The following is a 144,179-nucleotide window of genomic DNA, read 5'->3' on the forward strand; positions in this document are numbered from 1 at the left end:
CACCTGAATAATAAATTAATTAATTAGGTCCGCGCGTTTTAAATGTAATTATTTAATTTCTCACTTTCGACAACGCTCCGCAATGGGTAGTCACAATATAGCTGAAATACTACCCATGTGACTATAAATCTCTCACTCACTCACTCCGCAATGGGTAGTCACGATACAGATGAAATACTACCCATGTGACTATAAATCTCTCACTCACTCACTCACTCCGCAATGGGTAGTCACGATACAGATGAAATACTACCCATGTGACTATAAATCTCTCACTCACTCACTCACTCCGCAATGGGTAGTCACGATACAGATGAAATACTACCCATGTGACTATAAATCTCTCACTCACTCACTCACTCCGCAATAGGTAGTCACGATATGCTTTCATAACAACTTTTGTCATTGCATTGATCATTTAAGCCGAATGTTGTTTTCAAGCGGGATAAAAGTAATCCATCTTATCCGTAACCGCCCTGTTGTATATGTGAAGGCACTATCAACTGTTTTTGAAGCATTTTAAATATTTTTTGCGTACGTGGAAGTACAAACGTGTGCATACTGTGTAGCGGATTTACGCAAAGTGTGCACCCCGATTTTCACGTAAACTCCAAAAACATATTGTAATCAACTCTTATAAATAAATACGTCAACAATAATACGTTCACAGACTGATTTTTAAATCATCAACACATACGCACGCACGCACGCACGCACGCACGCACGCACGCACGCACGCACGCACACCTGTATACAATATGAAATCAGTGACATCGCATCGGTCAGCGCAATAACGTAACACAAGACCCGCCCATTCTATTGTCAGCCAATCAGCCATTAGTGGGCGTGGCCTAATGAGTTTTCGGCTTACGCCAAACAAATTGCTTGGTTAGCCCGGAGATCATATTCTGGTATATGGTCGCTAGTTAGCCAATTAAATGCCACGGAATTACTTGCAATTTATTCATACGGCTTGTAAGCTTAAGCTATGTACTAGTCATATGCGAAACCAAAATAAAAGCCTTACAATACTACGACTCACTCCTTTTGGTGATATATATATATATTGCACGATTACTGAAACCGAATTGCTATAAAATTGCAAAATGCATCCTCCTTTTCTAAAAGCTGTTTTTGTGTTGAATCTTAACATGCTAGAAGTGGCCTAGACTTGCACAAGTCTCCAAGGCAATAATTATTCGTTTTAGTCATAAGTTCTAGATGATGTAAATAATAAGAACAAATTGTCCCTATAGCTGTCCACATATCTAGACTTGCCTATTGGGGGGATAGAGATACTACACACCCATGTACCTTTCTTTGAGTACGGCCTTTATCCACTCACATAGTGTTGTGTTTCCTTCTTGTACTGGCCGACCGTGACTGCAAATTATATTCGTCTTTTGTCAATTTTGACAATGTTCAAACTTTCATATTTCATTACGATTTCATGTTCAACTGTTACACGTAACTTCAGCTTAACGTGTGTCACTTTATAATACACAAACTTGTATTTAATGATCAACACATATTGTATATGTGTAAGTTGGTAATTGAAACCAGGAACCCGACAACAAACAAGTACTATATATATGTACTGGATTACACAGACTACTTAATTAATTACAGTAAACTAAGTTCATAACGAACACGCTTATAACGAACCGGCGGATAAAACGAACTGTTTTTTTGGTCCCGTACATTTGCTGTATATATGCTGTACATATGCTTAAAACGAACTACGGTTATAACAAACTAAAATTTGTGGTCCCTTTGAGTTCGTTATAACCGTAGTTTACTGTAATCGGTAAACATTTGTGAAAGATTCTACTTACGAAAAAAATCCAGTTATCATACCTATTAACATATAAAATCACATTGAAACTTACTACTAAACGTACTTTTACCCCGACAGATTTGATGAACTTAATTTTAAACTTGACTTCATTATTTATCTCCAAACAATAGTTAAGTTGTTTAAACTAACACGACATACAAAGTAACTTCACTTCCGACATAAAACAAATGAATTTCTCTTAATCTTTGCCAGAGGGCATCCACAAGATGAACACCACACAGAGGCGGTGGAGCGATTCATGTGTATATTGTGTAGGTGATATACCGTATATAGTTGCGTCACTAGCCAATCACGTAAAGTACACTGGAGTACCATCGCTCATTTTGGTGCCTAGTTTTCTTTCACAAACCGGAGCACACAAACTAGGCCGTGATCCCTCGAAGAAGGTTTACGGTATACCAGCTAAGCCTTCGCTCAGCAAAAAGACATCCCCCTTTACCCACAATGCAGTGGTGATTTGGTCGTGAGAGAGCAATGGCGGCGTACAGTGCAGCCGGGTTGCGACAGACAACTTTGAAAAGTTGTTCGAATGGAAATACACGAGGGAAGATGGTTTCCTTTGTTTTAGTCATCTGTCTGGGACTTTTGATGAGGACTTGCGAGGCCCAAGAGGACCCTCCAAGAGGCAGAAGCAGTTGTTATGATCGCCAGGGTCGGGCTCAGCGCTGTATGCCTGAGTTTGTGAACGCAGCTTTCGGTCTGCCGGTGGACGCCAGTAATACGTGCGGAGTTTCTTCCACCAACGAATATTGTCTGCAAACTGGAGTGACGGGAGCTACCAAGTCTTGCTATTATTGTGACGCCAGACGACCCGGGTATAACCATCCACCCGAGTTTATGACAGATTTCAACAATAACTACAACTGGACGTGGTGGCAGTCAGAGACGATGCTAGAGGATATTCAGTACCCTAAATTTGTCAACCTCACTCTCAGCCTCAGTAAGTACTTTTGTCATTATCTCCTGCACAAAGAAATTTTTATGTATCTGAACCAATCATTAAAAAAACCCTGTATTTTTCACTTTTTTATATAAAAAAAAAGTTAAGTAAAGTTTGAAAAGTTACATAACTTTTTAATTACTGCCATGAGAACGCTTTTGGTATTAATTTTGTGAAACTATAGTTATATATCTGAGCCATAATTATAAAAAGAATTCCTTACTTTATAAGAAAAAGAAAAGAAAGTTGCATTGCTTTCGTGTTGCTTTTTCTGGACTTTGCAAGTATTAACACGATTAAAGTAACACTTTTTTCAAGGCTTAATTGTGGCTCTTGATACAATGTATAATTGTTTTTAGAAATTTAAGCAGTTTTATGATTGATAATATTTATTGCTCAGTTTGTAATAGTTCTTTTATCAGAAACTAACTTCAATTATAGGCTTAAATTACAAGAGAAATACTATAATATTTTTGTACCATGAATAAAAAATACTTTAAACTTTATAATAGTATAAGTATGTATTACCTATGATCATTGACCATGTTAACAAGCAAACTAAAAGTTAACAGAAATTATACATAACAAGTGATTAAATAATCCTCCCAATTAAATGCCAGTTTCAATATGCTCATTTGCCACACTCAAGGAGCAATCAGTTGAGCGAGGTGCAATAGGTCACAGTGAGTTACATAATAACTAAGCCCTCTGAGTTCTCCACACCCTTTGTATTGTATACAGGCAGTGATGCATGTACTGGACTTAATGGCTCATGGTATTGGATAAGGAAAAGCATGTTTATTAGCAACTAATTGTTGTAACAGTGTTTTAACATTGCTTTTTCCCTTCCCTCTGAAAGAAACCGGTGAATATTAGTTGTTTTGACTCAACCATAAATTCACAGTTTCAGTCCATAAATATAACAATTTGAGATTGGTTGCGTGTTTGTTTCAAACTCAATCTGTCACAATTGTGTCAGATAGATGTGTTATCATGCAATGCTTTGTTTGAAGTCCAGCTTAGCTGCTAAATGATGTATGCAGAGTTCAAAATTAAGCATAGACACATAAAGGTCCCTATCATAACACTGATGTTATGATAAGTTAAAGAGTCAAATGTGATTGGAGCAAACTTCAATTTATAAATTTATAAAAAACAAACTAGGTACAATATATATTCAATACATGCTGTGTTAAAAAAATATGTCATGAGAAAGACTCCGCTTGTTTCCCCCCTCCAGAAGTTATATATGTATGCATTGCAGCTCAATCCTTTACTTATATACATATTTTTAGGGGGGAAGAGAAAGACAAACTTGCAACAATAGCAAGTTTTGTAATGTGAAAATGATCCATATGCATTTTACATTTTGTAATGCAATTCGCTATGTATTATTGCTGATCGCCTCGTCAGTATATGTGAGCTGTACACATTTCATACATGCCGGGCAGTAATACTTCCATTGAAAGCGTTTTAAAGAGGTGAAGGGAATATGTTGGATAAGCAATATTTTTCCAGAAACTGCGTCAGGCAGCTGAATGGATCTGTTTTAAGTCTGTGTATCTATGCTTTGAAAATAGGAGATAACATTACATAACTTTACATAACTTCCAGATTTGCTTTATCTTGAAACATTGAAATAGAGTGTAACACAAAGAAACAAAGCTGTTTCCTAACAGCTGACTTTGTGTCAGTCAACTGTTTATGTAAACGTCACCAGAATCTGAAATCTAACTCCAGAGCCCTGGGCCCAACTTTATCTCTGACACATCATGTGGAGGGGGTGGGGAATTCATTAAGCAGGGGGAGCTCTAAGAGGAGGGGAGAGGGGACCGATAAGGGGGGTCAGGATCCTGGCTACTGAAGAAGAGATAAGCCAGACTAAAGTTTCCAGGGGTGGGGGACTCGAGCTGCTGTAAGCCATCTGGAGAGTGTTAGAGGGGGACTATGAAATGTATGCAACTAGTGGTTTATATGCAAATATCAGAACTTCTTGGAAGAATGCTTCAAAGTCAGAATAGGATTGTACATCACTTTGGGCTTTGTTCCCACGGCAAGCTTATGCTCTGTGATGTGACAGAAATTCTGTTCAAAGTTCTGTTAACCCAACACACATAGAATAGGCTTGTACTTGCAGGAAGTGACCTATTCAGTGGAGTTGATTTATAGTGCTTGATGCAGTACCATCTGTGGAGAGTTTGGTTAATACATTAGTGTGAGGTGGTCTTTGTTCACGATCATCAGACCAGTAGAAGTATTCCTACATGTGTGATGAGTTAAGAAATTAGAACATTCTGATCTTGCTAGTTTGTAAAGACAGTGTTAGAAATTAAGGATGAGTGTCTAGAGGTCCTTTTCATATCCTTAGCTTTAGCAGATAAAGGTTTGATTCTTTGAGAGGCATTTAGGAGTTGGGAATACTTAGTAAGGATAAGATATATGCTTGCTTGATATCAGTGTTAGAACCTACTCTGAAATGTCCCTCCTAATTGCGGGGAAGAATAAAGTAGTTCATCTATATCTTATCGTTACTTAACTTCAATGACATAATAATTTCTTACCCCAAGCAAGATTCAGTTTTGTTTAGTGTATTGTTTTTCATATTCCCCATTTAAAAACATTTATTGTTTAATAGTTCATGAAGACATGCTGTTTTTTAAGGATAGCTTCTGTATGCTTTGTAACAGTGAGTATACAAAGAATAAAGAAATTGTTATCCATAATAGAATTCAAGTCTTTATGTTTTACCAAATTGTAAATGCCCATCAAAGACTTAAAATTCATGTTGCAAAATTTTCGTAGTACCCAGCTGATTACCAAGGTGATAAATTGTGCAACAGTATAACATATTGCATAGCTTAGGCGCTGAGAAGTATACATGAGATGTATCAGCCTTCAATGTTTAGCACATGTTAGAACTTGGTGATTCACAGAGCCACATGTAACAACAGTGTTTACATTCAAGCATGAGGATATTGTTTATATTGCATACTTGTGGTGACAGTGGTTAAAGTATTTGTTTCCTATTGGAAGTGGATTTCCGATGTGGTGGATTCATTCATGAATCATATCCGATGTAGTGTTGTCAGCAGGATCTGAATAGATTTTATACACATAGATTCAATGCACTTACCAGGGATTTATATAATGTTCCAATAAGTGCCTTGGCAGGACATTTTGGGGGAAACATATATTAGTTAGTTTGCTCAAGTTGTCACATGAACAAAGCCATTACATTAGTTATTATGGTAACATGATTTGTGAAATTTGTAATTCCAATTTGAGAATTTTTTACTGAATGTATTGTTTTTGCGAATTAGCCTTTGAGCAGGTCAAGATACATCCTTGATGTTTATGTGACATTGAGTAGGGTTACCCTTTCCAATAAAGGTTTGATGAAATGTTTCATTGACATGGTTGTAATATATGTATTGATAGGTGTAACCACATTCTGATGAAATATTGTCATACAAATCACCATTATTGGCCTGGAGGAAACGTTTGACTTAACTAGCCTGAACTTGTCTTTTGACATCATTCCAGTAGATGTCAAGTGTTTCTGGACAGGCTATTCTTAGCTTTGTTGTCGAAAACAAATTGTACTTGATTTGGTCTTTGGACCAGTGTCCAAAGTTATTTGACTCCACTATCATATCATTATCTGTCAGCAGTCCCAATTACGCAATAAGGCCATGTTAAGATATTCTTTTGTTTTACATCCCTCACTACCAAACACCCTGCCTCACATTATTTTATTGTCCCTGCAGACAAAGAAAGTGGTCATGTGTGTTCCTTCTTTCTTCGCTTCATGAAATACAAAATAAGCAAAAACCTATCAAACATTCAACACTTTGTTAATTAGAAAATATAATATAATTTATTTATTTTTAAATGTAATATAAAAAATATAATATAAAAAATAAAATACCCCTTGCCTCATGTTTTTTTTAAAATAAGATTTTGAGGAAAATAAAAGAAGTATGCCTAAAGTGTGAACACTACAGCCAGCAATCTCACTGATGGAATCCAGAAAATATTTTGTGTCAGTGAAATATTTTATAATGAAAATTCATTTGTTGCTGTTCAGTGGGGCTTGCTTCATCATTTAAACTGCTGCCATATACAGATCTAACCAAATGTTAGGATGGTTAAGTTATCAATATGACAAATAGAAGAAATAATTAGAATCATTATACAAACTAGAGTCATATCGAAGTTGGATATGAAAAATGCCAAGCCCTGCAACGGTGTGCATGTGTAATAAAGAAGTTCTTGTCAATTATATTCCTTGACATATTATAAAGACCTAGATACTTAAATGACTAATGCCCTATTTATGTTTCTAATGGGTGTTGATGTCCTCAAAATACAAGTGGAAAGTAAACTTGAAGTGAATTTGCATATTTCAAATGAAAGAAGTACAGGCCCTGTGTTGAGACAAATGTCTGTCATGGTGTAGAGAGTGATAAACAAGTGTGTGACACCCATCAACTTGGCAATGCTCTGGACACAGCAGGGAATATTGCTTTGTATTTCATGCCTGATATTGCCGAGGTTGGAGCACCCTAATCCAGACTTGTGACATATTTTGACATTAAACCTGTTAAACACGTAGTGAGTGTCCTGACATTTAAAAATATGCCCATGTTTGCCTCGGACAACTTTTTTCAGACCTGTTACATAATCGTATTAATGCTCAAAACTTGTTCATGAATAAAGATGAATAATGAATAAATTTGTCTTTTTGACTTGTTATAGGTCTGTCACTGTCTGGAAATATATGTATTGTACAGATGTCATGCAGGTCAGATTCAGTTGTGTAAAGAGTGAGTGAGTTTAGTTCTATGCAGGTTTTAGCAGTGTTCCAGCAATATCATGTCAGGGACTCCAGAAATGGGCTTCACACATAAACCCATGTGGGGAATCGAAACCAGGTTCTGCAGGCGACAAACAAACGCTTTAACCTCTAGGCTACCCTAACAAAGAAGCATTGATGAGAAATGTTTCATTGCTGGTGAAGATATCCTTGTCATGATCCCAAAATTAAACCAGCAACTTGATACAATTTCCCAGAAATGTTGATCCACTCAAGCATGTGTGTGAAGTTTGGCCAAAGAAATAGCTGAATGAATACATGGACACAATCCCTATGAATGGACTAAGCTTGTTTCCTGCTGGAGGATAGCATTTCCTCCACACAGATTGCCTTGAGTTTTCTCATGCTCAGAACGTCTGCAGAATTTCCTGTAGCTGGTGGTGGTGATGGCTTGTATAGGTCCCAGGCTACTCCTAGGTTCCGGGATAGACAGCGGAGTCCGTGTGGCCAGATCTCTCCTCTACATGTGCTTGTGCAGGAGGTTTTCTTCCAGAGTTTAAATACTTGAATGTTAGATTTTATGGTTGCATATTTCCTGTTTTGGCATTGTATACAAGGTAGTCTTACCTTCACTTGTGTTACTGTTTAGCATGTTTATAAAACGTTGTGTTTGAAGAAGGGTTATCATCAATGTAAGAAATATACTTGATAATGTTTCAAGACATGAGGTAGCCTTGTGGTTAAAGCATTTTCGCTCATCTTGCCAAAGACCCGGGTTTGATTCTCAATGTGGTGTTCCCCACAGTGATATTGCTTGAATATTGCTAAAAGCAGCGTAAAACTATCTGTTACTCACTCAGGACATGAAAATGTGCAAGGGGCTTACACTGTGGGTTGGTGACCTGTGAAGTTCTTGGTAGAGAATATGTCTCCAGCAAACTTGCTTGACGAGAGAGATGACTATGATTGTCATAAGAGGACTTACGGGACTGGGTGGTCAGGCTTGCTGACTTGGGTGATGCATGTCATCGTATCCCAATATGGCCAAAGACTTGCTTATAAACATCCTAAAGAGGCCTGAGCCTCTCCTTTCCATTTGGTGATTATTAAAGTAACTGTGTTGTGTTTCACCACAGATAACCATTAAGTGAGTGAGTGAGTATGGTTTTACGCCGCTTTTAGCACAAACTAACCTACATTTATGGGATTGCCTAAATAGGAACAACAATTTGTTTTGGCCTAATTGGGTCATTTATCTCCCGAAGTATCTATCAATCATGAATCTTGGACCTGGGTTAACAGGCCTGAAAGTTGCGACTAAAACAGTAGCCAATGCAGCCTAATTTAAAGTTTGTCTTCTGTCTGAAGGGGCAGTTGGGTAGCCTAGTGGTTTAAGCGTTCGCTCGTCACGTCCCGACATGGGTACAATGTGTGAAGCCCATTTCTGGTGTCCCCCGCCGTAATATTGCTGGAATATTGCTAAAAGCGGCGTAAAACCATACTCACTCACTCACTCACTCACTCACTACTGTCTGAAATTCAGAGGTAGCCAAATGACTACCTTGAAAAATTTCTTGTGGCCACTAAATTCTATTACTACACATCTGTAGACACAAAAATAAATAACAGCTGATATTGGAAAACACGTCTGCTAATAATTGTCCTCACAAATAATTCCTTCTAAAGTCGACAATGAACCAAAATACATAAAAATTAATGTAATTTATACTTTATTTTAGTTGATAATGCTCATTGGATAAGCGAGGATATTCCTACATAATCTAGTCACATAAATGGCATCACAAGTAACAAAATTCAAGTACAGTTTCCATTTAGATACAATTTCAAGACTAGTGCTGTAACTTGTAAATAGTATAATAGTTATTTGATAAAGATGATTTCAAATGCTTTTGGCTCCCTACAGTATAGGCTTGACTTCTTGATTTTATCACTGGCTACTTGGTAAAAATTTAAACTTTAAGGCCTGGTTAACAACAGAACTGCCCAGTGTGTTGTGAGCCCGATTAACCAACTACTGTGACCTGAGCCCGATTAACCTACTTCTGTGGTGTTAGATTGGGGACAGGGTAATCGTCAGATTAGGTTGTAATAGCTTGTTCAGATGTAATCCTGGATACTGTACTACCCCCCTAGGCAAGTTGGGACATCGTCACCTGAAAAGGAGCAAGTCTTTAAGGATAGATGTATTGATACGTTGAAAAATAGATAGTGGCATTTCTAAGATGCTATCAGTGGATCAAAGTTGATGTTATGGATGTTTGCTTTTTGATCATATATTGTGGTGAACGTTTTGATATATGTTCTTTCTGGATGGTTGCTGACATCGCCAAGTGTTCCTTGTTTCAGTTTCTGAAGAGGCTGTGTCAGAGTGAACATTAACAATTCTCTGGAGGGGTAGCCTTGTCGGTTAATGCATTTGCTCGTCATGCGGAAGGCACAGATTCCCCACAATGGCACAATTTGTGAAGCCCTTTTTTGGTGTCCCCCATCGTTGTTTTGATGGAATATTGATAAAAACAGCATAAAGCCCTACACACTCACACTGACAATTTGACATCTTGAAAAATATGAGGGCTTTTAGGTGTGAGTGAGTGAGTATAGTATTATGCCACTTTTAGCAATATTCCAGCAATATCACGGCAGGGGACACCAGATATGGGCTTCACACATTGTACCCATGTCATGAATCAAACCCGGGTCTTTGGCATGACGAGCGAATGCTTTAACCACGAGACTACCCAACCGCCCCCTTTTTAGGTGTGACTACAAGCTCCTGGAAAACACATCTTTGTAAATTGCTTATGCAAGAATACTCAAATATTTGGTTTAATTCAATCAGGTATAGAAATATGTTGGGTTTTTTTTCATTTTGATGATGGAACAATTCTCCATAACAAGGCAACATCAGTTTTTTTTTAGATTTCAAGCACTGTGTTGTAATGCCTAAATACTTTCGTCTAAGTATCAGTGTTTAGCAGACATAATTTATAACATACAGCAACACTTTCTGTAGGCTAGTTTCTTTGGATAAAGATAGAAGACCCTTCCAATGCTATTGTGGGCATTGTGACATTGTCCATTAAACCATTAAACTGAAGAAAGATGTGTCAAGGGACTTTCTCTTTGGGATGTTCTTGAGTCTTACTGGGTGACTAATTTCAAAGTGACCGTGGTATATTCCCTATAACAGCATGCTGGGCTGTATAATAGATATGAATGTGGGTTTCTCTGTTTATTGTCTGGTAGAGGCATGGGATGTGGGTCAGTGTAGGGAACTCTTATCTGCCCCAGTTGTCTCATCTGTTGGCAAGCTGGTAGCTGCTGGTAGCTGCTGGTAGCTGCTGGTAGCTGCTGGTGTATTCATAGCCATATCAGCCAGCTTCCCATGGAATAAATGGTCACAGTACAGCCAACTTTATATAAATAGTCACAGAATATTGAGTGCGTAAGAAATATGTGACAGTAAGGAGTCTGATGTGTCACAGGAACCTGTGGATCATAAAGATTGGACCCACAAAACCAGTGACTGAAAGAGTGAACAAGACCCGCTCCATTGGGATAAAATTACAGAGCTACAGATAAGCAGCATATTTGCGTAATATACCCCCAAAAATAATTTAAAATGCAATTACTTTCAATTAACTTGCATACAGAAACACATGAATTAAATGAAAAAATCAAATGTTTTAAAACAGCTCCTGTAAATACCCAATGAAGTTTCTTCAGCATGCGATAAAGGAGCTAATTTTTTAAAGACAATTACGAACTAGTTTACTTTCCGAGTCAAGCCTATATATTAAGAACAGTTAAATACACCTAAAACATTATTTCATTTTTTCAAATGTTTTTCACTAATTTTGGGAAATACCCAATAGTGATGAATAGATGAGTGAAAAAATATTGGTTACCCAATGAAAAATGTAATAATGCAATTAAAATAGAAACCTGTGAGTAAAAACTCAATTGCTCAAAAAGTTTCCTGGAGTTCTGAATTTCATGCATGTCAAGTCAGAGATCCTGACCAGCCAATTACCATTTCATTTGGCTTTTGCCAACAGGAAGTACTGGAACCTATCTTGACCTGGAGTTCCCATAGGATATAATAATAGCCACCAAGGTATATGTAGTCTATAAACGGGCCACCATTGCACATATGTATGATCTATAAGCAGCCACTGGAGGTATTAGGACATATGATTTATTAACAAGCAAGATGGTATACCTAGTATCTGAGGTTGAAATGTTTCAGCTAAAAGTGATTGTCAACATTCAGTTCACAGCTGTCCATCATTTGTTCAAGGTGCTGTGTAATTTAACACCTGACAGCCAAACCTGTCAAGACGGACATGGAAAAGCATATATACCTCACACCTCTGGTGTACAGTGACAAAATAATTGGATTATCAGAATGGCATTGAATTTCTCTGCATGCTTGCATTGTAGAGATCCCTTTACCTAGAAATGTGACATGGTTGAGAGTCTTTGTCTTGGTTGTAACTTGACCATTGGTCATCTGTATGGGAATCTCGCCCTAGTGTTGATCCTGGCTTTCTTGGGGTGACCCCTTGTCCCTTGGTCAACACTGAGGGAGAGGATACTGTCCCTCGTGGCCATTAGCAGCATGGCCACAGGAGATGGCTGTTTTGGGAACACTTAAGGTGTTTGTACATGTAGACTTACTTCCCAGACCTCACAAGTGGGGTAGATATAGACTTGCTTCCAGACCTCACAAGTGGGATAGATATAGACTTGCTTCCAGACCTCACAAGTGGGATAGATATAGACTTGCTTCCAGACCTCACAAGTGGGGTAGATATAGACTTACTTCAAGACCTCACAAGTAGGGTAGATATCGACTTGCTTCCAGACCTCACAAGTAGGGTAGATATAGACTTGCTTCCAGACCTCACAAGTGGGGTAGATATAGACTTACTTCCAGACCTCACAAGTAGGGTAGATATAGACTTGCTTCCAGACCTCACAAGTGGGGTAGATATAGACTTGCTTCCAGACCTCACAAGTAGGGTAGATATAGACTTACTTCAAGACCTCACAAGTAGGGTAGATATCGACTTGCTTCCAGACCTCACAAGTAGGGTAGATATAGACTTGCTTCCAGACCTCACAAGTGGGGTAGATATAGACTTACTTCCAGACCTCACAAGTAGGGTAGATATAGACTTGCTTCCAGACCTCACAAGTGGGGTAGATATAGACTTGCTTCCAGACCTCACAAGTAGGGTAGATATAGACTTGCTTCCAGACCTCACAAGTAGGGTAGATATAGACTTGCTTCCAGACCTCACAAGTGGGGTAGATATATAGACTTGCTTCCAGACCTCACAAGTGGGGTAGATGTGCAAGCATGGGGTGACCTATTATATCCTGTCCTGGGATACCCACAGGGCTGTCAAAGGTGGGTTGAGTGATTTGGGTTTAACGTTGCTTTGAACAGTATTCCAGTTATATCACAGCATCAGAGAGCAGTGAGGAAGCCAATACGGAACATTCCATCTCTGACAGGAATAGCACCATCAAAGGTAGTATATGAAACTATTACAGTAATAAAATGTAATTCTGATGGAAATGAAAGCAGTGAAGTTATGCCATCAGTTGCTTAATGTGCTGATAAAGAACTAATGTTGGTCACCGTTCCACAAAGTGATTGTATAGCGCTTATGCGATCGTAACTCCCATAGTTTAATATAGACTTCCAGATTTGGATTTATGAATTTGGAGAATGAGCCCCTTGAAGAAGCGCACCCTGACACCCAAGAAGAGATTAAGTGGCCGCTCATGTCTCTGGTTTCTGAAGCAGCAGCTGGCACAGATTTAAGGGGACAAAAGGATATAGTGTGATTCATTCATGGATGGATGGATCTGTTCAAGGCCTATTGTTACAAATCTACAGATTGTTAGATCTGGTAACAGTGATTCAGCCTATAAAGAAGGTGTGAATGGCGGTCTAGCGTCTGGAGGTTGATCGTAGTGTTTGGTTTGTGGTAGTGATGGGCTTCCTGCATCCTGTTCCACAAAGGGATCTCAGTGTTAAGATCATCGTAACTTCAACAATTCGTAGCATTAAGATCACTTTGTGGAACAGGGCCTGAGTGATTCAAGTATATAGAAGGCTGCAATACCCCATGGACTTATGACAGTCATAGTGTTGAGATCACTATTAGGAACAGGAGCCGATTGATACCAGTATTGAGAAGGCCCCAATACTCCATAGACTTACGCCATAGTATTAAGATTCTTTGTAGATTGGGGCCTGAGTGATTCCAGACCCCAATACCCAACAGATTTATGACAGTCTTAGCATTATGGTCACTTTGTAGGATGGGCCTGACATCTCCCAATACCCCACAGACTTACGACAGTCTTAGCATTATGGTCACTTTGTAGGATGGGCCTGACATCTCCCAATGCCCCATAGTCTTACGACAGTCATATAGTTATCATCTCACAGTGGAACTAGACTTGGTTACGAAATAGTGATTGGTGATTGGATGGTGACAATGGATGCTGAGAATGGATAGTGTTTGAACTGGAAGACTGTAATGGATAGATTTATGACAAGTTTATGAAATCTTGACCAGTCCCCTCAATGCTCCTATCACCTTGCATCTAGCTGGTTACTGTTTACTGAGAGGCTAGACTAACATCTAGTCTCTGAAATGAACTTATCGTACAGAAAAAAAAATAGTTGTTAAATTATCTTAATAAAAATTTCATAAAAAGGAGACCAGAAACTCTCTTCATTTCCTGATACTGCAGAAATCTAGATTTGTATCAGGGTCTGTAAGACAGACTAACTGAGAGGCCTACAGGCTGGACCAAGTGCTGCCAACTTATCTGTGACCTGTCCAGCTCCTCCTGATAGGGCCAGAGTGGGTCTGATTTATGGGGCATTTCACTCCCTTTATCAAGATCTCAGCACTTGTACTACCACTCTACTACACATATTGTGACCTACATTACAGACAAATGTTTTTCGCTGATATCACTTTTGCTCCTGTTTTGGTCGTACATACTGGTTTGATTAACTGGTCAACGAATACTATTTGAGTAGTATTAACCTGACCCATGAAGATCTGGGGTAGAATAGGTCTTCAGCAACCCATGCTTACCATAAAAGGCAACTTTGCTTGTCGTAAGAGGCGACTAATGGGATCGGGTGGTCAGGCTAGCTGACTTGGTTGATGCATGTCATTGTATGCCAATTGCGTGGATCGATGCTCATTATGTCAATCACTAGATTGTCTTGTCCAGACTCGATCATTTACAGACCACAGTCATATATCTGGAATATTGCTGAATGAGGCCTTAAACAACAACAAAACAAACAAAAAACAAAGTATTAACCTATACTTGTTTGTGTGTGTTTAACGCTTCACTCTGCAATATTCCAGCTTTATGATGGTGGCTTGTAAATAATAGAGTCTGGACCAGACAATCCAGTGATTGACATCATGTACTTGTATTTGTTACATCATCAATCATTTAGCATGATGGTTTGGCGTAGCTGCTGGTACCCACAAAAGGGGAAAATGTTCAAATATATATTTGACATAATAGATTAAGCTTAATAATACGAAAGAATCATGCCATGACAGATAAGCTGTATTAATATGAAAGAATCAGGTGTTCTTTTTACTTCTTTCGAGTAGTAAATATGTTTGGCCTCGTGTGAGCAAGGTAAGACAAAATTGGGAACCTTTTACATTGACAAGAACGTATTCACTGCAACACACACTACATCAGCCTTTAAAATTCCCACTAGTCTGCTAGCCCAAGACAAAATTGTACTGGGGCCATGGGTGGCCCAGTCGTCTTAGGTGCTGCGATTCGCTGTGCAGAGTTGCGTCCCTTGGGCACGCCAGAAACCTATGATTGTGTTTTCAAATCCCTGTTCACCCCGATATATGTTTCTAGGTTTGTCAGCACCATACCCATGCTCATGGGTTTCACCTAAGCGGTAAAAGTCTGAGACCTGTATCACTTCAGGCTTTCCTCACACATTAAGCTGAAATGCTGTGATATAACTGGAATAATATTGAAAGCGGTGTTAAACCAAACACTCACTCACTTACTAAATTGTGCTGAGGATGAGTAGGAATCCAATAAGATCCAATCCAGAATGTTGCAAATTAGAATTGAATAAAACTGACTGAAAATGTAATAAAAGTAAACAGTTTTGTCTGGTTCAGGACAAGCTACAGGCTCTGACGACGTGTAAAAACAGGTTATCACTTGTCCTCAGGACTAGTTTTAAGAAAACTGAATTTCTAAGGCTGCACATGGATTTAAAGGAACACCATTCTTGGTTAAAAAAAACTGTTTATAAAATCTTGATATTGTTGAAAGTGATGTAGTGCATCGCCCAGGGCATCAGCGTGAAGTTGACAGCCTGGCTGCTGCATGGTCGGTACATCTCTGAAAGTGTTCAGTGTTGTCAGCGATGGCCGATTCCTCGACTCAGCGTTATGTTACAGCATCGGAAGTGAGTGAGTCAGGCCTGTAAGTGGCTCAAGTGGGAACCAGCTTCTGAAGGTTGCCAGGGCTCTTGACTGTGTAGGTCAGCCTCCTTCAAAGGGAAATATTGGGATTTGCATGTGATGATTGTGTCTGAATATGTTTTTTGGATTCAATGCTATGTATTGGCACATAGGGTCATGGTATTGATATTTACAGTGATTTTAGTGATGCGTATGGTGATGCTTTTAGGGATTTTCTAGACCCGCTGGGAGGCCGATATATAGCCCAAGGTCTGCAACTTATGTCAGTAAAACTTTCCAAAACTGGAAATACAAATTTTCCATGTCACGTTATATAATTACAACTAAGGTTATGACTTGTATTTCAATGACAATTTCAACAAAATATTGATATTTTCCCAAATTACTTGCCTGTTTGGAATCCTGAATGAATCCCTGGCTGTTCATAACGACACATACATACAGTTATGATGATCAGACATATTATCATACATACTCCCTTTTGGACTCAGGGACAGGTCCCCACGCAAGCATCTGGACCATCAGTGGGTCCTTGCAGTTCCACCAAGATCAAACCCTGTCACATTGCCTCGTCCATCAATGCTTTGATTTCAGTGTTATTTGTGTTGGAATAGGTAGTTTTTTGGTATGTTTCAAAGAAAACTGGAGCAGATATCAATTTAGAAAATACAAAAAACTCTAGGAAACTACCGAGAAAGGCTGTGACAACAGTGCCCATGCCTTTTGCACTGAGTGCCCCTGTTAGCTTGTGGCTCCGTGCAGTGACCCCCCTTGGGATCAGTGGGTAATCCAACTGGATGCCTGCACATCTTCACATAGACACAATAAAAACCTGGCTGACAACTGGCGGCAGAACAGACAGCTGATGGTACTGGGCTGACTTGTCACAAGTCTCTGGGGCTGACTATTGTTGGTGGGGCTGACTTCTTTTTGTAATATCCATTCCACTAAAATTAATTGTATAACACAACATAGCAAACAAGCTCACGAATGTGATGCCACAATGACCATGGTATAACTGCTTCACCAACATGTCACAAGGACCATAGTATAACTGCCTCACCAACATGTCACAATGACCATGATATAACTCCCTAACAAACATGATGTCACAATGACCATGGTATAACTGCCTCACCAACATGTCACAGTGACCATGGTATAACTGCCTCACCAACATGTCACAATGGCCATGATATAACCCCCGAACCAACATGATGTCACAAGGACCGTGGTATAACTCCCTCACCAACATGTCACAGTGACCATGGTATAACTCCCTCACCAACATGTCACAATGACCATGATATAACTCCCTCACCAACATGTCACAATGACCATGATATAACTCCCTAACAAACATGATGTCACAAGGACCGGTTTATAACTGCCTCACCAACATGTCACAATGACCATGGTATAACTGCCTCACCAACATGTCACAATGACCATGGTATAACTGCCTCACCAACATGTCACAATGACCATAGTATAACTGCCTCACCAACATGTCACAATGACCATGGAATAACTCCCTAACCAACATGTCACAATGACCATGGTATAACTGCCTCACCAACATGTCACAATGACCATAGTATAACTGCCTCACCAACATGTCACAATGACCATGATATAACTCCCTAACAAATATGATATCACAAGGACCGTGGTATAACTGCCTCACCAACATGTCACAATGACCATGGTATAACTCCCTAACCAACATGATGTCACAATGACCAATGGTATAACTTGACCAAACTCATTTACTCCAAGGAAGTCATCGTTTCATTATGCAAATTCTTGACCTGATGATCTCATTCAGGAAACATCTTTTGATCTCTGAAATGGACAATTTGGTGATTAGTCCCTTCTCTTTGAAGCTAGAACGTTTCTGTTAATAGTTCTCCCAACTGACATGTAAACACAGCAAAGCTTAAGGGAGTTTCATTACAAAAGACAGTTGGATTTTTCTAGGCCTTTGGTGATGGGTAGGTGTGTGGATTAATGGAAAGACTTTGGATGATGTATAACCCACACATCTTTATCTCTACACTTACAAATTGTCGAACTGTTAATGTTTCATCATGTTCATGCTCAAGAATTTAATAATAAAAGATAATAAGTAATAGGTTTTTGAATAGCTCTGGTCAGGTGTAGCTGTGTTTCGAATTGTTCAAAGGAAAGCACCTGTCTGATTGAATCAGTGAAATATGTGTACCATTTGTGAGTCTGTTTCACTGTTTGCTTGCCTCAGCCCACACACATGCTGGTCTGGGTGCTTCACATGCCTGGGCCTCCAAATTGGGAAGTTACAACATTTTTTCTCGTCTGAGTGAGCCAGCAATAGCCCTGTCTGTGTAAGTGTTGGGTACACCCTCTTGCTGGCCTGGTGACACCGGTTGAGGTGGACAACATGTCACTTAGGCTGTAACACTCATCAATGGAGGAATGAACTTAAAGACCTACATCAGATATTAAGTGGGTGATGGGTAGCCCTGTGGTTGGTTCGTCAGCTCATGTAGAAAATCCAGGTTGACTCCTCACTTGTGTATCAAGATTGAATCCATTGTAAGTGTCCTCATCAAGATATGGTTGGAATAGTTAAAGCTAAACCCTAGAAACAGCTACTTAAAATGTGAGAAAACTTTGACACTGGACATGATCTGTGTAATTTTACCACTTGTACTTGTGTGTCCCTTTAATGAAAAATCATCAGGATCTGTTGATTCTACTTCCAATTGAAATGATTTCTCCTACATAAACCATGTTGTGGCTAATATCTATATCTCTATAATTTTGATAATGACCTATTGTTGCATCAGTATTAGTTGTTAAAATGCACGTTCAGAATGGTCACTGGATTCCTGGTTCAAAATCAGCTGAAGTGTGACGTCATCATAATGTTATAATTTGTGGTCATGATGAAGGCCTGACAACTGAAGATGGTTTGTGTGTGTGAGGCCTGAACCTGTATGAATTGTACCTCGAGATAGCACTCTTCAAGATGATCAGGGCTCCATTTAAGCAACTTGGGTTACCTTGCATCTGGTGTATGTTGACATGATAACCTAGTTGTCCCAGACAAACCCAGGTCCCATAAATTCATCAAAGTTGAAACATACATGATAGTTGCATAAACTAGTCTAACTATATATACTTGTATTGCTGTAAAACATCATAGGAACATGTGCACATAATCTTGAAGAAACCACAGTTCGATGATGTCAAGACCAAAAACTGACAAGAAATGACCCATAACGCAGGGACTAGTGGTGTAGTATTGTATATATATAAAGCTTAGATGCAGTGAGCATGTTCTAGAGCTGGGACGGGTAACTCGGGGTATCTAGGTCGGATGGTTACTGAGAAGGACCTGGGTACCCACAGGACTACCCGGACCCGTGGTTAGTCACGTGATATATTGTTTAATGATAAAAATTATTTAGAACTCTTTGGTAACACTACAAGTCACTAATGTTCGCATTTCTTTCTGACTATGCACCCATTCCTTCTGATTTTTCATATGGTTGAATAAAGATATAATTTAATTCAACTTCAACATGTTCAATGTATGAATGACCAGATTGTTTAATACATGTATCTAAGTACGTTTTGCCAGGGCTATGCTAAAATGTTTCTAATACTGCAATAACAATAAATTGGACAATCCTTTGTAGCCATGTCATTTGAAACCGTCTGGTATGAGTACCTTTTAATCCTTAAATAAAACTTGTTTAGTGAAGGTGTTCCCAAGATAAATGTGGTCACAGTGAATCAGGACGAGTCTAGATTGCCTCATTAAGCATTATTCTAGGCTCCATTTAGATTATATGTTTTATTTTGTAGATATGTAGTTTTAAATAAAAGATTTATTTCTGGGACTAAGTTTGTCTGTCATACAGATCCTGAAAAAAATATATCCAAGTCTGTAATGTTTGGCAAGTCAAGATTACTGCTGTGTCAGAAAATGAAAAAAGTCTCTGGGCTCCTTTTCATTATATTTTATAACTTTAATTTAACAACTGTTTTTTCTGTAAAATATATTCATTTCAGAGACTAGATGTTAGTCTAGGACTAAGTGTTCGTCTAGTTCTGGAGTTGTAAATGTTTTTAGTAAGGAATCGTACTGGGGTGTATCTGTGTGTTTGAACATGTTCCCCATCTAAAGTGTACTGTTAAATTTATCTATTCCAGTGGAGATTTCGTTCTTCTAATGACATAGTCATCCTGTTTACATACGTTTGATCACTTGTGTGCCTCCCCACTCTATAGCTGGTGTCCTGCCCATGTTCTCAAGAAGGTCACCTAGAGGTCGTCATGATGGCCACCTCATTGTGGCTGACCAGTGGTCAGACCTGACTAAGGTGTAATTGTCCTCATTGACTACTCATTTACCTCTGTTGAGATAGAGTTGTGCGGTCTGGGGTCATCTTGGTGCAGTTGGTTTCCTGTACAAAGAAAGTTGTTGTTATCCGATTTCATGGCCTGAGAGAATTGAGTTTCGGAACACTGTTCCCAGGTAGAAAAATGTCATGTTGTGCTATTAAATTGAGAAATTATAATTAAGATAAGATAATAATTATTGCCATATAATTCCATTAGAGAACAGATGTACAACACCACAATTGTTAACTATAAAAGTGAAATTTAACTTTTTGTTCATTGGCTGGCAATGAATATTCCATAATTGTTGCACAATTCTGTTTTCCACGTTTCTTTCATTTACATAACGTGACATTATTTCTTCTTCTGTTTGTGCAAGTTGGTATTGTGCGGTTTAATGGTCCGGACCATGGGGCAGGCAAAAACCTTTGCCAGAGGCTTTCTGTCAACAGAAATAAGTTATGATTCATATTTGACCTGTGAAGGGTGCTAAACATCATCTATATCCCCTGGACAGTAATAAAAGAGATGTATATCACACAGGAAGGTCATTAAGAAACATAATGTACCATGTCCATAGTAAACCATATCCTTCTGGACATTGTACTGTTGAGTAGATCATAAACAAGCACCTGTTGGACATGGTGGCCTGCCTGTAATGCATGTAATAAACAAGCACCTGTTGGATGCTCTGTCCTGTTTTTAGTGTTGTCATGATAAACAAGCACCTGCTGTGATGGTTCTGACATGATGAATGGTCAGTGAGGCTGTAGCCAGTATGTTCATGGGTACACAGGATGTGTTGGATATGTCAGATCTCCATGCAAGGAGTTGTAATACCGGTACACAATATTCTGATGTGAAGGCATGTATTTACAGCATAATGAAGAAAGCAGCACTATTGATCATTAGTAGTCAATCTAGCCTAGGGTGTGACTGTCATTTATTTTGTCTTTTGCCTCTAGCCTGTGTGGGGGGCACGGTTGGCCCAGTTGGCCCAGTCAACTAAGGCACCGTGATTCGCTGTGCAGAGTTGTGTCCCTTAGGCACGCCAGAAACCTATGATTGTGGGTTCGAATCCTGGTTTGCCCCGATTATGTTTCTAGGTTTGTCAGCACCATACCCGTGCTCGTGGGTTTCACCGAAGTGGTAAATGTCTAAGACCTGCATCACTTCGGGCTTTCCTCCCACATTAAGCTGACACGCCGTGATATGACTGGAATACTGTTAAAAGCGGCGTTAAACCCAACTCACTCACTCACTCACTCTAGCCTGTGTGTGACTTTCAGCTGTTTTACATGGAATGCTGTTGGGTAATGTGATGTACCCCATTGGAGTGGAGACCCGTGAAGATCCGGGTTAGAATAGGTCTTCAGCAACCCATGCTTGCCGTAAAAGGCGACTATGCTTGTCGTAAGAGGCTATCGGGTGGTCAGACTTTCTGACTTGGTTGATGCATGTCATCGTATCCCAATTGCATGGATCGATGGTCATGATGTCAATCACCGGATTGTCTGGTCCAGACTTGATTATTTATTGCTGGAATATTGCTGGATGGGGCGGTAAACAACCAACCAACAAACAAACACTTCACGGATGCAGACTCCTGCATAGATCTTCATATGGCCTGCATCAGCAAGTTTCAATTGAGTCCAGATGTACCTGAGACAGAATGTTACCTTGTGCTGTACAGTAGCCACATGAATCAGCATGTTAATTACCTGTCAGACTGATGTAGACAAGATAGTGACAGGTGTTTCATGTATGGCCCACTTCAGTCCGCCACAGATATGAGAGGAATGTTGGTGCCGGCTGCCCGGTCTCTGGGCAGGATATACTCGTGTTGTGGTCAATGAAACTAGTTCAATGACCCTCAAAATAGAGGTGTTAAGACATGTCAAGATAATAGTCCACATATTCAGGTTAAGATGTACTGAAGATGATGTTCAGGCTAGTGGACTTTAAAGCCTGTCATGTATGGCACAGATTGTTTTTCGTGATAGCAACTGTGTCAACATGTGACATAGTTACTTGCTGTCTGTCAAGTATGAACAGCAGACCTTCATAACATTAACAAGTCTGTTCTGAGGACAAAGGACAAAGACTGCTAACATCAACTACATCATGTTTCTGAGACAAATCCCCGTGAAGATCCAGGTTAGAATGCTTGTCGTAAGAGGCGACCAACAGGATCAGGTGGTCAGGCTCTCTGACTTGGTTGATGATGCATGTCATCGTATCCTAATTGTGTGGATCAATGCCCATGATGTCAATCACTGGATTGTCTGGTCCAAACTTGATTGATTACAGATCGCCATCATATAGCTGGAATATTGCTGAGTGTGGCGTTAAACAACAAACAAACAATTCTGAGACAAATCTCCTGTTGATTTCCGTCTCCCTGTGCCTGTTTCCTTCAAGTTTTATGAGATGTCTAAAGTAAGTCTGCAAATTAAACTTGTAATGTTTGAGTACAGGTAATGAAATGTAACTTTAATACTAAGCATTTGCCAATAATTCAGCGGAACTCCACCACCACCCAAACCTCCAACCCCAACCCCCAACCCCCAACCACCAGCCCCCAACCCCCAACCACCAGCCCCCAGCCCCCGACCCCCAACCCCAACCACCAGCCCCCAGCCCCCAACCCCAAACCCCAGCCCCCAACCCCCAACCACCAGCCCCAAACCCCCAGCCCCCGACCCCCAACCCCAACCACCAGCCCCCAACCCCCAACCCCCAACCCCCAACCACCAGCCCCAAACCCCCAGCCCCCGACCCCCAACCCCAACCACCAGCCCCCAACCCCCAACCCCAGCCCCCAACCCACACACACCGCACACCCAGACAACAACATTGTCCACCTTTTACACTTGTTTTAATCTTGATAATATAATGAAAGCATTCTATTTCCTAATCCTAAACCTCATAATATTTCATATGTATTAAATGCCCATTATTTTTTTCAAATAAGTTTTTTCATTCCTGATGTTAGTTCAAGGCTATTAGCTGTCATTGTGACGAGGGCCATTGAGTGTGTATCTACATCACTGCTAGGACCTTCTGTACATAATGGTGGCCCAGCTACACTGTCAGTCTCAGTGTATGAACCACATTAATTCAGGTCATGTGTAATACACCCATATGGAATACAATTCATGGTTTCAGCGTATGTGAAATTTGTGAGTTCTGATATCCAGAAAGCATTATATACTTGAGGTCACCGCAAATTGAATACTTACGAGTTATAGAGGTTGAAGTTCAGGAAATAAAAATTCCATTTGAATAACTATAGCACCATCTTGTTAAGCTCCCTCCTACTAGGAGTCATTTTTCTGGAGTTTTATGGGTAGGCAGTATGTGCAATCTTTATAGTCTTTCCGCTTCATGGAGCAAGGGACTGATGGCAAAGTTGACTGGAAAGAAACCTCTGATGTCTATGGATGTGTCGCCGAAATAAAAAAAATCCAACCTTTGATGTTTACAAATTATATGAAATCTGTGGTCTTCATCAAATATGTAGCAGTAAGTTATATTTATTCAATAATTATTAATTATTGTGTAACATATTAGTAGGTACTGCGTAAGAATTGGTTCCCAGCATCCTATGCTGGTCATAATAGGAGTCCAATTGGATCGGATGGTCAGGCTCGCTTGACTTGGTTCATAGCATGTCAACATATCCTGATGGCATGGATCGTTGCTCACAATGTCAATCACTGGATTTTCTAGTCGAGACTTAATTATTTACAGGCTGTTGTCATATAGCAGGAATACAACAAACATTTAACTTTAGTTCTTATATATAATTAATAGTGTTGGTTGTAGTTTTGAGGTGTTATTTTCAAAGTAGTGAATGGCAGTGGTTTAGGTATTCGCTTGCTGAGGGTAGCTCCGGGTTTGATGCCCATCATGGGTTCAGTAAGTGCAAGGGGCGATGGGGTAGCCTAGTGGATAAAGCGGTCGCTTGTCATGACGAAGACTTGGGTTCGATTCCCCACATGGGTGCAATGTGTGAAGCTCATTTCTGATGTTCCTGTCGTGATATTGCTGGAATATTGCTGAAAGTGGCATATAACCATACTCACTTACTCAGTATGTGCAATGGTAACAGTACCATGAAACCTCATAGGTATTTTCTAGGGCTGGGATGATACACCAACTGTGCGATACGATACGTAACACGATACCTTGCTCACGATCCGATGCGTATCACGATACTTGCATGTTCACTCATATATGGTGTGTAAGCCATCTTTTTCATAGACAGGATTGCCAAATACCTGGCACACTAATGATTAAGAGTTGGCAGTGTCAGGTATCGCGCAATGGATGAAAATACTACTTTTCAATACTCATTTTCACTAGTAATTAGTGTTTGGTGTAACACTTATTAGAGAAAACATTTCCGGTAAGAATGGATACTGTTAACTTAGTGTGCAGCTGTGATCGATACTTGTATCGAGAAGAAAAAAAATCGCGATCTGCCGATGCATTGGTGTGTTGTACCACCACTAGTATTTTCCATGGCTGCTTTTGCATGTGGTGTTGCCACTTGCTGTTGTGACTGACGTACTGTTCAAGGTGGATGTCCCAACAGACTCTGTGTGTGGTGATGGAATCCCAAGATATTTGATTGTTTTCCTCATCTTTCCTCACCTAAGATTCCTGTGTATTTAATCAGCGTATTGAATAGCAGAAATAATGATAAAAGTTTATACAACCCAAACTATGTGTGAATGTGATGTGGGAAGTCTTAAGAAAACATTACATGAGAAGGTGAAGGTCGTGTATCTGTATCACTTCCCATCATGCCCTGGGATATGGGTCAAGTTAACGTCACATCAATTTGTTCTACCCCAGAGAAATAAACATAACAGCCAGGTATGATGTTGTGATACTGGGTCATCAAAGGCTTGATCAACAGACGGCCATTGTTTGTGGTCAACAGAGATTTGGACACACGCTTGCGAGACGGGAGGGCTTTATGTGTGGGAGGCTAGAGTTCTGATTTGATACATATTTTGTCTCTGAGAATAGACCAGGGACATACTCTTTTCATGTCTGTCATTTTCAGAAAATTGTATATTAGTGTCCATGGGTTTCACCAAAGTTGTAAATGTCTAAGACCTCCATCACTTCGGGTTTTCCTCCCTCATCAAGCTGACACACCGTGATATAACTTGAATACTAAGGTGGCATTAAATCCAACTCATTCACGATGTTAATCACTGGATTGTCTGGTCCAGACTTGATTGTTTACAGACCACTGTCATATAGCTGGAATATTGCTGAGTGCGGCGTTCTACACTCACTCACTCACTCACTCACTCACTCACTCACTCACTCACTCACTCACATCATTGTTATGTTTCCCGTTCATAGAGATATTTGATAAGTTTAACCTGGGTTTGAAAACCATTGGAGTCAACATCCTGGTGTCCATTCACTGTCCTTGCAAGCTCCTGGCAGGAATCGGCCTTATGTACTCAATTCTGTTCATCTGAGGTGAGACATGCTCCCTTCATCTGGCCTCCTTGAGTGACGTTTCCTGCTCCATTAAGCAGAACAAAAAACATCTCCTTCCTTCTTTTATGTTGTTTCTATTTACTTTAATGACAGCCATTCTGGCTGAAGTTCCCATATCGTGATGAGTATATCTGGAGCCCTGACAAATATTATTTCACATGCCTGAGCTACAGGTTTTAAATACATTCATCTCTTGATAAAAGATGTGAATATGGATTATCTTGTGGTGAATCCTTGTCAGTGATAAAATAAGTGGGACACAGGACACATGAAGATTGTAGCTAACTCATTTGAATCTTAAGGGCCCCTTCAACTCTCATTTTAACATTTAGACTCTGACAGCGACTCCTTAAAGGGGGACTGTCCTCTGCCAAAATGGCTGTCCCAGCATGATTTATTGAAGTCTGTAAAACCAATCTTTTATGCTCTGCCAACTCACATTTTATTATGTGTTATATCTTGGCAGTTACTAATTACCATAGTTTAGCAGAAATAATGGCCAGTGTTTGCATAAACGTTGAGATCTGGGCTAAAAATGGTTGCCAGACTGTGGAGCAGTCTCCCTTTAACTACATCCTTTATTTTGAACTGCCATGTGCTACACAGGTGACACATTCTTCATTTTTTAGTAAGGTATTTAAAAAGTTGCAGAGATTAAGTGGATTTTACCGAGGTGTTTTGTAATTGTTCATAGTTTCCATGATAAAATCATATTTCTATATGAAGGTATTGTACAAAAATGAGTGTATTATGAAATCTGGTGTGGAACAACACCATTATGCAAATAAAGCACAGCCTGGATGTCTGATGATGACTACAGAGAGGGGGGCAGACTCCATGAAATGTATGTTTATTTATGTGAGCTGATATTTGTCCTAGCAAACACTTGTAAACCCAGTTGCGACTTGGCCTTACGTCAGTGTTACCACTATATATAGGAACGTTAACAATGTACACACAGGTAAAACTGGGTCAGTCAAAGCTGGTCGTTCACCTACCTGTGTCATGACATGGTTGCTGTTTTCTGTGGTTTTTATCCGAATGTCTGGGTCACATAATCTTCAAGTGTGCCTTTCAAAATACAGCAAAGGTGTAATCGATAAATCATATCCAGTCATGTAAAGTAATTGTTCTCGGACTGGTGTTGCTGATATCCAACTTTCCCTGGATATGAGTGTCTCAACTCGAAGTGCGGAAGGAACTGAACACCACTGGGTTTACAGGGAATAAACCGAGTGTATTTGTATTGAACAGGAATACTACAGTTACAAATATGTAGTGATTGAACAGCCTTGCTCTAAGTGTGAACTGAATGATAAGTCTATGGATGTACAGTAATTCTATACTTATAGTAGGCAAGTATGGATAAGCGGATAGGACAAGGGCGACTTGTTATTATTTATATAATCTAAGAATTACGATTTTTATTAATAATCATTACTTTAAGGACTTTGGCAAATCTGGTTATTGAGCAGCCTGTGCTGTTACCAGATTTGGTAAAGTCGATATGGTTCATGATACATGTTTCTGATGGAAGAGTTTCGGGACATTTAAGAAAGGGTAGAGGGTATGTTACTCAAACAAAAGGACACCAGATTCATATATATTAACGTGGCATTACAGATAAACTAATATGAAAGAATCGGATGTTCTTTAACTTCTTTTGAGTAGTATATTAATCACCACCTGTTGTAGGGTTACTTGTGTTTGTTTGTTTGTTTGTTTGTTTGTTGTTTAACACTGCACTCGGCAATATTCCAGCTATATGACAGCGGTCTGAAAAATAATTGAGTCTGAACCAGACAATCCAGTGATTGACATCATTGGCATCGATCCATGCAATTGGGATACGATGACATGCATCAACCAAGTCATTGAGCCTGACCACCCGATCCTCGCGAGCAGTCTGTAAACATGGTAAATGAAAAGTACTCTGATTACTTCAAACACGATAATTTCTGTTTAGATTGGAGTAAATTCTGACAACTGGATGATATCGTAGAGATGAGGTTCTTTCTTTCTGTAATCAGCGGCGGTCTGGTAGCCTAGTTGTTAAAGCATTCGCTCGTAACACCAAAAACCCAGGTATGATTGCCGATGTGGGTTCAATGTGTGAAGCCCATTTCTGGTGTCCCCCGCCATGGTATTGTTTGAATATGGCTAAATGCAGCTTAAAACCTCCCTCCCTCACTCACTCACTCACTCACTCACTCACTCACTCACTCTGTGATCTCTGTGATCTCTTATTATTAGCATATGGTAGCCTAGAGGTTAAAGTGTTCACTCATCTCACCCAAGACCAGGATTCCATTCCCCACATGGGTACAATTTCTGGTGTCCCCTTCTGTGATATTGCTGGAACATCGCTCAGTCCATTTTGGTGTTCATTTCTCATTTCATCAATCAATGGTTTGGGTTTTCCAAATATGTTTATGAGGCTCTACTGCACCCCCTCATTTAATGTTGAACTTGAGGGCCAAGTCATCAAAGGCACCGCAATTGCTCTGCAAAGCCAATAATCTGTGATTTTTTTCAAGGTTTGTCAGCACCATACTAACGCTTGTGGCTTTCACAAAAGATCTAAACATCTGAGACTTGCATCACCATGATCACTTCAAGCCTTCCTCCTCCATCAAGCTGACACCATGCTGTAACTGGAATACTGTTAAAGCGGAGTTAAACCCAACTCACTCACTTCAAGAAGAAGTTTCTCAAAAGCATGGCCCGACATGGTTGAACATGGCTTAACTTGAGCTGATTTACTTCCTACTCATTAAGTCTGTGACATGAAAGTGGCTCCGGGGAGTGACATGTATATGGCATTGTAATCTGCAGAGGTGTGGGAGACATGGCTAGCCATGTACATCAAAGTAGACTGGACAGGTATTGAGGATCAGGGATTGCAGGGGAGACAGACTCTCACTGAACTTTGACCTTTACATGCTGACCTGTGTCCAGCAAGTCTCCAGAGACAGTGTCCATACAACTTAATATGAGCTTTTAGTCAAAGTGTATAAAGAACATTCTTCTCATTCCTCAGTTCTTCCATTACTTTAGATGATATGGGTTGATCCATAATTTGTTTTGGAAATGTTGCATTATGAATGCAGTAGTTTTGGTATTTGCTAGTAGGGGTGACTATTGGTCTGGAAATGCGATAACTATTGATATTGAAAGAAACTATTGTGATAACTGTTAATATTGCAAGCAACTATTGTGATAAATAAGGATAAGAATTTATGGATGAACAACTTCTTTATTACAATTAACATTGATTAAGAGCGATGTTTCGGTGTAGGTTCTAACACCGTTATCCCGCTCTTAATTGTAATAAAGAAGTTGTTCATCCATAAATTGTTATCCTTACTTAGTACTCCCAACTTCTAAATGCCTATCAAAGAAGTTATTGCGATAAATATCGATAGTTTTCAGTGTATCATTTTAGTTGGTTTTGAGAGTTGAATTAAACCTTGAAACTGAAGTTTCCTTTGAATGTGATAACCATAACAACAAACAAATAGTTAAGTTTGAGATATGACTGATTTGTTTTGTCTTTACCCAAATAATTTAAGAAAAAGAAACTTCCACATTACCATGTGTAAATTACTACCACTCATGATCAAAAGAAAAACAAATTTGAACAGCATTGCATGTATTTTATTGATATGGTAAATACAACTGAAATCGATACTATTGATCGGAAACTGATTTAACAATCTATTTATTGACTTTAAGTGCTTACCAGTAGCAGTATATCGATATTTCGATTCTCACTCACTCGTTAGTCCCACAATGCTTTCCTGGCACGTAAAGCTGACCCTGGGATATGACTGAAATACTGTTCAAAGTGGTAAAGTCCAAATCACTCACTTATAACTTTTTGTAAAGATGATGAATCGGTCCAATCTGATATGGGTGTCTCTGGCATAGCAAGATGGTGACTTGCAGTTGGCTATTGTGTATTCTGTACCTGCTTGGGTATGATTCCACAATATAAACTCATCGGTAAATATAACCCATATCAACCAAAGTACACATCGTTTGAAAGGATTATGTTTACAGTACGGCATTTTATTAGGAATGTAGATTGAATAGTTTTTAAGTGAAATTTTATATTTGATCCAAGGAAACTGACAGTCGTACTCGAACCTAGGTGTGTGTTTTTTCACGCTGACCTTGTTGTACAGCCAGAAGGGAAGTGGTGATCATGTGAGTCATTGTGGACAGTCATAATAAGACAAACACAGACCAACATGTGTCACACATCTAAAACAGCCCCCAAATTACCATGTCAATATTGGCTTCCCCAGTTGTGTGACATTTGTGAAGAGTATTGGTGTGAATCAGGACACTATGAGTAATATACACTGGCTGTGTGTTGATGTAGGTAATATTTGGGTGTCATCTGCCACGCTGACGTCCAGCATTCACACCGAGGGGGTATAATACATGTATCACACAGCTCGTAAACCAGACTGTGTATAACATTGTCACCTCTAGGCTGACAACTTGAAGTTCAAGAACCAGATTCTTTGATCATATTTGGTTTGTGTGGATACAACCCCTGACAAGTGCATGTGGGATATTGGTTGGTTGGTTGGTTGTTTTACGCCACAATAAGCAATATTCCAGCTATTTTACGGCGGTCTGTAAATAATTGAGTCTGGACCAAACAATCCAGTGATTGACATCATGAACATCGATCCACGCAATTGGGATCGATGACATGCATCAACCAAGTCAGCGAGCCAAACCACCCAATTCCGTTAGTCGCCTTTTACGACAAGCATAGTCGCCTTTTACGTCAAGCATGAGTTGCTGAAGACCTATGGTCATGTGGGAGGACTGCAGTGATAAAATATAGGAGAAGACACAACATTAACCTTCACAATGATTGTAAATAATGTCAGACTATAAGTATATGGTGAAATGTTTCAAATCTTATTTTTGTTTGGATTATCCAAGAACTGGAATGAATGTAAACAGTTTTATTCAGAATGTATTGGTGGGGTTTCCTGTTCAAACTCAAAAAATTATTTTGTGTTAATTAACAGGGATAGACACCATTGAGATCAATCAAGCAAGCAAACAGCTTATTTCACAGTAGTCGTATATGTAACATAACTAGATGTTTTAGGGGATGTTGGGGTAGCCAAGTGATTAACATGATTAAAGCATTCGCTTGTTGTGCCAAAGGCCTGGGATCTCTTGCCCACATGGGTACAATGTTAAGCCGATCACTGATACCCCCTGCTGTGATATTGCCGGGTTCGATCCCTGGCCGCGCCATACCAAAAGACGTTAAAAGATGGTACTTGTTGTTACCCTGCCTGGCGCTCGGCATAAAGGGGCTAAAACAAGGACTGGTCGGCTCGGAGTCAGTATACTGTGTCTGAGTAGGGTATTCATGTTAAACTGCGGCATGGTATCTCAGTGGGCTAGCACTATAAATCGGCATCTGTCCAGACTAGTACAAGCAGCCACGCACACACGTGCATGCACGTCGCTATACAAGTGCAATAATCTTGGACGCGATGTTAAACCAAATTTCACCTCACCTCACCTCACCTCACCTCACCTCACCTCACCTGCTCTGAGTGGACGTTAGATTATTCCCGGTAGCTTTAAAGCTTGAAGGATTTGTACACCTCAATCAATTGTTCTGCACCACTGACTTCTAATGAGTGAAGGGCATGATATAATAAGAACAGATTGTATCGCAGCTCAGGCGACGTATGTAAGTAACTCTACAAACGATGCCTGTAAGCCGTTTCAACATGCATCACACGGGCTACTTGTCCCACTATGCATGTGAAGTAGGCAATGGAAGCCACACCAAGTACCGTACATGCTCAGCTTGATCAGCTTTCCTGCTAGCTGATTCAGAAATAATATTAATAAGTCCATTTATAATGTGCCTAATTCTATTCACCAAGTAAATGTCATGGCGCCACATTAATATTAGACCCGTGAAGATCCGGGAAGAATAGGTCTTCAGCAACTCATGATTGCCGTAAGAGACGACTATGCATGTCGTGAGAGGCGACTTTAGGGATCGGGTTGTCAGGCTCGCTGACATGGTTATATAGACTAACATTTAGTCTATGAAATCATATATTACACAATACCCTTCTCAACTCTAAAATTATGCAAATGATTTTCCCAATGCTGATTAATAGAGCTAGCTAGAGCTGGCTAGACTTACTTTTGTATACATATCTAGATTGCTTTTTTTCCACAAAATAAGTTTATTTCACAGTGATGGAGCAGGACTACCTTGGTTGATGAATGTCATCATATCTCAATTATGTGGATCGATGTTCATGAAATCAATCACTGGGTTGTCTGGTCCAGACTCGATTATTTACAGACCGCGGTCATAAAGCTGGAATTTTGGTAAGTGAGGCGTTAAACAACAAACAAACAAAAGACTGTCCCTAACTGAATCAAGAAAATTTACTATCCAATTGACAACTAGTTGCATTGAAATGAATTTTTAAGAACCTTCAGTTGAAACCAGACAGACTGTTTTTTGTGTCGGGTATGACTGAAAAAGGATTCAATATTCAAACAGAAATAATGAAATATGTTAAAAATAAGTTTGTTGTACATTGTACTTTTCTTTGAAAAAATAGATGTAATGAACATGTTAAAAATAAGTTTTATGCTGTTTTGAACATTGTACCTTTCTTTATGACACTCTTGGCATTATACCAAGCAATTTCCTTCCCAGATTTGATCAGAACATGATCCTCTGACCACATGCTTTAGGTAATCTACGGTTGATATGAGGAGAATGTAAATCCTGTATCAAGTAGAAGGGTCAAGTGTTCGGCAGGGTTGAAAGTCCTGACCACTAAAGCTCCTTATCAGTGCTTACCACCGGTCATTGTTGACTCCAGACACTTCAGACTTGACCACCACCTTCTCCGTCGATTGTGGATGATTATTATGTAACACCGAGAACAAACCACTTAGATTTCTAGTTCTGGCCATCAAAGGATTATCAGTTCTCCTTAGATACATAGAAGTTGAGCTGTTAGGAATACCTTATTGCGGTTGTTTGGAATACGGTATTGTGTCTTGTCTGTCTTATCTGATCAGATAGCGTTTGATGGTAATGGGCTTTCAACGAGACATGGGATTAGAAGTTCAAAGTTTTCTGTCTTTGTGAATTATTGGGGCTTCAGGTAGCCGAGGGTTTTTCTGCTTATAACTTTTTTGAGCATTAGTTTCTGAGAATAAATTTTGGAAGTGCCTTGTCAACCATGTTATAAGTTGTGTCCCTTGGGCACGCCAAAAATCAAAGGTCTTGGGTTGAACCCTGGTTGGCTCAATTATGTTACTAGGTTTGTCAGCACCATACCCTGGGTTGTGAGTTTTACCAGTTGTCAAGATCTAAGATATGCATCACTTCGGGCTTTCCTTCCACATTAAGCTGGCATGCTGTGATGTAATTGGAATACTGTTGTAAGCGTCCTAAAACCCAATTCACTCACTCACTCTTTCTATCATTATTATAATCCCCTTCTCAACCATTTCACTCCTGCAAGATTTCTGAATTAATCAGTGAGTCAGGTTTTACGCCTCTTTTGACAATATTCCAGCAGTAAAATGGCAGGGGACACCAGATATTTGCTTCCTACATTGTACCTATGTGGGAAACTGAACCCGGACCTTCAGCCTGATGAGTGAACACATTAACCACTAGGCTACCCATTATTGATGAAGGCAGCTGATAAAATTATTTGTAAATAGGAGTGATTATGGCATATATTTAAAATATGTTTAATTTGAACATCTTTCATGAAACATCAGTTATCCTAGTTTTCTTACCTATTGGTTGTCAAGTAAATTTTACACCTGACCACTCGCTTTCATCTTCCACAATACCCTATCTAAAGATTCCTCAATGCCTTCAATGTTGTCCTTTGCCAATTGTACCTGCTACAAAAGCCGTCTGCTTCACCAAGCTACCATTTTGACTTGCATAGGAAGTGTAGCTATTTTCCTGTCCACTAGTTCTACCATGTAACTAGCAATCATAAAGGACAGAGGGGGTGAGAGAGGTCTCACCAGGGGGTTGTTGAGGGGGTGGGTTGACTTTGAGGACGACTGTGGGAGGTAGAGTCCCCCAGGGAGGGACAGATAGGGTCAAGGGTTGGCCAGATTGTCCAAGTCGCCAGGGGCAGTGGAGGAGAAGGAGAATAGTATCAGCCATACAGATCACATTTCTGGCTTGAATGGGCCAATTCTACTTTGGTAGGAAATAATTGTAAAGTGTTGCCATGAAATTAATCTATTTGTTGATTGAACAGAAAAGATTATTTCTCCCTTGATGTGGCAAAATATCACATTGACAATTTATTGACCTTTTGAAAAAGATTGAATGGATTGAACTGCATGTTTTCATATTTTGACTTCAAGGTGACTGCCCTGTCCTTTAAGGTCAAGGATCAGTGATCAAATGACCACACTGTTATTAAAACAGGAAAATGAAATATAAATAGACTGGATTTCCCTACCAGTAGTTACAATGACTTATTGCTGGAGAGCGGAAGGTTGATCCCTTTGTCGCGTTATACCAAATACGTATGTTAAAAGATGACACTTGTTCCCCTGTCTGGTATTCAACATTAAGGTTGATAAAACACGAACTCACTGGTTTGCTTGGAGTCACTATAATGTGTCTGATGGGATATCCCTGTTAGACTCTGGCATGGTATACCAGTGGGCTAACACTGAAAAAACCACCTGGAATAGTCCGGACTCGTACACAGGCAGGCGTGTCACTATTCAAGTCCAATAATGTTGAGACCTGTGAAGATCCGGGGTAGAATAGGTCTTCAGCAACCCATGCTTGCTGTAAAAGGCGACTGCTTGTCTTAAGAGGCTATTAACGGGATCAGGTGGTCAGACTCGCTGACTTGGTTGATGCATGTAATCGTATCCCAATTGTGTGGATCGATGTTCATGGTGTCAATCACTGGATTGTCTGATCCTGACTTGTTATTTACAGACCGCCGTCATATAGCTGGAATATTGCTGAGTGTGGCGTTAAACAACAAATAAACAAAAAAAACAACAATAATGTTGAATGGGACATTAACTCATTTAACCTCAAACACAACAAACTAACCATCCTTACAATGGTAGGTTCATACACTGTGGGATACAGAACCATGCTTGTGATGTCAAAGTTGAAAGGGGCTCTGTTGGTACCAACCAGAGCCACGAAGCAAGGACAATTTATGAGTCAAGTGGAAAGTTATGCTGTCAGTCAATCCTTCTTGATTTTACAATCCTAGTACTCATGTACTGTGTGGGCAGCAACACAGGACTGCTTGTCTCAGGTCTGTACATCTCACTCCACAAGCAGTGTGACACAGCACTATAGAACAATACAAAATTTCTGACAGCAGGCATTCATCAACTGATTAGCTACTGATCTTGTCAGGACGTTGGGGTAGCCTTGTGGTCGCTTGTCTCGCTGAAGATCCGGGTTCGATTCCCAACATGGGTACAATGTGTGAAGCCCATTTCTGGTGTACCCTGCCGTGAAATTGCTGGAAAAAAGCAGCATAAAACTATACTCAGTCAGTCTGATCTTGTCTTACAAGGTTACACGGCCATGGCTGGTCCCAGTTGACAAAGAAGCTGCAGTCATGCAAAAAAACTATGATCATAGGTTCAAATCCTGGTTCACCCCGAATATGTTTCTTGGTTTGTCAGCACCATATCGATGGTAAACATCTGAGACCTGCATCACTTTAGGCTTTCCTCAAGGGTTTTACCGTGACTTACAAAAGTGGTGCAGGAGACCCCCAATAATTCTTAAGGATCTTTGCAGGCAATATGAGGGTACTCAAGACAGACATACACTGTTCTAGGCCTCAACCCTGAAATAAAAAGTCCAGTGCGTTTACACCACCTTCTTGTTATAGAATGTCAAGATATTGGTCAACTCTGCTAACAAGATCATAAAATGTATTTATTCCCATCAACAATGCATGAATCCCTGAGCCAACACAGGGAAGTAGCGTGATATATTGCCTGTATTGTAATACTGTTAACCTGCAAACAACTTCTGTACTCCTTCTGTAAAGGGGACTTTGTATAGGGGAACATGAAGCCAACTGAACTGAAAGCCAATTACAGCCACTGCCGAGCACTATGGACGTTTGCTCCTTCGATAAGAATAGAAACACAAGGATTGTAGGTTTACAGGTGCTTGACCTGGCTAGCAGAACTTGGACAATTACAGCAGGTTGTAGGAAATACGGATTGTTTGTCTCATTCAAATAGAAATTTATGTGTTCGTTTGCATGTGTAGAACTGTTGTGATAATGGCGGTGAATTTAATGAATCTGGGTTTTCTTTTAAATTGACAATAATGACCTAAATGGACTCAAAATTGTTAAAATAATTTAAACAAACTCTTTCTCTTTGACAAATCCATATACATTGATATAACAGACTAGGTCCCCGCAGGCTAGGTGACTTGGTTGACAGTGTGTCATTCAACTGACAACGTGGGTCGTTGCTCATAATATCCATCACTGGATTGTGTGGTCAAGACTTGATTTTTTACAAGCAAGCATCATAATGTTTCAATATTGCCGAATGTTTTAAATATGGTGAATATGATTTTGATATAATGCTAGAATTATGCAGTGGCTTTCTCAATAGGGTACCCTTTTATAACTAATGTCATGAAGTTAGACATTAATAAAGTATCTTAACTTGAAATATTGATAAAGGTTGAACTGTTTTATTCCTGTCATTTGACAACAACATAAAATAAAGTGTCAGAAACAAGCCTCACAAACACATTGAGAGATACTGCTTGGGGCACAACTACACCTCATACCAGTCCCCCGGCAACCTGTCTCAGATGGAGACATCACATGTAATTGATTGAGCGGAACCAGACATTTACGGAGATGACTTTGTATAAATCAAATGTTTATGTATATATGTAAGACATACCTTACAGCAGCTTGGAAAAAAAATGTTGCTTCATTCATGGATTCAAAATGTAATAATGGATGTTTCTGGAAAGCAGATCTGCATGTGTGCAAGAATATTATTTTAAAGAGATGCTAGCGTTTCGGGTGTACTATAAATGTAAGAAGTTGAATGTAAAATTGTCATTTAACAATATCTTCTATCCATAGCTTGAGAGCACTTTTTAATGTTCTATGCATAACATACACAATTCATTAGCTCTTTTATTTGATTAGACAATATGTCTTTAGTGTATTATAATGTTGCCAAGATTTGAGTAGATTTGACAAATGAATGTGACAGAAATGGCATAACAGTGTACTAGCTGACTAATGATCAACATGATATTATGTCACACTATGGGACAGTACTCATTTTATGCTCTTCAGTGTTTGTATTTAAGAGGGTGGGGGCTGAGCCTAGCGGATAAAGTGTTTGCTCATCACACCACTGACGTGGGTTCGATTCCCCTACATGGGTACTGTGTGTGAAGCCCATTTTTGTGTTACCCACTATGATATTGTTTGACTATTGCTAAAAGTGCTGTAATTAAGAGAGGCTCTTGAGGTTTGCTCTAATAATTGTGTCCGGTGACCCTGTTAACAGTATGACCCCATGAGTTTCGTGTTTAGGTTTTCACTGTTCTTCCAAGATAATGACTAATGTCAGAACCCAGGTAAATGCAAGATTACTGCAAAGCTCAGAGGTCAGCGATAGACTAACACTTAGTCTGTAATTATATAGAATTTTGATATGAACAAGCGAATCCATTTAACCTGGGACTGTGTGACAGACTGAGGTCAGTGGGTATAGCACTATCCGCTGACAATGCCATGCAGGGGTAGACACTTCAGGGTATTGCCTCCCGACTGTCTACATCAGATAGCACACCCTCAACGTGAGATGAGTTTGATACCATGCCTCAAGGTGTTCCTCATGTTCAAACACACTGTTTAGCACGGCAGGCCTCAAAGTTTACATTTTTATCAAGTAGCCATATGGCTACCAATAATTTTTTCAAGGTAGCCAGTAGGAAAATCAAGAAGTAAAGCCAATATTGTAGGTAACCAAAAGCATTTGAAATTATCTTTATCAAATAACTATTATAATATGTACAAGTTACAGTACTAGTCTTGAAATTGTATCTTAATGGAAACTGTTCTTGAATTTTGTTACTTGTGACTTGAACAATGATGCAGTTTATGTTACTAGATTATATAGGTATACCCTCGCTTATCCAATGAGCATTGTCAACTAAAATAAAGTATGAATTACATTAATTTTTATGTATTTTGGTTCATTGTCAACATTAGGAGGAACTATTATTAGCAGTTGTGTTTTCCAATATCATCTGTTATTATCCCCCGCCGCGCGAAAGCGCGAAGCGGGGGATATAGTATTCACGACCGTCCGTACGTCCGTCCGTACGTCCCACCTGTTTGTTGCCGCGATATCTGAAGAACTAAACACTGGATTGTCTTCATATTTGGAACTATGGTGTATATACAGACTCCGCAGACACCAGTCGGTTTTGGTGACCTTGATCCCATTTTCAAGGTCACAGCAGACAAATCTGCTTTTAGAGTTGGAAAACGGTGTTGCCGCGATATCTCAAGAACTAAACACTGGATTGTCTTCATATTTGGAACTATGGTGTATATACAGACTCTGCAGACACCAGTCGGTTTTGGTGACCTTGATCCCATTTTCAAGGTCACAGCAGGCAAATCTGCTTTTGGAGTTGGAAAACGGTGTTGCCGCGATATCTCAAGAACTAAACACTGGATTGTCTTCATATTTGGAACTATAGTGTATATACAGACTCCGCAGACACCAGTCGGTTTTGGTGACCTTGATCCCATTTTCAAGGTCACAGCAGGCAAATCTGCTTTTAGAGTTGGAAAACGGTGTTGCCACAATATCTCAAGAACTAAACCTCTCGATTGTCTTCATATTTGGAACTATAGTGTATATACAGACACCGCAGACACCAGTCGGTTTTGGTGACCTTGACCCCATTTTCAAGGTCACAGCAGGCAAATCTGCTTTTGGAGTTGGAAAACGGTGTTGCCGCGATATCTCAAGAACTAATCGCTGGATTGTCTTCATATTTGGAACTATAGTGTATATACAGACACCGCATACACCTGTCAGATTTGGTGACCTTGACCCAATTTTCAAGGTCACAGCAGGCAAATCTGTTTTTGGAGTTGGAAAACGGTGTTGCCACAATATCTCAAGAACTAATCGCTGGATTGTCTTCATATTTGGTACTATGGTGTATATGGCGGGGGATATTTCGTCACTCTGTGACAAATACTTGTTAATTTTGTGTCTACAGATATGTAGCAATAGAATTTAGTTGCCACAAGATATATTTCTAGGTAGTCATTTGGCTACCTCTGAATTTTAGACAGAAGACAAACTGAAATTTAGGTCGCATTGGCTGCCGTTTTAGTTGCAACTTTGAGGCCTGCACAGAGATTAATTAGTAATGGGAGAAGCATGATTGAGGCATGTGTGTGTGTGGATTGTACATGGAAATATTTCCATCAAGTTGTACAATATATGTGACCATAGATTAGGGGGTGTATTGACCTCATGGTGTGGGTTGATGGCAAGGTCAGTACTAAACCCTGGGGGTGCCTACAGTAAACACTCGAGGACACCGCCAGCTACCTCGAGTTACAAGGTGATGGAAATCTTTGATTGGAGTCCCCCTTATGATGTTATGGAAATGCTTCTAAAAACTCATCCAAACACTCAAATACCCACTTACTCACTAACTCCTCGAAACTCAAACCCAAACACTCAAATACCCACTTACAAATGCACCCAAAACCAACCCAATCACTCACCCAACCACACACTCACTCACTCACACTCGCATGCTCACAATACACCCACCCACTCACTCACTCCCAAAACCCACTCACTCACTCATTCACTCACTCAACCACTAAACCCACCCACTCACACACTCACTCCCAAAACCCACTCACTCACTCACTCACTCAGTTGGAGAAAGGTATTTTCTCTCATTAGGCTCTCGCTATTCACACTGGCCCTCATTACAACCTAAGGCTTGAACTCAAGAAGATATGGTATATGTAATAAAAATGACACTTGATATTAGTATTTTCATATTTTATTCATACTTGAATGTCCAACAGTAACTGTTAAATATGAAGTGGGCATGACCAAAATACAAATGCCCTATTGGCAAAAACAATCAACATAAACATAAGATTGTTGTACCACCAAGGTGATCCTAACTCGCATACTTTAACATACAGTTACGATTGTCGTACCACCAAGGTGATCCTAACTCGCATACTTTAACATACAGTTACGATTGTTGTATCATCAAGGTGATCCTACCTCACATACTTTAATATACAGTTACGATTGTCGTACCACCAAGGTGATCCTAACTCAAATACTTTAACCTACAGTTACGATTGTCGTACCTCCAAGGTGATCCTAACTCGCATACTTTAACATACAGTTATGATTGTCATACCACCAAGGTGATCCTAACTCGCATACTTTAACATAGAGTTACGATTGTTGTATCATCAAGGTGATCCTAACTCGCATACTTTAACATACAGTTACGATTGTTGTACCACCAAGGTGATCCTAACTCGCATACTTTAACATACAGTAATGATTGTTGTACCACCAAGGTGATCCTAACTCGCATACTTTAACATACAGTAATGATTGTTGTACCACCAAGGTGATCCTAACTCGCATACGTTAATTTTGTGTCTACAGATATGTAGCAATAGAATTTAGTTGCCACAAGATATATTTCTAGGTAGTCATTTGGCTACCTCTGAATTTTAGACAGAAGACAAACTGAAATTTAGGTCGCATTGGCTGCCGTTTTAGTTGCAACTTTGAGGCCTGCACAGAGATTAATTAGTAATGGGAGAAGCATGATTGAGGCATGTGTGTGTGTGGATTGTACATGGAAATATTTCCATCAAGTTGTACAATATATGTGACCATAGATTAGGGGGTGTATTGACCTCATGGTGTGGGTTGATGGCAAGGTCAGTACTAAACCCTGGGGGTGCCTACAGTAAACACTCGAGGACACCGCCAGCTACCTCGAGTTACAAGGTGATGGAAATCTTTGATTGGAGTCCCCCTTATGATGTTATGGAAATGCTTCTAAAAACTCATCCAAACACTCAAATACCCACTTACTCACTAACTCCTCGAAACTCAAACCCAAACACTCAAATACCCACTTACAAATGCACCCAAAACCAACCCAATCACTCACCCAACCACACACTCACTCACTCACACTCGCATGCTCACAATACACCCACCCACTCACTCACTCCCAAAACCCACTCACTCACTCATTCACTCACTCAACCACTAAACCCACCCACTCACACACTCACTCCCAAAACCCACTCACTCACTCACTCACTCAGTTGGAGAAAGGTATTTTCTCTCATTAGGCTCTCGCTATTCACACTGGCCCTCATTACAACCTAAGGCTGAAATCTATTGATTGTGCCGATAGGAATAACATCTTGTTTCTCACCTGAGCACCTCCCTATCTACTTGGATAAATAATGAAATATTTGAGCAGCATGGTAAAGATATAAGCACGGAAGTTCCCTGCAGAGCCAGCAGGTCTTCTCTCTTCACTCACTTCACAGAGAGGTGGTTCAGGTAAATACACCTCCAGATCAGCTACGTCTTTCTGCAATACAGAAACAAATCACCTTATTGTCATAGTTTTGAGCTGATTGAATACAAGTATGCTTGAACCCATGCAGATCCTGTTAGAATAGGTCTTATGCTTGTCGTAATAGGCAACTAATGGGATCGGGTGGTCAGGCTCGCTGACTTGGTTGATGCATGTCATCTACCCTAATTGTGTGGAACAATTCTCATGATATCAATCACTGGATTGTCTGGTCCAGACTCGATTATTTACAGACCGCTGTCATATAGCTGGAATATTATTAAGTGCGGCATTAAACAACAATCAAACAAACAAAACAACAAGAAACGCAAGTTTAACAAATTGTGTAATTACCCAATGTAGCCCTGTCAGGTTGTCGACGTGTATTTCTTTACTGATCTTTGTTTACTGATCGAATGCAGGCATCACATGTACATAAACATTCAGTGCAGTGAATATGCACAATTCGACACCTGAAAGTTTAAGCAGAATTTATTTCAAAATGCCTAGTACGCTTGATCCTTGGGAGTAAATATGTACTGAAAGGCGACTATGCTTGTCATAAGAGGCGACTAATGCGATCGGGTGGTCAGGCTCGCTGACTTCTTTGATGCATGTCATCGACCCTAATTGTGTGGAACTATGCTCATGATATCAATCACTGGATTGTCTGGTCCAGATTCGATTATTTATAGACCACCATCATATAGCTGGAATATTGCTGAGTGCGGCATTAAACATCAAGCAAACAAACAAATATGTATTCAATACCCAAAGAAATCTATGAATACCCAACGTGAATGATAACTTGTGAGTAAATACTCGGTGGCTAAAACATTATCTGGGGCCCTGGATAAATCGTCCAAGACCCTTGAGCACACCTGAATGTGCCCTCACCTGCTGTAGGACTTGAGTGACCATTGATTTATACTAATAGCATTACATTCCTGGGGGCAATTCACACCTGACACTTGCTGATAAGTCACACTGAGGCACAGTCGGGTATGGCTAGTATTTCACAGCACAACGGTCATCTGTGGTATAAATCTGAGACAGCTTGATGTGGGCAGGAGAATCTATAAACTATATAAGATGATATGTCCCGGCCACATGCACAGGTGAATGGGTATCAATATTATGGAGATGGGTTGTCTCCCTTAAGACCACCCAGGATTTAAAAATGTATGGAGTGTAATCAGGTGGAATGTACCCAACAATATTCTCTTCTCACATGAATTGGTTGAACTGATATGGTTTATGATTCTGATTCATGACAGATCATTTGAGAGTTTCTTATGCTTGCTATGTTTTCCAACTTGCCTCTGAGTTTTAATGAGAATCAAATCCACCCATGAGTCAGTTTATAAGCTATTTGAGCCCTAGATGTATCGACATATTTCAGAGTTAACACTGCTGGAGTATAAACTCTCCATTGTTTCTTTGGTTGTTGTGCTGATGTGAATTAGGCCAATCAGGCCTGTTTACAGTTTTAGCAGCCAAACACAGACCACAAATGTTTCACTGCTGGAGCCTTGAAAGCAGCTTCTGACAGATGAGCTGTGAGCCAGTCTGATTTATGACCTGCATAACTGACGACTCAGCAAAGCTGGCTTTAAGTGCTGTTGCTCTCTTCCCCCTCCCAACTACCAACCCCTCCCTTATTGCAAAAACATTCCATTACGTAACAGAGGCAACACAGTAGACATATACACCAGTTTACATAAACTCATAAACCTTAATAATAGCAATATTTGTAATACATTGTGTATGTCAATGTTTATAACTTTCGTCATAACTAGTCATGTTCATGCTTTATATACACTGTCCCCTGTGGGTGTTTATGTACAATAAGTCGTCGTCTTTTTCACAAACTCATGATAAACATACATGTAACATTCGGAGCATATTTACATCTTCAGATTCAGATTCAGATTCAAATATTAGTGGTGATGGTAGGCAAGTTGAAAAAATGTATCTAATTCAAAATTATGATTTTTTTTAGAACAAACATGGTCATTCAATGCCATTTAGAAAGAGGTAAAATGTAACATGTTATATTTGGGATAACACTTTCTTTGTAAAGTACAGATTTCCGTTCTTTTTGGGGTTGAGTCCCGACCATTTGCTCCATGTATTTTTAAGTTGTTAATTTCTTAATTATAGATGTACTTTAACATTGTATTGAATGCAATAATGTCAAATTAAGCCTGTTCCTCTTCATGTGTACTTGTAAATAAATCAGTCACTTCGACCAAGCCAACAAGTTAGCAATAACATGAATTGGATTTTTTTGTCTACAGTTTTCATATCTTTTGGATCTGACTTTATTGCCCTGTACCCCTGAAGAGTATAATTGGGTGTTTGATGTAAGTAGGTTGATGGGCTGATGCCCGGGAATGTGGCCAGTGTGTTCCCCCCCATGTCAGCATCTCAAGGCTGACTCAAATCAACCTCCTCAGCCAGCTGGCCACCGGTTGTCATGTTTGTAAACTGTCCTGAAAGGAAAAAACTCACATGGTATATTTGGAATGTCAAGCTGAATTACTCTGGCCTCTCAGGAACTCTATACATTTTGTTACAACTTCTGTACTTGGCTTCACAGTCTTGCCTTCTGACCCCCTTGGGATTCCATAGTAGAGCAGGCCCTTGTACCAACTAGGATTTCAGGGGGAAATGGCTCCCCATTTACCCATGCTTGTCTCTCTGTGGGGATTCCTGAGTGGAGCAGGCCCTTGTACCCATGCCTGTCTCCCTGTGGGGATTCCATAGTAGACCAGTCCCTTGTACCCATGATGATTTCAAGGGGAAATGGCTCCCCATTTACCCATGCCTGTCTCCCTGTGGGGATTCCAGAGTAGACCAGGCCCTTGTACCCATGATGATTTCAGGGGGAAATGGCTCCCCATTTACCCATGCCTGTCTCCCTGTGGGGATTCCATAGTAGACCAGTCCCTTGTACCCATGATGATTTCAGGGGGAAATGGCTCCCTATTTACCCATGCCTGTCTTTCTGTGGGGATTCCAGAGTAGACCAATCCCTTGTACCCATGAGGATTTCAGGGGAGGAATGGCTGCCTGTTACCCATGCCTGTCTCCCTGTGGGGATTCCAGAGTAGACCAATCCCTTGTACCCATGAGGATTTCAGGGGGAAATGGCTCCCCATTTACCCATGCCTGTCTCCCTGTGGGGATTCCTGAGTGGAGCAGGCCCTTGTACCCATGCTTGTCTCCCTGTGGGGATTCCTGAGTGGAGCAGGCCCTTGTACTCATGCCTGTCTCCCTGTGGGGATTCCAGACTAGACCAATCCCTTGTACCCATGCCTGTCTCCCTGTGGGGATTCCAGACTAGACCAATCCCTTGTACCCATGAGGATTTCAGGGGAGGAATGGCTGCCTGTTACCCATGCCTGTCTCCCTGTGGGGATTCCATAGTAGACCAATCCCTTGTACCCATGAGGATTTCAGGGGGAAATGGCTCCCCATTTACCCATGCCTGTCTCCCTGTGGGGATTCCATAGTAGACCAGTCCCTTGTACCCATGAGGATTTCAGGGGGAAATGGCTCCCTATTTACCCATGCCTGTCTCCCTGTGGGGATTCCATAGTAGACCAGTCCCTTGTACCCATGATGATTTCAGGGGGAAATGGCTCCCTATTTACCCATGCCTGTCTCCCTGTGGGGATTCCATAGTAGACCAGTCCCTTGTACCCATGATGATTTCAAGGGGAAATGGCTCCCCATTTACCCATGCCTGTCTCCCTGTGGGGATTCCATAGTAGACCAGTCCCTTGTACCCATGATGATTTCAAGGGGAAATGGCTCCCTATTTACCCATGCCTGTCTCCCTGTGGGGATTCCATAGTAGACCAGTCCCTTGTACCCATGATGATTTCAAGGGGAAATGGCTCCCTATTTACCCATGCCTGTCTCCCTGTGGGGATTCTATAGTAGACCAGTCCCTTGTACCCATGATGATTTCAGGGGGAAATGGCTCCCCATTTACCCATGCCTGTCTCCCTGTGGGGATTCCATAGTAGACCAGTCCCTTGTACCCATGATGATTTCAGGGGGAAATGGCTCCCCATTTACCCATGCCTGTCTCCCTGTGGGGATTCCAGAGTAGACCAGGCCCTTGTACCCATGCTTGTATCCCAATGAGGATTTCAGGGGGAAATGGCTCCCCATGTTCCCATGCCTGTCTCCCTGTGGGGATTCCAGACTAGACCAGTCCCTTGTACCCATTGAGGATTTCAGGGGGAAATGGCTCCCCATTTACCCATGCCTGTCTCCCTGTGGGGATTCCATAGTAGACCAGTCCCTTGTACCCATGCTTGTATCCCAATGAGGATTTCAGGGGAAAATGGCTCCCCATGTACCCAATCTGTCTTTCTGTTGGGATGCCATAGTAGACCAGGCCCTTGTACCCATGCTTGTATCCCAATGAGGATTTCAGGGGAAAATGGCTACCCATGCCTCTCTCCCTGGGGATAATCAGTCTCACAGTCCCTGAACCATAGTATTTTCCCTCCCCCCAATGCTTTCTCTAATGCAGAAGCCTGAAATACAACAGGTCTAGATTTTTCTCAGGAATCTCCCATCTCATTGGACTCCTTTTCAATTTGAAAGTTCCTTGGGGATTCCAGGGAAACTCAGTCCCCAATTCCCCATACTTGTCTCTTTTTGGAGATTCCATTGCAACATAGCTACCATGAACCCTAACCGTGGGGATTTCGGGGCAGAGCAGGCCCCTTTACCCTTACTTGTCTCACCCAAGGGTACTTCAGACAGGGAAAGGGGCGGTCGGGTAGCCTAGTGGTTAAAGCGTTCGCTTGACACGCCGAGGAGCCGGGTTTGATTCCCGACATGGGTACAATGTGTGAAGCCCATTTCGGGTGTCCCCTACCGTGATATTGCTGGAATATTTCTAAAAGCGGCATAAAACCATACTCACTCTCTCAGACAGGGAAATAGATACATTGTACCCATGCTTGTCTACCTGTGGAGATTCCAAGAGATAGTAGCCACCCCCCCTCATTTCAGTGAGAGCACCTTAGTTCATTGCTTGTCAGTCACCTCATATGTTATATTTACAGCATTTTTTGCAGTGACTGTAGAATACTGGTGTCTATTTAGGGCCATTTAATTCTGATTAGATATGACTAGATTTTTGCAATCAAATGTGGTTAGAGCACAGGTAAATACTTTTGTGTATTGGGTGGTCACTGTTTTAGTCAGATGCTGTTAAAGTACTGTAAAGTATACAGTTGATAGAGGTGTAAACTCTCGTGCCTTGTGAAACTTGATTGCACTAACCGTATCTGTAATCTTGCAATCACCTTCCAATGTGAATTGTGGAGTTTCTGTGATCTGCAGTGTATGGTTCCTAGAACTTTATTATTTGCCTCTACTGTAAGATAGATAGAGAACTTGTGCCAGTACTTGATCAGGACATGAATCTACTGTTACGAGAACAAAGGCTCAGCTGCATACTGGCACTTTTCTGTCTGTTACTTAGATCACCACCACAGCTGCAGGATTGGTGGTGCGGCGTTGCCCAATAATCACTCAGTCACTTATATATTAAATTGGTCTGATGTAAGATGATGCGAATAATATATTTTCTTCAATGCTATATTCTTCATGTTTCAGAAAAGACATACGACATTACCTATGTGAGGATACGCTTCCATTCCCCAAGGCCGGAGAGTTTCGCCATATACAAGAGGAAAAGTGATACCGATGAATGGACCCCATTCCAATTTTATAGCGCTTCATGTGAGAGGACATACGGATTACCTCGACGAGGAGTTATTCAGATAAACAATGAAGCCAAGGCAATCTGTACTGATGAATTCAGTGATATATCTCCCCTCACTGGGGGCAGTGTGGCCTTCAGTACTCTGGAAGGGAGGCCCAGTGCTTTTGAATATGAAGACAGTCCAGTTTTACAGGTATGTACATGTTCCTATGTTGTCTTGGTGACAGTGTTCTTGTGATGCTGTATCTCTGTTGTCTTGGTGACAGTGTTCTTGTAATGCTGTATCTCTGTTGTCTTGGTGACAGTGTTCTTGTAATGCCGTATCTCTGTTGTCTTGGTGACAGTGTTCTTGTGATGCTGTATCTCTGTTGTCTTGGTGACAGTGTTCTTGTGATGCTGTATCTCTGTTGTCTTGGTGACAGTGTTGTTGTAATGCTGTATCTCTGTTGTCTTGGTGACAGTGTTCTTGTGATGCTGTATCTCTGTTGTCTTGGTGACAGTGTTCTTGTGATGCTGTATCTCTGTTGTCTTGGTGACAGTGTTCTTGTGATGCTGTATCTCTGTTGTCTTGGTGACTGTTCTTGTAATTCTGTATCTCCGTTGTCTTGGTGACACTGTTCTTGTAATGCTGTACCTCCGTTGTCTTGGTGACAGTGTTCTTGTAATGCTGTATCTATGTTGTCTTAGTGACAGTGTTCTTCTGATGCCATACCTCTGTTGTCTTGGTGACAGTATTCTTGTAATGCTGTATCTCCGTTGTAATGCTGTACATCTGTTGTCTTGGTGACAGTGTTATTGTAATGCTGTGTTCTCTGTGAGAGCTGTAACGTGGTACCAGCACACATACAGTCTGTAAATGAAGTCACTTATCTGAAGCCAAAGTCCAGTAATCTTTATTTCAGTTTCATAACTTTAGGCTATGTCATGTTTTCAGACTTGTGGGTTATTGATACTTCTCTCAAGCCGATATGGTTAAATCCCAGCCTCTTTTGGGGCGAGTTGTCTAAGATGCCTGATGTTGTTCTGGCGGCTGTTTTTGTTTATCAGGGGCTGTTTCATAACATCAAATATATGTGCACAGAAATAGTCAAAATTTCGTATTCTATATTTGCTGTAATAAGCACCTTGGGTGCTTGGAAAATTTACAAAGAGGGTTCTTATTAAAACCTGTAATGAGTTAAATGTTTTCAGTGTCGAACAGAAGTGAACAAACGATAATAAAGTATCTGGGGGACAAACTTAAATTGATACTGACTGTTTTGTATTGATAAAAGGAAAGCATTTTGTCTTCTTCAAGTTGAGGTGTTCTTTGTTATTTCAATCTATGTAACCATATCCCCACTTTTAGGCAGGTCACACAGCTTTTCTTTCTAATCAACTATTCTCGTAATTTTGAACACTTTGTGACCGCCTCCATGGTCTGGTGGATAGAGTGTCTGCTCGGAGAGCGGATGGTCGGTGGTTTGATCCTAGCCGTGTCATACCAAAATACATTAAAAAGAGATACTTGTTGTTTCCCTGCCTGGCACTCAGCATTAAGGGATAAATAAGGACTGATTGCCTCAGTCAGTATACTGTGTTTTAGTGGAGTATTCATGTTAAACTGTGGCATCGTATCTCAGTGGGCTAGCACTGTAAAACCGGCATTAGTCCAGACTAGTACTAGCAGCCACACACATACTTGTGCATGCACATCACTATATTAGTATCTTAATCTTGATTGCAACATTAAACCCCATTTCATATCACCTCACCTCACCTCACCTGAAACACTTGTTATCTTGTTATTTGTTAAATCTCTTGAATTGCAGATGAGCTTCATCTCAAACCATAGGTCCAGCCTTTTATTCTCAGCTAATCAATGCCATAAAATCAAAGTTCTGCCTAAGAATCCGAAAAAAGAGCTGTTCACCAGAAATGGGCTTCATGCACACATTGTACCCATGTCGGGAATCGAACCCGGATCTTCAGCATGATGAGCGAAAGCTTTTACCACTAGGCTACCCGACCACCCGTATTTACCAAGTAGGCGATATTAAACTTTCTGTCTTCTCGATGGTTTGTGCCATTCAGGTCAAAGTTCTGTTGGAGCTGTCTCCTTGTGGTAGAGTTGGGGTCTGTGAGTGTTAGGATCCATATTTCATGAGTTTCTGGGACTTGTCGAGAGTCTGTAAACAGGATGAATAGAGAGTTGACTTAAGAGATTAGCCACAGATGTGATAAGAAAAGGGGTCAGTGACATTTAGTTCCCAGTGTTGACTCAAATAAGAGGATAAATATTCCATGTATGAAAGGAGAAAGTAGATTAGAAACCACATTGTTGTTTGTATATGTTTTAAGTGGGTTGTAAAGTTGTAGGTATCGAAGGCTAGGCCTGGGTTGTGTGCTGGAGTGAAACTTAGTTGCTTAGTGTCTGTTTGGGTTGATTAGCCCATTTGTAGTGTTTGATTATCATGATTATCATAAGATCTAGGTCATGTTCATCACACAGTGGAAGTTGTAAATAGGAAAAGAGGAACAACCATGAATCAAGAATTAAGAATTTTTATTATATGAAAATGCCCACTTGGGACTTGGGAAAAAGTGCTTTTATTATTTAATATGGTGTAGAGATGAGAACATATATATATATATATATATATATATATATATATATATATATATATATATAACACATAAATGCATGAAAACATGATGGAAATGGAAATACAGGTGATAGAACCCTATCCATATGTATGATATTTACACATTTTAAAGTTATAGGCAATGTTCATCAGGGTATGGGAGATAAAGGTATCTGATTGTGCTTTGTGCACAGATATTAATGGCCGATACAGACTTATCCAATTTGGGCTCTTATGTTGATCTTTGTTGAAACATGTCAAATAGTCCCGACAACAAAACTTGACCATTCTTTTGGAGGAATCAGGATTTGTTTTAGGAGTGTTGTTTTATCAGTATGTCACATTGTTACAAACCCACATAATACCCCGACACCAACCCAGCCCCCGCCAGTACTGCAGGGGGAAGGAATCCCCCCCCACACAACTGTCCATGAAGGGAATCCCTCCCTCCATCTCCCCCCTCAACACGCACCCCAGAACAAATGTTGGAGAGAAGGGGGGAATACCCCAGCAATCAGACTACTGGATCATATTGTTACCTCCTCTCTCACAGGACCTAGAGGTGGAGCGTCCTCCCGGAGAGCGAAAGGTCTGGGGTTCGATTCCCAGCTGAGTCATACCAAAAGACGTTAAAAGATGGTACTTGTTGTTACCCTGTCTGGCGCTTGGCATTAAGGGGCTAAAACAAGGACTGGTCGGCTCGGAGTCCGTATACTATGTCTGAGTGAGATATCCATGTTAAAACTGCGGCATGATATCTCAGTGGCTAGCACTATAAATCGGCATCAGTCCAGACTAGTACAAGCAGCTACACATGCACGCACGCACGCACGCACGCATGCACGTCTCTATGTAAGTGCAATAATCTTGGACGAGACATTAAACCTGCCTCACCTCACCTCACCTCACACACACACACCAAAACTCACCACGCCTCCCACACCTGCAGGGGAAGGAATCCTTCCTCACTGGGTCAACAACCAGGTTACTGGTACCATTTATCTCTCATTCCCACAGGGGATGTAGGTTAACCACAGAACATGGAGGGGGGCACCTGCTGACAGTCCAATCAGGTGCTATCAAATATCCCCTTGGTTGCAAGAGCTCCCAGAGTCCTGCTGCCACAGATGGGCAGTGCACTCTGTGATCTTCAGTTGGTAGTGCTTGAGCTTCTGGCAATATAGGTTTTGTTTTACAAATTATTTGAAACATTTAGGCATTCTGAAAACTTGTGAGGGACATGAATGATATGAAAGTATAATGGAATACATTTTGTCCTCTATATTAATTTTTCTTTCTTGATTTCAACATGGCTTTCTCAAGAAAATTAAGTTTTGAGTTTTTATCTTGAATTAGCATTCCATCATTTCGACAAGGGAACTGCTCAACTTGTTAGAAGTCAGAAATAGGACCCAGCTGTGGGACCAATCTGTACACCACATGGGGAAAACTTACTGTTGATCTCATGGAATAAATATCTTCTGATGTTCAACAGGTCCGGTGGAGCCATCTTGTCAAAGCTCCACCAGATGACCTCTCTTCTTGCCAGGCAGTAAAAAAATAGACAAAGCCTGTCACTCCTGGAAGACTGGTTAGGTCATGTTACATTGTTTCCTGAACTGTATTTGGTGTGGGTGTGGCAGGTAGAGATGGAGGCGAGGGGGGGGGGGGGTCAGGATGGGGGGATGGAGAAGAGAAGGGCCAGGAGAAAGTCCAAGTATTTGGGGTGGAGAAGGGAAGGGCCAGGAGAAAGTCCAAGTATTTGGGGTGGAGAAGGGAAGGGCCAGGAAAGTAAGAGTGTTCAGGTCAGGTAATAGTAGGGAAGAGGTCAGGAACAAGAGAAATAGAGTGGGACAGAGGTCCACATGAACACCCAGAGTTCTTTCTAGTTGATAACTGAGGGGAAAAATTGTCTGTTGATGTATGCACTTGGGGGTTTGAGCATATTGAAGGGGAGGGTCAAGAGTGAGAAGCGTAATCTAATGAAAGATGAATGTGGGTAATGAAGGGGGAGGGCAGGCACTGAAACATCCTTCATCAGTTGAGTGGGAACCAAGGGACCGAGGATGTGAGGAAGAAGGGTTTAGAAGCCATGATGGATCTGAAGCCCAATACACCATTGTTTCTTCTTCAGCCACACGTTGGGGCCATGTGTCAACAATCCACTGTCATGTTAAGGTCACATGAGGTGGCCATGTACTGGACATTGATGACTAACTGGTCTATATTTTTCACATGTTGTACATTTCCTTCATGGGTCGACACCCTTCAGCATGTTCAGTTGCATATTTGTAATCCCAGGTTTTGATCTTCTTTGACATATTTAATTCTCCTTTTTTGAAGATTATTTATATAACAATGTTCACATGTATGTTTTCCCCTATGAATGTTTTCCCTTTCACTTAATACAATAATACAAGTTTATACAATTGATTGAAATGTGTTTCAAGTCTCTTACCATGCTTACTGTTGAGACCATGTCTGTGGTCTAGTGCATAGGGCATCTGCCTGGAGTGCAGGAGGTTGGTGGTTCGATCCCTTGATCTGTCACACCAAGAGACATTAAAAGATGGTACTTATTGTTACCCTGTCTGCAGCTAGGCATTTAGGGGCTGAAACAAGGACGGGTTGGCTTGGAGTCAGTATACTGTGTCTGCCTTGGGTATTCATGTTAAACTGATGTCTCAGTGGGCTAGCACTATAAAACTGGCAAAAGTCTGGACTAGTACAAGCAGCTACACACAAGTGCATGCACATCTTGAACGCACCTTAAAACTCACCACACCTCACATAACCTCAAAGTGTTACATTTGTACCTGCATCTTAAACACAACATTTAGTCTGCAGTTGTAAGGTTGCTCTTCATCTGGTTCATGTCTGTGTTATGTCAGTGTTTCTAAGGCAAAGTAACCCACTAACCAGTTCATGTGCAGGATGTTCTGGCATAATGGCAGCAGCTACAGCAAATACAGATTATTTTTACCAAGTTCATGTTGAGGGTGGGGGATTGGATACACGGCAATATGGCAGTTTGTTTTTTTCCGAAATTTTTTTTTTCTCCACCGATAGGTAACCATGTCAATAAACATATTCTGGCCTAATAGTAATTACTTTTAGCATTAATTCAGTTCTATAAAGAGGTGACCTCTGTGGTCAAGTGGTAGAGCGTCTGCTTGGAGAGCGGAAGGTCGTGGGTTTGATAAAAAAGATGCTAAAACAAGGACTGTCGGCTCGGAGCCAGTAAACTGTGTCTGAGTGGGGTATTCATATTAAACTGGTCAAGTGGTAGAGCGTTCTGACTCGAGACCGAAATGTTTGGGTTTGATCCCATGCCGCGTCATGCAAAAAGGGGGGCAGGGGTGGCCCAGTCGTCTAAAGCAATGTGATTCACTGTGCAGAGTTGAGTCCCTTGGGCACGCCAGAAACCTATGATTGTGGGTTCGAATCCCGGATCGCCCTGATTATGCTTCTAGGTTTGTCAGCACCATACCCGTGCTCATGGGTTTCATCGAAGTGGTAAAAGTCCGAGACCTGCATCACTTCGGGCTTTCTTCAGACATTAAGCTGACACGCCGTGTTATAACTGGAGTAGTAACACTTCCATTTATGGCACATGCTTCTTGGAAATTGAATGATGGACAGTTGACTGCATTTCTTGGAATTTGTAAGGCAAGGTAGGTCTAATGCTGACTTTAGAAGCTTTGCTTGGCCTGGCTGTGATGAAATATTTTATTTGAACACACAAGTCGCGGTCGAGGCACACACGCTCTCGATCGCGAAAACTTTGTTGACAGATAAGTCAGACTATAACTAATATTACCTTTAATGATTCAAAAGTATGATCACTCGCTACAATGCTACCTTCAGGGTCCAAATAATTGATGAGCGTAATAGAGGATCAGTGGTTTAACCGAGGTCGAGTCGTAGGGAGTATACAAAACAGTATACATGCTCTGCCTACGTAACACAATCTACGTTGCACCATCTACGTTGCACGTTTCAGAGTTTGAAAAAAGCTTAAAATAGAAGTTGATCATGATTCATAGTGTAAAAAAAATATTATCAAGTATTAATATGCGCTTTCTAAAAACCATATCGTATCCCTTCAGCGAATTCAGGTGAATAAACAGGTATAACAAACTTGATCAATAAAAGTATGAAACTGGATATAAAGCATCACTAGACATGATGATTTACCATTTAATATGTATTTCCTGCTCTCCAAGGTATTGTTTTATATGCAGAGATTAAGATTACTGTGTGTATTTTCTCGCAAACTATGCCAGCAATAGCTATCAGCTGTGCACACGTTTCCTCCCAATCTAGCGGTGATTCAGTTAAAAAGTACCCAATGATACTCCAAGTCCCCATCTATCAGTGACCCACATCCCCTTCACCTACCCAAGCATGTGCCCTAATAGACATAAATACGGTACACCAAGTCCCTATCTATCAGTGACCCACACCTACCTACCCAAGCATGTGCCCTAATAGACATAAATACGGTACACCAAGCCCCCATCTATCAGTGACCCACATCACCCACACCTACCCAAGCATGTGCCCTAATAGACATAAATACGGTCCACCAAGCCCCCATCTATCAGTGACCCACATCACCCACACCTACCCAAGCATGTGCCCTAATAGACCTAAATACGGTACACCAAGTCCCCATCTATCAGTGACCCACATCCCCTTCACCTACCCAAGCATGTGCCCTAATAGACATAAATACGGTACACCAAGTCCCCATCTATCAGTGACCCACATTTCCCACACCTACCCAAGCATGTGCCCTAATAGACATAAATACGGTACACCAAGTCCCCATCTATCAGTGACCCTCACCTACCTACCCAAGCATGTGCCCTAATCGACATAAATACGGTCCACCAAGTCCCTATCTATCAGTGACCCACATCTCCCACACCTACCCAAGCATGTGCCCTAATAGACATAAATATGGTACACCAAGTCCCCATCTATCAGTGTCCTACATTTCCCACACCTACCCAAGCATGTTCCCTAATAGACATAAATACGGTCCACCAAGTCCCTATCTATCAGTGACCCACACCTACCTACCCAAGCATGTGCCCTAATAGACATAAATACGGTACACCAAGTCCCCATCTATCAGTGACCCACACCTACCCAAGCATGTGCCCTAATAGACATAAATACGGTCCACCAAGTCCCTATCTATCAGTGACCCACATCTCCCACACCTACCCAAGCATGTGCCCTAATAGACATAAATACGGTACACCAAGTCCCTATCTATCAGTGACCCACACCTACCTACCCAAGCATGTGCCCTAATAGACATAAATACGGTACACCAAGTCCCCATCTATCAGTGACCCAAATCTCCTTCACCTACCCAAGCATGTGCCCTAATAGACATAAATACGGTACACCAAGTCCCCATCTATCAGTGACCCACATCCCCTTCACCTACCCAAGCATGTGCCCTAATAGACATAAATACGGTACTCCAAGTCTCCATCTATCAGTGACCCACATTTCCCACACCTACCCAAGCCTACCCAAGCATGTGCCCTAATAGACATAAATACGGTACACCAAGTCCCTATCTATCAGTGACCCACACCTACCTACCCAAGCATGTGCCCTAATAGACATAAATACGGTACTCCAAGCCCCCATCTATCAGTGACCCACATCTCCTAGTGTTTTACGGCACTGTATGAATGAAGATAAGGATATGGGCAGAGTTCTGCACATGCTCAATAGTGTCCTAGCTCCATTCACCACAAAATTGGACGCAGCCTGCCAACCTGGCTTCAATTAGTTCTGCTAGCTTCAACATGCTTGGTAGTCATGGACAGCTTTTGATGTGGCCAGAATACAAACTAGGGATTATTGAGAGAGGGAAGCTTATTCAATGAGTGTTCTCTGATCTTGGGGTATCTTATCTTTGCTTGCTTGTCAGTTGTAAGAGGTCTCTCTATTAATTTTCTTTATGCAGTGGTTCCTGTCATTGGAATGCTTGTCATTAACAAGCTTTCTTTCTAAAACTAGATTCGCTCACTCACTCACTCACTCACTCACTCACTCAGGTACGGTGACTTGGTTGATGCATGTCATTGTATCCCAATTGCACTGATCAATGCTCATGGTAGCAATCACTGGGTTATTTACAGATCGCATCATATGGCTGCAATATTGCTGAGTGCAGCGTTAAACAACTCACTCACTCACTCACTCACTCACTCACTCACTCACTCACTCAGGTACGCTGACTTGATTGATGCATGTCATCGTATCCCAATTGCACTGATCAATGCTCATGTTAGCAATCACTGGATTATTTACAGATCGCCATCATATAGCTGCAATATTGCTGAGTGCAGCGTTAAACAAATCACTCTCACTCACTCACTCACTCACTCACTCACTCACTCACTCACTCACCCACCCACCCACCCACCCACCCACCCACCCAACCACCCACCCACCCACCCACCCACCCACTCACCCACCCACCCACCCAACCACCCACCCACCCACCCACTCACTCACTCACTCACTCACTCACTCACTCACTCACTCACTCACTCACTCACTCACTCACTCACTCACTCACCCACTCACCCACCCACCCACCCACCCACCCACCCACCCACTCACAGGTAGGGATCCTTATCAACAATCAAAGTCACTTTCCACACACAAAAAAGAACAAAATCTCTTCAAGGCTGCCATTAATTTTAATCACATGCTATCTCAGAAAACCACATATATTAATGTGATAGGAAAGCCTCAGATGTTTACCTTTTTTGTGAAACCAATGAGCACAGGTATGGTGCTGACAAAGGATCCAGATTGAAGTTGTTGTTAATTGTCAACCTGACAGAATGGTTGCATCAAAAACTTGCACATACCATCTGGCGACAAAGGGATATTGTACGAGGCCAAACATCCCCACAAGTGTTGCATTACGTAAAATAAAGCATGATTATTACTAGACATTTGCGTATGTGTGTGGGATTATGTCAATAGTGGCAATGAACTGAGAAAAACTGTCAAAGGACTTTACACAAACAGTAACTAAACACTGAGCCCATATTTAAGCCCACCTGTGTCAAATTTTAGAATGTTTACACCTGACTGGAGTTGTGCTTCAGTGAGCGGGCATAAGGAAGTGGCAAGGTGTGTTTAACTTTGAACGTATGTTGTCGTCTGCTCGGCCGGCCCTGCAAGTCAGCCCACTGGATCACCTCACATCAGCCCACCACAACATCGGTGCAGGTGATGACACGATTAACAGTTGTCACTGCTGCACTCTCGGAACTGCTTGAAATGAATGGAACTTTAATCGTATTTGCCGAATCATCGTTAATAGGACGGTGAATATGGAAAGCTTTTATCGCGTAATCATATAGCTTTTAACAAACTCTGCTGATTCATTCATGAGAAGGGGGCGTTTTTGTTGACATTTAGAAACTGCATGTGAAAAGTGGGATTTCATGAATAGGTTTGCATGCATGACCTCCGGTCTGTTGAGCAGGTCTTACAATTCTCTTAAGTATTTTTAAGCAACTGACGTTCATCGGTGTGTGACGACCAATCCTAGGTCTGAAATCCAACATCGGCAAGAACAAAGTTGGATGTTCACAAGTAGTGTTTCACCTGCTCTATGAGCCCAGTTTAATACTTGACATACTTTATTTAAATAAAGGACTTGAAAATTAAAGATCTCAATAGGTTTTATTGGATGGTGTGATGTCTTCTTTGTGTCCATTATCCATTATTGTCTGTCTACTGTCTGTTACTATTTAACTACTCTGAACATGCGTTGCAATATCCGTCTTTGTCTGTCCATGTCTGCCTGTCTTTTCATGTGTCTGTCTTGCATCTTTAAATATTCAGTTGCTCTGAACATGTGGTGTGATGACAGTCTTCTGTCTGTCCATGTCTGCCCTGTCTGTTCACATGACAGTCTTCTGTCTGTCCATGTCTGCCCTGTCTGTTCACATGTCAATCTTCTGTCTGTCCATGTCTGCCCTGTCTGTTCACATGACAGTCTTCTGTCTGTCCGTATCTGCCCTGTCTGTTCACATGTCAGTCTTCTGTCTGTCCATATCTGCCCTGTCTGTTCACATGTCAGTCTTCTGTCTGTCCATGTCTGCCCTGTCTGTTCACATGACAGTCTTCTGTCTGTTCATGTCTGCCCTGTCTGTTCACATGTCAGTCTTCTGTCTATCCGTGTCTGCCCTGTCTGTTCACATGTCAGTCTTCTGTCTGTTCATGTCTGCCCTGTCTGTTCACATGACAGTCTTCTGTCTGTCCATGTCTGCCCTGTCTGTTCACATGTCTGTCTTCTGTCTGTCCATGTCTGCCCATGTCTGTTCACATGTCAGTCTTCTGTCTGTCCATGTCTGCCCTGTCTGTTCACATGTCAGTCTTCTGTCTGTTCATGTCTGCCCTGTCTGTTCACATGTCAGTCTTCTGTCTGTCCATGTCTGCCCTGTCTGTTCACATGTCAGTCTTCTGTCTGTCCATGTCTGCCCTGTCTGTTCACATGTCAGTCATCTGTCTGTCCATGTCTGCCCTGTCTGTTCACATGTCTGTCTTCTGTATGTCCATGTCTGCCCTGTCTGTTCACATGTCAGTCTTCTGTCTGTCCATGTCTGCCCTGTCTGTTCATATGACAGTCTTCTGTCTGTTCATGTCTGCCCTGTCTGTTCACATGTCAGTCTTCTGTCTGTCCATGTCTGCCCTGTCTGTTCACATGACAGTCTTCTGTCTGTCCATGTCTGCCCTGTCTTTTCACATGTCTGTCTTGTGTCCATCCATGTCTGCCCTGTCTTTTCACATGTCTGTCTTGTGTCCGTTATTATTTGACTTCTATGAACATACAACACAGTAAACTTAGTAAACTCTTTAGTAAACTCTTTTGTCTTTATTGGTCCTGTTATCAGTGACTGTTACCTCTAGAAAGCCACAACATTAGTAATAACCATATTAACATAGATTGGGAAATTTATGATTTGCGAATTTTTATGGACATTTGCACCAGACTTGGATCTGAATATTGGTCTAGTTGAACACTTTTTATTCATTATATTACCCATAGTCTTTTTTCTGAGATATAAATTAAAAAATTATTTTCCTGATCTCAAGTGTTTGTCTGTTGTTGAAACGTTATGACATAATGAACAATGGATGACATGATCTTCCGTTATTTGCGACATTGTGTTCTATGCACTGGAATGGGTCTCCTCTTCAACAATGGAACATTAATGAGGTAGCCAATCAGCATGAAGCAAAATTATAACGCTCATTGTAAAATAAAATATGTGTCTAATATCTGACTTTCTTTCCTTTCCAGGACTGGGTGACGGCATCAGCCATCAAGATAGTTCTGACCCGTATGAACACTTTTGGAGATGAAGTGTTTGGAGACCCTCAAGTTTTAAAGTCCTATTTCTATGCCATATCTGATTTAGCTGTCGGTGCCAGGTAACTACACTCACTCACTCACAGTTGGGATCTTAATTAATATTTTATTCCATGATTCAAGAATTTTTTTTTTGTGTGTTAATTCCAAAGACAAATGAGAAAAGCTGGAATTGAGAACCAAGGATGTCACATTTAAAATGCCTGTTGATTTTAAGGATGTGCTTTGTTGCACTTGAATAATGTTTTCTTTCAAATAGTAGTTTAATATACGGTTAACTACGTTTATAACGAACATGCTTATAAAAAACTTATGGATATAACAAATTTAATTTTGGTCCCGGCCTTTTGCTGTATATATACTGTATATATGTTTATAACGAACTACGGTTATGACGAACTAATATTAGTGGTCCCTTCAGGCCTCAAAGTTGCGACTAAAACGGTTGCCTATGAGACCTAAATTTCAAGTTATCTGCTGTTTAAAATTCAGAGGTAGCCCAATGACTACCTTGAAAATACCTTGTGGCTACTCAATTCTATGTCTACACATATGTAGACACAAAAATAAACATGTCTGCTACTAATTGTACTCGCAAATAATTCGCATAAAATGCATAAATATTACCTACATAATCTAGAAACATAAATTGCATCATTGTTCGAGTCACAAACAAGAAAACTCAAGTACAGTTTCCACTAATATACAATTCCAAGACAAATGCTATGACTTGTACATGTAATAGTTATTTGATAAAAGATAATTTCAAATACCTTTGGCTACCTACAATATTGGCTTGACTTCTTGATTTTACCACTGGCTACCTGGAAAAAAATACTTGTAGCTTTGAGGCCTGCCCTTTGAGGTCGTGTTAACCGTACTTTACTGTAAATGTCACTTTGATTGCAGCATACCGTATTCGACGTAAAAAGCGCCCAGGGCGCTCTCAAAATTAGAAATAGGGGGCTCTTATTAGAATATTATTTTGGTGAAAAACAACAGAGTTGAAAGATAAATTTCGTGGTTTATGCTGACAGCCTGAAATGTTTATATACGACATATATCTTTTTCCAGAATTTAATTGCCTATAATTAAGGGTGCATATAACACACGAGTGCGTATTATTCGCGAATAAATAAGTCTTGTGTACATTGATCAATCCAAAGGGGTGCTAATTGGGATTGTTCACTTGTCAATATATTAGCAAATATCGCCGTGGGCGCTTATTAGAGCGGGGCGCTTATTACGTCGAATAGGGTATCTATTTTTGTTAACCTGCCTGTCCGTCCCATGTTAATTTTTACATTTTTAATAAAAAAAATTAATATATATCACTAAAAATACAACGCATTTAAAACTAAAACTTTTATGGATGATCCAAGCTATAGTGTCCCTAAAATGTGCTCACAGAATTTCGATCTGACCTTAAATTTGGCCATATTGAAAATGTTATTTTCTCCCATTGCTCAGCCATTGCTGCATGTATCTCTATGAAATTTGATATACACAGGTATGTGGTATGCTGTATATGTGGTATGCTGTATAACATATCATCCCTTTCTTGGCATGTCTTTCTCTTTTAACAGTATCTCTGATACTACACGGTCAATGGCGCTAAAACTCTATATAAATGATCCCAGCTATGATTCCGGGGTAGAATAGGTCTTCAGCAACCTAGTCTTGCTATTCGTGTAATGGCCACGGCCCCCAGTGTAAGCAGGTGACAAGGTGTAGACATGAGACAGTGATGTGTGTTTCTGGTGTCTAGGTGTAAGTGTAACGGCCACGGCAGCGAGTGCAAGGAGGTGACCAGCCAGGGTCTGGAGGATGAGCTCATCTGTACGTGCGAGCACAACACACAGGGACCAGACTGTGGGGAGTGCCTGCCCTTCTACAATGACATCCCATGGGCCAGAGCTACTGAATCAGATGCACACGAATGTCTACGTAAGTCTCAGTTACGTGTTAAAATAGTTGTCACCTCATTGTTAGCTTTGAATGTCATCCTTACATTGTTTAGCATTTATCTTCGTTTTCAATAGTCTGCAAAAATGATCTGCTCAATAGATGTCATCGACATTACGGGGGGTGCGGTCGGGTAGCCTAGTGGTTAAAATGTTCACTCGTCACGCTGAAAACCCGGGTTCGATTCCCAACATGGGAACAATGTGTTAAGCCCATTTCTGGTGTCCCCAGACGTTATATTGCTGGAATATTGCTAAAATCGGCATAAAACCATACTCACTCACTCACTCAACATAATGGTCTGAGTGGTTGTCAACCTGCAAACGCCATTAGTCCTTCCTGAATTCTACTTGTCTTTGACAGTTTTATTTCAGTGGTCTATGAAATCACTAACTATTATTTGCTGCCTTCTATAATATGAGGATGCTCATCGTGTGTTGCCAAGACTGCAGTCAACTCAAAATCTTATCTTATTGCAACTTTTGGCAAGTACCTGAGGTCATCACTGATTTTCAGTGATCCATTCATATAAGTTGCCCTTTGCACCTGATGGAATCTGTTTTGGAAGATTATTAAGACTCATTGTTTTCTGACGTTGATGTTTCATATTTCAAAAGTTGAGCTGTTTGTTAAGACTATCGGGACAAAAGTTACGTAATGTTAAATAATATGTATAATTGTATTTGAGGTTTACTTAATCATTCAAGATTTATTCGTGTGTCTTGATATGAAATATGAAGTGTTAATATATGCTGTAAATATGTAAAACGGGATTATGATGCATACACGTTCCCTCTCTCTGTTGCGGCTCTATCCAGGTGAGCTAAGGTAAGATGTACTGCTCACCATGCATGGTCTGGCAACATCTGCCAACTGTCATAAATTATTATTTTTTAATCTGAATAGATTTTTCATGTTTTTTGTTTGTTTATTTCACTTTTGTTACACCTTCTATTCTGATATTGATATACCTTCGTATTGCTGTCACATCAGTTGCTTATGTTCCTCTTTTCCTCTTGAAGCAAAGGGGGGGGGGATTTCGGGTTCAGAACCTATGCTTGTCATTGAACGTAACGAAATGAATCAGGTTCTTAGGCTCGTTTTTTTATCTATAACTTAGCACAGAATCTTTCTCGCTTGATCATGAACTTGTAATCAACAATTGAAATGACACTCTCAAGCGTGACTTTGGCATGCCTTGTTTGAATTGATTCGAATTGATTTGAATTAGAAGACCTATTAATGAAATTTTACATGGAAAAGACTTGTTCATAAGTATTAAGATGGGGAAGGTAAGATATTATGCAACCAGACTTTCCCATGGCATGTGGGATATGGTATTCATCAAGCACGTTGAGTATTGGAGATACTGCCGCTTGTTTCAATCATGAAACAGTTATTTGTTTCGATGTTTAAGCACCATGTCAATCGAATTGGGACTCATTACGATGCTAGGGGGCACGGGTGGCCCAGTCGTCTAAGGCGCCGAGATTCGCTGTGCAGAGTTGCGTCCCTTGGGCACGCCAGAAACCTATGATTGTGGGTTCGAATCCCGGTTCGCCCCGATTATGTTTCTAGGTTTGTCAGCACCATACCCGCGCCAATTTGTATGCAAACACTCTGGCACCATGATACACTGCCATGACAATGTCTATGATGCTGATGTGTATTCTTCCAGCCTGTGACTGCAACAACCTGTCCAACAGATGCCACTTTGACCAGGAGCTGTACCTACGTACAGGCCACGGTGGGCACTGTGATGACTGCCGCGACAACACTGACGGCGCTCACTGTGAACGATGTCTGGTCAACCACTACCGCAAATTACCTGAGAATAGGTGCATAGACTGTCAGTGTAACCCCACAGGTATGTACACAAAGATTGCAACTTAACTTTCAGAGGTTTCAAATCACAATTAAAATGCCTAAGTCCATGTAATCTTACAGCTACGTCTTCATGGATGCCACAATGACATTTCAAATCACAATAGTATACCTTTGTCAGTGTGTCCCTAAAGGTATGTCAACATATTCCCCTCCGACTTTAAGAGGTTTATAGTCACAGTAAGATGCCTCTGTAGATATATAATCATACGAGCATGTCGACATTGATTCTACCATGATTTTCAAAGGTTTCAAATCACAATAACATGCCTCTGTCAGTGTGATCATAAAGGTATGTCCACATGAAATTCTTCCCTGATGTTCAGAGGTTTCAAATCACAATAAAATGCTTGTCAGTGTAATCCTAAAGGTATGTCCACATGAAATTCTTCCCTGACGTCAGAGGTTTCAAATCACAATAACATGCTTCTGACAGTGTAGCCCTATACCGACACACTCCTTATTCATCGTGTAGGGTCCGAGTCCCTACAGTGTAATGAGCAAGGCCAGTGCAGGTGTAAACCGGGAGTAGCAGGCGACAAGTGTGATCGATGTGAGGCCAACTTCTTCGACTTCGACGCGTATGGCTGCAGGTCGGTATTATAATTAGTAATGATAAATTGTTTGTAAATGTTCGTTGTTAGTAAAAGTTCCTGGTAAGTAATAAAAATGTGCCCTCGTACTTCGATGGCATGGATCATTGATCTCAATATTGATCACTGGACTTGATCATTTACTGGCCACCATCATATAGTTGGAATATTGCCGAGTATTGTGTTAAACAAGAATGGACACAGTGACTAGGGCTGGGACGAGTCCAAATTTACTACCCGGGTACCCACCTCCCCATTACCCGACCCTACCCGGGTACCAGCTGTTGGTCTCAAGAGATAGGTAAAACATGTCCGATTTGGAATAGATTGACCGTACTCCTGTCAAAATAAATTTAAACCGATCTGGTCATGCATACACTGAAGTTGACTGATGTTTTATCAGTATGCAAACATATAAAGTCAGAAGGAATGTGTGCAAAGTCAGAAAGAAATGTGAACATTAATCACATTTGTAACCATAGAGATCTAGATATTTTTTGCCATTAAACAATATAATCACGTAACTTACCACGGGTCCTGTGGGTACCCGGGTCCTACTCAGTACCTACCCGAGTTACCCATCCCAACCCTAACAGTGACATGAGGAAATATTGAGGTTGTCACTCGTCAAATTGTAAGGCTGAGTGAGAATTGTTTAATGCCACTTTAAGCAATATTCCAGCAATATCAGGGCGGGAGACTAGGCCTGGAACGGGTAACTCTGGTATTCGAGTCACGAGGGTCCTGAGTAGGACCCGGGTACTCACAGGACTACCTGGGACCGTGGTTAGTCACGTGATGTATTGTTTAATGACAAAAACTCACTATAACTCAGTGGTTACACTTCAAGCTACCAATGTTTTCATTTCTTTTGACTTGTATATGTTTGAGTAAAGATAAAGCTTCAGTCAAACTTCAGTGTACGCATGATCTGATTGTTTTATACCTATGTATCTAAATAGTTTTGGGCAGGGCTGCGGTAAAACAATTCCCAATCAGACATTTTGTTACCAACTCTTGAGACCTGCAGCGGGTACCTGGGTAGGGTCAAGCAATAACGGGTTGGGTACCTGGCTAGTAAATTTGGACTCATCCCAGCCCTACAAGAAACACCACTTATGGGATTCACATATTGTATCAATGTGGGATGTGGGGAATCAAACTCAAGCCTTAAGCTGGATGAGCAAATGCTTTAACCACTAGGCTACCCTATGCTTCTGTAAGGTTGAGTAATTAGGCTGCTTTGAGATGGTGGAGCTGTGTCTTCTGACTCACTCCCTTGAGGTCAAACAAGACCACAGCTGCATATAAACATTTTCCTTGTAACAAAGAATGTATTCAAGTATCCAGTTTCAGATAAATATCAAATATACAAAATCCCATTATAAGTTGTTGAGTACATATCTGTTTGTTGGTAAGGCTGTTATGTTGGTTGGTTGCTTTGTTGATTAATGCCGCACTCAGCAATATTCCAGCTAAGTATCACTTAAATTGTTGTGTTTTTGTCATAGAAATGTCCACAGTGACAGCTTCAACACCTGTTGTAACAATGAATCTTTGTATTTATCTTGAAAACATTGACAAATATTCCAACTCTAGGATGTCTAGGATCACTGCCACTGCGCAAGTCACCATGACATTGTTAGGGGGGATGGGGTAGCCTAGTTGTTTCAGTGTTCACTCATGCTGAAGGCCAGGTTTGATTTCCACATGGTTCCATGGTTGAATTCTTGTGATGACACGGGTGCAATGTGTGAAGCCCATTTCAGGTGTCCCCCGCTGCTATATTGCTGGAATATTGCTAAAAGTGGCTTAAAACCAAACTCACTCACTCACTACATGACATTGCTTTATAGACAAATGAATCATATTGTGTTAAGTTTCTGCCATAGTATGCCCACTCAATATGATAGTATGCTGAAATAGTAGCAACTGGCAAATTGATATTAATTATTTCTTTTTGATTCTGGGTTGGTTGGGTAGCCTAGTGGTTAAAGTGGTTGCTCATCACGCTGAAGACCCGGGTTCAATTCCCCACATGGGTACAATGTGTGAAGCCTATTTCTGGTGTCCCCCGGCTGAGATATTGCTCCAAGATTGCTAAAGGCATCATAAAACAATACACACTCACTCTTTTTTGTTCTAGTTTTACAACTTGCCTTCCCTCTCTAATTTGTTTTCTTTCAAATGTGAGTGAAAAAAGTCATCCATATGTAAAATATAGCTCAATGTTAATATTACCAGGATTCTTTTCTCAAACACAAGTTGACCTTTCTTCCATTTAGAAGGTAAAATATTTTGTTACAAGAGTCATACAGCAAAGGTTAATGGTTTCCCTGTTGTTGTACAATGTACAGCAGCCATTGTAATGATTACAAGAATATGCGAGGACATGCTCGCCACGACCTTTGCTGTCCGCCTTCGTTCCAGGGGGGAAATATTAGCAGAGACAATGGGGCTCCTGTACGAGATTCAGGGGTTAATTCCCCTTCCTGTGGGCGGACTGATGTGCATGGAATTCCTCTTGGCATCTTAATCACTCTAGCCGTCGGGATGAGGTCATCTGCACAGACATATTTGACCAACTTGGCATTAATTGGATGTATAGGTTGATGGAGATTGAGTTTTTAGGTGATGCTGGTTAGAAGGACAAATATTATTTTGAAATGATGATTGCTGCATAAGCCAGTTTCTTTCCGGAGAACAGAAAGGTCAACGCACCAACCCCAGTTCCTCACCAATGTCCTCTGCTTGAAACTATCAAATTTAGCTTAGGTCATCATGTTAAAATTGACAGCACTAAATATTGAAACACAAGGTTAGTTTTCAGTACTTGATAGATGTACAATTCAAAGACATATAAATCTTGCACAAAATCGTCCAATATCATGAACTGCCAGGTTTCTCAGTCTACACTCAATCTTCTTTGTGAAAGTGGGGGCGGTGGGGTAGCCTACTGGTTAAAGTGTTCGCTCATCCGGGTTCGATTCCCCCATCGGTTGAAATGTGTAAAGCCCATTTTCTGAAGTCCCCTGGCGTGACATTGCTGGAATATTGCTAAAAGCGGCATTAAACCATACTCACTTACTCACTCTTTGAGAAAGTGACCATCTGAACAACTGATTCTGATTTGGTTTAGAACCTTTAGCTGGGGATGTTTTATCTTGTTTTGATTTTATTTTCATCCACTGAAGTTTTTAAGTTTTGAACTGTGAATTTGGTGGTGTTTAACTAGTTGTGTGCAGTACTTGGACATTAATCCATTCACTCGCCATCAGTATCCAAACAGTCCTGTCTAGAACAATGTATAAGGTTTTCATTTTCAAAGGGGGGGCATGGGTGGCCCAGTCGTCTAAGGCGCCGTGATTCGCTGTGCAGAGTTGCATCCCTTGGGCATGCCAGAAACCTTTGATTGTGGGTTCGAATCCCGGTTCGCCCCGATTATGTTTCTAGGTTTGTCAGCACCATCCCCGTGCTTGTGGGTTTCACCGAAGTGGTAAACGTCTAATACCTGCCACATTAAGCTGACACGCCGAGATATAACTGGAATACTGTTAAAAGTGGCATTAAACCCAACTCACTCACTCATTTTCAAAGGGCTTACCTGAGAACCCTCAGAAATAGGATGCAGCTAAATGTTATGTTTTGTTTACCTTGTACTCATTGTGCATTCTGGCTATGTAACTTGTAAGCTGTTATGTCATCATTTTAAGATGCATGCTTGTTGTAAGAGGCAACTGTTAAAGGGATCGCTGACTTGGTTGATGCCCAATTGCGTGGATTGATGTTCAGTATGTCGATCGCTGGATTGTCTGGTCCATATTCGGTTATTTACATACCACCATCAAAAAGATGGAATAATGCTGAGTGCTGCATTAAACAACAAACCAACAAATATCTTAAAATCTCAAATATCTCAAGCTTCTGTACCAACAATACCTTAGTTCTTGCCAATGCGTAAGAAAAAAAACCCAACTTTATGGATCTTTCCTTGATCTCACAGCATGAAGTTGGCGTGTAGCAGATTTAATTTAATTGGTCATAAGCCAAGATGCAATCAATCTAAGAAGTGTTCCATTGTATGATGTGTTTCTTTAAACATGGACTAACAGTAACTATATTTATGTCCTCAACATCACATAACTGCAAACTTGGTAAAATCAGTCACATAGTCACAGATTGGTTTGAGAGATGTTTGTGTTTTGTTTTGCAGACCATGTTCCTGTAACTCAGCTGGCAGCTACAACAACGAACCTCGTTGTGACACTCGCACTGGAGAATGTACCTGTAAGGAGAACGTGGAGGGACGCACCTGCGACAGGTGATGATGATGATAATGATGAGGATGATGATGACGGATATTTTCTATGTAATCACTTTGCCGCATTGCAACATCATAGCCTACAAACAGTGATATTTTCTGAGTTTTACTTTTATTATCAAATCTTGTAATCAGTGAGTTTAGGACTTATATAATAGGTGTTGAAAAAATCTGTACATAATTAGTTAAGAAATATGTTTCGGATCATTTGATAAGCTGGACATGGAGTTTGACAATATGGTTCAATTATCTTCAAAATATTCTGAATAATGCATAATAATCTTTTGACATTTCAGCTGCAAACCAGGGTTCTTTGGTTTAAGTGAGGCACATCCGTTCGGCTGTGTTCCCTGTTTCTGTTACGGCCATTCCTCCATCTGCCAGTCAGCACCAGGATACTATGCCAGGAACATCTCCACTGACTTTGAAACTGGTGGGTGTGTCCAACATCTCATGACAGTTCTGTATGTGATGCCACGTGTGGCCAAGTCGTCTTCGGCGCCTCAATTCATTTTGCTGTGTTAAAGGCGCCTCAATTCATTTTGCTGTGTTAAAGGTGCCTCAATTCATTTTGCTGTGTTAAAGGCGCCTCAATTCATTTTGCTGTGTTAAAGGCGCCTCAATTCATTTTGCTGAGCTGCATCCCAAGAAACTGGGATGGCAAACTTATAATTGTGGGTTCGAATCCCGGATTTGTCCTCATTATTTTTCTAGGTTTGTCAACACCATAACCGTGCTTGTGGTTTCACCAGGGTGGTAAACCTGCATCACTTCAGACTTTCCTCCCACATCATGCTTACACGCGGTGATATAACTGGGATACTGTTTAATGTGGCGTTAAACCCAAGTCAATCACTTACTTGGAATCTTGGATAGACCATCGGTTAATCTGGTGTATACCGAACTTCTGCACCTTCTTGGGGGCACAGGTGGCCCATTCGTCTAAGGCTCCGCGATTCGCTGTGTCAAGTTGCGTCCCTTGGGCCGGCAGAAACCTATGGTTATGGGTTCGAATCCCGGTTCGCCCCGATTATGTTTCTAGGTTTGTCAGCACCATACCCGTGCTTGTGGGTTTCACCGAAGTGGTAAACGTCTGAGACCTGCATCACTTCGGGCTTTCCTCCCACATTAAGCTGACACGCCGCGATATAACTGGAATAATGTTAAAAGCAGCGTTCAACCAAACTCTCTCACTCACTCACTCTTGGAAGAGGGTTCCGATATTCTCAGGTACCAAAAGTTGCTGAGCAGAATTGCGTGACCTAGCTGGCCATCCAGTTTCTGCTAATAATGACTTGATCCTGATTATGAACCCTGGGTTTCACAAAAGTGGACCTCTCACCTACAACCTGTATCACTTTGGACGTTCTCCCAAATTAAGCTGACACTGACGTCCAGCTCCCCCACAGACATGGATCTGTTGGGTGTCACAGTTCTTACAAGTTATCTTGTCTGTGAATATGGGATTTTCTGTGAAACTGGAGTATGGTACAGTGAATTCCAGGATTCACTGCTTGTCATTGAAATCATTAGTTACTGAATCTTGGAATAGGATTTTCTTATTTGTGAATGTGATGACAAAATATTGAGAAATTTCATATATATTTTTTCTGTAGGCAAACAGCGTTGGACAGCAGTTGACCGTCGCAACCAGGAAGTGGAAACTAACTATAACGGGTTCACCAAGAACCTTGGTGTGTCGGCTCCAGGAACTGACTCCATGTATTTCCAGGCTCCAGGTAGGAGTCACTTTGTACCTTGGGGCAGCTGGGGTAGCCTACTGGTTTAAGGCTTTAGCTCATCTGGCTGGAGGCCTGCTTTTGATTCCCCACATAGGTACAATGGTGAAGCCCATTTCTGGTGTCCACAATTGTGATGTTACTGGAATTTTGCTAAAAGCAGTGTTGAACCATACATACTCACTTACTGTATCTGATTCCGGGGTAGAATAGGTCTTCAGCAACTCATACTTGCCGTAAAAGGCCACTATGCTTGTCGTTGGGATCGGGTGGTCAGGCTCGCTGACTTGGTTGATGCATGTAATCAATCCCAATTGCATGGATTGATGCTCATGATGTCATACACTGGATTGTCTGGTCCAGACTCAATTATTTACAGACCGCCGTCATATAGCTTGAATATTGCTGAGTGTGGCGTTAAACAACAAACAAACAAACAAACAAAACACTTACTGTATCTGGGGCATGGGTTGATCGTGGGTTTGAATCCCAGTTCGCGCCTATTATGTTTCTAGGTTTGTCAGCATCATACACGTCCTCTTGGGTTTCACTATCATGTCACTTATCATGTTTCTTATTCATATTTTGTTTTTTTTCATGCTCACAAGCATGAATAATGTACATGGCATATATTTCATATATAATGTTTGCAAAAAACAATAAGGGCTTGTTTTATTACATAGCACAAAGAGAGATACAGTAAATTGTGGAGAGTGTCATGAAATAAATATATATAATAGATTGGTGCAGAAAAATTCAGAATATTTATTCAATATTTGTGCCGATATTTAATTATGCGAGTAATAGCTTTCTAGAGATCATTTCAAAATGCAGATAAGCAAACTATTAGAAGACAATGAAACTTTGTAGAGACCAAACGAGTTCATGTTTACCTGTTCCAGTTCGGTATTTGGGAGACCAGCGTTTCAGCTACAATAGGTTCTTGACATTCAACTTGAGAATCGGGGATGCGACTGGAGCACGACCTTCCATCATCGACGTCGTGCTGGAGGGCGCGGGGCAGAAGGTCTCAGGTCCAATCTTTGCAGCAGGGAATCAGATGCCGGGTCTGGTAGGCAAGAATTACCGATTCCGTCTCCACGAACACCCGGACTACCAGTGGACTCCAAGGCTGAAGGCGTCGGATTTCATTGCCATACTGTCCAACCTTACAGCCATCAAGATCAGGGGCACATACACTGCTGAGGGTAGGTGCAGGGTTATCTATAAGACCAGCTCCAGACATCAATATTTGGGCATCTTTCAGGGTAGGTGCATGGTTATCAATAAGACCAGCTCCAGACATCAAGATTTGGGCATCTTTCAGGGTAGGTGCATGGTTATCAATAAGACCAGCTCCAGACATCAAGATTAAGGCATCCCTCAGGGTAGGTGCAGGGTTATCAATAAGACCAGCTCCAGACATCAAGATTAAGGCATCCCTCAGGGTAGGTGCAGGGTTATCAATAAGACTAGCTCCAGACATCAAGATTAAGGCATCCCTCAGGGTAGGTGCAGGGTTATCAATAAGACCAGCTCCAGACATCAAGATTAAGGCATCCCTCAGGGTAGGTGCAGGGTTATCAATAAGACTAGCTCCAGACATCAAGATTAGGGCATCTCCCAGGGTAGGTGCAGGGTTATCAATAAGACTAGCTCCAGACATCAAGATTAGGGCATCTCCCAGGGTAGGTGCAGGGTTATCAATAAGACCAGCTCCAGACATCAAGATTAGGGCATCCCTCAGGGTAGGTGCAGGGTTATCAATAAGACCAGCTCCAGACATCAAGATTAGGGCATCTCCCAGGGTAGGTGCAGGGTTATCAATAAGACCAGCTCCAGACATCAAGATTAGGGCATCCCTCAGGGTAGGTGCAGGGTTATCAATAAGACCAGCTCCAGACATCAAGATTAGGGCATCTCCCAGGGTAGGTGCAGGGTTATCAATAAGACTAGCTCCAGACATCAAGATTAGGGCATCTCCCAGAGTAGGTGCAGGGTCATCAATAAGACCAGCTCCAGACATCAAGATTAGGGCATCACCCAGGGTAGGTGCAGGGTCATCAATAAGACCAGCTCCAGGCATCAAGATTAGGGCATCTCCCAGGGTAGGTGCAGGGTAATCAATAAGACCGGCTCCAGACATCAAGATTAGGGCATCTTTCAGGGTACCTAGGTGCAGGGTAATCAATAAGACTAGCTCCAGACATCAAGATTAGGGCATCTCCCAGGGTAGGTGCAGGGTAATCAATAAGACTAGCTCCAGACATCAAGAGTAGGGCATCTCCCAGGGTAGGTGCAGGGTCATCAATAAGACTAGCTCCAGACATCAAGAGTAGGGCATCTCTCAGGGTAGGTGCAGGGTAATCAATAAGACTAGCTCCAGACATCAAGATTAGGGCAACTCCCAGGGTAGCTCCAGACATCAAGATAAAAAAGTCTGCTTACCTCATCCATCCATGTTGACATCCTCCTCATGATACATTCACATTATGGACAATGTGCTCGTGTTGTCCAGAAAAGATTTGCACCGCATCACCATAATATGGCCGTAGTGACTTGTGATCTTGATTTGTATTACCTCGTAAAGTCAAAAATGTACAATAACTCTGATGATTCTTGTCATGATGATCATGTTCATCCTGTTGTACCTAGGTGTTGGATTTATCGACGACATCAAGTTGGAAACTGCTCGCCGTGGGTTCAATGCTGGAGACGAGGCGTCGTGGGTGGAGCAGTGCACGTGCCCCGAAGGCTATGTGGGTCAGTTCTGTGAGTCTTGTGCCCCCGGCTACAAGCGAGATCCTATGAATGGTGGACCCTTTGCAATGTGCGTGCCCTGTGAATGTAATGGCCACTCCTCCAACTGTGACGTCAACACAGGTAGGCTGGACACCATTGCAGATTATTTAGGAGATTTTGAATGTCACATCACCTATATTATAGTATTGAAAATATCAGTTTTTCATGTGAAATGCTAATTTTCATTATTGTTGTATTTACATTAGGAATTATGAGATTTCGAATATATACTCAAAAGGAAAAGTTGTGACACACAAACAAAAAACAGAATCAGTGTTTTACTTTTACTAATGCGCATATGTCATGCTTCTTGCAAATTTCATGCAACTACTTGGTTGCATTTCTTCGACCATTTTAACAAATTCTTTCTCTGGTTCAAATCCGAAAATTCATTCACAAGATTACCAATGAAAACATTCCATGTCACAATACCTTTTGCCTCTGTGTATATTAATACCTCTAAGGTAATATTGCTGGAATCATAATTTTTATAAGAATTTTAATTTTCCTCATTATTTTATCTACATATATACTTGGCGCTCATGTAACCTGTTGATAACATTTGACAGGCTATGTCAGTCAGTCATTTGAACCCACAACTGCTGCGTAAAAAGGTTGTGTTCATTTATGAAAGTTTTTTCCATTCAAAGCATCTCTGTTTTGTCTTCTCAAGGGAGGTGTATCTGTCAAGACAACACGGAGGGAGACTACTGTGATCGATGTGTGTCTGGTTACTATGGCAATGCACGTGCAGGAACGTCTGCCGACTGTCAGCCATGTCCTTGTCCCGGAGGAGGGGCCTGTGTGGAGCTGCCAACTGACGTCGTCTGTACAGAGTGCCCGGAAGGATTTGGAGGTAACCATTCCTTAACACACACAACCGCCTCTGTGGTCTAGTGGTAGAGCGTCCGCCCGGAGAACGGAAGGTCCAGAGTTCGATCATACCAAAAGACGTGAAAAGATGGTACTTGTTGTTACCCTGTCTGGCGCTCGGCATTATGGGGCTAAAACAAGGACTGGTCGGCTCAGAGTCCGTATACTGTGTCTGATCGGGGTATTCATGTTAAACTGCGGCATGGTATCTCAGTGAGCTAGCACTATAAATCGGCATCAGTCCGGACTAGTACAAGCAGCCACACAAACACACACGTACATGCACGTCACTTTATAAGTGCAATAGTCTTGGACGCGACGTTAAACCCCATTTCAACCCACCTCACCTTAACACACAACAGGAACAGGACTGTTGCTGTGTATCTGGTTTACCAGTGGGGATTCTGAATAAAGGTCCTCAGCAACCCATGCTTGTCTTGGGAGGCAGGACTGCCTCTGTGGTCTAGTGGTAGTGTGTCAGCCTGGAGTGGATAGTCTGGGGTTCGAACGTCATACCTTGGTTGGTTTGTTTGTTTAACGCCACACTATTATTCCAGCTATATGACGGCGGTCTGTAAATAATCGAGTGTGGACCAGACAATCAAGTGATTGACACCATGAGCATCGATCAATGCAATTGGGATCGATGACATGCATCAACCAAGTCAGTGAGCCTGACCACCCGATCCCGTTAGTCGCCTCTTACAACAAGCATATTCGTCTTTTACAGCAACCATGGGTTGCTGAAGACGTCATGTCATACCTAAAGACATTAAATGATGGTACTTGTTGTTACCCTGTGTGGCACACGGAATTAAATGGCTAAAATAAGGACTGGTCAGCTTGGGGTCAGTATACTGTGTCAGAGTGGGATATTCATGTTAAAAAGTGGCATGGTATCTCAGTGGGCTAGTACTATAAAATCGGCATTAGTCCGGATGAGTACAAGCAGACACACACACACACACACCGACATGTGCATGCACGTCGCTATACAAGTGCAATAGTCTTGGACACAATGTTCATTCCAATTTCACCTCACCTCACGAGGCAAATAAATGGATCGGGTGGTCAGGCTGAGTGACTGGTTGATTACATGTTATAATTGCGTGGATCAATGCTCTTGATGTCAGTCACTGGATTGTCTGGTCCAGATTCAGTTAATTACATACCACTGTCATATAGCTTGAATATTGCTGAGTGCGGCGTTAAACAATAAGCAAACACAACTTTTTTACAAAGTCACTTGTTCTGAATGTGTTCTTTGAATTGCAAATAAGAGTCAGGATTGAGATATCTTCTTACAGCCGTAGATTTTAAAAAAAGGTCCTGAACTTCATGTTCCAGCCTAGTGGTTGAGGTGTTAGCTCATCACTCAGAAGGTCTGGGTTTAATTCCTTACATAAGAACAACATGTGAAGCCTATTCTTGCGTGCCCTGTTGTGATATTGTGGCACTATTGCTGGAATCAGCATAAAACCTCAACTCACTCACTCACTCTTCATCTTCCAGGAAACCGATGTGATCTCTGTCTGGATGGTTACTTTGGGGACCCGGCCGGAAAATATGGGGACAGAAGAACCTGCCAGAAATGCTTCTGTAATGACAACATAGATCCAAATGCAGTTGGAAACTGTAACTCGTAAGTGCTTGGACAAGATGGCCTTTATTGAACCTCTGAAACTGTAAATATCGCCAGAAATGGCTGAAATGTTTATTTTATGTTTCTTCCTTGACTTGTCTTGCAGCACAACAGGAGAGTGTCTGAAGTGTATATTTTATGTCTCTTCCTTGACGTGTCTTGCAGCACAACATGAGGGTGGCTGAAGTGTATATTTTATGTCTCTTCCTTGACTTGTCTTGCAGCACAACATGAGGGTGGCTGAAGTGTATATTTTATGTCTCTTCCTTGACTTGTCTTGCAGCACAACATGAGGGTGGCTGAAGTGTATATTTTATGTCTCTTCCTTGACTTGTCTTGCAGCACAACATGAGGGTGGCTGAAGTGTATATTTTATGTCTCTTCCTTGACTTGTCTTGCAGCACAACATGAGGGTGGCTGAAGTGTATATTTTATGTCTCTTCCTTGACTTGTCTTGCAGCACAACATGAGGGTGGCTGAAGTGTATATTTTATGTCTCTTCCTTGACTTGTCTTGCAGCACAACATGAGGGTGGCTGAAGTGAATATTTTATGTCTCTTCCTTGACTTGTCTTGCAGCACAACAGGAGAGTGTCTGAAGTGTATATTTTATGGAAGTGTATATTTTATGTCTCTTCCTTAACTTGTCTTGCAGCACAACAGGAGAGTGCCTGAAGTGCATCTATAATTCAGCCGGCTACTACTGTGAGAGGTGCCTGCCCACTTACTATGGTGATGCCATTGCTGAACCAAAGGGACAATGTCAACGTGAGTTCTCAGACCTGTTGTCAGATAGCTTGTCAAGGCTTTAGAAGGAAATATCATTGAATGGGAAACTAATCTCTTCTGGAAATTGGGGCAGTCGGGTAGCCTTGTGGTTTAAGCGTTCGCTCGTCACGCCGAAGACCCAGGTTTGATTACCAACATGGGTACAACGTGTGAAGCCCATTTCTGGTGTCACCTGCCGTGATGTTGCTGGAATATTGCTAAAAGCAGCGTTAAACATACTCACTCACTCACTTCTATAGAAATTTCTGTTTAATTATTATTAGTAAAAATGATATAACATTGTTTTATTACAACAATATTCACCCCAAATCCAACTTTTCTTGTACATTTACGTTTGTGACGCGAGTCGTATCATATCTATCTGGGGCGGTCGGGTAGCCCAGTGGTTAAAGCGTTCGCTCGTCACGCCGAAGACCCGGGTTCGATTCCCGACATGGGTACAATGTGTGAAGCCCATTTCTGGTGTCCCCCGCCGTGATATTGCTGGAATATTGCTAAAAGCGGCGTAAAACCATACTCACTCACTCACTCACTCACTCACTAACTCACTCACTCGTATCACATCTTGAATGTGAAGATGACTAATGGCTGGCTATTGGTTCGTCTCTCCAGCATGTGGCTGCTACTCTAATGGCACCAACCAGGTGGGCCTGCTGACCTGTGACGACAGCGGCCAGTGTCCCTGCCTCCGCAACGTCCGCGGTCAGCGCTGTGACATGTGTGATGATGGCTACTGGAACCTCGACAGTGGCACAGGTGAGTAACAAAGTCGCTCTTGGGGCCAGTTTTCTGATTATGTTCTTCGTCAAATATCTAAAATTTCTAAAATTGAATTGAAAATTTCCAAACTTGAAAATACTTTAGCTATGTGAAGGTGACTTGTATAACATACAGACATGATGACCAATGAGGAAAAAAAGGCTTTGTGGCTTGCTTGCCGTTACTATTGCATAAAATGTAAGGTTTGATAAAGACTGTATTAAGCAAAGGATAAAGTAGACACAATTTATGTACAACATCTTCTTTAATTACTGTAAGGGTGACGTTTCGGTATAGATCCTTACGCTGTTGTCAAGCAGTCTTGCTTTGTCATCTGTCAACTTCTAACTACTGCCTATCAAACAATTCAAGAAATTTTTACCTTTCAAACTTTCCCACTTTTGCTCAAAATTATGCATCTTTCCTAATTTGCTTGCCAATTAGTTTGTAATCCCAGATAAAATCTGTTTGTCAAGTTCTGATTTCCAACATACCAACATTCCAACATACAGTAAACATGACAAAACCCTTTCCATAATCAAATGGAAGCTATGCCAGGAAGTTGTTTGATGTATTTGAAACTTCGATATTGTTAACAGTGATAAGACTCTCTAGTAATTCCAAGTAATTGCTACTGCTGACTGTTGAGCTAACCTCCCTCACTCACCCTGTGTGTGTCCCCAGGTTGTGAAGCCTGTGACTGTGACCAGGTGGGCTCTCTCAACTTCACCTGTCAACTCGGCTCAGGACAGTGCCAGTGTAAGCCGGGGGTCACAGGTCGTCGCTGTGACACGTGCCAGCGATTCTTCTACGGCTTCTCACGGGCAGGATGTCAAGGTAAGGGCAGATAACTCACTCTTGGAGAACAACAAAAGCAAACGAATCAACATGGAATCAGTATCTGGACCCACTTGCACAAAGCGATATTAGCGCTAAGACTGTCATAAGCCTTTATTAAAGAATGGGAGTTACGATCATCTTAGCGCTAAGATCGCTTTGTGCAAGTGGGCCCTGGTAGGGTTGCAACGGTTCTTCTCAGTACCCACTCGACCTGACTACCAACAGGACTACCCGGACACATGGTTAGTCACGTGATATATTGTTTAATGACAAAAATTATCTAGAACTTTATGGTTACAATACAAATCACTAATGTTAGCATTTCTTTCTGACTATGAACACATTCCTTCTGACTTTTATATGTGTGAATAAAGATTAAACTTCAGTCAACTTCAGTGTATGCATAACCAAATTTTTTATACATGTATCTAAATACATTTTGCCAGGGCTACGGTCAAACAATTCCCAATCAGACATTTTGTACTCATCTCTTGAGAGCTACAGTGGGCCCCCGGGTAAGATCAGGTAATAGATGGGGTTACCCGGGTTGTCCCAGCCCCAGTATCTGGGGTCAGTTTTCTTTTAATTGTACTGTTGTGCTGTATGATGAATACTGCCTCTGTGGTCTTGTGGGGAGGGTATCTGCGGCTTGGTACCACTATCTCACTGGACTAGCACTATAAAACTGGCATTAGTCTGGACTAGTATAAGCAGAGAAGAATGCACACACACATTAGTGCAATAATCCTGAACCACTTTTCTCCACACCTAATATATTCACCGACAAAAGAAATGGGAATACCATTCATGTTGGTTTATGTATGAAGAATTATTCCTCTTCAATTCGATATTAGATTGGTTCAGTGCCTAAACGAACATTTTGTTATGTTGTGTGAACCGATGCTCATGAACGCATCACGTGTGATGTCATGGATGGATCCATTTATGGAGATGCACCATTTGTCTCATGCACAATTAGCGTGTAAAGTTTGGAAACATGCGCAGCATATCGTGATAACAATACAGACACTGTGGTAATACTTGACAGTTTTGTCATTAAGTGATACACATTGGAAACATCTGTTCTGAACATAGTGGTTCGCGTTTCTTTTGGCGATGAGTATATTAAGAAAAAACGTGAATAGGGATTACGTGGATGTTATGGTTGCCAGTACAGGGTATTGATGACTGTTTTGTGTTACAGCTTGCAACTGTGATCCAGTTGGTTCCCTGGACTTGCAGTGTGATGAGTACGGCAACTGCCCCTGTCGTAACAACGTCGGTGGACGTCGATGTGACCGGTGCATGGAGAACAAGTTCAACATCTCCGCTGGATGTATAGGTAGGTCTCCTGTAGTTCAGGGTCAGGCCAAGTTTTTATGAACAAAATCTGAGGCAGAAAAAGGTTGGTCCCCAAACCAAAGAATATTGCAGGCACACCTGTTTTGAGCGAGAACTGATAGTCTGCCACGGAATAATTTCTCAGTCTGTTGGCTGCATGTACAATGTTACACAAAAATTGGAGGAAATGTCATTAAAAAACTTCAGTAATACTTATAATGGATTGTTTCCACTTTAGGTTTTGTGACAAATTACGAATAAACTTTGAAAAAGTGTCAGTATGTAAACCTGGTCTATAATAGCTCTTAGAATATTGCTAAAAGCGGCCTAAAACCCAACTCACTCACTCACTAAGCCCTTTTATTCACCATCTGACTTTTCCTGCAGATTGTCCACCATGCTATGACCTGGTGCAGGAACATGTCAACATCCACCGTGCCAAGCTGCGAGAACTCACCAACCTCATTAACAACATCGGCAACAACCCCAGCCTCTTCAATGACACAGAGTTCATCAGCGTCATGGGAGACGTCAACAAGACTGTCAACATTCTCCTTGATGAGGCACGAGGAGCATCAAGTGAGTATCATTTTTAAAGTATTTGTAAACAAGGATTACTAAACAACTGTCCATTTTCGGGAGGATTTCAAGGGGCTGATTGCAGGGATGATATATTTCTTATACCATGTGTACTTGGTATTATGGTTGTGTTATTCCATCACCAATACATATTCATTAGGTTGTGTGATCTTGGTAATAGAGATATGACATGATGTAAATGGAGGTAATCCTATCACAGCAAGGACATCAAGGGAGTTGATAGGAACAGAAATATGGCATGTGATGTGAAGGGAGGTTCTCTGATCAGAATGAAGGCATCGCACATGATGTAAAGGGAGGTAATCTGATCAGAACAAATGCATAACACATCAGGGGAGGTAATAGGAACTGAACCATGGCATATAACAATCAACCAGATGACGGCAAGCAGTGTAATCATATCAGAACATAATCAGTTAGCCAGGACTTGCCACCATGGTGCAAGCAATGATTGGTAGATTTAGAAGGATTTTGTATCCTTCCTCAGCTGGTGATGGGTCAGTGGGGAGACAACTCCAGGAGCTCCGCAAGTCTCTCAATGAAGTCATCCACAAGACTGGGCAGATCGGTAGGAGTATCACTTCAGCCAAGGATGTCTCCATGGAGACAGACCGTGACATAAGGCAGGCTGAACAGGCTATTGAACGCGCAGAGATATCGCTGAAGGCTGCAGAGGACTACATTGACAGAGAAGGACGGCTAGCATTAGACAGGGCACTCCAGGCACTTGGGCGCTTTGGGAGGCAGTCAGAACAGATGACAGAAATTGCCAACAGAGCCAAGATAGAGTCTGAGAGGTGAGTTCAGACAGCTACAAATTCATACTATTGTTGTATGCCGCTTCTGGAAGGTGAGTTCAGACAGCTGCAAGGTCATACTATTGTTGTATGCAGCTTCTGAGAAGTGAGTTCAGACAGCTACAAATTCATACTATTGTTGTATGCCACTTCTGAGAGGTAAGTTCAGACAGCTGCAAGGTCATACTATTGATGTATGCAGCTTCTGAGAAGTGAGTTCAGACAGCTACAAATTCATACTATTGTTGTATGCCACTTCTGAGAGGTAAGTTCAGACAGCTGCAAGGTCATACTATTGATGTATGCAGCTTCTGAGAAGTGAGTTCAGACAGCTACAAATTCATACTTTTGTTATATGTCGCTTCTGAGAGGTAAGTTCAGACAGCTGCAAGGTCATACTATTGTTGTATGCAGCTTCCGAGAAGTGAGTTCAGACAGCTGAGGTCATACTATTGTTGTATGCCGCTTCTGGAAGGTGAGTTCAGACAGCTGCAATGTCATACTATTGTTGTATGCAGCTTCTGGAAGGTGAGTTCAGACAGCTGAGGTCATACTATTCTTGGATACAGCTACTATGGGGAGAGATCAGACAGTTGTATGTCCAGCTTAATTCAACAAGTAAACAAACAAAAATCAGTTGAACCGAAATAACACAGAATAGTTTCATCTACTGCATGTACACTGCCATGTATTTGAGGAGGTTCTCTACCCACTTGTATGTTTGCTTCCAGACAATTGGCTGATGCTGCTCGTATTGTTGCTGTTGCTAATGATGCCCAAAACACATCCCGCGAGGCCCTGCGACTTGCCCAGATGGCCTTAAGTATGCCGGGACAGACAGCGACGGACATACAGAGGCTGAACTCAGAGTGAGTAGTTTTACATCTCAAACGTCACCAAATGCATGTAAAAGTGCCCTGAAGAACTATCTTAGGAGTAACTCTCATCTTCCACAAGATTATTGGACCATCTTTCCGGATGGTGAATTATAAAATCCATGTTAAATCTTTTCCTGTGTACACTGATTGCCTCTATTTGTTACTTGTGCTACTGCTGCACAAAGATCTGAAGACATCTTATTACTGGTCAGATCAGAGCGACCTTTCATCTAACCCATCAGAGAGTCGAGTTTTCCAATCATGCAACATTGAAAGGGTTAACCAAGGGTATTCCCAACAACAGTTACAGGCTGTGGACTGATTCAGAATGCTATTGTCTATCTCCCGCATCAATGGGATAAATATTTGAAACAAGAGATTTCCATAGCCCATGGGAAGTACTGTCATACAATCCCGCAGATCTTGTTGACATTCCAGAATTTTCATTTGTTCAGTTTTCAAATTTGGAATTTAAATATTTCTTAAAGCGTCTGGAATGGAAGTCTCCAATTTGAAACTAGTGCCAGAAAGCTCTGGAAAGCTGGATTATGTCATCTTTCTGCTAGTCATTTCACTGGTCATTCAAAATTTGCAAAAGGTTGTTCTGACGTGACAAGTAATTGGAAGTCCTAAGATCTTTGGTCTGCCACTTTCGTCTTATTGTCTTGTGTCTGCTGACTGTGTGTGACACTTGTGTCGTGTGTCTTCTACAGGTACAACAATGCCGACCGCCTGTATGAGAAGACGCGGCAGCTGGCGGAGAAGGCCTCGGAGCTGGCAGAGAAAGCTCAAGATGAAGCACTGGGTCTGTTCACCGAATCCCAGCAGAGTGTGCCCAGTGTGGATGTGGAGAAGCTTCTCACAGATGCTGCTAACATTAAGATTCAGGTAGGGGCAGGTATAAAGTACGACTGATTCAGATTGCTGTGTTATCTCTCGTGTCAGTGGGTTAAATATGGTGGCACGTGGTCCTATGCACAGCGCACAGGTCACAAAGCAGTTCAAAGTTAAGCAACGGGGATCGTGGAGAGACCTTGGATGGGCGACCGCGTTGGATCAGGAGGGTTTCTAGGGCTTGGACTTGCCCAACACTTGTAACACATGTGGTTTCTCCATGGGCAAGTCGTCTAAGGCGCTGCAATTGCTGTGCAGAGTTGCGTCTCTAGGGCATACCAGAAACCTATGACTGTGGGTTTCGAATCCCGGTTCGCCCGGATTATGTTTCTAGGTTTGCCCGTGGGTTTCACCGAATCTGAGACCTGCATCACTTCGAGCTTTATGCCAACATTAAGCTGACATGCCGTGATATAACTGGAATACTGTTAAAAGCGGCGTTAAACCCAACTCATTCACTCACTCCATGGGCAAGTGACTTTTCAAAATGAGCCTCTGTTCACCCAGCAGTGAATATGTACAGGATAGGAAGAGATATCGATGTTGTTGTTAACCTTCTTGCACCTAAAAAGCAGCTTGGGTTGTATACTTCTCAGGGAGCTGGGAATGATTGTTGAGTGCACACTGATCCACTGACCGGGGTAATAATGTCTAAGCGCTTAGATCATGCTTATGCATCAAGTACAGTGCCATATAAATGGACTATTGCTTACTTCATTCTTACTTTTCCTACACCATTTGCAATTCCAATGAAAGCATGTAGTAGTCCTGCTCTTAAACAAAGCACAGGCCACTCGACCTGTGAAGATCCGGGGTAGAATAGGTCTTCAGCAACCCATGCTTGCCGTAAAAGGCGACTATGCTTGTCGTAAGAGGCGACTAACGGGATCAGGTGGTCAGGCTTGCTGACTTGGTTGATGCATATCATCGTATCCCAATTGCGTGGTTTGATGCTCATGATGTCAAGCCCTGGATTTGCTGGTCCAGACTCGATTATTTACAGACCGCCGTCATATAGCTGGAATTTTGCTGAGTGTGGCGTTAAACAACAAAGAGACAAACAAACACAGGCCGCTTAGACATAGGAAGAAGCTGAACGTCTTGATGTACAGATGTATTGTGTGATAGGGTGCATGTTAATCTTGCATTGGGGGCGGTCGGGTAGCCCAGTGGTAAAAAGCGTTCGCTCATCTCGCCGAAGACCCGGGTTCGATTCCCGACATGGGTACAATGTGTGAAGCCCATTTCTGGTGTCCCCCGCCGTGATATTGCTGGAATATTGCGAAAAGCGGCGTAAAACCATACTCACTCACTCATTAATCTTGCATTGATCTCTACACCAGGCCACTCTGATAAAAGAGGAAGCTGAGCGACTGCTAGAGCAAAACGCAGATCTGATGGCAGATGTGAATGATGGAAAGATGAAGGCTGAAGACAAGCTGGAGGAAGGCATCCATCTGCAGCAGGTACACACTTGTGTGTAGAGAGTTGATGGGTTGTGTACTCATGGCTACTGTGTCTTAGACAAGTCTATGGTCAAGTCACTAAGAAGCCTTGCCCCACTTGCTTTGATAGGGCTAAATGGTCCAGATTAGGTCTGTGAGATCTCCTGCGATTATCACTGCTGGTAATCATGTGACCTGCGATACTTACAAAATGACTTCCTTTCTGCAGCAGACGCAGAAATAACAAGGTACAATTTCAAAAAGCTATGGTACCGCTAACTCCAATACTTCAACATAGATTATGACAGTGGTAGCCTTACGATTGCTTTGGGAAACAGTGCCAGGCTAGAAACATTGCAACCAGTCTGTGCACCGCTTGACTCCATTCTCTGTCAGTTACCAGGGGATGCACACTTTGTATTCTTATTATGATGACACCAGGATATGCTCAAGGATAAGGGGGGGGCTACATTAAGCTGACACGCTGTGATAAAACTGGAATACTGTTCAAAGCGGCGTTAAGCCCAACTTACTCGCTCAAGGATAATCTTGACATTTGCCATTTTGTCCTGGGGCATGTCCTTTATAACATGATCGCCGAATTATGTTGAAAATCCAGTATTAAGCGTGAAAGCACCCTCTTCACATACTCTTCGTGTCCTGAATTAGAGGTTGTTCAGCTCCGCTGCAATATTTCTAAAAGTACGTCCACTAAAAATAGTAAAAAAAATGTCCTATGCTAAAAAAAAGTCAAGGAAACTATTGTTAGCTCATCAGAAGCCTAGAAGATGATGACAAGTTATATTCTGAGTCGAGTGTTAGTTACAAAGTAGCCACAATTTATTGATAACAACTTCTTTATTTACTGTAAAGGCAATGTTTCCGTATAGATCCTTGTACCGTTGCTTGACAACAATATAAGGATCCATACCGAAATGTCGCCTTTTCAGTAAATAAAGAAGTTATTATCCATATGTTGTGTCTACTTTGTCATATGTCAACTTCTAAGTAATGCCTATCAAACAATTCAAATGTCAGTTGCTTTCATTTAGGTGTGTAAGAGGCGACTAACGGAATTGGGTGGTCAGACTCGCTGACTTGGTTGATGCATGTCATCGATCCCAATTTCGTGGATTGATGCTCATGATGTCAATCACTGGGTTGTCTGGTCCAGACTCGATTATTTACAGACCTCCGTCATATAGCTGGAATATTGCTGAGTGCGGCGTTAAACAACACACAAACGAAACATTTGGGTGTGAAGTATAGAAGTTCACATGTCTTCAGTTTCTGTGGGCACTGAATTAATGCCTTCTCTTGATGACCCAGATATAGGTTTGAATCCTCACTTTGGTACACTAGGACCATTCTTGGTGATTTATTTAGACCTGCTCAAGCCAAATCTGCATGAAACATCAGTAAAAAATGCCAAATCAGGTTCACATGGTTGATTAGTAATGTTGTGAGTTTGTAGAGCTGAGGTGCGGTCGGATAGCCAAGTGGTAAAAGCATTTGCTCATCATGCCGAAGACCTGGGTTCGATTCCCGACATGGGTACAATGTGTGAAGCCCATTCCTGGTGTCCCCTGCCTTGATATTGCTTGAATATTGCTAAAAGCAGCGTAAAACCAAACTCACTCACTCACTCACTCACTCATTGTAGAGCTGATGGTACTTCCCTGATGACAGGACATTGATGAAGTAGGATTGTATGACACCATTGCTGTATTCAGTGGATGGCAGTATTGGCATGTTGACGTCGCGTGCCATACACGTCAGACGATAAATTGTTGATGTCTCCATCTCTCAGAGAACTGATGAGCTGCTAGCTGAGGTTGATGGTGCTCGTGCCAAGGCTCGTGATGCTGTTGAGATGGGGGAGAAGACGCTGAAGGAGGCCAATGAGACGTACCGGACTCTGGCAGGTAGGGCACCCTGTAGATGGTCGTGATGAGGACCAGGACACAGCTTGTGTCAAATTACTTGCATTTCTGTGAGGCCAGTCTTTGTTTATAGAGAAATAAGAATTAGACTTATCTTGATTCTTTTTCTCCTCGAGTGTCGGGTAGCCTAGTGGTTAAAGCGTTCGCTCGCCATGCCAAAGACCTGGGTTCGATTCCTGACATGGGTACAATGTGTTTAGCCCATTTCTGGTTGCTCCCTGCTGTGATATTGCTGGAATATTGCTTAAAAACGGCGTAAAACCACTCACTCACTCACTCACTCACTCACTCACTCACTCACTCACTCACTCACTCACTCACTCACTCACTCACTCACTCACTCACTCACACACACACACACACACACACACACACACACACACACACACACACACACACACACACACACACTCTGATTGTTTAGACTGGTGAAACACTGAGATTTCTGTGCAGGTTTTGAGGATCAGGTGAAGGGCAATAAGGACAAGGCTGATGAGGCTCTGAAGAAAGTTCCCCAGATCGAGGCCACCATTGACCAGGCAGAAAGAACAACCCAGGAGGCAAGGAATGCCCTCAGCGGTGCCAGTGATGATGCCAACAAAGCTCTTCAGCTTGCCAAACAAGCTCAGGACACAGCCCTGGATGCTTCTGATGTAAGGACTGGTCGGTTGTCTGTGCAAGGCAGATTGCTGTATAGGGATTTCAAGGAAGCATGTCCCAAGTACCCCATGCTGTTCTCCTAAAGAGATTCAAGATCAGAATAGGTCCCCATTGCCACATACTTGTCCTCCAATGGGAATCTAGATCAGAATAGGTCCCCAGTATCCATGCTTGTCCTCAAATGGGAATCTAGATCAGAATAGGTCCCCAGTATCCATGCTTGTCCTCCAATGGGAATCTAGATCAGAATAGGTCCCCAGTATCCATGCTTGTCCTCCAATGGGAATCTAGATCAGAATAGGTCCCCAGTATCCGTGCTTGTCCTCCAATGGGAATCTAGATCAGAATAGGTCCCCAGTATCCGTGCTTGTCCAATGGGAATCTAGATCAGAATAGGTCCCCAGTATCCATGCTTGTCCTCCAATGGGAATCTAGATCAGAATAGGTCCCGAGTATCCATGCTTGTCCTCCAATGGGAATCTAGATCAGAATAGGTCCCCAGTATCCATGCTTGTCCTCCAATGAGATTCCAGTTCAGAATAGGTCAACAGTATCCATGCTTGTCCTCCAATGGGAATCTAGATCAGAATAGGTCCTCAGTATCCATGCTTGTCCTCCAATGAGATTCCAGTTCAGAATAGGTCCTCAGTATCCATGCTTGTCCAATGGGAATCTAGATCAGAATAGGTCCCCAGTATCCATGCTTGTCCTCCAATGGGAATCTAGATCAGAATAGGTCCCCAGTATCCATTCTTGTCCTCCAATGAGATTCCAGTTCAGAATAGGTCCTCAGTATCCATTCTTGTCCTCCAATGAGATTCCAGTTCAGAATAGGTCCCCAGTATCCATGCTTGTCCTCCAATGGGATTCCAGTTCAGAATAGGTCCCCAGTATCCATGCTTGTCCTCCAATGGGATTCCAGTTCAGAATAGGTCCCCAGTATCCATGCTTGTCCTCCAATGGGATTCCAGTTCAGAATAGGTCCCCAGTATCCATGCTTGTCCTCAATGGGAATCTAGATCAGAATAGGTCCCCATTGCCACATACTTGTCCTCCAATGGGAATCTAGATCAGAATAGGTCCCCAGTATCCATGCTTGTCCTCCAATGGGATTCCAGTTCAGAATAGGTCCTCAGTATCCATGCTTGTCCTCCAATGAGATTCCAGTTCAGAATAGGTCCCCAGTATCCATGCTTGTCCAATGGGATTCCAGTTCAGAATAGGTCCCCAGTATCCATGCTTGTCCTCAATGGGAATCTAGATCAGAATAGGTCCCCAGTATCCGTGCTTGTCCAATGGGAATCTAGATCAGAATAGGTCAACAGTATCCATGCTTGTCCTCCAATGAGATTCCAGTTCAGAATAGGTCCCCAGTATCCATGCTTGTCCTCCAATGGGATTCCAGTTCAGAATAGGTCCTCAGTATCCATGCTTGTCCTCCAATGAGATTCCAGTTCAGAATAGGTCCCCAGTATCCATTCTTGTCCTCCAATGGGATTCCAGTTCAGAATAGGTCCCCAGTATCCATGCTTGTCCTCAATGGGAATCTAGATCAGAATAGGTCCCCAGTATCCGTGCTTGTCCAATGGGAATCTAGATCAGAATAGGTCCTCAGTATCCATGCTTGTCCTCCAATGAGATTCCAGTTCAGAATAGGTCCCCAGTATCCATGCTTGTCCTCAATGGGAATCTAGATCAGAATAGGTCCCCATTGCCACATACTTGTCCTCCAATGGGAATCTAGATCAGAATAGGTCCCCAGTATCCATGCTTGTCCTCCAATGAGTTTCCAGTTCAGAATTGGTCCTCAGTATCCATGCTTGTCCTCCAATGAGTTTCCAGTTCAGAATAGGTCCCCAGTATCCATGCTTGTCCTCCAATGGGAATCTAGATCAGAATAGGTCCTCAGTATCCATGCTTGTCCTCCAATGGGAATCTAGATCAGAATAGGTCCCCAGTATCCATGCTTGTCCAATGGGAATCTAGATCAGAATAGGTCCCCAGTATCCATGCTTGTCCTCCAATGAGATTCCAGTTCAGAATAGGTCCCCAGTATCCATGCTTGTCCTCCAATGGGAATCTAGATCAGAATAGGTCCCCAGTATCCATGCTTGTCCTCCAATGAGATTCCAGTTCAGAATAGGTCCTCAGTATCCATGCTTGTCCTCCAATGAGATTCCAGTTCAGAATAGGTCAACAGTATCCATGCTTGTCCTCCAATGAGATTCCAGTTCAGAATAGGTCAACAGTATCCATGCTTGTCCTCCAATGAGATCCCCAGTAATAATTTTTTTGTGTCTTAGAGTTGACACAGACTTCGACTCAATTTTTTATAAAGAAATTCTTTCTTTTCCTTTTTGACAGGAAGCCAGTCGTATCCGTAACGAGGCTGGCACAACAAAGACCAAGGCCAGCGCATTGAGGAATAAAGCTGACTCTCTCGCAGAGAATGTCAATGATGCAGAATCTGTGTTCAATGATTTGGATGCTAGAAGTACATCAGACATGGACCTGGCGAAAACAGTAAGACATCCTTTCCACATCCATGTTGAACAGTAATATTGCTAAAGCATCATGGACTCACCCATAGGTCTTCTAATGATGATAATGATGATGATGTGTATTTTTATTATGCGCCAAATCCATACTTTAGATCATGTTGAAAGGGCTACATTATTACCCTGGTAGATGTGTCAGCGTGGACTTGAATTTCCTCCTCAGCCCCCTGGGGAGTATGCACCCTTAATTATGGGCAATTAAATTCTCGAAAAATATATCTGTCGTACAAAAACACTTCAGGCTGTCAGCATAAACCACGAAATTTAACTGTCAACTCTGGGTTTTTTCACCAAAATAATATTCTAATAAGAGCCCCCTATTTCTAATTTTGAGAGCGCCCTGGGCGCTAATTACGTCGAATACGGTATAATCTGTGTTTCAGTGTGGGGCAGAAACCAATGACCTAGAAACTCTCATCCATCCATTTGCCCCAGGATAGTGGGGTAGCCTAGTGGTTAAGAGGTAGATAGTCATAGCCAAGTGCCTTTGCTCCCTTGCTATGGGCGCAGTCAGGTAGCCTCATGGTTAAAGCGTTGCCGAAGACCCGGGTTCGATTCCCGACATGGGTACAATGCATTGAAGCCCATTTCTGGTATCCCATTCTGTGATATTGCTGGAACATTGCTAAAAGTGGTGTAAAACCATACTCACTCACTCACCTTTGCTATTGACCTCTGCCACTCAACCTCAGAAAAATTCAAGAACTGACAGAAGTTTTGTGTTAAGCTTTAGAGGTTGCATGATAAGAAAACATTCTGCTAACAATGTAACATAACAATACGAATATTTCATTTTATTATTACATGTTTGAATCGTTATCTATTGTGTAGTTGTCCGATTTTCGGTCACTAACGTTGATACTACTTTTAATTTCGTTTATCCGACATACTCGTTTGAATTCAACCATGTCGGATTAACAGGACTTGACTGTATGGAGACTCTCTTATTATATCCAATGCCACTTTCAAGCACTTATAGAGCTGTATTATTATTGTTGTTGTTGTTGTTGTTATTAAGTGTTATTGTATGAGTATTACTAAATGCTGGTGCTGGTGTTTCAGGCCCTGGAGAAGGCTAATGAGGCCAAGGATACTGCACAGAAAGCTTCATCAAAGGTGGAGGATGCCCTCAAGACTGTCAACGACATCCTTCAGATATTAGGTACTGGAGCTCATTGTCATTTAGTACCAACAATTTATAAGCCTCCCTGTGACAGTCTGGGATAAACTTGTCTTCAGCAACCCATGCTTGTTGTTAGACGCGACTAACAGGATCAGGTGGTCAGACTTGCTAACTTAATGCTTGTCATCGTATCCCAAGTGTGTGGAATGATGCTCATTATGACAATCACTGGATTGTCTGGTCCAGACTTGATTATTTAATGACTGCCTTTGTAGAGCTGGAATATTGCTTATTGTTGGCATTAAACAACTAACACACAGTCAGTACTTGCATTGGCTTACAATGTTGCTCATGCTATCAACCACCGGTGGGCCAGGCCCAGACTTGTAACATACCTCTGCATGATATGACTGGAATATCACCGATAGCTCCATTAAACAACAGTCACCCGCATGCAGTCTAAGAGCGATTTTATCATTCTGAGGGGGCACGGGTGGCCCAGTCGTGTGAGGCGCCGCGATTTGCTGTGCAGAGTTGCGTCCCGTGGGAATGCCAGAAACCTATGATTTTGGGTCAGATCCCAGTTCACCCCGATTATGTTTCTAGGTTTGTCAGCACCATACCCATGCTCGTTGGTTTCACCGAAGTGGTAAACGTCCGAGACCTGCATCACTTGGGGCTTTCCTCCCACATTAAGGTGACACGCCGTGATATAACTGGATTACTGTTAAAAGCGGCGTTAAACCCAACACAATTGTCATTCTGATAGACGATTACATTCAAGTGAGCTCACTCAAGGAAATAACATATATCTGTTTCAGATTCTTTTGAAATGGTGGACCCTAAGAGCCTGGATGCCCTTGAGGCTGACCTTGTAGACGTAGAACGGCAGCTGAAGGAAGCAGATATAGATGCTCAGTACAAATATATATCCAGTGCCAATGACAATGTGAAAAACCTTGTGCGCAAGTACACAGAAGACTATTCCCAGCTGAAGGCAGACGTTGACAATATAGAGGACATTAAGAACTCACTGCGTGATGGCTGCTTTAAGAGTATAGAGATTGAGTCCCCAGCGGGAGGCAGATAAAACATCAAACAAGACTGTTGAGTTAGTGTTAAAAGACATGGGGCTATGGTCAGTGTCAAGTGGAGGCGTGGACAACTTTCTTAATCCTTTGCTTACTCAGGTATATGTCAGAGTTGCTGTGATTTTCCTACACCTGAAAACCAACGCAGCAGAGGGATGTCTTGGCTAGCTTCCTCAACGTCACTAGTCTTCATGTCAACCTTGACCTATATCAGTGACCTTTACCTTCAAGATGACCTTGACCTCAGCATTGATGGTATTCGTGCCTTATTACCTCCTAAATAGCCACAGACCCTCATTGCCGAACAGCCTCTGTCGGAATGCTAGAACTGCATTTACTTTATATAAGTGTACAGTGTATCTTATGAATAATATTAAGGGAGTCGAGTACAGTGCTTAAAATTTTATGTCACATTTCTTGCTATGATTGTCCAATGTCCTTGTTGGGAAGATTATGAAAGGAAATAAACAGCTGGTGTTCCAAGGGGCCAGTCTTATCGCAGAAACAACCCAGCTGCTTTCAAATCTGTTGTAGCCTGTGAACAATAGTCGTCCATGCCTTGTCCTTAGTTCCAATGTACATCTGGCTAGTCAACACAATATGACTGCTGACAGCCAAGATCCCCTTTCAGACCAGAGGTTTCAAATATGATTTGACAGACTATACTTGGTTGAATTGTGACATATAAATTCTTAAGTAACATCTCCTTTCCCTTATGTATCTTTGTTTAATTATGTATGTTCATATATTCCGAAGCAATCATTGTCATGTGTTTGATTAATTGAACAAAGTGTTTTGCATAATAACAAACTTAGAAGTGGGCTGTATTTAAACTAGATTTTTCTGTGATTCTCAACATGCTGGAATAATTTCAGTGTTTAATTTAATGGTGTGGATCTGTCTACATATACAACAGTGTTTCGCACCTATGTGCAGGATTAACATAGGGAGTAACAGCGAGGTGATATTTGTCAACGGTTGAGCTAGAAGTCTGCTGTGAGGAGTGATGAATATTCAACATGTCTGTAACCTCGGCACCAAGTCTGGAATTGCTCATCCAAGTGTCTGTCTGTCTGTGTGTCCATATGGGCGATAACATCCAGCCAAGCCTTTCCTCGATGTACAAATCTCCTTTTTACCATGTTCAACCCCTTAGGGGATTCCGGGTAGAATAAGGCGGTCGGGTAGCCTAGTGGTTAAAGCGTTCGCTCGTCACGCCGAAGACCCGGGTTCGATTCCCGACATGGGTACAATGTGTGAAGCCCATTTCTGGTGTCCCCCGCCGTGATATTGCTGGAATATTGCTAAAAGCGGCGTGAAACCGAACTCACTCACTCACTCACTCCGGGTAGAATACGTCCCCAGTAACCTGGACTGGTTGTAAGAGTCATATTAATGTGTTCTTTGGTCAGGTTCAGGAAATTGGTTATCTTGTCATTGTACCCGACTGCATTGGTCGTTGCTCATGATATCAATCACTTGATTGGTATAGACGCAATTGTCCGCAGGCTGCGGTCTTGTAGCAGGAATAATCCTGCAAACACCATGTGTTACACCTGTTCCCTCTCAAGGAACAGTGCAATGATGTAGCCATAGTATTGTTGACCAACACACGCTAACTCAAGCTGCATTCTTATTCAGAATTTTGGATAATTTAATTAAAAGAAGCTGACCTGCTACTAACACTTGACTTGGTGTTCTGGGTGAGGTTGGAAAACTCAAAACTATATTTTGTCAATTTGTTTTGAAACAAACAAACAAACAGTTCAAGGAAATTTGACTTAATTTGTCATGGTTTGTATGTACCAGATTCGATCTTTCTGTCTACTTCACAATGACTGGTGTGATGCAGATGAAAGTGACATTTTTTCACCCATTCTGAGGATCATGTTCTTGTCAAATCTCATTTCTGGTGTCTACTGCTGTGAATATGCTGGAATATTGCTAAGAGCAGCAAAAGACCATACTCACTCACTCACTCACCCAATCAATCAATCAATCCTAGGGCTGTTCATCAAGGAAAGGCTTGAGGGACTTGGTCTGACCGCTGGCATGTGGAGTAGGTGGGTTTGCTGTGTTGTATTGTTACATACTTGTACACAAGCATTGAAGCATTCTGCCTTCGGTCATCTCATCTCTTATGGTGCTATTTATGTTCATATTGTATGGTCTTCTTTATCCAACCTCCATATACACCAACTATTCACTAGTTTAGTGACAACCAATCACATCTTGCCATAATCAACATGTTCTGAGTTCCAGCAGGAACCAGTTATCATCCGTGGTCAGCCGTTCTAGCTTCTGTGTACTTGACCGCTATTATAAGGCAAATTAGCAATAATGCATCAAGCCCTCTTTTGCATGGTAGACTAATTAAGGTGTAGCTTGTCGGGGCTATTTGATTCCCCTTCTTCGAAATGTGCCAATGTGTTTGTAGAAATATAGCTATTGTACAGGCATTTTAGATCTAGTTTACTCTTACCAGTTATTTATTATTTCATTGGAGGGCACTTTTACTTCCCAAATTTATTTTTGGCTGTTTTTCTATTTCAAACCTTTAATGTAATATTGTTTTATTGATTGTTTATCATGATAATCTCACTGTTATCAGCTTAACTGTGAATGAATATGTCAGGTTTAATACTCATAAATTCATAGCCATATTGTACCAAAACATTATTTTTGTACTATGAGAAATATTTTTCAAATTACCAGAACAAAATTATATTTTTGATGCTCAGTCAGTGACCAATTTTGGACGTGCCTTGCCCCAGTGGGAAATGTGGATTGTGTACAGTGTTGATGCTATGAGTAGTCACGTGATGTTTAGTGGACGAAGATCTTGGAAACTGAGATATGCATGTTGTCATTATGACCTTTACCAGTTGGTGTTTTCATAGAAAATCACGTTTCAGATGTCATTTTCAATCATGATGTTTAATTGAATTATTTAGTTCTGAAGAAGAGATTGATCTACAGTCTGACCAATCAACTTTCCTCTGTCCGTAGAGACGTATACTGGGTGTATATGTGTTAGTTCATTGGGGATGAGATCATCTTTTACCTTTAAGAAACTGTAGTGACAATCAGTAGTAACAGAAGAATAAGGCTTATCTCTAGACATGTTACGTGCTGAAGACAACAGGTGATATTAGTATCAACATGTACAATACACATCAACTTCACATTATTCACATTTATTGAGTTAAATGCAACTAAAATTCAAATGGCTCTATTGTTTTGGAGTAGTCATTGTTTCATGCTTTTTTACATAGCAAAAATGATCCAAATCATTATATATTAACAAATATTTTAGGAATATTGACTTAATAATTGTATACTACTCAAAAGAGGTTAAAGAACGCTCAATTTTTTTTCATTTTTCATGACTAGTTAAATTGTCATGGCATGGCAGATTAACTATAGCCATATGAAAAAATATGTTCTTTAACTTCTTTTGAGCAGTATATACATCCACAGATAATAAGTGAAATTATTTTCAGTTTTTTTTTTATTTATTTATTTTTTAGTTTGAATATGATCAAATTTCTTTTCAGCCGAGCATCTCAACACTGCTTGATAATTAATGTGTAGTTTAATGATTCCTTGCACAATGAGGTTTGTCACTAGCTCTCAGGCTTGTCATGGTGGTAACAGCCCATGCTATGCACACTGTGTAGGACAGCTATTTTCCCAGTGTTAGGCATTAAGATATTTAAACACAGAAACCTCACATTTCTTAATGGCCAGTATTGTTGATATTTTAAGTGTTGTATCAGCATCCTTCGATGCAATGGGTAGGGGTTAAGGATTAATGTGAAATAATTAGTGTATTCCGATCTCTGTAATCTGTCAACTTTTTGTACAAACCCATTGTACTTACCTGTATGTAACTGTATTCTGTAGATACAACAATTGATGTCCTAAACGGAGTCTCTTTTCTACATTTTTGTATTAACATGCAAATAAATCTTTTTACAAATATGATTTTATGTCCAGGTTTTGTCAACAGTGAAAAAAGACAAATATGTTACGGGCACCAATGGTGAAACTGGAAGTAACTCAAATAAAGAGCTTACCTCGTGTTCATGCATCAATCCATTCATCATGTCTGTCGCTGAGGTGAAATGGGGTTTAACGTCGCGTCCAAGATTATTGCACTTATATTGCGATGTGCATGCACGTGTATGTGTGTGGCTGCTTGTACTAGTCCGGACTGATCCCGATTTATAGTGCTAGCTCACTGAGATACCATGCCGCAGTTTAACATGAATACCCCACTCAGACACAGTATACTGACTCCGAGCCGACCAGTCCTTGTTTTAGCCCCTTAATGCCGAGTGCCAGACAGGGTAACAACAAGTACCATCTTTTAACATCTTTTTGTATGACGCGGGTGGGGATCGAACCCTGGACCTTCCTCTCTCCGGGCGGACGCTCTACCACAAGACCACAGAGGGAGGCGGTCTCATGTCTGTCACTGAGAGACATTCGTCTAGCCTATGGGTGTGTCAGCATGGAACTCCGCTCATGGGTTTCATCAAGGTGGTAAACGTCTGAGACCTGCATCCCTTCCTCCCACAGTAAGCTGACATGCCATGATATACCTGGAATACTGTTCAAAGTGGCATTAAACCCAACTCACTCACTCACTGAACTGGAAGCTCTGGAGGGATGAAACTGGAATGCTGTTAAAAACTTAAACCCAACTCACTCATTATGATAACCTGGGTGAAATTATGGACAGAGATTTCATGCATAATGAAGGAGTATACACTGGTGAAATTGGCAGAAACTGTCCCTATCTAGAAGGATTTTGTTTTTAGATATAAGGTCGGCATACACTCCAGAATTCCTCCACACTCCTTGCTGAACTTGGCACCAAACAGGGGGGGTGGTCAGGTAGCCTAGTGGTTCGCTCGTCATGCTGAAGACCTGGGTTTGATTCCTGACATGGGTACAATGAATGAAGCCCATTTCTGGTGTCCCCTGCGGTGATATTGCTAAAAGTGGTGTAAATCCATACTCACTCACCCAAAACATAACTCCATAATTCCAGCCTAGTTCGACAAGGGTGGAAACTGGACTTTTATAATCAGTTAACTACCTTGCCTTGGGAAGATGATGTAGAAGCCTTTGAATTTGATACTGAAATCCCATATGAACCCTGGATACAGACTTAGGAAGAATGGAAATATCAGCCCACTTCTTGTGCCTTCAGATCATTACAATACAGGCCAAGTTAGTCCATTGTACTTTAACAGGGAAGCCTACCATATATATATATATACTACTCAACTGGTGCACAGCAGGCATAAGAGGAACTAAGTTACATCACACACATTGTAATCCCTTGAAAAATCGAGTCTGGTTAAAAGTCACCTGCTGTCCTTGGTGTCCTTGATATTTGTGTTGTCATCTACCGTTGCTTGCAAATTTCCCTCTCATCGAAAGTGTTTTTGTTTAATCCTGAATTATTCATGTCCATCTGTATGTGTATGCCGCTTCTCGACAAAAGAAATCAAGTTTCACAATGGTTTGAAAACCACGGTCGTATCTATAAATGACAGTATGCGTTCTTAAAGTAAATTATTAAAATAAGAATGGAAGCAACTCTTGGCTACTTTGGTTTCTGTGGAATCTTTGATTCGCCTCAACTATAGTTCATATATAAAGCGGGGAGCTGTGTTGATGTTTGAGAAAGTTCATGGCATGAAAACCTGCGATCATTGCAATCACCAAGACGGGCCTCTCTGTTATTTGTAAAGGTTGGTGGAGACTTAAAGTAGACATAAGTTACTACCACTTTTGAAAACCTCCTGACTACCACCCTCCGTGATTCTCTCAGCGATAAGAGAGTTGAGGTGACTTTGTACCACAAAAAGCTTGACTCCAACCAACAAAGCCTGTTCAAGCTTCCCTTCATCCGCCATTAGGGGCGGTCGGGTAGCCTAGTGTTTAGTTAAAGCGTTCGCTCGTCACGCCGAAGATCCTGGTTCGATTCCCGACATGGGTACAGTGTGTGAAGCCCATTTCTGGTGTCCCCCGCCGTGATATTGCTGGAATATTGCTAAAAGCGGCGTAAAACAATACTCACTCACTCACTCACCGCCATTACGCCTGGTTCACTTGCAGTGAACTAATTTGGTTACAGTTAGTGATTCCACCCAGTCGTGCGTATATTTTGTCATTTCATACTTCTTACCATATATACGAAACCGATAGGGTAGCCAAGACCTACCCGGCAGTTACTACTTACACTACTAAAAATATACACCAGCGCGTGCTTCGATCTACTGTCTTATTTTAAGAAGATTAGACACGTTCTGATTCATGTTTGGGTGGAAGAAATCTCAATGTATAGATCTTTTTCCACAATGTGTTTACTTTTAGTTTTCGGGTTCAGCCTGCTTTCAATATCTTTAAATTGTCAAATATTTGGTATAGATCATGAATAGGTGCTCCACAAGAAGGAACCTGGTATTCTCGTATTTCTTTTTCCGACCGACCGCCCGCCCGATCTGAGAAACACAAAAATAAGTAATGACGCTCTTACTGCTATTAACGGCATGGCCAAAACGGTAAATCATAAAATATACGTCATGTCATCTGCACATTACTTGATAATTAAAGAAAAACCATTGTGACGTCAAAGTTTGGATTATTGTGATTTGGGTCATGCCAAAATATTTTGGGGATAAATCGGTAACTACCGATATATGATATTCACTGTGCCGCAATGATATTCTCATATATTGATCATATTTGATACAAGGGATCAGTCGTATAGTCCTAATAGACGTACATAAATAACGAACAATGACTCAAGATCGAAGTAAACACGAGACGTTTATATTAAAGTCGTTGAAAGATTACCCCGCCAGCGCGGTGAGTTGTGAAGGCGGCAAGCCGTGCTGCGCCATCAATGCATGGTCTAAGGGAGACAATCGTGTTATGATATGCTAATAAGAAATAAGAGTAATGTCCCTTGTATGAGCTCCATACAGTGCACACCCCGGCGCAGTGGTGACTTGGCATAACACCATTGCCACAGGCTAATGTGCATATCACGTGACCGTACTTTTCTCTTGTTTGTAACCAATGTGCTTATTCTGAAAATGGAACAGATTAGCCTAATGCAAGTATTTTGGGGCGCTTTATATGGATATCCTACTACAAATGCAACAGTGAGGTGCATTATAATATACATGTGTATTTATACATCAAAGTGACCATAACGCTAGCTCCCCGTAGGGATTTGGAAACAGCACGTGAAACCGTACAACCAATGCAAACAAAGGATAACTACGCAAATGGAAATAATCCCACACATTTTAGGATATTTTCTCAATAAAAGTTAACCATTCTATGACATATGTTTATCTAGATGTGTAGACTCAAATATGAAACAAATGAAAAACATATGCAATATCTTGCATGGACTGTGTGAGATGTGACGGATCGTCATGTGGCGCTGGGTAGGAGAGTGTACAATGTGTTAACTTTAACTCTCCACATCATGTGGACTTTTCCGAGTTCTATAGGGAAATTCATGCTCTCCTCAGCGATAGCCCATTCGCGCACTGGGCAGGAGCTTTGAAAATATTGGTTATCTCCCTTGCTACATGGTCGGATGGAAGCCAGCACAAGAGCAACAACACCAAGCGGAGGATTCGGGAAGCAGTTAACGCCAAATTGCTGACGTAAGAACGACAGGGTACCAGTGTAAGTCTTAACACAGTTACTTCCCTTTTATAAAGTACCACGCAGTGTCTGAAGTTTGCACGAAGACCCCGAGGTTCTACTACACCAAATCAGAACCAGTTACTAACTAGAAGTTTTCGAGCCTTCGGTGCAGAATGAATCATCTGACAGCTGTGACTGGATTATTTAGTGTAAGATTTTTGTAGTTTTTAAATGTATACCCACCCAGTAATTGAAATTGTCTATGTTTTCTATATTTTGTGCTGTCTTTTTTAACATGATGACTTTTGCAAAATGTGACCACAGATATCAAGCAAGTGACATTTTGGTGCGGAAACGGGGGTGGTGTGTTTAGATTCCTGTACTCGGAAAATGAACTGGCCAAGCTAGTCATTTTTTTCATTGCTGCCTGAAGGCCAGACTGTGCACACATGTGCATGTAATAGCTGCTGAATGCTTATTTATTTTAAAACAAAAAATATATAACGTTACTTTAGAAGGCTATGGGAAATCATTTGGTTGTGTGTAATCTCGACGGGAGTTTGCACATGGGACGTAACTCCGTTTCAAATTACCAAGTAAACTGGTTCCATTGTTCGTACGCGCCCCAAGTTAAACGCTTTTAGCCAGACGGGAGCATAGTCTAATGAAGAAGCTGAATTACTTCCCTTTGACCACAAACTTACCCCAGGAATGTAATCGACGGAATTGTCTCCCTTTGACCATGAGAAAAACTTTGTAAAGTCGCCGATTGCAGACAGATCAGGTCCATTTGTCATTCTAATTTAATAAATATAAAACATATTTAAGAAACTATATGGATCTAAACCTGTGAAGAAAACTTTTCCCATTTTCGTAAATTTACAATACAGTATCCGGGTTCCATTTTGCCGGAGATTTCATGTCAGAAGATACGTATTTATCTTTTTTTCATAAATAAATTGATTTTGAGAAGTGATTCGAACCTATGTCTTATGTTTTATCTTTTGAAATTGGAGAAATGTAAGAATGTTTTTTTTAATTGCAAAATGACTTTATGTTGATGGTTTCTTTCTTTTTGTGTGCTTTCCTCTAAGATCCTTTTCCACACAATGTGTCGGTATTCGGGTTCAGCTTGCTCTCAATAGTCGACCAGACATATGTTTAAATTTTCAAATATTTGGTATAGATCATCAAAGCCTTTGGTAGGTATTCTGCAATTAGCGCCAGTTACCTGAAATTATGAAAATAATATTAATAATTTTACCACTGTACGTATATCAATTCCAACAGTATCATGTATACCACTAATTTGTCAACTTAATACCCCTTGTTCCTTGAATGAGCGAGTGAGTGAGTACGGTTTTAGCAATATTACAGCAATATCACGGCATTCACACATTGTACCCATGTCGGGAATCGAACCTGGGTCTTCCGCGTGGCGAGCGAACGCTTTAACCACTAGGCTACCCGACCGCCCCATGTTTCTGGAACCGATGTTCCAGGAAGTCATTGTTGTATATGTGCATCACCGGATATAACAAGTTTTGTTTTCAAAATATGTCTGTTTAAACAGCCATATGTCTCTCGTTTACAACAAATCTTGAACGTTGTAATGAGTCTAATGCCCGCTTCAGCCAAAAATATATTGTATCTTGAAATCTTGAAGTGGATGTTGTTTGTTTGTTTGTTTAGCACCGCACACATCATTATTCCAGCAATATGACGGAGGTATGTACATAATCGAATCTGGACCAGACAAGCAAATGATTGACATCATGAGCATCGATCTACGCAATTGGTAAACGATGATATGCATCAACCAAGTCTGCGTGCCTGACCACCCGATCCCGTTAATCGCTTCTTTTACGGCAAGCATGTGTTGCTGAAGACCTATTCTAACCCGTTTCTTTACAGGTGGATGTAAGATTAAGTATGATGCATAACGTTCATCCATGAACAATGATTGCAAACCTTACAGAAACACTTTTGTGAAGTTTGTATATTTACTCAATCGCTTCTACAATATCAAGACTTCTGTGCTTAGGCCAACCAAGAACTTCGGGCTTTTCTGAACTCTGTATGCTTTGATGGATTTCATAAATGCTGTACAATGGCATTGTTTTTAATCCAATTTTGTCAACATTTTGGTAGCAGCAGTTATCGCATTCGAAGTAATAAGCGCCCGGGGCTCTCTCAAAATTAGAAATAGGGTTCTCTTATTAGAATATAATTTTGGTGAGAAAAAAAACAGAGTTGAAAGATCGTAAATTTCGTGGTTTATGCTGACAGCCTGAAATGATACAAAAGAAAAGTCTGTGCGTATTCTACACGGCAGATATATTTTCCAGAAATTAATTACCCATATTTAAGGGTCCATATAACATACGAATGCGTATTATACACGAATAAATAAGTCTTGTGTGCATTAAACAATCAGAAGGGGTGCTTATTGGGATTGTTCACAAGCCAATGTATTAGCAATTATCGCCGTAGGCGTTTATTAGAGCGGGGCGCTTATTACGTCGAATACAGTAAATGTCCTCCTGATCTTGCATCATCTTGAGACTTGCATCATCAGATCCCTTCTTGAACTCCGCCGCTCTCACTTAACCGTGGCAAAGGAAGCAGCAGCACCCCTAAAGTTGACACCATGTCCACGTGTATGGCTGTTGGAGTTTACCCTTTCAGTCGGGGATACATGGTGACAGCGCGGTCGCCAATTTTGTCCATTTTCACCAACAGAGAATACCTAGTCACTTTGATGCCCGCTGAAATAGGCTGTGTATCCGAATATCCTGGGCATTTCAACTTGTGCATTGTAATTTGAGGTCATATAAACAACCGGGCGAAAAAAATATGTACACATGTTTGATGGTGGCTAATAATAAAACAAACAAGATGTGATTATTAGATGGTGACGTATTTGATACAGGTATCATAGTTGTGTTTTTGGACCATACGCTTGCAGATTGTTTTCAGCCTAGTAACGTTTTGATCATGATTGTAAGTTTTTGGTCAAATCCAGTTTTCAAGTGTACACTTTCTTTTGCCCGGCAGTGCCAGCTGACAGTACTGGAGGCACCAGCTGATGTGTGAGTTATTCAAAACATTGCACGCCTTGAATATACGAAATGTTGCAGTTATAATAACCACTAGTCTCACGAACATCAAGGGGGCACCGGTGGCCCAGTCGTCTAAAGCGCCGCGATTCGCTGTGCAGAATTGCGCCCCTTGGGCACGCCAGAAACCTATGATTGTGGGTTCGAATCCCGGTTCGCCCCGATTATGTTTCTAGGTTTGTCAGCACCATACCCGTGCTCGTGGGTTTCACCGAACTGGTAAACGTCTTAGACCTGCATCACTTCGGGCTTTCCTCCCACATTAAGCTGACACGCCGCGATATAACTGGAATACTCACTCACGAACATCACGTTTTTACACGCTAGATTATATAAGATAGAGCATGACAGTAAGAGAAACGAACGTATTTAATCAGTCAATATCACTATACAGATATTTTAGGTTGGTTTCTTGAGATTTCGAAAACTAGCCACAAATAACTCAACCGACAATATTCTCTTGTCAAGTCATATCGCGGGTCGGACATGGTATTATACGTGCGGTGGGTGAGTAAGTATGGTTTTACGCCGCTTTTAGCAATATACCAGCAACGTTGCCGTGGAAGACACCATTGTACCGATGTGCGAAATAAAACCAGGTCCTTTGGTGTGATGAGTGACGCTGTAACCACTGTGCTACCCTACTGCTCAACCCTGTTGCACCACGATGTTTATTTTTAATAACCGTCTCCGTGACCTAGTGGTAGAGCGTCCGCCCGGAGAGCGGAAGGTCCGGGGTTCGATCCCCGGCCGCGTCATACCAAAAGACGTTAAAAGATGGTACTTGTTGTTACCCTGTCTTGCACTCGGCATTAAGGGGCTAAAACTAGGACTGGTCGGCTCGGAGTCAGTACACTGTGTCTGAGTGGGGTATTCATGTTAAACTGCGGCATGGTATCTCAGTGGGCTAGCACTATAAATCGGCATCAGTCCGGACTAATACAAGCAGCCACACACACACACGTGCATGCACGTCACTATATAAGTGCAATATCTTGGACGCGACGTTAAACCCACTTTCACCTCACCTCACCTTATATTTAATATCAGAAACATATATGCGAGCCAGACACGGACTATTAGATAATTCGACCTAATAGTGTCGTTTCTGTAACATTTCAAAACAGATTTCTTTCCATCTGCCTTTGATTGTGGATCAAATAAACCCATTTGATGTTTGTTCGGTCGAGGCTGGAATAAGCTAACCAATAACTATAGTAGCACAGACATCGATCCACGATGTAATTATTAGATTGCTTCTGAAAAAAGGTTTTTGTTGTTTAACGCCGCACTCAGCAATATTCCAGCTATACGACGGCGGTCTGTAAAAAAAAAATCGAGTCTGGACCAGACAATCCAGTGATTGACATCATGAGCATCGATCGACACAATCAGTATACGATGACATGCATCAACCAAGTCAGCAAGGCTGACCACCCGATCCCGTTGACCAATTCTACCCCAGTCCTTCACGGACCTTCTGTAAATGACATTCGCAAACCAGCAAATAATAGCAATATAAAGTACTATAAATCAATAAATATTATATTATATGAGTGAGTAATGTCAAGCGCCACTTTTACTAATATTCCAACCATATCAAGACAGCTGATATCGCATTGGATTTACACATTTCATCCATACAGGGAATAAAACCTGGGTCTACGACTTGACGAGTCAAGGTTAGATCATTAGGCTAACCAAACGCACCATTAGGAAACAAGTGGCACGAATCAAGGCACTGTCATACACAATATTAACTACCACCGACGGAATTCTGTTGTTCTTGAGTGTCATGAAACAGCCTTATTGGTGACCAGGGCCCCGTTCCATAAAGCGATCGTAGCGCTAAGATGATCGTAACTCCCATATTTACATAGATTTACGACAGACCTAGCGCTAAGATGACTTTGTGAACGGGGCCTGTATTGTAGATCTCAACGCCGACCAGTTGGCATCCTACGTCGGGTGCCCTTCATGCCCGTCATCGTCTCCAGCCGCGTACACAGCCCCACATGAACCAGTAGCAGCTCGGGCCTTTGTCTGAGGTCCCCCAGGAGCTTGCCTAAACCTTTCGCCGTCCTCTCTATCTCGTAGGTTTCAACATCTTTCAAAATGTTCACAGACGGAATGAGAAACGTCCTCAAGTATCTGCCAGAGAAGCATTTGGCCATGTTGTCAAGTATGTCAAGGAATATCACATCCCGGGGACACTCCTCGTGTTGGAACCTCGGTATTGAGTTTAGGAGGGTCTGCAGGAGCACTTGCTTGGTCAGGGCAGACAGAGGAACAGAACCGCTCTGGACGAGGCTCTCTACCAGAACCAATAAGTCTTTAGTGAAGAAAGGGAATGAAGGTTCGTTCATCAGTTTCAGAAGCTCACGGTCATACTTCATCAAACTCATCCTCCATTGAGATGGTTCATCAGATTCGGCGAGTTTGATCGCCTCTAGCACCAGGGTACATCGGTCTCTCTTACCAACCTTCTTCATCATCTCCTGCAGACTCTTCTTCATCCGGGGAAAGGGGTGACACGGTGATGTGGGGAGGGTTATGTGTCCTGGTGGGACTTTCACCCAGTCTAAGCAAGGGACGAACTTGATGTTGAAGCAGACAGGAGAGGACTGAGTTGAATCTTCTTGTGTCTTGACTTGTGAAGAGGTTGCTGTGACACACATGATGACGACGCCCGCAGCGGTCACAAGGTGCTGAACCTCCAATTGTTCCCAGCAGCCCGATGACGCCATGTCCTTCCCCGCCTTCACCAAACCTGGCAGGAGAACACAAACACCGGTGAGTGAGTGAGTAAAATGGTTTAACCAGGGTTAGAAATTGGCACTAGTCCTATAGTCCTTGCCAATCTGCCCAATAGTTAAGGTATCATAAGGACTAGTAGATATTTGCCATTTTTAAGGGTTTTGCTATATGTTATCATTTTAAGGACTAGTGGACCAAAAATGTTAGTTTCTACCGCTGGTTTAACGCTATGTATGTAAGTCGGATTAATACGAGACTATTACAAGGTGTTTACAACAAACAACAACTGGTGTTGTGTGCAGATAGGGAATTCTACTGTGACGTGTCCAGACCGCGTGTTATTTCAGGTCTTCCAGTCGTTGTATATTGCTCGATGGCTTCCTTTATACATAGTCACGTTCAAGTTATCGATACCGGGTGTTGTATGTTCACCTTTCTAATCCACATCACTTTAAACAAACATAATACATTACCATGGCACTAAGTCATACCTTTGTTAAACCACTTCAACACACAGTCCGATCTGAGATACCCATTCTTGTCCACACAATCCCGCCATTCCTGCAGCACAGACATCTGCTGTTCCTTGCTGTCGCGGGGATTGACCTTGACCTTTCCGTAATTCGAGGGCAGACGACTTCCCTCAAACTAGAAAAACATGCGAATTTTAAGAGCCGCGTTAAATATAACACTTTCTTACAAGTTAGGTTAGACAATGTGTTATGTGGCAGCGTGTATCAACTCGTCCTCATCTTCCACCTTTTATAGGTAGTCAGCATATTAGGGGTTTTTTTTCACACCGAGAACCAGGTAGTAATTTTCAGAAATGACGACAACTGTAAACACGCGATAGGACGAGTTCCTCACTATGGAGCTCTCTGGGATGGAGTCTGGAGATGGAGTCTGACCGTCAACTACCAAGGGGGGGGGGGGGGGGGGGGGGGGGACTCTATATCAAGGTCACTTCCAAGGCCAACATTATACAAGCGCCTCAATCAATTTGCCACTTACTGTCATCAGAAATAAAATTACAATATTCACTGCCACATAACAAGTGTTTGTGAAGTAAATATCGACAGAGAGTGTTGTTTAAGTTGTTTTGTGGTTCCATGGCGAAACATTCTTCCTCTACCGGATTACCCATCGTTGTACATGATCAATTACCTTGCGTCTTCGACCCGTGAAGATTCCGGGGTAGAATAGGTCTTCAGCAACCCATGCTTGCCGTAAAAGGTGACTATGCTTGTCGTAAAAGGCGACTAACGGGATCGGGTGGTCAGGCTCGCTGACTTGGTTGATGCATCTTATCAATCCCATTGCGTGGATCGATGCTCATGATATTAGTCACTGGATTGTCTGGTCCAGACTCGATTATTTACAGACTACCGTCATATAGCTGGAATATTGCTGAGTGCGGCGTTAAACAACAAACAAACAACAACAAACATTGCATCTTCATGGAAAAGGAGAAATTAAAGACTTTGCTACATGGTTAGATGTATATTTCCCGACAACGTCTAGGCGTTGTAATTCGTACCAAGTGTGAAACCGACTTAGTCCATCGGTAACTGACCGCCTCCGTGGTCTAGTGGACAGTGCGTCTGCCCGGAGAGCGTGGCTAGGTCGCTGGTTCGATCCCCGGCCGCGTCATACCAAAAGACGTTTAAAGATGATACTTGTTAATAATAAATAATTGTTAGGGAACAAACCAAGTACGGGTTGGCTGGGAGTCAGTATACTGTGTCTGAGTGTGGTGTTCATGTTAAAACTGCGGCATGGTATCTCAGTGACGTGGCACTATAAAGCCGGCATAAGTCTGGACGAGTACACCCACACCCGCGCGTACGTGCATGCACGTCGCTATATCAGTGCAATAGTCTTGAACGCCACGTTTAACCCCATTTTCCCTTACCCATGTGTATCCTGGATATTCATGAACTACTAGATTGATAGACATCATACAATTTGAGATAGTGGACAAACGAAGTGGGCTTTAAATAGAACTGCCATGTGTCCCGAGCCTATAGTCTGCCTCCAAGGTCCTAGAGAATATTTAAGAAAGAATCCAACTCAAGTCTACAATGATTTGGCAAGTCTAGATTGCCTTAGCACTAAGCATTGTTGGTGGCTCCGTTTGGATTATATTTAGGATTTTGTTGATATACCTTTAAATAAGAAAAATCTAAGATTAGGACTAAATGTTAGACCACTGAGCCTGGTGCATATTACACTGGTAACCTTGGATGCGATAATTATAAGAGGTGTGTGTGTGTGTGTGTGTGTGTGTGTGTGTGTGTGTGTGTGTGTGTGTGTGTGAAGGGTGGGGTGCGATATGCTGTGAGATTGGTCTTAAAACTGCATCTTTTTTGTGCCACAACAATCCTTATTATGTAACTTTTTTTCATGCCCCCACCCCCAATACATGTCATATTTTTCATTACCCTCCCCTATGATAAATGAACAGTTCATGTGTGTGTGTGTGTGTGTGTGTGTGTGTGTGTGTGTGTGTGTGTGTGTGTGTGTGTGTGTGTGAAGGGTGGGGTGCGATATGCTGTGAGATTGGTCTTAAAACTGCATCTTTTTTGTGCCACAACAATCCTTATTATGTAACTTTTTTTCATGCCCCCACCCCCAATACATGTCATATTTTTCATTACCCTCCCCTATGATAAATGAACAGCTTGTGTGTGTGTGTGTGTGTGTGTGTGTGTGTGTGTGTGTGTGTGTGTGTGTGACGGGTGGGATGCGATATGCTGTGAGATTGGTCTTAAAACTGCATCTTTTTTGTGCCACAACAATCCTTATTATGTAACTTTTTTTCATGCCCCCACCCCCAATACATGTCATATTTTTCATTAATCTCCCCTATGATAAATGAACAGTTCATGTGTGTGTGTGTGTGTGTGTGTGTGTGTGTGTGTGTGTGTGTGTGTGTGAAGGGTGGGGTGCGATATGCTGTGAGATTGGTCTTAAAACTGCATCTTTTTTGTGCCACAACAATCCTTATAATGTAACTTTTTTCATGCCCCCACCCCCAATACATGTCATATTTTTCATTACCCTCCCCTATGATAAATGAACAGTTCATGTGTGTGTGTGTGTGTGTGTGTGTGTGTGTGTGTGTGTGTGTGTGTGTGAAGGGTGGGGTGCGATATGCTGTGAGATTGGTCTTAAAACTGCATCTTTTTTGTGCCACAACAATCCTTATAATGTAACTTTTTTCATGCCCCCACCCCCAATACATGTCATATTTTTCATTACCCTCCCCTATGATAAATGAACAGTTCATGTGTGTGTGTGTGTGTGTGTGTGTGTGTGTGTGTGTGTGTGTGTGTGTGAAGGGTGGGGTGCGATATGCTGTGAGATTGGTCTTAAAACTGCATCTTTTTTGTGCCACAACAATCCTTATAATGTAACTTTTTTCATGCCCCCACCCCCAATACATGTCATATTTTTCATTACCCTCCCCTATGATAAATGAACAGTTCATGTGTGTGTGTGTGTGTGTGTGTGTGTGTGTGTGTGTGTGTGTGTGTGTGTGTGTGTGTGTGTGTGTGTGTGTGTGTGTGTGTGTGTGTGTGTGTGTGTGTGTGTGTGTGAAGGGTGGGGTGCGATATGCTGTGAGATTGGTCTTAAAACTGCATCTTTTTTGTGCCACAACAATCCTTATAATGTAACTTTTTTCATGCCCCCACCCCCAATACATGTCATATTTTTCATTACCCTCCCCTATGATAAATGAACAGTTCATGTGTGTGTGTGTGTGTGTGTGTGTGTGTGTGTGTGTGTGTGTGTGTGTGAAGGGTGGGGTGCGATATGCTGTGAGATTGGTCTTAAAACTGCATCTTTTTTGTGCCACAACAATCCTTATAATGTAACTTTTTTTCATGCCCCCACCCCCAATACATGTCATATTTTTCATTACCCTCCCCTATGATAAATGAACAGTTCATGTGTGTGTGTGTGTGTGTGAAGGGTGGGGTGCGATATGCTGTGAGATTGGTTTTAAAACTGCATCTTTTTTGTGCCACAACAATCCTTATTATGTAACTTTTTTTCATGCCCCCACCCCCAATACATGTCATATTTTTCATTACCCTCCCCTATGATAAATGAACAGTTCATGTGTGTGTGTGTGTGAAGGGTGGGGTGCGATATGCTGTGAGATTGGTTTTAAAACTGCATCTTTTTTGTGCCACAACAATCCTTATTATGTAACTTTTTTTCATGTCCCCACCCCCAATACATGTCATATTTTTCATTAATCTCCCCTATGATAAATGAACAGTTCATGTGTGTGTGTGTGTGTGTGTGTGTGTGTGTGTGTGTGTGTGTGAAGGGTGGGGTGCGATATGCTGTGAGATTGGTCTTAAAACTGCATCTTTTTTGTGCCACAACAATCCTTATTATGTAACTTTTTTTCATGCCCCCACCCCCAATATATGTCATATTTTTCATTACCCTCCCCTATGATAAATGAACAGTTCATGTGTGTGTGTGTGTGTGTGTGTGTGTGTGTGTGTGTGTGTGTGTGTGTGTGAAGGGTGGGGTGCGATATGCTGTGAGATTGGTCTTAAAACTGCATCTTTTTTGTGCCACAACAATCCTTATTATGTAACTTTTTTTCATGCCCCCACCCCCAATACATGTCATATTTTTCATTACCCTCCCCCGTGATAAATGAACAGTTCATGTGTGTGTGTGTGTGTGTGTGTGTGTGTGTGTGTGTGTGTGTGAAGGGTGGGGTGCGATATGCTGTGAGATTGGTCTTAAAACTGCATCTTTTTTGTGCCACAACAATCCTTATTATGTAACTTTTTTTCATGCCCCCACCCCCAATACATGTCATATTTTTCATTACCCTCCCCCGTGATAAATGACCATAAGAACTGTCATTTCTTTTGATGTTTCATGCTCCATCCTCCTATAGCTGTCATCATGTTTTGGCGACCCCCTTGTCATTCTTTCACCCCTTCCCCTATAATACACGACCAGGCCGTAAAGTGCTAATGTACATTTTTAATCCACTTACTACAAATGGTGAGAGTCGGGTCGGTCTCCTGAGATGCACATGGCATACGAAGGAACCAAAGTCTTCTTTAAACAGCACTGCCGTTTTTTCAGATCTGTTAGGCTTTGCAACATATCGCCTCCACGAGGGACAAGACGCCATTATCCTCTCCATCAGCTGATTCGTAAATGAAGCGGCCATTTTATATTTGAGACCATTAATCGCCTTCAGTCGTGATCCGTTCGTACAAACCACTTGCTGTATGCATTCATCCAAAGTTGGTGACACTCTATTATCCCTTTCCTTTATAGCGTCGTCCAATAACGTTGACATCAGAACATTGGAGTTGCTATCTCCGCAATCGTCTGCTCCGGTCGCCATCTTGTTTGTACCGTTATCAGTGTCATTTATCATGGCTAAAAGTGTATATTTCGTAACGAATGACGGTAGATCGATCGTTTTTTTAATTCTTCCTGACAGACAGAGTTGTGAAAAACACAGATAAATCAGCAGCGTCGTAGCCAGGCTTTTAACTGAGTGAAGTGAATACCACTATCGCTCTGATAACAAAGTGGTTTGAGAAGACACCAGACAGAAATACAACCTCAACCTTTTCCTTAATGATTTGTAAATAGATAGCACATGACGTTTTTCCATCCGCAACACAAGTTCCTCAATTGTTCAATCTTTAAATATCACCTGCGGCGTAAATCGATTCGTCGCCATTATTAACAGCATAATGTCTGTAAACGTTCCTCTACAGCTCGAGTGTTCATACAATCAACTATTCAGCTATATGTGCGTCAGCCAACTCGCTGATGTATTGTTTGTAGTGAGTTTCGTGTGATACCTGAAAATAGATTACATGGACGAGATATATACATATAATGTCAATCCACTGACTTATAGCAATATACTCCAATGTCTGTCATTTATCATTTATAGTCAGTGTATTTTTGCGCGCTATTTACACTAAAAAATGGAGTGAGTGAGGGAATGAGTGAGTGAGTCTGGTTTTACGCCGCTTTTAGCAATATTCCAGCATTGTCACGGCGGGGGACACAGAAATGGGCTTCACACATTGTACCCATGTCGGGAATCGAGCCCGGGTCTTCGGCATAACGAGCGAACGCTTTAACCACGAGGCTACCCGACCGCCCAAAAGTATAAGAAATCGGAAGTCATGTTCCGTTGTTGCTATATATACTCTCCCAGAAAATGTTGGAGTATTCGAAAATAACAGGCGATTAAAAAAACAAAGCGGCATCAAGTGGTGATATAATGGGCGGATAAGAAGAAGGAAGAACTAGGTATTACATGACAATCAACAGAACATATTGCTGTGTAGTGTAAGGGTGGAAACCACCAAGGAAGACGAGGGGTGGGTAGTACAAAAAATGAACATTTGAGATGACTTGATCAGAAAAGGGTCATATCCTCGTACGATTGGTCAAACATTCGTTTGTACGCCGGGGCATGGTCCAAATCAATATCCCGATGACAAGAAGGAGTTCCGTCCACTCTTGCAGCGTCTGGCCCAGTTTGGCTAACGTAGCGTGTGACCTTTGACGTCGGCGGACATGTTTCCCGATCATACCCAAGACGTGTTGCTCTATGGCTGGCCATTACGGTGATATCGAATAGAATGGGTTGCATTATTCGCCATTTCATACAACTTTTTAGCAATGGTTTCTGGATAGGCATGGACGTGGCAGGGGACGGGCGAAAAACGTCATGCGGACGTCAACGAAAGCAACATGGCAGATTTGGGGTGGGTATGTAATGATATGGGGCGGTATCACTATGACTCTCAGTACGCCACTGCGTAATGTCCATGGAAGGGTCACTGGACGGTGATCCCGAGACAACATACTGAGGCGCCAAAAGTTGTGACGTCTGCGCGCCATGCTGGTCAACGTTTTGTCTTTCAAGACGATACCGTGTAACGCTAGTGCCCATCGTCCACGTATCGTAACTGATTGCCTCCATCACCAGGATGCAATGGTATCCTGAGTCCTGAGGTATCCCCCGTATCGCACGTGGGGGCACGGGTGGCCCAGTCGTCTAAGGCGCCGCGATTCGCTGTGCAGAGTTGCGTTCCTTGGGCACGCCAGAAACCTATGATTGTGGGTTCGAATCCCGGTTCGCCCCGATTATGTTTCAAGGTTTGTCAGCACCATACCCGTGCTCGTGGGTTTCTCCGAAGTGGCAAACGTCATAGACCTGCATCACTTCGGGCTTTCCTCCCACATTAAGCTGACACGCCGTGATATAACTGGAATAATGTTAAAAGCGGCGTTAAACCCAACTCACTCACTCACCGTATCGCACGCCTGGGACATGATTGGGAGACGTGTCTACCGACGTCAAAGGCCATCCGCTACGTGAGCCGAACTGGGCCAGGCGCTGCAACAGGAGTGGACAAGACTCCTCAAATTGTCATTGGGAGATTGATTTGAAGCATGCCACGCCGTATGAGCAAATGTTTGACCAATCGTCTGATTGGCGGAAAATAGAATGGGCGGGACTTGTGATGTATTACGGCGCTGAATGATGTCACTGATTTCAATTGTTGTCTGTATTTTTTGTGTGTTATTAAGTAAATATTCAGTCTGTGAAGATATTATTATTGACGTATTTATTTATAGGAATTGATTTCATATTTGTTTGCGTTTATGGAGTTATAAACATAAGAAAACGTCGTGCACACTTTGCGTTAATCCGCTACGTTAATACTTCCATACACGCAAGAATAATAGTCAATTCCTTACTGATTCCTCTGTCCCACAGGGAGGTTGCCTAGTGGTTAAAGTGTTCGCTCGGTTCGATTCCCGACATGGGTACAATGTGTGAAGCCCATTTGTGGTGTCCCCCACTGTGATATTGCTGACTTGGAATATTGCTAAAAGCGGCATAAAACAATACTCACTCACTCTGTCCCACTGTGATCAAGCATTGGCTACAATAATATATTTCATATTTGATTGATTTCTCTGTCACAGCAAGGTGGGGAAATTAAATAAGGACAATGCGTTCCCTCTTACTTTGTTTTTTATGCCTTCTGCATATGTTCAGTACTTTCTGGGGGCGGTCGGGTAGCCTAGTGTTGAAAGCGTTCGCTCGTCACGCCGAAGACCCGGGTTCGATTCCCGACATGTGTACAATGTCTGAAGCCCATTTCAGGTGTCCCCCGCCGTGATATTGCTGGAATGTTGCTAAAAGCGGCGGAAAACCATACTCACTCACTCACTCAGTACTTTCCGCGCACATTCTACAGTGAGTGTTTGAGTGAGTTTGGTTTTACGCCGCTTTTAGCAATATTCCAGCAATATCACGGCGGGGGACACCAGAAATGGGCTTCACACATTGTACCCATGTCGGGAATCGAACCCGGGTCTTCAGCGTGACGAGCGAACGCTTTAACCACTAGGCTACCGGTCGCCCCGCACATTCTACATGCCCTGTCGAAATGAAATGCACAACCATTAGAAGAAATATAACACTATGTGCCTCAGTGTTCTGAAATACTATAAGCCATTACTTCTCTTCGAAATCAGTTAGAACTACATTTGTGACAGCGTTCGTTTGTCGGGGTTTGTATTGAATCATGTGATTGACGACTTATTTATTCCGTCGGTATACATTTCAGCCGGTTATGACAAAAACAGAGTAATCGACCGATTCAGATAACGTATGGTAATTCTTCGCTTATTATGGTAAATTTCCAAGCTGGCACAAATCACGAATGGTTAGTCTGAGTAGGTCGCCGGTGAGTGACGCACCTAGGCCGGTGATCGTGATCGTGGAGATAAATAAACGTGTTTGGAATTTGTCTACATACTAGTATATATCCGACGCCAGAAGAGATATACGTGTATCTACACATGTCAATTGAGCCTAAAGGGAACTGGAACAAATAATGCACGCCAACCTCGTTATAACGCTATTTCACACGTATACCTATCCTTACGTTGTGCGTTGGCGTTATGAAAAGGTTGCGTGGTAAGCACAGAATGCAAGCCAACATCATACTTCCACCAACGGTGTCTTGGGTATAATTGATATGGCTACACGACATAATTAACCTGATTACAATGTAATTGGTAATTCAAAACGGGTTGACAGGTCACGTTCGAAAAGAACACATGAAAAGCGACGATTCAATTAAAGAATGAATAAAGCTCTATGAAACGAAATCATATAATTATCGCGCAAAATTGTAAAATGGTTTCAGAGGATTATTAATATAAACTGAGGTCCTTAACTGTTCATCACGATGAGGAATTATTAAACTGACGGGTAAAAGAAAGTATTTGGTTGAAAATTGGATTTGACAAAAAAAATACAAACGTTATCAAAACGTTACTATTCTTAAACCAGTCGCCAAAACACTGAGAAACTTGTCCAAAACAGAACTATGATACCCGTATCTAATTCATCCCCATCGAATTACCGTTTCTTGTCGGTTTCTGTTTGAGTCAACATCAGACAAGGGTGGATCCTTTCTGTTACCCTGCAGTTTAGGTTGGTTTGGTTTGTTGTTTAACGCCGCACTCAGCAATATTGCAGCTATATGACGACGGTCTGTAAATAATCGAGTCTGGACCAGACAATCCAGTGATTGATACCATGAGCATCGATCTACGCAATTGAGATACGATGACATGCATCAACCAAGTCAGCGAGCCTGACCACCCGATCCCGTTAGTCGCCCATACGACAAGCATAGTCGTCTTTTACGGCAGGCATGGGTTGCTGAAGACCTATTCTATCCTGGATCTTCACGGGTCACATGCAGTTTAGATCTTTATCCTTAACCTTGTTATCGTGAGGTAAAATACAACTTACTTCTGAGTCCATGTTTGCAGTTGTGTAGTAGACTATAGGGCATTTGATTTCTTTGGTACAATGTGTTTATGTGAACTGTACATATCTATAGAGGAAGGATTACGCAAGTATAACATTGTTCAGTATATAAACAAATAAACATAGCTCGGAGATCAACGTAAATCTTACTTGAAGTTCTCGTCCTCACGTCCCCCGTGCAATCTCACCATGAGCGGAGCGTACCCTCGAATAGTGAGCTCTCGGTACAGGTGTTTTGTAGAACGGGATATGGCACAAGGAATGTAATTAAGTGCAAACGCCTCACTATGAGATTGGTTGATACCCGTACACATGGGTACACAATGCCCCTCCTTCACCCGGAGTGAGGTAATATTGGTTCTCTCGCGTGACCGGGCTTTACAAATAAGGGAAATAATTCAGGTGGATCTCTTCAGCACGAGGGGAGGGCGGGGTTGAAAGAGGGGTCGGTGGGTTAGTTGGTGGGAGAGACTCGACGGCTTTGTGGTGCGCGACCATAATGTTTCTGGTAAGGTAAGTGATTGGCAGCGAGGTTTGTAGCAAGTCTTTTGACGGGGGACTGAGGCCCAGGTATGTGCTTCTGACAAACCGCTGCGCATTATAGGAACGAATCCGGGATTCGAATTCACGATCGGCGGATCCTGGTATATAGTTATGGGATGCAACACTACACAGCGAATTCTGGCCCCTTGAAGACTGTCCCTCACATATCCCCTAGGGTTATGGCAATAATAGATTAATATTTGATCTTGAGTGAGTGAGTGAGTTCTGTTTTACGCCGCTTTTAGCAATATTCCAGCAATATCACGGCGGGGGACACCAGAAATGGGCTTCACACATTGTACCCATGTCGGGATTCGAACCCGGGTCTTCGGCGTGACGAGCGAACGCTTTAACCACTAGGCTACCCGACCGCCCCTTTGATCTTGTAGTGTGTGTATTTTAAAGACACCATTAACTGATTTCGGTTTCTAAAAGACTGCCGTACTTTCGCTTGGTAGATGTTCAATTCTCGTAGGGGACACGGGTGGCCATTTCGCCTAAGGCCGCAATTAGCTGTACAGAGTTGCGTCCCTTGGGCACGCCAGAAACCTATGATTGTGCGTTCGAATCCCGGTTCGCCCCGAACGTTACTCGGTTTGTCAGCATCTTAATAGTGCTCGTGGATTTCACCAAAGTGGTAATCGTCTGAGATCTGCATTACTTCGGGCTTTCCTCCCACAAGAAGCTGACACGAAGTGATATAACTTGAATACTGATGAAAGCGGTGTTTAACTCAACTCAATCTATCATAATAATGAACTGTGGTCCTTAACTGTTCATCACGATGAGGAATTATTAAACTGACGGGTAAAAGAAAGTATTTGCTTGAAAATTGGATTTGACAAAAGAATTACAAACGTTATCAAAACGTTACCATTCTTAAAACAGTCGCCGAAAAACTGTGAACTTAAGGTTCAAAACACAACTATGATACCCTATCTAGTACATCACCATCGAATTACCAATTCTTGTTGACATGCCAAACGTGTAATATCTGCAAAGGCGTGTACGCCATATTACCGTAGTTGCCATGACACCCGACTCCTAATTACCTGCCATTGTCAGAAGGACATCTATTCTGTTTGTCATCACTATTTAACCGAGTCTAGGTCAGGATAACACGACACAAGCAGCGTGTCGTGATGTCGGGGTGCGGTGATGGAAGCCCTTAGTTATTTCTAAGTACAATCTCACGCTCAAGTCTGATTTCGTGCTAAACTCAATACCCAGAACTCAACAAACGTAGATTATAAATTACCCAAGTACGGTTTCGTGCCCAACTGGAACATGAAGCACGTATAATCCCAAGCACAGGTAGATTACACATGGAGACCCGTGAAGGTCCGGGGTAGAATAGGTCTTCAGCAACCCATGCTTGCCGTAAAAGGCGACTATGCTTGTCGGAAGAGGCGACGAACGGGATTGGGTGGTCAGGCTCGCTGACTTGGTGATATGGTGGCCGAGAGGGGACATCGCTTTCTAGCGAGAAAGCGATGTCCCCTCTCGGCCACCATAGGTTGATGCATGTCATCGTATCCAAATTGCGTAGAACAATGTTCATGATGTCAGTCACTGGATTGTCTGGTCCAGACTCAATTATCTCCAGGCCGCCGTCATATAGCTTGAATAATGTTGAGAGTGGCGTCAAACAGTAAACAAACAAACAAACACGATGGTTACACGGTGCGACCACTTCCTGGACCTGTTTCTGCAGAACCAAGGTCAAGATATGTACGGGGAAAATATTGCATTGTTAATACACAATAAAGAAGTTGCAAGTGACCCCAAGGTATTTGATTATCCAACCTTTTTTCTCTTATTGGTTGCCATAAGCCTAAAACAATTCAGTTACGCCTATTAGCGTTTTACTGTTTCGTGAATAGCTGATAATAGAGGGCCGGGGTTTGAATTGTTACGCTGGACGATGCCACTAAATTGTGTCGTCTACAGTTTTTGGGGGTAAGTGATTTTTGCACACTGTTTTTTTTACGTTCATAATTCGATAAACGAAAACAAATACGTTGAATGTATTGAAGTCAATTCTTAAATAATTAACACTCATTTGTAATTTCTTCCATATAGCCAATGACAATACTGAGGGCTCAATCTGCTCGACAGACAGTTTATGATCTTGAGTGAAGATGTTGAATCAGTGACATTTATGTTTCAACATTTATAAATGTACTGAGGATTTACACGAGTCTCGTGGCTGTATTCTTAACGGTCAAAAATTAAAACGACTCATTTCATTTCACTCGAACCTATATTAGACATCTGGAGACATTCGACTAAGAAAAAACACAAACAATTAAGGCGAGGTTAAATGGGGTTTAAAGTCGCAATTATTGCACTTATATTGCGACGTGCATGCGACGTGTATGGCTGCTTGTGGTAGTCCGGACTAATGCCGATTTATTGTGCTAGCCCACTGAGATACCATGCCGCAGTTTAACATGGATACCCCACTCACAGTAAACTGACTCCGAGCTGACCAGTACTTGTTCTAGCCCTGTTGTGGAGAAAAAATAATAAAAACAAAACAAACATTGTTTCGGTTCATGTTACATGAACATTTAGCACAAACGCCACATGCTTCGCGGAAATCAGATCGTGGCACTCGTTTCACGTGCAGAAAATGAATGCTGACACGTGATTCGTTGCAATCGTCAGTGCAGGCTTTTCGTTCGTTGGAGCAAGACACACTTTACGGTCGTTGACCAATATTCGTGGTCTTTATAGGAACTAGTTATCGTTGGACCAATATTCGTGGTCTTGGAATAAACTAGATGGGACAATATTCGTGGCCCTTAGAAACGACAAGTGTGTACTTGCTCCTATAGTAAATTATTCATTTCTGCATTTGTGGTCATGGACCTTGCATAGTTTCTTTATTTTTCATTAAGAAGAGAATCACGTTTATTTTCCATTAATAGTATAATTTCCAGTGGAGTAGAAGAGACGAAAGGTAGAAGTGTGAACGTCGTGGCCTTCCACTGCGCAACAAGCCCCTTACTGCAGACGGGATAACAAGCAGTACCATCGTTCAACGTCTTTTGGTATGACGCGGCCGGGGATCCAAACCTGGACCCTCCGCTCTCAGGGCAGACGCTCTACCACTAGACCACGGAGGCGGCCCCAACCATTAAGGCATATGGGCAAACTAACAATGGAATCTACTAATGTCGGTCTGAAATAATAGCGAATTATGTACCTTATAAGGACATTTCTTCGTTTCTTTTCAATGTCTGATCGTCTGCTGAAATGGGCAATGATCAGCTTTAAGGTTCCTTCTGGGTTATATGGACACGTTTTGATCAACTAGTTCAATTTGATTTTGGGCGGTCGGGTAGCCTAGTGGTTAAAGCGTTCGCTCGTCACGCCGAAGACCTGGGTTCGATTCCCGACATGGGTACAATATGTGAAGCCCCATTTCTGGTGTCCCCCGCCGTGATATTGCTGGAATATTGCTAAAAGCGGCGTAAAACCATGCTCACTTGCTCACTCACTCACTCAATTTGATCTGCTCCCGGTGGGACATTTAGAACACCCCCCGCGACCTCTGCTGGTCGTACGAGGCCGCGAAATGGATCGGGTTTCTGGCTCAGTCACTTAAGGAACTGCGTGTCATGGCCCCCAACGGGGTGGGGCGTTGCTTATAATATCAATCACTAGTTCGTCTGGTCCAGACTCGATTATTTATAAGCCGCCGTCATACAGCTGGAACATTACTGGAGTGCGGCTTTAAACAACAAACAATCAATTAGTTCTGTAGATCGCCAGAAATATTCACTATAAACATTACGGTATGATTAAGCCGCAAAGCTCAATGTTATTCAGTTACTTTGCTTGTCTACAGAGCGGACAATTTCTACTTTAAACACGCTGAGTTCTGTGTCAACACTGACACGCTACATTGCAGGGCTCAATGCTGACTGTTCGCCCTATCCTTCATGCCAGGACTAGTTCTAGAATAGCATGAGGGCAGAAAAACCCAGAACTTCCTCATCTTACATTTCATTTATTTTTATTATCGTGAATTATATTATTGATGATCTGTAAATCCGGCGACCCGATTTCAGGAGCATCCATATCAATATATAATAAAAGAGATGTTATACAGGGACGCATCCATCTTACACTCGTTTCGTAAAAATCACTACAATGCACTCATGTCGTTGATTTCCGGTAAAACCAGAGTGAGGCTAATGGTGGTACTAAGTAGTGCGCGACCGCCTCCGTGGTCTAGTTGTAGAGCGGAAGGTCCGGGGTTCGATTCCCGGCCGCGTCATACCAAAAGACGTTAAAAGATGGTACTTGTTGTTACCCTGTCTGGCGCTCGGCATTAAGGGGCTAAAACAAGGACTGGTCGGCTCGGAGTCAGTATACTGTGTCTGAGTGGGATATTCATGTTAAACTGCGGCATGGTATCTCAGTGAGCTAGCACTATAAATCGGCATCAGTCCGGACTAGTTCAAGCAGCCACACAAACACACACACACGTACATGCACGTCGCTATATAAGTGCAATAATCTTGGACGCGACGTTAAACCCCATTTCACCACCTCACCACTAAGTAGAGCAGATCTGCCGTTATGAATGATAAGGCTAACTTTAAGAAGTGAGTCAGCGGGTGAGTAGGTGGGTGTTTGAGTGAGTGTCTGTTAGCTCTATTCCAGACAGTGACCCTGTTGGGTGGGTCTCACTGTGCCCATGCCACGTCCTAGCTGGGACAATGAGGCTACCTCACCGCCCCTGCGAAACTATACTCAAATTATTGTGGCCCGTGGTTCAGTGAAAGGCTTGAAACAAGAGCTGTGTGTTTGTGTACTGCATTGTATATTGTATTGTATTGTATTGTATTGTATAACAACGCAATCAATTACTTTTTGTTCTACATTTGGTTACGGTGATTTATCGAGTATTTAGTGCACGACGAAAGATGTATACATATGGCTTTATAATTTATATACTCTGAGAACGTCGCTTGTTTTTGTGGGGCAAATTACATGTACCCCAGAGCTCTTTGATAGGCACTTAGAAGTGTGATCAGCATTTACCTGATGAGTGAGCAAGAAGTAGCGCTGAAACGTCGTGACAAAGAAAAATAGAAGTGGCTATGCAGTGTCATTTATTTATTTTGTTTGTTTGTTTGTTGTTTAACGCCGCACTTAGCAATATTCCGGCTGTCCAAACTTTTGATTCGGGCCATGCTGAATGTAATAAACGAATGTTTGACCAATCGTGGGGGCATCGCCATTATTGATAAAGTCATTTCAAACGTTCATTTTTTGACTACACACCCGTCGTCATTGTGGTTGTTTGCACCCTCACAATTCACCGCCAACTTGTTCTGTTGGCTGTCATGTTACGCCTAATCCTTCCTTTTTCGTATCCACCCATTACCATCCCCTGATACCTCTGTGTATTTCTGTAGTCATCTGTTATTTTCCAATGTTCCCTACTTAAATGGCACCAGGGCATGGGACTCGGCATGAAGCTATGGTTGTGGTTGGTTTGTTGTTTAACGCCGCACTCAGCAATATTCCAGCTATATGACGGCGGTCTGTAAATAATCGAGTCTGGACCAGACAATCCAGTGATTGACATCATGAGCATCGATCCACGCAATTGGGATCGATGACATGCATCAACCAAGTCAGCGAGTCTGACCACCCGATCCGTTAGTCGCCTTTTACAAGCATAGTCGCCTTTTGGGCTAGCATGGGTTGCGGAAGACCTATTCTACCCCAGAAAATCTTCACGGGTCGCTATGGTTGTGGACGGGTCCAGGGTGGTTATGGTCACAGTGAGTGAATCAGTTGGGTTTAACGCTCCTTTCAACAGTATTCGAGTTATATCATGGCTATCAGCTTAATGTGGGAGGAAAGCGCCAAGTGATGTAGGTCTCAGACGTTTACCACTTCCTTGAAACCAACGAGCAGGGTATGGTGCTTACAAACCTAGAAACATAATGGGGGCGAACCGGGTTCGAACCCACGATCATAGGTTTCTGGCGTGCCCAAGGGACGCAAGTCTGCACAGGGAATCGCAGCGCCTTAGACGACTGGGCCCCTTGTGTCTCCAGTTATGGTCACAGGAAGGAGATATAACAGGATGCTCACAGGTCATTAACCTTGCTGCGTCTCCCCTGGGTCAGCATCAGTGTATCCAGCTAGATGCTTCTTGTAGGACTTGTTTCTTCCAGGTAACAAGGGCAACAAACAAAGTTCTGTAGCATAAATGGTTTTATTCAAATTCAGAAGAAAACAATTCAAGATAAAATGCCATATAGCATTCTGCAACATTGACATGACATCGACATTGCAGCTCAAGGCACACACATGAAGCAGAGCCTGTCAGGGCCAGCAGTCCTTGTACCTGGTTCCCTTCAAACAGGTCATTGTACCTGGTTCCCTACACAACCCTTCAAACCTTAGGCAGGGACACAGTTTTCTCTGGGTGGGGGGAAGGGGTGATTTGAGTTGAAATTAGGTTAAACATCACCTTTAAGATTCACTTACATAGCGACTGAGCATGCAGGTATGCATGTGTGTGTATCCACAGAGAATGGTTTAATGCCGCTTTTAGATATATTACAGCAATATCATGGTGGGGGGGACACCAGAAATGGGCTTCACACATTGTACCCATGTCAGGAATTGAACCCGGGTATTCGGCGTGACGAGCGAACGCTTTAACCACTAGGCTACCCGACTGCCCTATGTATCCACAGAGAAAGGGGTCATAAAACAGATATTCATTAGTGAACTGAGTGTACTAAAAATACTATCAAATACAAGGTCACCTTTTGCTGTCCATTTTTTTTATCATGATTGACCTCAGTAAATTTTTATTCTACATACAAACTCATTTAACTACTCTGCTTTTTAAAATCTTTAAGCAGTAAATGTTTCATAACCCTTCCAACTTATTTTGTGAAGTTTTGGGGATACTCCCCTAAAAGTGACCAACCCCCCTCCCCCTCCTACCATCCCATGTCCCATGAAAATGACCAGCCCCCTCCCCACAGCGTACAGACTGCGTGGCACATTACCAGACAGTGAAGCGTGGAATATTTAGACTGTATATACACATAAAAATAAAAACAAACATTGATATTCTATATCAGGTTCTCAAAATGCAACATTGTGTATGTGCCATACTAATAAACACAAAGCTCAATTATATTGAAACAGCAATTGACACAAATCATACATGATCATAAAACAAGTCACGTTAGCGTCAGGCACTCAGTTGGTAGTGTGATGAGTAATGAATTTTCCTAAAATATTTATATGGACATTGAGCATGTGTAGATGAAACGTCAACACTGACGGACTTGAGTCTACATTCTACAGTACATGCTGGACATCTAGACGAACCATTACACTCCTTATGTCACAGTGACATTTGTCAATTTACACCAAAACTTCATTAATCTTAAAAATACATCAAAATGCTTGTCTTTAGTTTCTAGAAAATAGTGTTATGATCATGATTCCTTTTCACAATGAATCGGAGTTTTCTTACTAAATTATGCAGTTACTCCTCTAATGATATCACGTTTTACCTAAAAAATATCAGGAATATCAGTGGCAATCTTAGGCAAGACATGTTGTTTCGTTTATTTTCTGTTTATGTCAGAATAAACTGATCACATTCACACTTACACTTGGGTTGTGTCTGTCCCCCTTTTCACACTGACTGATGAATACACATATATGGCTGTTATGTGGTGTAGTGGTGATGCATGTCTATATTTAGTCAACTAATGAAATCACACCAGGTAGAACTCACAGAAGTTCTCAACCCTCCTCCGTGAAATCCTACCATTGCCTGACATCGACACAATGAGCAGAACCGATGGTCACAGTGAGTGAGTGAGTGAGTTGGGTTTAACGCCGCTTTTAACAGTATTCCAGTTATATCGCAGCGTGTCAGCTTAATGTAGGAGGAAAGCCCGAAGTGATGCAAGTCTTAGACGTTTACCACTTCGGTGAAACCCACGAGCACGGGTATGGTGCTGACAAACCTAGAAACATAATCGGGGCGAAACGGGATTCAAACCCACAATCATAGGTTTCTGGCGTGCGAATCGCGGCGCCTTAGACGACTGTGCCCCCCCCCCCACCCCCCCCAATCCCCGATGGTCACAAGGCTAGGGTTGTCATGCAAGAAACATTGCCGAGTCTGCGATGTAACCTGGGTGCTCATTGGTCAGAACCCTTGCCGCCATCCCTCTGTTGAAGGTGAGATGAAATGGGGTTTAATGTCACGTTCAAGATTATTGCACTGATATAGTTTTATCACCTTAAAGCCAGAGCCAGGCAGGGTAACAACAAGTTCAATCTATTAACGTCTCATGGTATGATGTGGCCAGGGATCAAACTAGCAGGTGCTCTATCCACTTGACTAATAAGACAGTCCCCTCTGTTGTAAGCAAGCTGTGGCTTGATTTGTTGGTTAAAAATAGCGCAGCACTGCATGGCGGCCCTACATGTTCATGTGTGATAGAGGATTGTTGTGAAAACAAGTGAAGCATTCCTGTACTGATGGAAAAGGTTGAAATCTGACCATAACAGTCATGTTTGGGCCACTGAATTTCTGAAACACAGATGTGATTATCATACTGCGTGGTATAGTTGTCAATAAAAGCTATAACTAGTAAATAAAGGATTGACAAAACTAACCAAATCAGTCCAGTAAGTGGAAACATTGAGTGAGTTTGATTTTACGATTTTAGAAATATTCCAGCAATATCACGGCAGGGGACACCAGAAATGGGCTTCACACATAGCACCCATGTCGGGAATCGAACCCGGGTCTTCGTCGTGACGAGCGAACGCTTTAACCACTAGGCTACCCGACCACTGCTGTTTGGGTTACAGTGTGAAGGACAGCAATGTTTGGGTGTACAGTGTGCAGGACAGCAATGTTTGGGTCACAGTGTGAAGGACAGCAATGTTTGGGTCACAGTGTGAAGGACAGCAATGTTTGGGTTACAGTGTGCAGGACAGCAATGTTTGGGTTACAGTGTGCAGGACAGCAATGTTTGGGTTACAGTGTGAAGGACAGCAATGTTTGGGTTACAGTGTGCAGGACAGCAATGTTTGGGTTACAGTGTGAAGGACAGCAATGTTTGGGTGTAGTGTACAAGACAACAATGTTTGGGTTACAGTGTGAAGGACAGCAATGTTTGGGTGTACAGTGTGAAGGACAGCAATGTTTGGGTTACAGTGTGCAGGACAGCAATGTTTGGGTGTACAGTGTGAAGGACAACAATGTTTGGGTGTACAGTGTGCAGGACAGCAATGTTTGGGTGTACAGTGTGAAGGACAACAATGTTTGGGTGTACAGTGTGCAGGACAGCAATGTTTGGGTGTAGTGTACAAGACAACAATGTTTGGGTTACAGTGTGAAGGACAGCAATGTTTGGGTGTACAGTGTGAAGGACAGCAATGTTTGGGTTACAGTGTGAAGGACAGCAATGTTTGGGTTACAGTGTGCAGGACAGCAATGTTTGGGTGTACAGTGTGAAGGACAGCAATGTTTGGGTGTACAGTGTGCAGGACAGCAATGTTTGGGTTACAGTGTGAAGGACAGCAATGTTTGGGTGTACAGTGTGAAGGACAGCAATGTTTGGGTGTAGTGTACAAGACAACAATGTTTGGGTTACAGTGTGAAGGACAGCAATGTTTGGGTGTACAGTGTGAAGGACAGCAATGTTTGGGTTACAGTGTGAAGGACAGCAATGTTTGGGTTACAGTGTGCAGGACAGCAATGTTTGGGTGTACAGTGTGAAGGACAACAATGTTTGGGTGTACAGTGTGCAGGACAGCAATGTTTGGGTGTAGTGTACAAGACAACAATGTTTGGGTTACAGTGTGAAGGACAGCAATGTTTGGGTGTACAGCGTACAAGGCAGAAATGTTTGGGTTACAGTGTACAAGACAACAATGTTTGGGTTACAGTGTGAAGGACAGCAATGTTTGGGTTACAGTGTGAAGGACAGCAATGTTTGGGTTACAGTGTGCAGGACAGCAATGGATGATCAAACAACAACGAACTTGATATATATTTCTGGGATCACAAGGGGTAAATATTATACATGGTTATCAACTCCCTGTCTCCACAACAAACATCACCGCGTGATTCCCCACCGAGCCCAGATCTCTGAACACAATGTTTCGCCACTGTCAAAGACACTGGAGTATTTCTTGATTCTGCTCTGACCAAGTTCATAACATTTGAAAATAATAACATGCTAAATGCATCATACAGAAATTTGGAAATCAATGAGTACTTAGGACAAGAACTTGATAAATTCAACGCAAAGATGCTGGGAGCCGAGCATTTGATATTTTGTAGGGGTCTGGGATTTGGTTTGGAGACTAGATTATTTATTATTTAAAATAAAACTATGAGCCTAAATATTTATTTATTTATTTTTTTTATTATTTTTTCTTTCTTCCAACAGTTATTCAAGTATTTTTGGGGACAATTTATTTTTTCAATAAATTCCCAGGCACCAGAATATCAAATGGTCTGCAAACATCACCCTTATGAATATCCTTTTTTGATTCGTATAAAACAGTTTGAAACGATAACACTTTAACACAAATATTCATCCAAGAACAAAAAAACATCCTGACAGTGACTTTCTGCGAAAGGATCCCACACTTGGAGGAGATGGGAACGTTTTTGGACTATCACAATGTGCTCAATGTCGTTACACTTCAACACATCCAATGTAGTTCAAGCCTTGTTTCAACATGCGATCACATTTTTGCATTGGTAAAATATAAAATAATGCTATGACTACTTAAAATACAGTAAACTACTGTTAAAACGAACTTGAGGGGACCACTAATTTTAGTTCGTAATAACCGTAGTTCGTTATAAGCGTACATACAGCATATCTACAACAAATGGTGGGGACTAAAATATAAGTTCGTAATATCCATCAGTTCGTTATAAGCGTCGTTATAAACGTAGTTTACTGTATGTCTTAAAAACATCAAAACACTAGAGTGTTAGGTACATATGCGTACAGTTTAACACCACCTCGAACAGTATGTCTGTTGTAGCATGGAGAGTCAGCTTCGTGTGGGAGGGAAGCCAAACACTAGAATGTTAGGTACATATGCGTACAGTTTAACACCACCTCAGCAGTATGTCTGTTGTAGCATGGAGAGTCAGCTTCGTGTGGGAGGGAAGGCAAACACACATCACAGACTTTCACCACTTGGTTGAAACGCTGGGCATCATTCCACAAAGTGATCTTAGCGTTAAGGCAATCAAAACTCCTATACTTTAACATGGGCTTATGATGACTGAAGTGCTGAGATCACTTTGTAAAATGGGCCTATGACCTCAAGTAAGATGCATATAGAAACCCCCTAACTGGGGTGAATCTGGCACTCAAGCCAGATCCTGGCACAGCTAAGGGATGCAACTCTGCATATCACACATCAACAGGATATGAAACACAATAGGTTGATATGTTGAAAAGTATTTGCTTACAATCATAAACTCAACTACAGATGTCAATCTCACTAAAATCCGATCTTAGTTCTCTGATTTTAATGAGATTGCTACAGATGTGGGGCGCTTGGGAGTGCAGGATTCATAAGAAGCTCTGTATATCACATAACATGCTGTTCATTGCGGAATGTGCACATATAAGAATAGTACAATCAGAAAATCAAATAGCTATGATCATATTGCAAAATGCCAATCACATACTGATTCCACAGCCAACGACTGACTTGATCATTTCACTACCGAACGTAATCTGAAATATTTATCAAAATCATGCTTTGCTGCAAGCCAGCACCTTCTGAAGAGTCGACACCCTTCTCAAAACTATTATGTAGAGTCTCTTCTATATAGGACTCCAAGCAATAGATACAGTGTTATCCTTGTAGCAAAAACATCTAGATAACAATAATGGCATAAAAAGAGATCATTCAAAGCTGGTGCAGACATTTGCCATATTAGCACTGGTAAAATGATTTGCTAAACATAAAGATCAGTACTGGATAGATAATAAACACAAACAGAATAAACATAAACTATCACAATAAACAAGGAAACTGAATGGCATCCTCATTAACCCATTATGTCATGTCTCCGTTCTAATATGATAAATACCCCCGACCTACTCCCTGCCATACCTAGCTAAAAATAGCCTTCCAATCATACTACTCTCAAGAGACCAATGAAGATCCGGATTAGAATTGGTCTTCAGCAACCCATGCTTGTTGCAAGAGGCAAGCTTGTCGTATCCTAATTGCGTAGATCGATGCTCATGATGTCAATCACTGGATCGTCTGGTCCAGACTTTATTATTTACAGACGGAAATCATACAGCTGAAATAATGCTGAGTGCGGTGTCATACAACAAACAAAAACTTTCATGAGTGAGACAAAATTCTGTGTTACGTTATTACAAGGAGAAAGGGTCTCCTGACATCAGTTCCAAAAGGAAACTACGTAGGTGAATGTGTCCGGGGTATTTATCATTATAGACAATAGAATGGAGATACAATTGCTGGATAATCCAGGACTAAAAGGTACACGCCAGACAAATAGTCATACACAAAGCAATCAAGTTGAAATGGGAAGATGTCATGGATAAGCCATCTGGGATTTCAGAAATGCAGTCAAACATTTGTTCATAAACGTACTGCATAGCAGGACAGTAAAGTCATCATCAGCATAATCAGGCAATGCTAAATATGTGAGTGAGTTTGGTTTAACGCCGCTTTTAACAGTATTCCAGTTATATCGCAGCGTGTCAGCTTAATGTGGGAGGAAAGCCCGAAGTGATGCAAGTCTTAGACGTTTACCACTTCGGTGAAACCCACGAGCACGGGTATGGTGCTGACAAACCTAGAAACATAATCGGGGCGAAACAGGATTCGAACCCACAATCATAGGTTTCTGGCGTTCCTAAGGGACGCAACTCTGCACAGCGAATCGCGGCGCCTTAGACGACTGGGCCACCCGTGCCCCCCAATGCTAAATGACAGCATGGTGCCAGTGTTGAGATATTCATGGGGTGTCAGCTTCATGGTGAGGACATCCTTAAGTGATGCAGTCATTGAGTTTTACCACTTAGGTGAAACCCACATCACCTCTGACAAACCTAGAAACATAATCGGGGAGAACTGCGATTCAACCCACGATCATAGTTTTCTGCGCTGCCAAAGGGATACAACTCTGCATAGCGAATTGCTGCGCCATGTTTGATATGAGGCCATCGTCATGGAATCTTAATGGATGTAATTGTGGACAGAAAGCAGCGGTCTCCCTGGTACTCTTCCCATCTCTCTTACCACCACTATATTAGGTTATGGACCATTTGACCATTTGTGAATTAAATATATCGTTTAAGTGCCTCGTTAATGTCTCTGTGCAGCCTTTCCCAAGTCATGTTTGCACTTTGTCATCCATGTATTGAGTCTTCAGGCGGATGCATTTCAATGGAACTACACAATACTGGTATATGCCTCTTCAGTACACACTAAGCATATTTACGGTCTATAAACTATTTTGTGCCTGCCCCATTAATAACGCTGAATGCATAACAAAAAAATCTGTGTACTGCGATGTTAATTTAAATGTGCTACATGATAAGCTACAATCATTCAGTACATGTAACATTACTTGGGCACTGGTACTGGTCCACATTTTGACTTATCATATCAAGACTATGACATCATTCAGCAATTTTGCAAAATAAACACCTTTTTGTTTCCTCTTGTGGTACATCAAAATTAGGACATATTTATTTCACACTTTCACATTCACACTTTAATAATGTATCATGAAAAGAAACATGTATTGAGATATATACTGTATCACGAATTTATATTTTAAGCCTACCGATCAGAATGTTTCACACAAAAATTATGTAAACCAAGAAATACAAACTAATGCACTGTAGTCAACGGCATCCATTAAAAAATGGATATGAACCTCTTGAGTGAGTGAGTGGTTTGGGATAACAGTATTACAGTCATATCGCAGCGTGTCAGCTTAATGTGGGAGGAAAGCCCGAAGTGATGCAGGTCTCCGACGTTTACCACATCGGTGAAACCCATGAGCCCGGGTATGGTGCTGACAAACCTAAAAACATAATCGGGGCGAACCGGGATTCGAACCAACAATCATAGGTTTCTGGCGTTCCCAAGGGACACAACTCTGCACAGCGAATCATGCACCTTAGATGACTGGCCCCCCCGTGCCCCCCCGTGAACCTCTTGGCGTGTCATTAGTGGGATCAAGAAGGTGAAGTTTCCGCTTCACTGGTCCAGTGAATTCTGAGAAGATGCTAACGACGAACGATGGATAACCAGCCATGACAAAAGCTCACTTGACTTTCAATCAGGTGAGCTGAAACATGCATGATTATATAAAAATAATGTAAAATATGTCTTTCCATTACCTGATTACATTATATCACAATGAAGTGTTCAAAATCTTCAACTAGGTAAAACATTGGACTAGATACTGTTTAATAAATGCTGAAAAAGCAAAATGTGATATCTATCACTGCTACTGACCATGCACCTAATAAATAAGAGTGCTAGTAAACATTTCTAATTTGCATCCAATGAAAGATGGCACTTCTGATCCTGTACATAAGCTGATAAACTACGGGTGAAGTAGTATAGGTGATGGGGGTTCTGGACCTCTGTAGTAGCATTGTTGGGGTATGAATGGTCTAGGGGGTAGTGGTCCAGAACCCACATTGCCTATACTACGGGTGACCATCCACCAAATAAGAATGAGTTACTTACATATTGTTTTCTAATTTTCTTCTTTTCTCAAATTCAGAAGTATTTGAACATTGCATTTTCAGACTGCATTTAATGAACTGATATAAATTAAGCACTAAAACCTCTTCCGATTTATTGGTCCTGTTATCAGTGAAATACAGGTTATCTCTACAAAGCCATAAATTTAGTTATAAGAAATACATATTAACATTAATCGGGACATATTTCATTTAATTTGTTTCAGACCTGGGGAAGAATATTGGACTGAAGGTCAGGATAAATCCATGTTTCTGTCAAGTTTTGATTGCACACGCTCATACATATCACGCTGCTACTGTGACAATGTGGCATGTACATACTTGATTAACAATAATAACTTTGAGATGGGAAAACATCGAGTCATTGGAAAACTTGAGTTTATTTTGGGAGCCATGCTTTACTGCTTGCTATAACCGACTTAGCGCTATATTGAAGAGCGCAATAGCGAGGGAACACTGTATCTGGTTATGCAGTCGTATTGGTGCGGAAATGACGACATTCATGTGCTTATATAAATTCAGGCATGTTCATTTCATGACAAATTAATAGAAATAGAATTTATAAATTGCAGTTACCATGGCAACCCAAATATTTATTTCACTTGAATGACATATTTTGAAAGGAGTATTAATTTTGTTCAGCCTCTATGAACAAAAAAACTCTTTTCCCCTCAGGTCCTGCAAATACTGTATAAACGCGACTTTTCACAGAGTAGACACCATGATGAATTAACTTGTTGAAAATCACTATTCACCCAGACCCTGGGTACTAAAGTAATCAAGGAGTGAATGAATGAATGTGGGAGTGAGTTTTGGTTAACGCCACTTTGAACAGCACCTATCAGTTACACCATGGCGTGACGTCTGCATGTGGGAGGAAAGTCCATGTGATGAAGAGTGTCCATGTCTACGTTTGTGAAACCCTCGAACAAACCAAGGATCATAATCAGGGCAACTCTGGGATTCATTCATTCCAAGATGGAACCCCAAACATTTTTCATATCATATTAAAATGTCATTAACATGTAAATGTATAACATGATGTTAAAAAGCTCAAATTGTTGAACACACTTGCGATATCTTCATAAAAGATCTTCCCTTCTCAAACTGTATCAGATCTGACAGTGCTAAACATAACTATTTTTTTTTTTTTTTGGCCAATTATCTCTTAATGGCAACATGGTGAATGTATTTGAGTATTACAATATCAAGTAGCTCGAAATGAACACTGAATGAACAAAGAATCCTGTTGTCAGAAATTATTCGGAACATATTATATACCACATAGTAAAGGATCACCCAGTTCTTTTATATCACTGTAGTTAATCTGTCATGGCATTACGGACTAACGATAGTAATAAGAAAGAATCTAGCGGTACTTGAGTCGAATATATGTGACACAATCTCTGACCAATACAGGAAGAACTGCCATCTATGTCACTGCTACTGACCGTGCACCTAAAAATAAGAGTGCAAGTAAACATTTCTAATTTGTATCCAATGAAAGATGGCACTTCTGATCCTGTACATAAGCTGATAAACTACGGGTGAAGTAGTATAGGTGATGGGGGTTCTGGACCTCTGTAGTAAGGTGACATTGGGCCAGAACACACATTGTCTATACTACAGGTGACCATCCACCAAATAAGAATGAGTTACTTTGTTAAAAAAAAATATTGTTTTCTAATTTTCTTCTTTTCTCAAATTCAGAAGTATTTGAACATTGCATTTTTAGAATGCAGAGTCGAATATATATGTGACACAATCTCTGACCAATACAGGAAGAGCTGCCTGCATAACCTGCATGTACGAGAGTATAATTATGACCTACGAGTAGCAAAGGGACCCTACGGGAACCTAGGATAAAATTGTGCTGTGACGTCATAAGACGTTTGACGTCAGCTTACTTCAGTCACAATCGCTATGTCTGCAGAATAGTAAAATATTTTATTTCTCTCTCATTGGTTGTAATGTAAAAACACCCAATATTTCAGAACCTTCAATTAATCAGACATTAGGTCTCAAAAACTGCAATCATTACAAAATCAGTTATAAGTCGGAAAATGAGTCCAAATGTTTGATGTCATGTATCTCTGTAATAAATATGAATCGAAGCTTGTGAATTGTATTTTTATGTTCCCTATTGCAGTTTTAAAATATAATGAGAAGTAAAACTGTGACTTTTCACCCATAGGGTCCCTTATATCATGGTGGGTCACAATTATTTTACAAATCAGGATAGATTATCGCAATTCAAAAAGAACACATAGAATACTGAAGACAAGGAACATATCAAGTAAAACTATGAGATGCTAGCAGCAAGCAAGATTCTGTACATAAACATGACCATGCAAGTCATATTCAAGAAGCGCCAGGCTCAATAGTGCCCACTTCCAATCAAACAGTTGTGTTGTCGTTACTGTCTACACACTACAGCCTAGCACCCCTTTAACACTAGTATAGAGCCTAGCACCCCTTTAACACTAGTGTAGGCCTAGCACTCCTTTAACACTAGTATAGAGCCTAGCCCTCCTTTAACACTAGTATAGAGCCTAGCACCCCTTTAACACTAGTATAGAGCCTAGCACCCCTTTAACACTAGTATAGAGCCTAGCACCCCTTTAACACTAGTATAGAGCCTAGCACCCCTTTAACACTAGTATAGGGCCTAGCCCTCCTTTAACACTAGTATAGAGCCTAGCATCTCTGTAACACTAGAGCAATGTACCTCTTTCTTTCACAAAATAGGAACAGTTTCTACAAGAATTACCATGGTCACATATGCATTAAAACAGGAATGTTATATATGTGATGTACAAGAGACAAAAGGAGCTGTAAAATACAATTAATGATTGCAAAGTATTCAAAGATATTCAAAAGTCTCCATACAAATCATAAGAAAGCTCATGAAAATATTTGGTAAGTTCATATATCAGAAACACAACAAAATATATTGGTAGACATATACTAAAAAAAAACACATTTTATTTCTAAGCTATCAAACTTAAAATCTTTCATAACAAGCATATTATACACAAACCCAAGCTTTACATTTTAAGAGTCAAAACACAACATGAACAACACAAAAATATATTTGTAATCCCATTTTGTTCTTTTTCAGGGCAAAATGTCTTTTTAACATTTCTTCTAAAATATCCAAACATGTTTATTGAATGAAAAATATCCAATCTTATGCAGGTTGATAGTTTCTTAGCTTATACTTTAGATAATCTCGTCTCATCTATATATCTTCGCGTAGTTGAGAATAGCTTGACACGCTCTTCCCGCTGGACTTTCCACGATGTTTTTCATAAAATTCTAAATCTTGAACATCAGCAGGGTTGTGTTGCTGGTACTCGTGTCCGGGGACGGCACTGAAGTTGACGCCGTCATGATCTTCCTTCAGCTCCACGGTCCAGAATGGTTTCCTTGGCGGGAAGATCTTCCAGCGCCGATACACGGCAAAGCCCACCACTGCACACAGGGCCAGGATGACGGCGATGCAGATCCCAGCAATCAGTCCCTTAGAAGGACCTGCAGCTCGGGCAGATGCTGATTCGTCTATAATTTCAAAATAAAATTATTCAAATAGCTCCAGACCAGTTCATTTTACATATTTTATGCATGGATCTACCTAAACTTTCTCCAAAACTTACCCAAAAGTAAAACAACAAAACAGCTATCTTGGCTAACATGGCTAAGTTTCATACATGTGTAGACATCATACATCTATTTTTTCCCTTTGGGGTTATGTTCTATATCATCATTGACAACTTTTTTAACTTTTTCATTTAGTCCCCTGCCTTATGTCATACAGATCTAGAGTGAGTGAGTGAGTGAGTTCGGTTTTACGCCGCTTTTAGCAATATTCCAGCAATATCACAGCGGGGGACACCAGAAATGGGCTTCACACGTTGTACCCATGTTGGGATTCAAACCAGTGTCTTCGGCGTGATGAGCGAATGCTTTAACCACTAGGCTACCCGACTACCCCTTACTGATCTAGAAGAATGGTTAAACAAGGAATACAATGTATTTGTGAGTTGATTCTAGCATGTTCAGCAAAGTGGAGTCTTCCAGGATGTGACAGACCTTTCTACCAACAGCAGCCATGATGGCATGGCTCGGCTGACCTACTTCAGGTGAATAAGAAACAACATATTTCTCACTTGCCTTGAAAAACATGGACATCATCTAGAATAAACTACTTGAAATTATTGGGATTATTGATGAATTTATGCAGAGAGTCCAGGATTTGGGATTACAGAATTGACTTGTCATTTCTCATAGCTCTTTTGATTTGACTTGACATTTTTAAGGTCAGGGTCAAATGTGAAAATGGCTGTGGAATATTCATCTTATTGCAATAGGAAGAGCAGACTTCTTTACTTTTTTTACAGTTTTTTAGTCCCAAAGTTCAGGTTGGTAGGTTGAAATTATCAATAAGAGGACAAAGTCATTGATATCCTCTGAAATGGAAAATACTTGGCGTGAATTTATCATCCAAAACTGGCTCCCACAGGAGATATCGCTTGGATGAGATCAAGCGATATCTACACTGTAGATATATCGCTGCAATGAAATTACATCACAATGCTTTGCAGACCATTGTGACGTCACTGGTTACCATGACGTCACAATCAAATGACATCACTAATGGCTCTGCTACTGAAGCTGTTTGCAGTACTTTTTACACTGAAGACACTGCTAATTACTGTCTACAAATTGAAAAAGTTGAAAGAATGATGTTGGATGATAAATAAAATCTCACCCTCGTGTCTTTTGATATCAAATATATCAACACTCGTTGATAAAAGTGGCAAAAATCCTCGGCAAGCCTCGGAATTTTTCCACTTTTATCAACTCGTGTTGATATATTTGATATCAAAAGACACTCGGGTGAGATTCTCTATATGTCAACTAGTTATATATATATTGTTGCCATAGAAACTCGAAAAACATATTTTCAAAAATCCAAACTATCAAATGACACCAGTTCCAGGCCTATCTATGTGCCATGTTTGGCGAAGAAATATTGTACGGTTTTCAAGATCTGCTCCGGAAACAAGCACTACTGTTATTTTCAGTCTATATATAATTTGTTGCCACGGAAACTAAAAAATCTTCTTTTTTTTTAAATCCAAACTATAACAAGTCACCAGTTCTCCACTAGGCCCATCTATGTGCCATGTTTGATGAAGAAATGTAGTACGATTTTCAAGATATGCTCCGGAGACTACATCTTAAACAGACGGATGGACTGACAGTGTCCATTAAATTTTAGATTTCCTCAAAATGTTAAGTAGGTAGGAAAATGAAAAGAAAGAAAAATGGCTATATACTGATGGCAACAGTAAATGAAATTTGACTTATTTATGGTAGAGAAATAAAACATGTCAGTGGAATCCACACGTTTAAAAATAAAGACTGGCCTACCATCATACGATCATAATGAGATTTAAAAAAAGACAAGAGAAACAGCTTCCCACATTATGAAAGTGGATGGCTGGTTTGTTTATTAGAGATAATAATGACTTTTTCAATATAATTACAATGTTTTTCATCTTATTTTATTGAATATCCGCGAGTACCAGCACATGTCTTGCAGTCCGACTTCGCAGTGTTTTGGGCCTTTCACTTCCTGGTTCGGCTTATCTGCAGGTCATATCATTTTTCGTATTTCAATGGTCAAGTTAACACCTCGGCTTACCTACGGGGTCGTCTTATCCGCGGTCATATACGGTAAGCATGATAGTCCATGCTAGTTGAATTCTAGAATGACAAGTTTTGTATGTTTTGGTTTGTTTGTTGTTTAACATGTTTAACGCCGCACTCAGCAACATTCAGGATATATGACGGCGGTCTGTAAATAATGGAGTCTGGACCACACAATCCAGTGACAGACATTGTGAGCATCCTTCTACGCTGACATGGATATGCTGACATGCATCAACCAAGTCAGCGAGCCTGACCACCCGATCCCGTTAGTTGCCTCTTGCAACAAGCATAGTCGCCTTTTATGGCAAGCATGGGTTGCTGAAGACCTATTCTACCCTGGATCTTCATGGGTCCAAATGACAAGTAAAGCATCTGAAGTCTACTCACGGTACAGGATGCAGTGTCTATCTTGAGTTTTGTTCCTGACGAAGCCCGGAAGGCACTTCTCACAGTTGAAGCCGGTGGTGTTGTAGGCACAGTGGGTGCAGGCACCTGGAGAACAGATCACAGGTAGTCACAGTAGTCATGAGCATCGATCTAAGCAACTGGGATACGATGACATCAGCAAGCCTGACACCCGATCCCGATAGTTGCCTCTTACGACAAGCATAGTTGCCTTTTACGTCTCTTAAAGTATGAGCATATATGTATCGGTGTATTGGTCAATACACCTCGTAAAGTATGAGCATATATAAGTGATGAATGTGGTCAATACACCTCGTAAAGTATGAGCATATATGTGTGGGTTTATTGGTCAATACACCTCATAAAGTATGAGCATATATAAGTGGTGAATTGGTCAATGCACCTCGTAAATTATGAGCATATATGTGTGGGTGTATTGGTCAATACACCTCGTAAAGTATGAGCATATATAAATGGTGAATTGGTCAATACACATCGTAAAGTATGAGCATATATAAGTGGTAAATTGGTCAATACACCTCGTAAAGTATGAGCATATATAAGTGGTAAATTGGTCAATACACCTCGTAAAGTATGAGCATATATGTCAGATAAATGAACAGTGATAAATGTGTTTTGAGAAGCTGTGCTTTCTTTGTTGTTGAACGCCGCATTTAGCAATATTCCAGCTATATGACGGCGGTCTGTAAAGAATCAAGTCTGGACCAGACAATCCAGAGATTGACATGAGCATCGATCCACGTACTTGGGATATGATGACATGCATCAACCAAGTCAGCGAGCCTGACCACCTGATCCCATTAGTCGCCTCTTACGACAAGCACAGTCGCCTTTTACGGCAAGCATGGGTTGCTGAAGACCTATTCTACCCCGGATCTTCACGGGTCTACCTATTGTTCCCTGGATCTTCACGCTGTGAGCACAGAAGCATGGGTAGAGTAGGTGGAGGAATCTACCTGTGTAGGGGTCGCACACTCTGTTTGCTGCGGGGTTGTTGTTGCCATTGCAGTGGCAGGGAACACACTGGCCGTGGTAGCGGTAGTAGCCGTTGATGCACGACTGACAGAGATGTCCGGTGTAGTGGGGCTTACAGGCGTTGCATACCAGGTAACCTTCACCTGAAACACACATTATACACCAGGTAACCTTCACCTGAAACACACATTATACAACACTTAACCTTCACCTGAAACACACATTATACACCAGGTAACCTTCACCTGAAACACACATTATAATTTATACACCAGGTTACCTTCACCTGAAACACACATTATACACCAGGTAACCTTCACCTGAAACACACATTATACACCAGGTAACTTTCAGCTGAAACACACATTATACACCACGTAACCTTCACCTGAAACACACATTATACAACACGTAACCTTCACCTGAAACACACATTATACACCAGGTAACCTTCACCTGAAACACACATTATACACCAGGTAACTTTCACCTGAAACACACATTATACACCAGGTAACCTTCACCTGAAACACACATTATACACCAGGAAACTTTCACCTGAAACACACATTATACACCAGGTAACCTTCACCTGAAACACACATTATACAACACGTAACCTTCGCCTGAAACACACCTTATATGACATGTAACCTTCACCTGAAACACACATTATACACCAGGTAACCTTCACCTAAAACACACATTATACACCAGGTAACTTTCACCTGAAACACACATTATACACCAGGAAACTTTCACCTGAAACACACATTATACACCAGGTAACCTTCACCTGAAACACACATTATACACCAGGTAACTTTCACCTGAAACACCCTTTATACAACATGTATCCTTCACCTGAAACACACATTATACACCAGGTAACTTTCAGCTGAAACACACATTATACACCAGGTAACTTTCACCTGAAACACACATTATACACCAGGTAACTTTCAGCTGAAACACACATTATACAACATCTTACTTTCACCTGAAACACACATTATACACCAGATAACCTTCACCTGAAACACACATTATACACCAGGTAACTTTCACCTGAAACACACATTATACAACATCTTTCTTTCACCTGAAACACCCTTTATACAACATGTATCCTTCACCTGAAACACACATTATACACCAGGTAACTTTCACCTGAAACACACATTATACACCAGGTAACTTTCACCTGAAACACACATTATACACCAGGTAACTTTCACCTGAAACACACATTATACAACATCTTACTTTCACCTGAAACACACATTATACACCAGATAACCTTCACCTGAAACACACATTATACACCAGGTAACTTTCAGCTGAAACACACATTATACAACATCTTACTTTCACCTGAAACACACATTATACACCCAGTAACCATGGTAACATTCTACTGAAACACTCACGGTAGTAGCATGTGGGACTGTTGGTGGCCAGGGGGCTGCAGGGGCACCTATTGCAGGGGAAGTAGGGGGCGCTGCGGTAGAATCCAGGGCGACATATCTCACAGAAGGAACCAGTGTACTGTGGGTTACACTGGCACATTCGCCCACTAGAATAGTCACAGGAGGAATTCCGAACAGAGCCGAACAGGGAACAACTGCATTCTGAAAAGAAATTTATATCTGTTTTATAACAAATACAACATACCAAGGTCTTATTGTTATATAGAAATTAGTGTGTGTGTGCATATGTGATTGTTGTCCCAAACATTAGGTTTCTAGACACTTCATTTTCCTCTTATTGTATGTATTAAATTGTTCAGGCCAAATTAACAAAAGATCTGCCACGACTTTTGACAATTAGTAAGCATGGCTTTTACACATACTAGAGGGTGTCTGTTTACAGTGAATATATTAAACACAACCTGTGAACCATCTGCTGTTATTGTACGAGCCATAATGTCTGCCTACTTGTGTTGGGAGATATACAAGACGTAATGAATGTCTACTTGTGTTGGAGATACGAGACATAATGTGTGTCTACTTGTGTTGGGAGATATACAAGCTGTAATGTCTGGCTACTTGTGTTGGAGATATACAAGCTGTAATGTCTGCCTACTTGTGTTGGAGATATACAAGCTGTAATGTCTGGCTACTTGTGTTGGAGAAATACAAGCTGTAATGTCTGCCTACTTGTGTTGGGAGATATACAAGCTGTAATGTCTGCCTACTTGTGTTGGAGATATACAAGCTGTAATGTCTGCCTACTTGTGTTGGGAGATATACAAGCTGTAATGTCTGGCTACTTGTGTTGGAGATATACAAGCTGTAATGTCTGGCTACTTGTGTTGGAGATATACAAGCTGTAATGTCTGGCTACTTGTGTTGGAGATATACAAGCTGTAATGTCTGGCTACTTGTGTTGGAGATATACAAGCTGTAATGTCTGGCTACTTGTGTTGGAGAAATACAAGCTGTAATGTCTGCCTACTTGTGTTGGGAGATATACAAGCTGTAATGTCTGCCTACTTGTGTTGGAGATATACAAGCTGTAATGTCTGCCTACTTGTGTTGGGAGATATACAAGCTGTAATGTCTGGCTACTTGTGTTGGAGATATACAAGCTGTAATGTCTGGCTACTTGTGTTGGAGATATACAAGCTGTAATGTCTGGCTACTTGTGTTGGAGATATACAAGCTGTAATGTCTGGCTACTTGTGTTGGAGATATACAAGCTGTAATGTCTGGCTACTTGTGTTGGAGATATACAAGCTGTAATGTCTGGCTACTTGTGTTGGGAGATATACAAGCTGTAATGTCTGCCTACTTGTGTTGGAGATATACCAGCTGTAATGTCTGCCTACTTGTGTTGGGAGATATACAAGCTGTAATGTCTGCCTACTTGTGTTGGAGATATACCAGCTGAAATGTCTGGCTACTTGTGTTGGAGATATACAAGCTGTAATGTCTGCCTACTTGTGTTGGAGATATACCAGCTGTAATGTCTGGCTACTTGTGTTGGAGATATACAAGATGTAATGTCTGCCTACTTGTGTTGGAGATATACAAGCTGTAATGTCTGCCTACTTGTGTTGGAGATATACAAGCTGTAATGTCTGCCTACTTGTGTTGGAGATATACAAGATGTAATGTCTGCCTACTTGTGTTGGGAGATATACAAGCTGTAATGTCTGGCTACTTGTGTTGGAGATATACCAGCTGTAATGTCTGCCTACTTGTGTTGGAGATGTATGATATGTAACATGTGCCTACTTGTGTTGGAGATATACAAGCTGTAATGTCTGCCTACTTGTTTTGGAGATATACAAGCTGTAATGTCTGCCTACTTGTGTTGGAGATATACAAGCTGTAATGTCTGCCTACTTGTGTTGGAAGATATACAAGATGTAATGTCTGCCTACTTGTGTTGGAGATGGTTGAGCCGAATGTCTAGCTACTTGTGTTGGAGATGTATGAACTGAATGTCTGCCTACTTGTGTTGGAGATATACTAGTTGTAATGTCTGCCTACTTGTGTTGGAGATGGTTGAGCCGAATGTCTAGCTACTTGTGTTGGAGATGTATGAACTGAATGTCTGCCTACTTGTGTTGGAGATATACTAGTTGTAATGTCTGCCTACTTGTGTTGGAGATGGTTGAGCCGAATGTCTAGCTACTTGTGTTGGGAGGTATTCAAGCTGTAACATGTGCCTATTTGTGTTGGAAATGTATGAGACGTAATGTGTACCTACTTGTGTTGGAGATGTTGGTGGGGGTTGTCTCCTCTATGCTGGTTGAGTTGAGGACGTCTCCGGACGTGAAATGTGCCGAGATGAAGATGCTGTACGTGGTCCCATGCTCCAGATTTGTAATATTGTACTCCGTCTGATTGGCTGCCACATCCTGTGTCATCACCACCTGACCTGCAGAAACACACTACGGAGTAAGAGAGAGATTTATGCTGCTTTTCAGTGTGTTTAAAAATTTGGATTTTTTCACAGTTGTTATTTTCTTAGATTATATTTCAACATTGCATTTAATTCATTTGCATAAAACTGAGGAGTAAACATGGTAAAGTCTTTTCAATTTTATTGGTCCTGTAATCAGTGATATACAAGTCACTTGTGCAAAGCCGTAACTGTAGTTTTAACTATACTAAGATAATTTTGGGAAATTATAAATTCCAATTTGAGAATATTTACAGGTATTTGTTGAAAGACTTTGGGCTAAATATTGACCTCTGGGCAGGTCTAGATTAATCCCTGTGCTGACAAACCTAGAAACATAACCAGAGCAATATCTAATCCATGAACATAGGTTCCTGGCATGCCAAAGGGATACAACTCTGCACAGCAAATTATGTCTCCCTATACCATGTATACAACTAGACCACCCGTGCCCTTGCAATTAACAAAAGTTGAAGTGAAGGTAGCTGACATAACTAACCATCTTCTTTCTTGACACAGTTGACGACATACTTCTCGACACAACCCTGATCAAAAGGAACGTGTACCATGAGGTCTCTTGAGTCCGAGGAATTACTGTCAATTTTATTATTTACATAATTGACAATATCATTGACAGTCTTCACCATATGCTCCACTGTGTCGATGCTCTTAAAGGCTTCTTGAGACAGGCACTTTGGCTTGTACGCCAGCAATTTACTCCCTCCTGGCTTATCTCCCTTGGATGAAGCGTTAACTGGTGTAGGCACTTCACCTTGGACAGTGCTGACATCTCCGGTCGGTGGCTCGAGGGTGGCAGTCACAGTTTCATTCACAATATGGGTTTTGTTCCAATATGAAACATCCCTGCTGTATTCTGTGGTGACATTGTCGTCAACTTCATGCAATGGATACACAGCAGGTGCAGACCACTCAATGACAATGTTGGTACTGAAGACTTCCATCGCTGTTAGGTTGGTGGGGGGCTTCAACCGAACGTTAATCTGAGATTCACCTGTAACATACAATAGGCATCTAGAATATTTACATGGAAGGGACTTAAAAAAGCCATACATAAGTCAAATTTGTTGTCAGTGATCAAGCAATAGAGGTGATGTGAATTGGGATTTAATGCTGCATTCAAGATTATTGCACTTACATAGCGATGTGCATGCATGTGTATGCGTGTGGCTGCTTGTACTAGTCCGGACTAATGCCGATTTTATAGTGCTAGTCCAATGAGATACTATGCCGCAGTTTAACATGAATACCCCACTCAGACACAGTATACTGACTCCGAGCCAACCAGTCCTTGTTTTAGCCCCTTAATGCAGAGCGCCAGGAAGGGTAACAGCAAGTACCATCTTTTAACGTCTTTAGGTATGAAGAGGCCAGGGATCGAACCCCCAACCTTGCTCTCCCTGGGCAGACACTCTACCACTATACCATTGCAATTTTGTATCCCTTCTACTCTTAGATTCATGTCAAAAAAGGGATGACACATTCACAAGAAAACTGTCATGGACGCTTTCAAGCTTAACATGCTCAGTAGGGGCTCTTGTGAAGATTACTTACAGATGGTTCTAGAAGTTAGTCAGTGGGCCCTTGTTGGAGCAGGCCGCTCAATACGACAAATATGATTAATCATATTGTTGGTAAGATAAAAAAACCTTAACAGCCTGACAGTGAGGAAATTTATGCAAAATTTAATTATTAATTTAATCATGTTAATAAACAAATGGCTTTCTCGATTTCATTCTGTTATATTTTCGACAAGATGAAATCTGCAATTATTCAAACCCAGTACAAATAACTCTAATAATGACATCCCATATCATGTATATGCAAGCAAAATGCGTGAATCACATGTGGTGAGAGGGCCAGTCATTTTATTATTTATAGTACTCGGGTGTTTTGGGATGGGTTATAGGACTCTTGTAAGAGGGACCAGTCATCAAATGAACTCAGTTTGTGATTTATGGTTGAAGGTCAACCAGAACAGGGGAAGGTCAGTCATTAAGAGGCATAACATGCTTGTGGGAACTGGGTCATGGAAAAATATTTTAGTATACTGTCAAATTGCTTCCAAACAATAAGGCATTACATGAAGGGATGGGAGGCTTACTATAACAATGTCTGACATGTGGAAGAATGTGCATAGGGCATGCTGGGATATGCGCTTACATCATGTACATAAATGGGAGGCTTACTATAACAATGTCTGACATGTGGAAGAATGTGCATAGGGCATGCTGGGATATGCGCTTACATCATGTACATAAAACCATGTAGTGTTCAGGGGAACACGATCTATACCAAGAACAAAGAGCAATTTCTCAACATACGAGGTGTTCAACAAACTAGTGCCACTGCCATTATGGTGATACAGACATATAGTAAGGGCTGAAAGAGTCAAAGTAGCCTCCAACATGTATGACAAATTCATAACCATGGATAAAATATGTAATAAATATTATAAATATAGTAATCATGGTTACAAAATATCAATCATATTGAAAAGAATCATAGAATATAAGATATGATACATCGCGTACATCAGTGAGTGACATTTTAACGATATTCCACAAGGGACACTGGAAAGGGGCCTCACCCTTGTACCCAAGTGGGAAAATTAACCCAGGTCTTCGGTGTGACGAGCGATCGATTTAACTACTGGGCTACCCAACCATCCCCAACAAATCAGTCATCGTCAACAAACATATGGACATTAATATTTACAAATATTTCAAAATTAAATACTTTTATCATAATTGTCATGAGTCTTTCCGAACATTATTCCTAAAAAAAATTATAAAAAGAATGTCTAATTTGTTGCAAAAAAACAAGTGCAAATACATGCATCATCGATCATCCAGTGTGTTGTATGGGATTATCTCCATAACATTATAAAGACACTGGACCTTTTTCTGAACATGATTCAAATGAGACAACACTAAACATCCTAAAGATAGCCATCCAATCAAATTACTTTCATCATGCTTTGTGCTAAGATAGCGATAAGAGAGTGAGTATGGTTTTATGCTGATTTGAGCAATATGCCAGCAATATCACGGCAGGGGGAACCAGAAATGGGCTTCACACATTTTGCTCATGTGGGGACTCGAACTCTGGTCTTCACTGTGACGAGCGAATGCTTTAACCACTAGGCTACCCCACCGCCCCGCAGCAATAACAGAGAC

General features: G+C 41.5%; 3 protein-coding genes across 4 annotated transcripts in view; 1 reads left to right on the forward strand and 2 right to left on the reverse strand.

Moving 5' to 3' along the window:
• The first annotated feature begins 2,293 nt into the window (after positions 1-2,293).
• Positions 2,294-95,131, forward strand: LOC124114386 (laminin subunit gamma-1-like). The gene is made up of 27 exons (XM_048388913.1): positions 2,294-2,798; positions 47,446-47,747; positions 59,540-59,670; positions 61,377-61,555; positions 63,252-63,440; positions 63,933-64,050; positions 68,264-68,371; positions 68,668-68,804; positions 69,988-70,110; positions 71,013-71,318; positions 72,766-72,993; positions 73,586-73,768; positions 75,298-75,427; positions 76,082-76,194; positions 76,828-76,971; positions 77,659-77,811; positions 79,019-79,156; positions 79,543-79,734; positions 80,243-80,552; positions 81,284-81,421; positions 82,144-82,318; positions 83,668-83,790; positions 85,580-85,694; positions 86,166-86,365; positions 88,737-88,895; positions 89,993-90,092; positions 90,875-95,131. Exons 1-27 carry the CDS (start codon positions 2,333-2,335, stop codon positions 91,141-91,143), a joined length of 4,929 nt encoding a protein of 1,642 aa, XP_048244870.1. The 5' UTR covers positions 2,294-2,332; the 3' UTR covers positions 91,144-95,131.
• Positions 95,132-102,927: 7,796 nt separating this feature from the next.
• On the reverse strand, positions 102,928-114,826 carry LOC124114371. 2 transcript variants are annotated; one of them, XM_048388816.1, is made up of 4 exons: positions 114,734-114,826; positions 109,739-110,567; positions 105,198-105,354; positions 102,928-104,719 (listed from the first exon to the last, which is right to left on the reverse strand). In XM_048388816.1, exons 2-4 carry the CDS (start codon positions 110,129-110,131, stop codon positions 103,887-103,889), a joined length of 1,383 nt encoding a protein of 460 aa, XP_048244773.1. In that variant the 5' UTR covers positions 110,132-110,567; positions 114,734-114,826; the 3' UTR covers positions 102,928-103,886. The 2 variants fall into 2 exon arrangements, with proteins under 2 accessions (XP_048244773.1, XP_046330869.2); XM_046474913.2 differs by lacking the exon at positions 114,734-114,826 and having other exon boundaries at positions 109,739-110,575.
• Positions 114,827-131,038: 16,212 nt separating this feature from the next.
• LOC124114389 overlaps positions 131,039-144,179 on the reverse strand; it is a 19,081-nt gene continuing 5,940 nt past the window's right edge. The window contains exons 2-7 of the mRNA XM_046474932.2: positions 141,482-141,994; positions 140,788-140,958; positions 138,501-138,701; positions 137,052-137,213; positions 136,057-136,161; positions 131,039-133,512 (exon numbers count right to left, since the gene is read on the reverse strand). Of these exons, the coding sequence (XP_046330888.2) occupies positions 133,193-133,512; positions 136,057-136,161; positions 137,052-137,213; positions 138,501-138,701; positions 140,788-140,958; positions 141,482-141,994 (1,472 nt within the window). The 3' untranslated portion in view covers positions 131,039-133,192. The remainder of the gene's footprint in view (positions 133,513-136,056; positions 136,162-137,051; positions 137,214-138,500; positions 138,702-140,787; positions 140,959-141,481; positions 141,995-144,179) is intronic.

The sequence above is a fragment of the Haliotis rufescens genome, unplaced genomic scaffold (genome assembly GCF_023055435.1).
Source record: "Haliotis rufescens isolate VD_foot unplaced genomic scaffold, xgHalRufe1.0.p SCAF_8, whole genome shotgun sequence".
NCBI lineage: Eukaryota > Metazoa > Mollusca > Gastropoda > Lepetellida > Haliotidae > Haliotis > Haliotis rufescens.

Excerpts from the sequence above, each read along its gene's own strand:
- LOC124114386 (XM_048388913.1), top strand. The coding sequence starts at position 2,333 with ATGGCGGCGTACAGTGCAGCCGGGTTGCGACAGACAACTTTGAAAAGT. Across the intron at positions 80,553-81,283 it reads GCCAAGATAGAGTCTGAGAG|ACAATTGGCTGATGCTGCTC; the intron begins GTGAGTTCAGAC and ends GTTTGCTTCCAG. Across the intron at positions 82,319-83,667 it reads CTGCTAACATTAAGATTCAG|GCCACTCTGATAAAAGAGGA; the intron begins GTAGGGGCAGGT and ends TCTCTACACCAG.
- LOC124114371 (XM_048388816.1), bottom strand. The coding sequence starts at position 110,131 with ATGATAAATGACACTGATAACGGTACAAACAAGATGGCGACCGGAGCA. Across the intron at positions 105,355-109,738 it reads CCCGACTCTCACCATTTGTA|TTTGAGGGAAGTCGTCTGCC; the intron begins GTAAGTGGATTA and ends ATGTTTTTCTAG. Across the intron at positions 104,720-105,197 it reads GTTGAAGTGGTTTAACAAAG|GTTTGGTGAAGGCGGGGAAG; the intron begins GTATGACTTAGT and ends TTCTCCTGCCAG.